The following is a 129,224-nucleotide window of genomic DNA, read 5'->3' as shown; positions in this document are numbered from 1 at the left end:
CTCTGATGCGCAGTGCTTCTAGCTGTGCTCTTCTAACTGCCCTGGTGTCTGGCTACGCATATTCAGCGGCCAGGTGATTTGCATCAACCTCCCACCCTGCCATAAACGTCTCCCCGTTACTGTCACAGAGATTGTGGAGTACACAGCAAGCAGCAATAACAATGGGAATATTGGTTTCGCTGAGGTCTGAGCGAGTCAATAAACTGCGCCAGCGACCCTTTAAACATCCAAATGCACCACTCTACCACCATTCTGCACTTGCTCAGTCTATAGTTGAACAGCTTCTTACTACTGTCCAGGGTGCCTGTGTACAGCTTCATGAGCCAGGGCATTAAGGGGTAGGCTGGGTCCCCAAGGATAACTATAGGCATTTCAACATCCCCAACAGTTATTTTCTGGTCTGGGAAGTTTAAACAGACCAGAGTTCCTGAAGACGCGAGCATCATGAACCTTTCCCGGCCATCTCACGTTGATGTTGGTGAAACGTCCCTTGTGATCCACCAGTGCTTGCAGCATTATTGAAAAGTACCCCTTGCGGTTTATGTACTCGCCAGCTTGGTGCTCCGGTGCCAAGATAGGGATATGGGTTCTGTCTATGGCCCCACCACAATTAGGGAATCCCATTGCATCAAAGCCATCCACTATGACCTGCACATTTCCCAGGGTCACTCCCCTTGATATCAGCAGAACTTTGATAGTGTTGGCTACTTGCATCACAGCAACCCCCACAGTAGATTTGCCCACTCCAAATTGATTACCAACTGACCGGTAGCTGTCTGGCGTTGCAAGCTTCCACAGGGCTATTGCCACTCGCTTGTGAACTGTGAGGGCTGCTGTCATCTTGGTATTCTTGCGCTTCAGGACAGGGGAAAGCAAGTCACAAAGTTTCAACAAAGTGCCCTTACGCATGCGAAAGTTTTGGAGCCACTGGGAATCATCCCAGACCTGCAACACAATGCCATCCCACCACTCTGTGCTTGTTTCCCGGGCCCAGAATCAGCGTTCCACGGCATGAGCCTGCCCCATTAACACCATGATCTCCAAATTGCGGGGGAACGCGGTTTTAGAGAAAAGTGTGTTCATGTCCTCATCACCGCGCTTCCGTCGCCTCCTCGCCTGTTTTTTCAAGTGCTGGTTCTGCATAAACTGCATGATAATGCATGAGGTGTTTACAATGGTTTACAAACGGTGAGCTGAACGGGCTCCATGCTTGCTATGCTATGGCGTCTGCTCCTGCTCAGGCAATCCAGGGAAAAGGGCTCAAAACGATTGTTTGCCGTTGCTCTGACGGAGGGAGGGGCGACTGACAACATGGCTTACAGGGTTGGCTTACAGGGAATTAAAATCAACAAAGGGGGTGGCTTTGTGAGAAACAGAATGGCCCCCTCAAGATAGAACTCAAAACCTCAAGGACAGAACTCAAAACTGGGTTTAGCAGGCAGTTGATTTCACGGAGGGAGGGAGGAAGGGAGGAGAAAATGAATACAAAACAAATCTGGTCTATTTCTTGTTTGATCCACTTCATCTATCTTTATACATCTTGCTGGCAGCAGACGGTGCAGTACGACCACTAGCCATCGTCATCTCCTGGGTGCTTGGCAGCAGACGGTGCAGTATGACTGCTGGCCATCTTTGACTCCTGGCTGCTCATTAAAAGACGGTGCAGTAGGACTGCTGGCAGGACTGAATTGCCATGAGACAAAACTTAAAAGGGTAATGACCTGGCTGAGTCACTTCCATGTTTGCCCAGGTGCCCCTGACCTCACCAAGGTCGATTAAAAGAGCACCCTGGACTACGTCAACAACGGCTACAAGTCATACTGCACTGTCAGCTGCCAAATAGCAATAAGTGCTGCTGTGTAGCAATGCAGTACCGTGTCTGCCAGCACCCAAGAGACGGTTAGCTGAGCGGGCTCCATGCTTGCCGTGGTATGGCGTTTGCAAGGGTAACCCAGGAAAAAAAGGTGCGACACGCTTGTCTGCCATTGCTTTCACGGAGGGAGGGAAGGGGGGTCTGACGATATGTACCCAGAACCACCCACGACAATGTTTAGCCCCATAAGGCACTGGGATTTCTACCCAGAATTCAAATGGGCGGCGGAGACTGCGTGAACTGTGGGATAGCTACCCACAGTGCAATGCTCCGGAAGTCGACGCTTGCCTCAGTACTGTGGACACACTCTGCCGACTACATGCACTTAGAGCATTTGTGTGGGGACACACACAATCGACTGTATAAAAACCCTTTCTACAAAACCGACTTCTACAAATTCGACCTAATTTCATAGTGTAGACAAGGCCCAAGGGAGGTGGACACCTGAGTGCTGGGGCAAGTCCCTTAAGCTGAGCCTTCCCAGAACTGATCTCATTGTCTGTTTCGTTCTGCAGCTGGGTGGGGACCTGCCTGCATGTTTGCTGGAGGAGGCTTAATAGCCTGGCTCAGCAAGGGAAGTAGAAAGGGTCCCAGGCTGGCATAACAGGCTGGCACAGTGGTATCTCAGCACATCAGGTGGCATCCTAAGGGGTCCAACTTACCATGCCATACCATACCATACCATGCCATCCTTCCTTCTGCACTGCTGTTGGCTGTGGCTCTGCCTTCAGAGCTGGGCTCCTGGCCAGCAGCCGCCACTCTCCAGCTGCCCAGCTCTGAAAGCAGCGCCACCACCAGCAGCAGCAGAACAGAAATAAGGGTAGCAGTACCACAACCCTCCCCTACAATAACCTTGGGACCCCCCCAAACTCCTTTTTGGTCAGGACCCCTACAATTCCAACCGCGTGAAATTTCAGATTTAAATAGCTGAAATCATGAAATTTATGATTTTTAAAATCCTATGACCCTGAAATTTACCAGAATGGACCGTGAATTTGGTAGGGCCCTAGTTACTGATCCTATTATCACTTTAAACTCTGCGAGTGCCCCATGGATATTTGAAGTACATCTGATAAAACTGAGGTATAAAATAAATAAATGAGTCTGAACCAAAATACAGGATATGAACCTTTGCTTTGGTTGTAATTTCATGGTTTGGGCCCATCTTTCTAAATAAAGTTGTTAATGAGAACATCAATAGGAGCTAAAAAGTTATTAAAATGAAATTTCAACTGCGTATTTCAAATCTAGGTTAAAATTCAATGTAGTATCAGTCATTTACAAACCTATAATAACCAGTCCAGGATTTTGTTTTTAATTAGAGTTACAAAAGATTTGGGAGGTCACCAGTGGGACAGCTCCATCAGTTAGGACCTGACATTGCTCCCAGTGAATAAATGGGATAACATTCCATCCTGCTTTAATGGTACAATGACCAGCTTCTGATTAGGAGAATGTCTGGGAGGAACATCACAGTGTGTGTATAGCAGAATCTATCATTCAGTCTTCTATTTCTTACTTCAGAAAACTACCCTATGGGGACACCAGTTAAAATGTTAAAGCAGATTTGACAGAATCTGACTTTGATGGACAGGTCAAGCAGCACAGAGCATAATTAGACCTGGTCTCTCATGCTGCCATTTCAGCTGTTTGTTCTAGAGTACTTCCTCCCCTCTCCCCCCATTCTTAATTAACTTTGTGTTTGCTTTAATAATATTTAGATCTATTACTATAAGGGAAGTTGAAGAAAATATTATAAAACAGATACACTGATAACAGCATTTAAATTTTTACAAAAATGTATCACTGGATACATTGCATCCTTTTGGTGTAAACATTTGAGGGGGTTTATTCTTCCATCCCTATGATGTATTTATTTGAGAGGACTTATTCTTCCACACATAACAGGATGGAATATTTTCTTAGCATCTGTAGGTCAGAGAACAATTAATTGAAATGGCTAATTGGCCACAGCATAGTTGTGACATATAGAACAAAATTTCAGCTGTATACATTTATGTAACACATATACCAGTAGCAGTTTTCCTTTCTCACTTATGTATTTTCTCTCATCTCATTTATTCTATTTTACAAAAAAACCCGAAACTTTTTTGGACCACAAGAAAACAGAACTCCAAAAGTTTGGATGTAGCTGACTGATATGTAGAGTCAGCCTAATTTCAGCAAAGAGTCCTGTGGCACCTTATAGACTAACAGACGTATTGGAGCATAAGCTTTTGTGGGTGAATACCCACTTCGTCGGATGCATGCCGCTTTTACAGATCCAGACTAACACAGCTACCCCTCTGAGCATAATTTCAGTTGATTTCAATAGACTTACCTTAGATTTACTCTGGAAATCTGGGCTAAGGGCTTTAGCTCATTTGGAGAAGACTTCCTATAGTGTGAACAGGACTTCTGAAAGGGATTTGGTCTTTGTTTCTGGATCTATAATACACAGGTTAGGAATAAGTCTTCTACTTATTCTTTATATTTATCTTACAAATTCCTTGCTCAAGCTTGCTGTGCTCTAGATGTTGCTGAGTAGCCAGACAATCATACTGATGTTGCTCCTGTCCTCTTTCCCTTGCTGTCTTCTTATTCACCCTCATTGTGTCATGTAAAAAATTAATTTGTAAGCAGCTCAAGTCAAAGATCACATCTTTGTTTGGCAGGGGGCCTAGCACATGTTGAGGGAGGGCATTTATAATAAATAACAATAAAAAGGTAGTTATACCTACTCAGTTTCACAGAGTTCACTGAATAGCAATTATATTATATTATTATTATTATTTGTATTACCATAGCATGTAGGATCCCTAATCATGGACCAGGGCCTCCAGTGTGTTTGCATAGCACCTAGCACAAAACAAAAAGGTGGTCCTTCCCCCAAAGAGCTTACAGTCTAAGTAAATCATATGGTAACAATGTAGTAATTAATTACCCAGATTAATGTGCGTTTACTCTCAGGTCTCTGACTTCCTGTGGCTAATGAGGCATATTACATTGAGATCCCAACATTGCTTTTGAAACCAATTTAACTACAATGCTGAACTGCCTGTCCACTGCCTGCCCATTTTGTACTTATTCTGTGACTAGATTAATAATTTCAGTCTCCAAGGCTGCATAAGCACTATATCCACTTAAATAGGGATATTGAACTGTTATTACTTGCACAGAGTCTCTTGGTCTCACACACTCACACAGCCTTCCTGCTTTGGCTACAATGTTTTTAAATGGCAAACAAAGGGAAACCCAGAACATGACAGACAAATAAACTACTTATAAAAGAAAATATTAAAATGTATCTAAAGTTAAAAGTAGCTCTAATCCTCTCCTTAATAGTTCAGGATCTGTGAGGTTGAGTACATCAGATGCTTGGTTAAAAGAATTCCAACCAAGATTATTAATTTCACAGAACTGAAAACTCTGCACAGACAATCTGCAATCTGATCAAGGCAGGATTTCAGATGTGAAACTGGGAAAGGAAGCTTCAGTAAAGCTCTAGATAAGAGAAACCTACAAATTGCGTACTACAAGTGTGGACAGCAGAGCCCTGTGGCTGCTGCAACAGTTTTAAGGTGTTGACTGTGTGTGTTCTTACTTCAATCAAGAGAAAGGAAATAAAAAAACTGCTCAGCAGCTATTTTATTTGTGAGACCCTTCACAGCTACTTTTAATTTTGAGGTATCTCATTATAGATTAGAATAGAATTTGATTTGCCACAGCCTCTTTCACATCACAACATCTTCCCCATACACAGGACACCAGAAAGTGTTCTACAAATCTGTTGCAAATGATTAGGGTAGCAACAGTGTCAGCAAATTCTAGAACAGTTATATGCACTCAGCAACGACTCACGCAGCTTTGGACATTCCAAATGGTTTTATTCACAGAAGAAATATTGCTATGGAATATTGGCATCATCTTCTATTCCTGTTCCTGCTCCTGAATAGCATCATGGGATCAGCGATTCAGGGGCAACTTCAGAAGTATATGTTTATCAGGTACTGTACATTGGAACTTGTGATTCTTCAGTGGATGGAAAATTGCCGTCCATTTTTGGAAGCCATTGAGGTTGTAACACTAACCTTTCCCTTGCTGTCAGTGGATCCCCAATATTGCTGCATGGACAAACTCATTCATAGGTTTACTTAAATGTTGTCAACATTTTAAAAGCTTCTAGAATGACTGTAATCTCTCCACTTTGCTAGATCTTATGTTTTCCTCCTATATTTATGTCCATTATTAGGTATCCACAGAATATAGAATTGAGGACAATATTCAAAATGCACCCTTGAGTAAGCGGAGTATACTTAAAGCTTGTTAACTTTGGGAGGAGAAAATTAACCAGCAGTGTGTGTATCCTGACACACAAAATAACTCCAATAAGCCCTTTTAAAACAGTGTTTGATTTCAGTTGGTTGATGCTAAAAAGGGTGGGATGCGTACTTGTGGTGGGGTGGATAAACCCCACACTGGAGAAATAAGGGCACAGGAACAACTCGGCCTGGGAAGACCCACCCTGACAGGTCTGCTCCAGTTGGAGGAGGGAATTAAAAGGTGGCCTCTTCAGCACAGCAGCGTGGTGGGTGGAGAGAGGAAGATCTTGCTCATTCCTACAGAGGTTCTACATTGGGAGGGCATTCACAGGGCTGGGGGGAGGGGACATCTGCTGAATGGAGCTGGAACTCCCTAGCCTATTGAGACCCATGGACCAGATTGTCAGGGACAACCACAAGCCATGACATACCCCTAGTGGGGACAGAGCAGTAGGAAGAGATCCGGGGACAGGATTACCCAGACTGCAGGTAGTGGATGCCTGCCTTGTGGTGCTCACAAGGGCCGCTGGGTCAGAAGCCCGTGGAGTGGGAGGACATGGGTTCCCCCCATCCCTATACCACTCAGTGGGGATGCCATCACAGATCCTCACTGCTAGGCAGGGAGGCTTGCCCTGCTTACAGTCCCATAATACTTCACAGGAAACCACTGAAGAAATTAAGATCACGTTTACAAAATCAGGACAAACATTTCATAACCTCGCCTGATGATTCCCTCATATCTGTTGTTCACATAAACTGTAGAGTCAGTGGAAAGCCCAAACCTGAAACTTGTCTTGCATATATTCCTTGGCTTTAGGGCAGAGATTTCTTTAAAGGGAAATCAAACTTGAGAATACAGGACTCACATGACACAAAGAAGGACAATATATAGATAAGATACTAGTGTTCTGTCAGATTTCTTAGACATCAGTGACAGATCATCTTTTGGTCTTTTTGTTTTTTTGTGGTTTTTTGTGTGTGTAACATTTGACATTCCTTTTTCATGTAAGTATAAACTTTTAAAGGTGCAAGTAGATATTTATAAGATTAGAGGAAATACACGAGGATTATTTCCAGCAGCAATATCTGTGACTCAGAAACCTTACTCAACACAAGTGTACTTTTCAAATATTTTATTAGCAATGAATACGCACATAAAATACATGATTCCACTTGGAAACTTGTTTCCATCCATTTAAGGAAAAGACTGCTTCCCTCTGTCCTTACTGTAGAGCAGATTTTAGAGCTACATATTAAAATGTAAGAAATCTGTACAGGCTAACAAAATCTCTCCTCCATGCTCATGTTAATTGCCATCAATTTAGCGGCAAATAAGTATGTGAATGGAGGAGAAAATGGATGTCATATTTTTTAGATATGTAAACTACAGACTTCATATTTTTATGCTGTGAAGCCACCAAAAATATTACTTTGCTTGAAAAATACATTGTGCCTGATTTCTTCACTGCCTTGCACCTTTGTATAGTCATTTATACCAGTGCAAAGTGAGTACAATGTGGTTGTAAAAATCAGAATAGTACAGTGTGATTGGATGGACTAGGCCCAGAGGCCCCCTCTGCTGGAGGCCTCAGGGTCCTGTCACACCCATCCCAGGAAAGGAGACGTGGAAGAGGGCCTCCAAGTGGGCTAGAGAGGCTGCAGGGGGAAGCAGCCATTCAGAGAGGCTGCAGGGAGCACCCAATCAGGGGCTGGGAGGGCCATATAAAAAGGAGCTTCAGTGCCAGAGAAAGGCAGTTCCTTGCCGCACCCCGAGGAGTTCAAATGGTGCTCCCGGCTAGCTAAAGGGAACTGCAGTATCACAGACAGCTCACTGCTGGTAGGGACCAGGGGAGCAAGGAAAAACTCCTGGCTGGCTGCTGGGCCTGAACTTAGAAGAGCCCTGAACTAAGGGTGAGGCATCGGTCAAGGCTGGGGCTGCTGGGAAGTGGCCCAGGGAACTGAAAGCAGTTAGTTAAAAGGACAAGGCGGTGTGTGGCTGGGAACTGGAGTAGTGGGTGGGCCTAGATCCCCCCCTTAGGCCACTAGGTGAAGTAGCTTACAACTGGAGAGCGATAAACCCCCAAAAGGAGATCTGAAAAGCTAAGAGGCCCAGCAGGAGAGTTGGAGCCAGAGTAGATCAAGAGGGTGAAACCATTGCCTCCAGGGCGGAAGTCCTGGGGGTACGGCCCAATACCAGGGCTGGGACTATTTAAAAAATTGTGGACACACCCGCTCAGAAGGGGTGCCATGCCATTATATAGGGTTTCACACCCTTTTTACAGACGTATAAATGACTATACAAGAGACAACATAGTTAAGAATCAGGACCATCGAATCTCCTAAAAACACTTAAAAACATAAATACCTGTATTACAGTTTGAGATAAAATGTTATATTGTTAATAATCACTGTTAATAATCACAGTTGAGGCACTTGGGGGAAGAAGTTGTTCTCTGGTCACGTAAATGTCATTAGAGGTAATAAAGTTCTTTTAAATACTGCTTTGTGCTTCTTTGAAGTGGACAAAGTGGAATATAAGACATAAGGACATCATTAAAAAGGAATTTTATGTAAAGAAAGCATGCATACTGTAGAAAAGCAAGACAAATAGCTCCATATGATATAAACCTTTACCTTGAATTATAGAATACAGTAGTGCTAGACTTAAAGCAAGTATTAGCATCTCTGATAGAAAAATTTGTGCTTAAAAGGATTTTGCACACTTTGTGCATGTCAGTTTGTTTGCATAAAGTTCAAGACATTTTCCAGATTTATTTTCATCTGTCATGATGTAACAAAATACAGTACTAGTATGGCAAATATTAAAATATGAATAGAAATAACAAGCTCAGAAATCCATTATCAAGTGATCTTTAGGGCACAAGCCTGAAACCAAAGTTACAGTGTCCACTCCAATTTCTCCAGTTTTGCCCTTCCCACGTTCTGATTCAAAAATGATCTGACATAAGAAAGGAAAAGCATTAATTATTACGAGGTAGCAAATGTGAACATTTAACCACTGTGAAAGAGGAAACAAAGTTATTTAACTAGATTGAGATGATGTATCAACTGAAATTTGTATTCTTATCACTATCTAGGAAAATTTACCCACTTAAATCCTTGATCTTTTTATAACTCATAATATCTGAACTAGAGCAAGATTGATTGTCCTCTATGATAATCTACAATACCAAATTGATTCTCATAATGGAATTTACTATTGTTATAGTACAAACAAAATGCTGTCTCTCTCAAAAAACCAAAAACACATTATAATAAAGCAACATGTATATATATATGTTGCTGATATGTGATGTTTGTGTGTATTCCTTTCTTTGGGGACATTACAATTGTGAGTTTGCCCTCTATTTGTATGTTTGGTTATTGAGTGCAATATTTATTTTAGATATTTCTTTGTGCTTATCTACAGGGTATTTAGGCACAGATCCTCAAAGGTATTTAGGCTCCTAACTTCTACTGAAATAGTTCCATTGAAATCAATTGAAGTTAAAAACCTAAATACCTTTCAGGATCTGGGTCTTAGTATTTTAGGGCCTGATAGTGCAAAAGGCCAAAGTGGCCACGGATGAAATTTATGTCCTCAGTAAAGCCCTTTACACTTCCAAAGCTGTGTACAGGGAGCTTGACCTAAATGAGAATCTGACCGTAAAGTGTCAAGAGGAAACCTTAATTAAACCTGTTGCAATTCTTGGAGCAGGTTCTGGCCCCTGCTTGGCAAAGCAGCTGGAAAGCTGGCTTAACTGGCTACCTGTGGATTCTCTCTCTCTCTTTTTTTTTTTTAAATAAGGGAATCCCAAGGTGGTGTGGGCTGGCAAAATGGCTTTACACCACCCACCTCCTGTCCATATTGGGACTGGTGTGTATTCCGGTGATCCACAGCTGTCAGAATAGCCCCTTGGAGATATGGGGTTTGGGCTGCTCTAACTAATTCTCAGGACCATCCCATTCCCTCACCAGCCCCAGGAACTAGGAGCTGCAAAGGAGGGATAAACTCACCTTTAAAGTCACATCCCCTTCAGTCTGGCACAGTACACTGCTTATATGGACAGAGAATCTGGCCCCTAGTGTATTTGTGTCATATGGAGGAAGCAAGTCTGTGTGTATGCAATATCAGGAGTGGAGGCACCGCCACATGTATCATGAACTTAACTAAAGGAGACAAAACTAGTAAGCATGTCAACAGACACTGGATACAGGCTCTGGACTAACACTGAGGATTGTATCTGCATTTGACAGCCTTTTTTCCCCTTTCCCTGATTAAAGGACATTCATGCAAACACCCCAAAACCCAGGGTATTTAATGATGAGGATCATTCCGCACACCCCATCAACTTATCAGGAAATGTTGCAAGCCAAACTGAAAGCTCTAATCCTTCACCACCTAGGCGATTAGTTCAATCTTTAAATGTAGTTGTGGTGGAGATAACAAACCATAATCTCTCAGTGTACATATTTATACCTACTTTTGCACTGAGACATAAATCAGAGGCCACAACTAGTTGTCATCACTAAAGATCTGATGGAACTTTCACAAAACGATAAGGTTCTTATTCTTGACATCCTGAGCAATTCAAGTAATTAAATTCTCTCTAGTTAAATTGCCCCTGAAGACAAAGTTTCAAGAGAATATTATTCTTTCTTTTATCTCCTAGAAATTATTTGGTGGTGTTGCTAGCATAGTATGGCTCCCATTTTCTAACTGGGAGGTGGCTTTCAGTAGTTGGTAATTGGTATACCTACAAAACGGTCTACAGAATGCGTAAAAATCAGTGAGGATGAAATGCAAGCTGGTTGTGTTAGTTATTGGAATTGGTTTCTGCCTTAACTTACATTTTTAGTAGTCTCCACTCCCTGAAGCAGTTCTATTTTTCCAGTCCTCCACCTTTCATCTTTTCCTCTGCTCTGCTCCCAGACAGGAGCGCTTCTGTGGTTGCCCAGGAATACTCTGAGTTTCCCCACCCTGTCTCCAGCAAGGCGATAACTGAAAATCAAACAGTAGCTCCTCTTCGGCTTGAGATCAGTTAGAAGAAGTTTCAGACGGCCAACATTCTTTTTCTGCCCCACAAAGGCTGGAACTGACATATAATATCCATCACCTTGTGAGGGGAGGAAGCAGACATCTTTATGTGTTTTGTTGCGTTTTGTGAAATATTTTTTAGTAAACTGAATAACAGTTTACCAAAATAATAATAAGTGCAAGTTTCATCACTTAAATAACTAAAATCTAGCCTACAAAAAACAGTGTCAAATATACTAAGTAGGGAACACTCCTGCACTGCTAGAAGGATGGATTAGGTAGCCTAATCTTTTGTCTATACTTATGCCAATTCTTTGACCAAACTTGCATTTTGTTTTCTTATATTTCAAAGGAAATAAAGGCTCAACACAGCATTTAATCTCTCTCTGCACTGTTAGTCTGAAAGATCCAAAATTTGTTTTGAGTGACTCTACATATTCTCCTTAACTTTATTGATTATATTTATTATGGTAATACCTAGGATCAAACAAAATTGGAATTCGATTGTCCTAAACACTGTACAAACAGATAAATTAATAGTCCCTGTCCCAAAATGCTTACAATCTAAATTGATGAGACAGACAAAAAATAGGGAAAAGGGAGAGAACACAGGACCAAAGCAAACAGAGTGATTGATTGGGAGCAAACATCATATTAGTTCCATTGTTTTGGGGGTGTTTTGGGATGAGGTGTTGCTGGGAGGGAATTAGCTAGATGGAAAGGCACAGGAAGGGAGAAGGGTCATGGAAGGGAAAAGGGTGAGGGGGAAAGAGGGAGGGAAGGAAGGATGAGGGTGTGAAGGCCAGGTGGAGAGAGGCTGAAGTGAAGAGACTGTGAGGGGGAGCAGGGAAGATTGCTGGACCAAATGGCCAATTAGTACAAGTAAGAGAATGTCCAGAGTGAAAATTGTGGCGTGTGACAGGGAATATGTCTACACAGCAATTAAACCCCCCACAGATGGCCCGGGTCAGCTGACTTGGGCTCCCGGGGCTTGGACTACAAGGCTGTAAAACTGCCGTGTAGATATCTGGGCTTGGGCTGGAGCTCGAGCTCAGGGACCTGTGAGGGGGGAGGGTCCCAGAGCCTGGGTTCCAGCCTGAGCCCGAACAGCTATGTAGCAATTTTACAGCCTGAGTCCCCAAGTCATCTGACCTGAGTCAGCTGTGGCTGTGGCATGGGTCTTTTATTTCAGGGTAAACATAACCAGGGTAGCCTGCCCTGCCCCTTTAAGAGCCAAGAGGCCCTGAGTCTAGCCAGCCCTGTTTAATTAGCCTTACCCTGCACCAACTGAGCTAGGTGTAGGGCAGTGGTTCTTAAACCTTTACTGCAGCCTGCCCCCCTTTGGTTCTCAAAATACGTTCTCGCACCCCTTATCAAAAATCAAAATATGTTCTTGCACCCCGTATCAAAAATCGTTGAAGTAGGTCAGTTCTTTAAACCTAGATATATTTTTTGTTTGTATATTACAGTAATCGTTAAAAAAATGTATAATGTTAATAAATACATAGGTTTGATGAAACAAAGTAGTTGTACTTAAGTGCCTGTGCTTAATTTGTGTTTTCGATGATTTACCTTCTAAAAAAAATCTGGCATGTCTCGCACTCCCAGAAAGGGCATCTCACACCCCAGGTTAAGAACCCCTGGTGTAGGGCTTAAAAAGGGAGGAAGCTGAACAGGCAGGGACTGGCTGTGGAGGTGAACAGTTCAGCTTGGTTGTGGCTGAAGAGCCAAGCCACAGGACAGGAGCTAATTCCTGTGGTGGACCCCGGAACAAGGGGACAGGATCCAGGGAGGCAGTCCTGGGGCCAGTGTTCAGTAAGAACAGGGAGCTGAAGAGGAGTCCAAAAGGGATGAGAGGCTCAAGCCTAGAGAGCGGTGAAAGATGTTGGGTAATGTTTTTTCTTGTTTGTAGTTTTGGAGTTCTACTGAGGGGCCGGGGGACAAGCCCTGGGACCTACTGCTCTGCAAAAGGAGAGTGACATTCTGTTTGATTTGGAAGGACTTTGCTGCCAGACCAGGGGAGCCAGGCAAAGGGACTTTGAAGAGGCCAGTTGAGAGAAGCCAGCTTGGGACATATCCAGTTACAGCTGCACTTGGATACCCTGGAAGGGGACTGACCTGGCCAGAGGGCTGGGTCACAGAAGCCCCAGAAAGAGACAAGTCATTGCGAGAGAGAAGAGGCAACCAACAGGCAGAGACCACCAAGGGGAAAGCCCAGCAACACCATAATCTAGCCACGTGCACTGTCCAGCAAGACCTTTCTGTGTACGTGGGGTTTGCTCTGGGGCAGAACCCGATAACAGGGAGCAATATGACAGCAACAGCGTGAGGTGGTCCCTGTTGCGATACCTTCTGCAATGTTTTTTGTATCTCCACAAGAATATATCTAATCACTTTAGGTAATGTCTTCAGCCAGGCTTTTTGTTATCTGAATACAAGAATAGTAATCACATGTAGCACTCACGGAATGTTTTGTCATGTTTTACCAGGGTCTGGAATAATATTTGTTATATGTTATATGGTTTTGAATAGTACGCTACCATCATCTCTCTGTCAGGAGTGGAATACCCTTACTCCTGGCTAACTTAACTTGTAGTGTTTGGCAATTATGAACTGTTACCACAGTTACTTGTCTTCAACATACATGACTATAAACTTGAAATTAAGGGGAGATGTGTGGTTAAATTCCCTAGCTGTCTGTGGAAAGTCTCAGCTGACATCTCTAATACTGTACACATTGTCTTAGACCTTGTGTCTCTTACTACTTTACTTAAATTCAGTTGTGTTGAACTAGGTTGTGGAGTATTCATTGCCCCAAAATAGATTAAAACAACTCCTCCCCGCATCCAAAAACCCCTCTTTTTTCTCCCTTTTTTTGTTGTTGAGTTTTCCCCTCACCAAACCTAAGACACTGATTGGAATCCTAACACCAGATTACAGCCAGTTTCTTATTTTTGGAATAGAAACTCATAGGTGTCAACTCCATGGGTGCTCTGGGGCTGGAGCACCAATGGGAAAAAAATAGTTAGTTCTCAGCACCTACCAGCCACCTGCCGATCAGCTGTTTGGCAGACCCCACCGAGCAGCTCCTCCCCTTCCCCCCCAGTGCCTCCTGCTCGTCGCCAGTCAGCTCTTTGGCAGTGAACGGGAGGCACAGGAGCAGGGCGTGCTCAGGGGAGGAAGTGGGGCCAGAAAGAGGCAGGACGGGGCCTCAGGGGAAGGGTGCAGTGGGAGCAGGAAGAGGCAGAGCAAAGGTGGGACCTTGGGGGAAGAGGCAGAATGGGGGTGGGGCCTTGGGGCAGAGCAGGGGGTGGAGCACCCCCAGGGAAAGCTGAAAGTTGGTGCTTGTGTAGAAACTATCAAATTAAGTCTTAGCAACAGTATATATCTTAAATACCATTATCTCGATCAGCAGGATTCCAGTCAAAGTCATCGTCAGTATCTTGTTTCCAGTTACAAATCCCATGACTAAAGGTGCAATCAACTGAAAAATTTGAAAAAAAATTTAGAAAAAAGAGAAAAAAGGCACTACCCTGTATTATGATGTGACTCTGTTATGAAGTTATGTTTGAATAGTTAATAACAAGAAGTATCCAAAATCTGCATTCCAATAGCACTGACCTAGATTAAACCCCACAAAAGTATAGCATTTAGAATCAATACAGCAATTCCTACCTTAGCTCTTAATATCATCTGTGGTGATTGGTTACTGCAAGAGTCTCCCACCTGCATATGATTTCATGCTGGTTTTTGTTCACTGGCAGCCTGCTGGTTTCCTGGTGCAGTTTAAAGTGTTGGTTTTGAGCTGGAAAGCCTTGAACGACCTGGGACCTGCCATTTTGAGAAACTGCCCCTCTCGTTATATGATATTGCTGCAGTTTTGATCAGCTCCTTCCATTTAAAAGAGAGCCATGACATCCTCTGTGAGGGGCCCTCGATTTTGTAACTCACTCCTCACACAACACTTGGTTTGAAATAGCGTTAACTTTTAGGGCATACTAAAAAGACCATATTGTTTGGTGCACAACGTAGACTCTCTAATTCTGTATTTGTAATTTGTACAAATTAGAAGAAATGAAATAAATACTGCACTGTACAATGCAGTAAACAAGCACAATGGGTGAGATTCAGAATGGTGTATCAGCCATTCTTCAGTTTCCTAGCTTTTGTGGTTTTAAACCAAACCATTCCAGTTCTTTTAATGTACTTTATTGTGGGGCTAAGAGAGAGGATTCAGAAGGCATTATCTCTGGTGCCTATCATTACTGTAAGTGCCACTTTGGGCTGAAATGTTGTTTGTTATTTTTAAGATTTGGTTAAATGTCACTGGGTCATTTTTCACTCAAATCCTGCCCTTGAAAGTCACTCCAACTTCAACTAGCCCTAAATTCTCATCCCACTGCCCAGCCTAAGTAACTACATTAAGTGCTCAATAGCTCCACAGGAGACCTTTCCTCCAGCTACACTGCAAGGCCTGTGGCAGCGCTGAGTATGTAGTAACCCCCCTGAACTCCCTCTAGCCCACCACATGGGTTTGGGCTTTCTCCACACCTCTCAGCATCAGGCCCTTAAATATCTTCAACTTCCTGACATTCCCAGGGTGCCCCAAATCATGTTTGTAATTGCTAATTGGTTTCACCTTCCCCAGGAGTGCTGAACAGGTGAAAATCAGGTGGTCAAAGCACACATGATCAGTTTACTACACGTACAGAGTGGGTCCTGTTGATCCTCGGTCCCTCTCATCTTTTTCTATGTTCTGCCTAGTGCAAAGTCGCAGTGCCATGCATTATAATTCCCAGCAACTACTGGTATTCTCTGCAGCCACAAGCTTGGCGTGAAATAGGAGAGGAAGGGGAAAAAAGGGTGCCACGAAAACACACACTGCACAGGAAAATCAATACTGTAGCAAAGAATAATAATTTACCTTCCTGCTCTGGTTTTGATACTGGAACTTTTCTCTGTGCCAGGACAGGACCAAAGGCAGCTGCTTCTTTAACTTTAGGAACTAATACAAAAAAAAACTTGTCAGTGCCAAATAATTTACAGGGAGCAGAGAATTAAACTGTTTCAGCATATCAGTTGCCATCATATAGGTTTCATGATGTAATATGTTTACCAGCAACACTACCAAACCCACTCACCTAGCCACGAGTTAGAAACCAACTTTGAACTTTAAAAAACCCCAAACTTTTAATGTTGACCAAGCTGTCAAATGAACTGCGCTTAAACTGCCAACTACCAGCACCTCATATTTTACCCTGGAGCCGAAAGAGCAACAGAGTCAAGTATCCATGAACATGCTGTTTTTTTGACGTAATGATCAGACCCCTCTTGCCGCAACGTTTAGCCCCGTGATTAAAGCACATAAGCTGTGGGATACAGCAAAGTCAATGACACCATGATTTGGCAGCAAACTGAAAACAGTAGCCATAGAAAACTCAAGATGTTAAAAATTTCACAAAAGCCATAAAACAGTATAGGTTCAGTTGTGCTTTGAATGCGCAACCCTGCATTAGGGTCAGTGGCAAGTGCACTGCCAAAGTAGGAACTCTAGGAGGCATTGTATCTACAGAGGCACCACCTGTGTGCTCCCCTCCAAACCTGACCAGCTCCGCTGGCTAGTGCAGAGGGAAAGGAGGGCCATACCCCTGCCTTCTCCTTGTCTTCTTTGTGATGTCTGGAATCAATGAGCAGGTTTACAGCAGCACTGGAGATAGGCGATGTGTTCTGTTATCCATATCAATGTTGTTCCATACACTGTCCAAAAGGGGGTGCTCAAACAACAAGTCACAGTGCTTTCCTCAGCATCAGCCCAAGAGATGGAGCCAAACTCCCTTCAACTTGCATGATCTACACTTCTCTGGGGCACTGGAAAACTGAGATTGTTTTCAACTGATTATCAGCCTGACGTAAGTATTTTTGACCATTTGAGATACAGTCTGCCATTGTTTTGCACTATTTTAAGTGATTAGTAGAAGAGGAGCAGTGCTATTGTAGAAGACAGGTGGCATGGAGGTCTCTACATAGAAACAGTACAACTACTCACAAATGGCATGATAGAGAATTCAGCTTCCAGTGATGGAGGCTATAATAATGCATATATGATGACATTAAGCGTTTGAATGTACCACTTTAAGGGGAAAAAACCCTTGAATTATTGCTTATTAACAGTGTTGGCTGGACAGTTCTCTAGGCAGGAGTCCACTAGTCATCCACAGAACACATGTGAGGAGAATTTCAGGTTTCCTTCACACTGCCAGATAACAGGAGGTACAGAAATTATAAAATCGCTTATCTGTGCCTCAGGATTATATTGTTCACCTACACTGCAATGTTTTAAAAACGATTTCTTTCCCATGCATGAACATGACATATAGTTTAGATCTAAGTTTGATCCAAATATGTACTACTAATCTAGAGCCTGTTTCAGCAAAACACTTAAGCATGTGCTTGAGTCCCACTGAAATCAAGATAAACCATCTGCTTAAATGAATGGAGCCCCTAGAGCCTTAACCATCTTCTGAATCTTTCTTTCCTGTACCTAAGTCTGTTTGAGGTTTGTGACAGCTGTTACTAAAAGAACCAATCCCACAATCCTGTGCACCCATCAGAAAACACACACACACACACACACACACACACACACACACACATATATATATATATATATACAAATAGGCCCTAAAGGCAGTTATAGAGGTGCTGAACTGAGCAGAGAAAAGAGACCTTTGAAATGCTATGTGAACTCTGATGGATTGCTAAGAGCTTGTCTTCTCTTGTTGTACTTGCAGCCTCCCATTGCTTAAATCACTTGGATAATGATCTTACCTCAGGCTAAGACTTTATATTATATATATATTTCTGTTTCTTTACTTAGGAACAAGTACATAGAGACTAGGTGTAAGGCCTGCAAAAACATTTTACTGTCATTCCACATATCTGGGCTCACCATTAGCAAAAGGAGCTGAGATTCTAAGAATGCTTGCCAAACTGAAAAAGCAACTTCAGTATGACCAGTTCTGGGAAGAGCGAAGTGATTTTACTAAAGACAGGAGGTACCAGAATAATTTGTTTATTGAATTACAATACGCGTTCACTTTGGAGACATGCATGCAAGTGTATGCAAAGTGTGCTGCAAATGTCCCAGGTGAAGAACTGTCTTGTAAATACAGTATAACAAGGAGGCAAACTTTGTGTCTGAGTCTATTTTTTGTTTTCAATGTCAAGTGTTACACTCAGGCTCTTATTCTCCAACTATCAGGTGCCTTCAGGGAATTACAAAAAAGTTTGTGACCTTCAGACATATCAGAGCATGTAAAAAGGAGAAGGACAAAAAGCTGCTTGCAAAACTTTTATACAAATACAAAACTTCTGCTGACTTACACGGCTACAGTTATGTCAGGATAATTTATCCTCTACCCAGTCAGGGTAGGTAGCTACCTCTGGAACCAGAAGAGAAACTGTCATGTTCTGCATATACCCAAAGAAAGGCACATTCTTTCTGAAGTGCCCAGCATAGCCATTGCTTTTTAGAGTCTTTGCAGACCTCAGGTTAGGTGTTCAATGTTGTTATCATCCATGACATTTTTTTAAATACAGCACCAATCTTGAGTTCTGTTCTAACAGGACACCATGGCATTTCACAGATGACAGTATTAGTACATGCAGGACTTGGAGTTAAGGAGAATTGTGATTTCTGCACAATGGAACCAACAATCAGCAGCACCAAGACTTAGGCTAGCTGGAGAATTGTATTTGATCAAAAATAGTAGGAATGACATAATGCAACATTGGAACAACTCAGGAAAACCGCATTCACGGAAAACACTTTTTTAGCCACTGTTTCAGATAGTGAGAAAACAGTGCAGCCAAAAAGGGAGATGAAACATTCTGCCATTATAAAAAGGCCTGTACAAAGTGCCACCAAGGGAATTTAGGAATACTGTATGTGGTCAAGCAAATATCAAAAGTCCATCTGAAGAAAATGCTGGGGTTCAGTGCTTAGTTGAGTGCTGGGGTTCAGTGCTTAGTGTTGCATATTATAGCGCAAAAGAAGTAGGTTTGAGAGCCATGTTGTAAGCCATTTCTTGAGGCAGTGGATTTCTGAATAGCTGTGTCAGTGGAGGTGACAGGGTGGCCCTCTAGAGAGCTGATGACTGTGCTAGCTCACTTTGAGTACATCCGTCATTCCTATTGCAGCAGGGCCTTGGCACAAACCTTAGAGGCAGCTTGGCTAGACACTTAATGGTCAATGATCTAACGACGACAAAAGCAGTGGGGAATTTTCAGGACCCCAACTGGAAAAGCATAGGTTGGACCAAGCTACAGCATGAAAAAGCCAAAAGTAAAAATAAAAAAAATAAATAGACAAAAAGAGATAGTTCGCTAGATAGGATGCTATCCAGAAACAGTAGAACAGTACGGACAAGTGAGTCATTACAGAGCAAAAGGCACTTATCCAAAACAAAGAGAAGTTTTCCTTCACCTGCACTTGGTTTCACCTCTTTGCATAAGCAACTACTGTACATAAACTTATTTGTAGTACATTTTGTACTCACAGACGTGTCATTTTGTTTTAAAAATATGGTTTGGTTTATAGTTTGAAGGTAGTTCTCTATTTTTCCTCCAGAAATGCAGAGGCTATCCTTCAAGTTTTAGTTTCCACCTGCCTCTGCGCATACACTTAAATATGATTATATTTCTTATATCTCATGTATGGTATCACAATGACCTCTTAATGAGGCAGCCATCCTGGAAGAACAACTGCATGGCAGAACAGAAACATTGCCATTTTTTTAAGGAAGCTGTAAGGAATGTAGTTTCTTTTATTATTATTATTATTATTATTATTATTAGTAGTCATATCATAACACCTAGGAGCCCCATCATGGACCAAAAAGAAAAGGAGGACTTGTGGCACCTTAGAGACTAACCAATTTATTTGAGCATAAGCTTTCGTGAGCTACAGCTCACTTCATCGGATGCATCCAATTCAGTCATTGGCACTATTTTTCTTGCTGTTTTCTCTATGAAGCATTTTAAACAGTAAAAAGCCTTGCAAAAATAAAATAATAAAATTAAGTTCAGCTGCCTAAATCTACAAAGTCACCCAGAAAATGTGTGAGAAACTCTAGAAAACCTTGAAGAACTGCATACATATTATATCACTATGTAAAAGCAATATACAAAAAAGGAATTGCGGGGAGGGATAGCTCAGTGGTTTGAGCATTGGCCTGCTAAACCCAGGATTGTGAGTTCAATCCTTGAGGGGGCCATTTAGGGATCTGGGGCAAAAATTGGGGATTGGTCCTGCTTTGAGCAGAGGGTTGGACTAGATGGCCTCCTGAGGTCCCTTTCCAACCCTGATATTCTATGATTCTATACTCCTTCTAGGGTTGCCAACTGTCTAACCACACAAACCCAAACACCCTTGCCCCGCCTCTTCCCCAAGGCCATGCCCCTACTCTGCCCCTTCTCCGAGGCCCTGCCTCCACTCACTCCATCCCTCCTCTCTCTGTCGCTCACTCTTCTCTACCCTCACTTACTTTCACCGTGCTGGGGCAGGAAGTTGGGGTGTGGAAGGTAGTGCGGGCTCTGGGCTGGGGGGTGGGGCCAAGGGGTTCGGAGTGTGGGAGGGGGCTCCAGGCTGAGCCTGGGGCAAGGGGTTGGAGTACAGGAGGGAGTGAGGGGTGCAGGCTCTGGAAGGAAGTTTGGGTGTCTGAGGGGGCTCTGGGCGTATTTGCACTCGTAATGGGCCAATTATCAAAGAAGAATAAAACTAGCAGCAAACAACCTGTTTAGCTGAGATGTTTCACTTGTGATTCAGAATATAATAATGTAGAACCTGTGAGAGAAGACGATTGTATTCAATATTGTGAAGAAAAATAAGGAAACCGAAACCTTCTTAACTTTTGGTGCAAGCAAGTCAAGGGATCCTGTCATTTTCACAGTACGTTAGGCCATTTCATGGTTGTGTTTTAAACACACACTCTGTTCCATAAACTGATACAGTTAATGTAGAACATGAGATTCAGCACCAGTTAATGGCACCACTCTCTATACCTTATTCAGTGTACAGGATGGACAGTGCTCCTTTAACAGGCTGCTATTCAAAATTCTGTTTTCCCCTCGTTGTTTAATGTGTGGCCCATGCTGTATCTACAGCACAGTATCCAAATCCTGCTCTGAAGGGTTTCAGGTCCCAGAAAATGAGGGACAGACAATCAATCAGTGACCATCTGTTAAAAGTTTGTTTTAAGTGATTTGCCTAGCATCACATAGGAACTCTGAAGCAGAGGCAGGGATAGAATTCAATTCTCCTGGGCAGCATTCAGCTCCCTTATCTATCAGTCCATCCTTTCTCTTCCTCAGTCGCTACACACCTTCCAACATCTTCAACAAATGAAGCAGGGACCCTTCAGACAACAGCCTCTCTACTGATTCATCCCCAGAGCAGGTCTATATTGTGCATATTGTGGCACATGGGCAGAAACATAGTCACTGCAAAATCATATCACAGGCAGGGCCGTCCTTAGGGGGGTGTGGGGCCCAGGACATAGGCGTCGAGTTTCTAATCTCCCGGGGGGTGCTCCCCTCTGGCTCTGCCCAGGCCCCGCCCCACTCCAGCCCTTCCCCCAAGGCCTCACGCCCGCCCTGCTTCTTCCCATCCCACCCCGCCTCTTCCCCACCCAGTTCCACCCCCTCCTCCGAGCATGCTGCGCCCTATCTCCTCTCCCCTCCCCCCAATGCCTCTTGACACCACAAAACATCGGTGGGCAGGAGGCGCTAGGGGGAGGTTCTGGTAGGGAGGCTGCCGGTGGCTGCCGCTCGCCTCCTCAGCCACCCCCTGCCCACTGCTCTCCTCCTCGCCATCCGCCTGCCTGCTTCCTCACCCTCCTCCTGCCTGCCACCTTACCTCCCTGCCTGCCTCCTCATGATTTTATTGAAGCGTGGGGCCCCCCAAAGCATGGGCCGCCCCGATTTGCTGTACCCAAGGGACAGATCTGCCTACAGGGTTTGGGGGCAGTGGAGTAGGGCTTTTGTGAATCCTGATTCTGAGCTTTAAACACCTGAAGAGACAGTTAGGTGCCTAAATTCTTTTGTGACTTGAACGCTTAGGCTCCTAAGTCCCATTAACTTTCACTAAGACTTATGTTCCCAAGTCCCTTAGGAACTATTGAAAAATTTAACCTTACTCTGTAAGATTTTTGATTGTTTATTTGAGGAAATTAGGAAATTACTTGCTGGCATTCCCAAATTAAATGGAATTCTGTCTTCAAGGGATGCAGAAAAAAACCCTGAATAATCTATGTACCAGTTAATGGCACAGGAACACCAAGCAATCTCAGCAAATGACATTCCATCACAATGGGTTTGTCAGTGGAATGACACTGGTGAAAAGCTGGAGTAATGTAGTAGTGAATCAGGCTCAATAATCCTATATTTGATGCATAATATATGATTTTTGAAAATATATATATGCAGAATTTTTCAATTTGATCTTTTATTTAAACAGAATATCATTTTTAGTTTTGACTGCAGCCTATTCTGTTAGTGGTTTCACACTGAGATCAAATATACTGTGGCTTTGACTGTGTATTTTGTACGGTAGATGGAGGAATCACTTATGTTAAATACACACGGGGAGTTAAACCAAGAACAAACACGAGAACAAATTATGACCAGAAATATACAACCAAACATGAGCAAAAGAAAATGTTTCCTTGTGTTTGCATTAGAATGCATTAGAACTAGAATTAGAATTTGTTAGGAAAACACATGTCAATTACATTTTTTTTCTTATGAATCAGTCCTTGGCAGCACATTTTTATCAAATTAAATGATACTAGGTGAAGTGTCTGTCCAATAAGCCAGGCAGATAACAATCTGATACAAACCATGAGGTAACATGCAACTTCAAAAGATCTTGATAGTGCCTGAAAAGAACATTAAGGCTTTGAGAGAAAACAATAGAAGCAAGGAAATTGCATATTTAAAGCAGATATGTATCCTATTCCTTAAACATATATGGCAAAACAGGAGGAAGTTAAGAACATGTTCTGTGGTGCCAAGGTACTGGAGCTAATTAAACTCCACTTCAAAAGAAGAGCAGTGCTTACATATGCCCATGTAGAGCTGGGTGAAAATTTCCAGCTGAAACTTTTTCCCCCCCTGAAAATATGTAGATTTGTGTTGATTTTAGCAAATTATTTTTGCTGAAATGAACCCCCACCCCCCACCCCCCAGTTGGAAGTGTTGAAACAAGAAACATTTTGATTTCTCAGGCTAGATTTACAAGGGGATTTAGGTGCCAGTCACAAAACTGAGCAGGAGGAAGAGGAGGACAAGCAGCCAGAAGATGGGCCATTAAGAAATAGGAAAGGTTGTGATTTTTGTTGGGCCAAAGGGTACTGGTAACCAAATTGTGTGTTTAAAACACAACCATGAAATGGCCTAACGTACTGTGAAAATGACAGGATCCCTTGACTTGCTTGCACCAAAAGTTAAGAAGGTTTCGGTTTCCTTTTTTTTCTTCACAATATTGAATACAATCGTCTTCTCTCACAGGTTCTACATTATTATTAATGGAAAATTCCAGCCAATTAGGCTAGAACTGAAATGGCACACTGTACAAACACAAGCCCTGATTGTGCCGTAAGGTGTATGTGGACAGAGCCCAGCACCTGTGCAGAGTCTAGAGAAGCTGTGCATTCAAGTGAACGGAACTCTGTGCTGGGGTGCACCCGGCTGCATCGCCTGCCAGGTTCAATTAAGTGAATGTCGTGCACTCAAAAACAATACAGAAATGTGAAAAGTGAGTAGAACAAATTCATCCAGTTACTATTCTGAATCTTGAGCATGGTGTGTAAAATAAAATTAATGGGCACTTTAAAAAAAAAGTACCAAATATGCAGCTGCTGGCATGATATGAAAAGTCTGGTGATGGGAGAAGGATAAAAATTATTAATAATACATTAATTAATATATAACACTTATATAATGCTTTTCATCAGTTGATCACAAAGAGCTTTACAAATGAGGTCAGTATTATTAGCCTCATTTTGCAGATGAAGAAACTGAGACACAAATAGATGATGGCACTTAGGAGCCAAAATCCCTTTTGAAAATGATATTTAGGCTCCTAAATCTTAGGCATTGCAACCCTGAGTGTAGCAATGCCTAAATACCTTCAAATAACTGAGTCCAAGTGGCATAGTCTGGAACAGAACCCAGGTCTGCTGAGCCCCAGTTCAGTGCTCTGTCCACTAGGAAACACTACATTCCCAGATGATCTAATAGTTCATTTCCATTTCTAATTTCTAGGATTCGGTTATAATTACGTAAATCATTACTCAACCGTTTGTTATAAAAATTCAGCAACTTTTTTAAAAACAGAAGGAATAACATACTTCAAGAAATTATACTAGATACCTAAACTAATCAGGTGGATGAAATAATATGTTATTCTTACCTTCTCTGAAAGATATCTTATTTTAGACACCCATGATCATTACTGTAGTTAGCCTGTTCTCAACAGCATCTTATGTAGATATCTTTCTTGAAGGAATTCATACTCAATAAACTTCTTTCTAAAAATATGTAGCCGATAGGAAAAGGCCAAAAATTACTAAGGGATATTGCCCCTCAGCTGGAATGTATACTATATTATCTTATTTAACAACCTGTTATTCGAACTTCAAAGCCAGGCATCTGGATGTGTTTATGTATGTACTGTATATCTCGCAGTACTAAATGTTAGCTCTATCGATTCAGGGACTGAATTTCATTCTGATCCTTCATTCTGTTTCCTAAACAGCTTTGCTGACAAGCATTCCTAATCTGTGATATCTCGCTAAAATTGAATAACTATGTTACCCTAATTTCAACCACACTAGTTAGAGGTTTATTCCCCCCTAGATCCTCCATGGCCTTCCATTTAGGCCATGGAACAGGCCTGCATATGTGGTTGAGCTATTCCTGAAGCTTGTGCAAATCATGGAAAAGTTTTTCATTCACATTCATCAAGATGTGCACTGCAGAGTCAAAAGGGCTAGGAGACTTGATCTGAATGAGTTTCTTCTACTCCATTGCACCTTTCCCCAGGGCTTTGTGAATCAAAAAACCCCACATCACCATAGCCTAAAATTTATACATATAAAATCTATTCAGCTCTACAGTGACGACCAGTGATATCACCCAGCAGCATTGCCCTCCCAAAAATACTTGAATACTGATATTTCTTCTTCATTCCTGTGTGATTGGAAGGAAAGGGTTTTGCTCCTGAAGAAATCAGATCCTTGGCAAATCACTCCCTTGCGATAAAACACCCCACTGATATATTTTGGTCGGTCAACCTTCAAAAATCCTTCCTAATCTATCCCTGCTCAATTGAATACAGCATGAATGTGGGTCATTTCCTCAAAGGTGCAAAGGAAGCAGTGTAATATGAGGCTATGCTAGTCCCACTCTAGGCTTGTGTTCACTAGAAAGCTGCATCGAATTAGAACACAATCTTAAGAAAAGTCCGAGTCTATTTGGGGTTCCCTAGAACCCAATGACAGGATGTTGAACATGACTCATTCCTCTCTACACTGACTGCAAAGTTATGGTCTACACAACTCCTGAAAGTCGTGTTCTGATGGTGTAATTTTCTAGTGGAAGCATGCGTGAGGCAGCCTGTTCAAGTGATTAGAGCATGAGACTACCACTCAGGAGACCTGGAGTTCTATTGTTTATCCAGAGAGAGTAGGGACAAATCACTTAATCGCTATGTGCCTCAGTTTCTCCACCTTTGTAAAGTATTTTGAGATCCTAAATTGATATATGCTGTAAGAGCTTAGTATTATTAATATGTGCTGGAATGGAAGGCATTGAACAAAGGCCAGATTTCAGACTTCCTGTTGGCTCTGCTGCACAATCTTGTGTAATATTTGGATTTTATCCTCTGACTGAGCTGAAATATCTTCCAATTATCACTAAGCCTTGAAAGAAGGTAATTTTAGGAGAGTAGTGCCTTCGGCAAGCAGACTAGTATTCTCAAATGTATTCCATGTTAATAAACATATTTGTACTTGGGTTTATTGCTACTGCCATAAAAGACTTTTTGTTCTGGCAGCAGCAAACATAACCTTTTCCTTAAAAAAAAAGCACTGATTTTATCTGAAAGGGTTTCTTTGACACAAGAAAGGTTTCTTTGATTCTTTGCAGTTCTGGTGCTGGCTAAACTGAATATGTCTTTATAAATAATACTATGGGACATAAATGTATCATTTTAATCAGTTTAGGAGATCACTGATAAGTTATTATGTCCCTATGCTTGGGAAGAGAGAACATTTCCTGGATAAGTTAAGAGCAAGGCATGACTTTTATAATATCTGTTTAGTTAGCCATCAGCCTGAAGAATCTGAACTAGAGATATTATTACAAATATTATTTAAAGGTGCATTTAAAAGTTTCTTCAACAAAGAAGATGAATTTTCAGTTGAACAACAGGGAGAAACACTTGTTTTCCAAGGAAGTAACTAAACTGAAATGCTGTGAGGGCTTGCTGAGGAAATATATGTACATCTTCCTGATGTCCGACTAATGTTAGAAATTCCCATCCAAGCACTACCAATGTTTTCACCTGTATTCTTCTGATAAATTTCCACATTCAAATTAAAAATCTGAGAAACTCTGTGATGTATAGCTAGTAACATTTATATGACATGAACAACGATTCCTGTTGAATAAGCCTTACAAAACTCCGTTTTTCTTTTCTGTATGATGCCTACTCACCATCTAGGATATCATGGAAACTAACTTAAATTTAAACTTCTTACTTTTTCTAACTTTAAATTTAACTTCTTAATAAAGCAGCACAATTTGCCAGGGGCTTTTGCAGAGAGGATGGGGGAAAGCTATTAAGCTGCGTTCCTTTGTTACTTTGTTGCTTTGGCTGGGCTAGGTCTTAGTTACAGTTGGAAGTTCCGGACTTACTGATTATCTTGAAAAGGAATTATACTAGATAGCTTTGTGAAACAGCCCTGCTCTAGAAATGTATCAATAAAACAGCATTTCTCCAAGTGAACTCACTTTCTCATTATCTCTCTCTCCTCCACTCCTAGCCTTTGTCTCTCTCACTTTAAAGACACCCTGTATTTAAGTTTATCTATTTTCCTTAGGTGTTCTCAGAACACCCATCACTGTAGAATGTAGATGCCAATGTGCAACTAGTGTCACTAAAGCATATTATTAATGCCATTGATTTATGTCTCCACTAATGGATCTGTTTTTAAACACCTAATTGTCTGATACCCTATAAAGGAGATTCAAAATTTTTAATCTTTAGACTATGTTCCTGTTTACTTTTCCTCCTTTGCCGGTAAATGCATGTAAAAGTGTATGATATATATAATATTTGACTGTAATCTTGTTAATATTTATATGTACTTTTACATAAAAATCAGTACAGATTTATTCACATAAATAAGAAATGATGGTAACACTTACTAAAAACATCTCCTCTAAGGCTTTGTTCATGGCCAATCTGGTTCTTAAGGTCCTCTTGTTCTTCCTCCTGTTCCTCCTCTACAGCATCTTCAGTCTCTTTCTCCTCTTCATCATAGGTCCCTCCAATGTAAACACCATCTTCGTAGTCAAAGGATGGCAAGTGAACCTTAGAAGCTGGTGTAATGGCTGGTTCTGGGATCACATTCTTGATCTCTTCATGTTTTTTCACACTGCTCTTGTGTGCAAGAAGTTTCTTGATTGTGTCCTTGATGGCTCCAGGGATTCTTGTGACTTCCTTCACTAAATTTTCCGGGATAACTACAACCAACAATGAAATGTAAAAGATACACTTGGAGTAACTAGACCACCCCAAAATCTTAGTGCTTTTAAACAGATAACACATGATCCATTGCAATTTTCAAAGAAACTATATGGCCAAATTCACTGTTGTCATATGCAGGTGGAATATAGAGCTGAACCTGCATACATGAACAGTGAACTTGTCCCATAGTACATACAACCTTTCCCTACTGTTTGATTACATTTCAGTGAAAACTTTCTAGGCTTATCTGCTGCAATTTAAAAAGCAATACTCAGTAGTGATGGGTGAACATCGAAAAGTTCAATTCAAATGGGCACCCAGAAGTTCAGGAGTTTAGCTTTTGCAAGAGTCGCCTAGAAGTCTTACACAAATATTCTGTCTCCAGAGATTTCCAATATTTCTGCTGCCAGCTGGCCACAAAATGCCACAAGAACATCCAGTTTTGTGGTATTTTGGAACTTTTGCGGTATTTTGGAACTTTTGCCATTGTCCAGAATACAAAAACTACAGAATCTGCTGGAAATGAAAAACCATGGGTGTGTATGTGTGTGTGAGAGAAAATATTAACGAAGCTTTTTCAAACCTGAAAAAAAGAGGGAATGGGCTTTGAATTCAGGGTGGTTTTGTCCATCCCTGCTACATAGTAGAGTATAATTAAGCCAAATATCATTTATACCTAGACAGAAAACTACAAAGAAAATCACTGGTAAAATTCCTAAGGGATGCTTTTAAATTTAAGCAGCAGCCCCATTTTTCATGCAATGTTTTCCTTGGCAATGTTTTGACCTCCAAACTTAAATTCATTTCTTAATTTTTGTTTTTACATTCCTCTCTCCTGTCCCCATGAACCCCAAACTGTGTTGGAATTGCACAAGTCGGGGGCAGCTTCCTTAAAAGCCCTCTGCTGCATTTCCAGGGGAAGGAGCAGCCAGGATTGCTATCACACCATGGTGGGTTGGAAGAGAAGGCCATATATTTTTCTTTTTTGAGTGATGACACAGGTGAGGAGCAGGGTTGGGGCAAGTTGTGTGTCTCTGGGTCTGGGGGTGGAGTGGGTTGGTTATGTAGAGCTGAGATTTTGTTCAGAGTGCTTTTGTTTGGCTGTCTTTCTCCCCTTGTACAGATACTGGGGATTACTTTTCTCTGCACCTTACACTAGTTCATACCCTTTATTCCAACCTTGGTGATGGGGGATTGGGCTCTGATGGACTAGCTGACATCCCTCCTATGTAGGTGTTCACTGGGCAGAGGACCTTTCACCTTTCTCCTTACTAAGGAAAGCTTTAGATGTTATATCTCAGAATAGGTATCAGAGGGTGGGCCTCATCTTCTGTTATTGTTAAATGAAAGATTGGTTCTATCTAAAATACTTATATGCCCCTATTACTGTAGCATCTGAGAGCCTCGCAAGCTTTAATGTATTTAACCTCACAACACCCCAGTGAGGTCAAGCAGTGCTATTATCCCCATTGGCAGATAGGGAACTGAGGCACAGAAAGACTAAATGGCTTTTCTAACATCACAGAGGAAGCCTAGTGGAACAGGGAATTGAACCCAAGACTCCTAAATCCTAGGCTAGAGCTCTAATCACCAGGCTACCCTTCTTGGCTGATAATAAAATACTGGCCATCCATGATTTGACAATGGATGAAACGCTGACTTTACACATATGGCAGAGATGTGGTGGGATGACAACACAGAACCAACTTTGGCTAACTGATACCAGATCTAGGGTATGAACTCAAGGGAATAATTAAGGAGATGCTGTGGCTCAATGGTTTACATCTGACCAAAAGCATAGGAAAGCCACTGCCCCAAAACTACACCTGATAGTGCTTCTCCGTGTGATATGCAAGTCCCGGGAAAGAGATGGGAACAGATCTGGTGATACAGATCACTCACTGCTGCTGCAGAAGTTCCAGTACAAGCTGAGGAAGTTCCTACTTGTGGCATCAGAGGCACTGAGGGAGACAGTGCCCAAGGAGTTTTAAAATCCACACAGATAACAAATCTTCTAAATCAGCTCAGGACTTCATGGCTGCCATGACAATACTAGGATTATCCCATGTCACTGTATGCTCCACTCACACTTCTGGCCACACTCTGAATCTGTTTGGGTTAGGAACACACATTGACATGCTTCTGCTGGTGTGAGTTCTAAACCCATCTCTCCTGTTGGGGTGGAGGAATCTGCTTTCATGGTCTGCCCCTAGAGGTTAATGAGACCTGGGCATTCCAGAGCGTTCTAGAGGAGAAGACTTTCTTGCCCACAGAACACTCTCAGTAGGTTAGCAGCACTTTATTACAGTCTTTGAAGACATTGAGGGGAGGGGTGATGGGGGATGAAGTTTCTTTTAGGAATTTGAAGGGTAGGGAGAAATGGATATTTTCCCCCTTTGTTTTCTGCTGCCTAGTGGTTGTATATCTGGGGAGGGGTATGCTGTTGTTTTGGATTTATAATGATTTTTGAATTGCATTTTTAATTGATGGCAAGGATATCTAGAATCTGGGATAGGTTCTCTTTTCTGTGTGTTTCTTTAAATAGTAGCAGCAGAAAAAAACCCCAGCTATTACAAATAAAATAATTAAATGTGTAACTTGGAGAGTATGGGAAAAGGTACAGAGATCACATCAGCTCCCGTTTAACACATTGCTATTAGTTTGAATTTGTCCCTTTTTCTTTAAACCAAAAGTGGCTACATTTTCTTTTTTTTTTCCAATGACTTGTCCCACATGGACAAAAGCAGTTTCTCTGGGAGGTACTTAGTGATGTATTCAGGTTTTATGAGACTGCAGCTGCAAGTATAAAGCAAACCAGTGCCAGTATAAATAAATCAAAATCTCAGATGTTATTTTTCTTTCCTTTGGATAATAGTTCCAGGCTCATTTGCCATACATCTGCATGTCATGACTTTCTTAATGTGCTGCTTAGCAAGCCTTCCCCCTAGAGGATGGTGCTATAAAGAACGTACTGTATAATTTAGCCGGTATGGTTCGCTTAGTCTTTACTCAGAACACAGCAAGAAAAATTAACAGGAAAACCCCATTCCCAACAAATTTCCTCTCAACAATCAGTAACACAAAACTCCAGGCTTTTAATAAAGAGCCTATGGAGGTTTTCAAGTCAAGTCTGACGGCCCAGCAAACCTGAACATCTGCTTTCAGTTTCTGCTTTGAAGTCTTCCTATTGAAATGAAAAATTCTTATAGCTCAACCTAAAAACCTTTATGGTGCCAGAAAACCAACCCTCCTTCTATTTACAGAAGAAAATAGGGGCAAGGAAACCAACATACAGATATGATAAAAATATGGGGACAAAGGTGCACAGTCCACACACCTTTTTGGTTTGTAATAATATTATGAAAAACTGCATACTCTCATTTTAGAATCACAGGTGAATGGAGGCTGGGCTGGGGGCAGCTTTTTGGAGATATCACTAATCCTTTTTCAAATCTGATTCCTGTCTTAAAGTAGCCTAAGGTGTTAAATTTAAGCCTTCTTAAGTCTGGATGTCAGCAACAGCTGGAGGGGGTCCTTCCCCATATTCATCTGGAAAATCTTATGCTCCCACAACATGTTCTGTAGAATCCACTGTCATCAGAGTTTGCTAACTTCCACATATGGACATCACAGGAAGGAACAGCCTGAGCCTCCATGAGAACGCGGAATGCACTGGAGAAAGCCAAAGGCCAAACTGCTTAAGACTAAGGCTGTGAGGCTGGAATTTTTGAGAAAAACCCTCAGCATATAATCCTATATTTATTGAACACAAACCTTCATGCATTTATCAACAACTTTGATCCATTTCTCCCCTGCCATTCTTTATAAACCTCATATCTGGTAGTATATAGATTACTACCTGTCTGTCTTTTACATTTTGTGTTTATAATGCCCATGTGAAAATGCATCAGCTTTAATTCACAGAGAATTAAAACAAAAGAGCTCTGCAAGCAACAATGCCAGTGGAGGCTAAGGGCTAAAAGTGAGTTTTTTCTGTAGACACATTCTGTGCAAGACTAGGAAACCAAGGGACTTAATTAGTCACATTAGGTGACTAATGCCTGAATTAAGCAGGTTGAGTTGGAAAGAACATAGAACAATTGCTAGACTCCAGCTTTTCGTATGCTGTGCTATACAAAGAGGAACATTGTTCCTGAGAGCAAGAACAAAAAGATGGAGATGTACATTCCTTTCTCTCACATGTGCCCCTGTAACCACAGCTGGGAATTGGTACATAAGAACCAACAGGTCCCAACAGAGAAGAGTTATTGCTGTCAACTCCTATATGCTATATATTGGCTCCTCTTTGACACCTAACCGCACATTAGGATTATCACCTGCCAGGTTTTCTAAGAGGTTCGTTTATAAAACAAGTTTCTAACTTCTGTGTATAAAAGTGAAAGAGTGAGCAGGCATGTGTGTACACATATCAATTTCCTAAACTTATGGAAAATTCCTATAGAACTTAATAGGGATGCAACCAGTAAGATTCCAGAGTAATAACTCTAAAAATTGATTGCGTTTAGTAGAAAATGCTACTGTTTCAAATTTTAAAAATTACATAGGTTGGTTTACAAATCCTATAGAAAGACTACCACTCTTCTTTAGGAATTATTGCAAAATAGTCTGAGGATGCACAGAAACTTGGTATCATTTACAAAACTCCCATTAAGACATTTCAAGAGTTGATCCAGGAGCAAGCTCATTTAATTTTTAAGATATATACAAATTTGAGTGAAAAAAGATGTTGACAACATTGATGAAAAGATGGTAAAGGGATTTGGCCAAATAAGTTGATCTATATGAATGAGTCTCTTCAGTGTGTGTAGCACATAGAAAAAAAATTTATAAATTACTCTACTGATAGCATCGGACTCCAGTTAAGATACATAATATTTTTGCTACCAGGGAGGTGCTTTCTTGGAGGGGGTTGTGGGTAAAGGGGTACATATTGCACATGTTGTGGTCGTGTCCAGGAACTAGGCAGTTTGGGAAAGAAGTTGCTAGAGAGTTTCATTTTATGACAAAATGCCAGCATTCTAAAGATCCCTTGACCTGCTCCCTTAATGCTCCAGTAAAGAACCTTCATTTTAAACAGAACTGCAAATTAATTTTTTTATATTGATAGCAGCTAGATTGTTTTGGACATTATTGGAAAAATGTGACCCTTCGTCCTATGGAATTGTGATACAGTAAAATATGGACTGTCCTTGTAATGGAAGAGCTATCACACACAAGAGAAGTGCCAAAATGAGGATAAAAAGAAAAGGAATACTTGTGGCACCTTAGAGACTAACCAATTTATTTGAGCATAAGCTTTCGTGAGCTACAAAGTCTCTAAGGTGCCACAAGTCCTCCTTTTCTTTTTGCGAATACAGACTAACACGGCTGCTACTCTGAAAAATGAGGATCGGTACTTAGGAATTTGGTCACCCTCTCTTGTGTATTCAGAGGAAGAGGGCACCCAGCCAGCACACCAGAAGCTTTAGCCAAGTTCTTTGAATATTAACCTGATCCTGAATAAATAATGTAGTATGTAAATTGTAACTTTGCCTTAATAAAAAGTTTCAAAATAAATAAATTCCCATTAAAAATCTCACCACCTCGGGTAGGGAAAGACAGTGAGAACTAGAGAAACTGCGGCATTTCCACAATACTGGATTACACTTGTCTGCTGAAAGTCTTGCTGCTTGCTTTAGGCAATACCTGAGACAGCAAATGGACCACAGTTATTGAATAAAGGATGGTAGAAGTCCTGGGCTCCATTTTAAATGGAATTATAAGAGTCTTACAGTGACAGGGTTAGAGCTGCTTTTTAAGCTTCTGGAAATCCTGTGATGTCAGCCTATGCTTTGTTGAGATTGGTGAGTTAGTAGGAAAACAGAGCCAGACTTGAGTTTTTCATGTTCTGAGATGAGCAAAATCACCTTGAACAATGTGATATGCTAGACAGAGGGGAGACAAGGACAGTTGTGTCTATGTGCTGCTATTTAGCAATCTAACAAAGAACAAGACAAGAATGCAGAGGTCTAGCTGGGTAATACAAATAAAGTACCAGCGCATAACAGAATGCTGCATGAAACTTCTAGTTTCAAAGTTAGCACTGCCTGTTCCTTGCTCCTTTAATAACTTCATACAAAGAGTGAATTAAAAGAATCAGTTCCTGTTTTCCCAGGAATCCATATTGCTTATGTAAAAACTCTTGGGATTCTATTCTCAAATAAAAGGCTGAAACACACACAAAAGTGTGTGATGGAAGAAATGTACTTAGTCAATACACAACCAGAAGTCAGGAGAAACAGAGGCCTGACAAAAGCAGTGGACTGGAATAAGATGAAGGCCAGATGTGGGAATGGTTAACACCGCTTTAGGGAAAGATAAAAGGGTTACGATTTTGTAGGTTCTCAGAGGCAGTTCAGAAACACACTTCAACATGCCATTCAAATCTACAAACTGAGAGGCAAAAGTAAACCTGAAGTACCACAGACAGTATTATAGAATCACAGAAGATTAGGATTGGAAGAGACCTCAGGAGGTCATCTAGTCCAACCCCCTACTCAAAGCAGGACCAACCCCATCTAAATCATCCCAGCCATGGCTTTGTCATGCAGTATTTGTCATGTATACATGCAGTATTCTGTATGCAGTTCACTGTAGTAGCCATTTTCCGTTCTATATATAGATTAAAAACCAGCAACCCACATCTGGATTTTACATTTATTAACCTCTGTAACTATTCAGTGATGTTAAGAGGTTTAGCTACATGATTCTCATTACAAGCAATGAGAGCTACATGGCTAACCTCTAGCATAACACTTTGATTTATCATGCATTAATAAAATCTAATGCCATTGCAACGGAAAATCATTCATAGTATCCCGCAGAAAACTGTTATCCAGACCTAGTGATGCCTCTCCCAAATATGGTATAGTTTTAGGACTAATCATGCAAGATACCAACTACCCTAAATTACCAGGGTGAAAGTACCCATTGATTTCAAAAAGTCCAGGATTTCACTCCCATTGCCTTTTGAATTGGGAGCACTTAGCTGCTCAGTAGAAGTCTGTATGTCTATTTTGCTTTCGGCTGCTACACACGTCTCTTTTAGCACCAATGCTGTCCAGGTTTGCCCTCCCACTGAGTATGTTTTAGATTATTTTCTCTACCAGACTTGCATACATTTTCCCAATTGAACTCTCATTTTATTCGTTTCTGTCCATGTTTCTAATTTCTCTATTTATCTGTATTATTTCTCTGTTCTCTCTGGAGTTCATACCTCCTAATTCACTATCATCTGCAAATTTTAATAATGTGCTACTTTTTTTCCTCTTCTGGATAATTAACAAACTTTAACAAGTTAGGACTAGAATACAGAATACTAGAATACTGTATTGTAGTGAACAGTCCCAGACTGTCAGAGAGACGGAGTAGATGGTCTAACAGGATTTTTCAGTCTCTAATACTGATGATTCTATCAGACTAGCCCCTGTAGAGTGTGTAATAACCATCGCATACGCTCAAAAATTCTTCCTTTGTTCTCATTCAGGTAACTTGTAAAATATAACAGGGTGATGCATATTTATCTTTGAAATATTTCTGTTTAAGTAAAAATAACTCATGCATAGATTTGGTCAGAAAATAGGGTTCCCCTGATGAAAGATTTCATCTTTTCCTAGAAAAATTGAAAACCTTTGATACAGAAATTTTCAATCAAAATGAAACATTTTGACATTTCTGCATCAATTTTTGTTTTGTTTTGTTTGTGGACCCAAATATAAACGTTTTGTTTCAGTTAGAATGTATTGTAAAGCAAACTATGTCTCCCATGATGCACCAGTGTCCCCTCTTGCTGAACCACTAGGGTTCATCAAGGGTGATGCAGTATGGCTGGGGAGCCCTGCCCATAGAGGAGACTGTGGGCATGAGGTACCTGAACTACAACTCCCATGAGAGACTAAACTTCCACATCTAAATTTTCAGGTTTCGGTCAATTTCACTTTTATCTTGTATTCAAAGTACTATAAAGGTGCCCAGTGCTACCATGATAGGTACTAGGGACCATTAAAAGTGTATGGAAAACTCCCACATCTTGCGTCTTGCGTTTCACAGGATTGTCCCAGTTTTGAGCAAGCTAGGTTTTCACTGTATTTGCACTGCGTTTTGATGTTACACTTAGAAGATGTTGCAACATCATAATTTGTCCTAAAGGACAAACTTGTAAAACTGTCAACCCAAAGTAGAGTTTAGTATATTTTGCTACAAGTTCTGGCAGTATACAGTCTCTCTCTCTTTCTCTCTCTCTCACTCACACATACACACACTCACACTCACTCTTTTGGCATGTCAGAGTCATGCTCTTAAATCAAACTATGTACAAAATCTGACCAAAATTAGATATTTTTGCTTGATCTTGGGTAAATCAGTTTGATGTGGTCCAAATTTCTGAACCTCTAACTGTCATGCAAGTCAGCCCCAGAATTACCTGATGGAAAGGTATGTCAAAGAGTGGTGACAAAGCAGGGATAATATTAACGCTGTAATCTTAACACCCTTTCGATGTTGACTACATTCTTGTCCTTTGCAACTTGGAAGGTGTAGTTAGTATATAGTGTTCACTGAACTTGAAAACTGTTCTCCACGGCCATATACCTTTGCACTAGAATTAAGAAATTAATAGACAATGGGCCAAATTCAGCCCCGAAATAGTATTGTCCTTATTGACCTCACTCATGTTGGGTCTGAATTGAGCCTAACAGATTCAGTATTGATACAAAAAAGGATTTTGCATTAATAGTCACTATGTACAGCATCTAGAACATGATAGATGCTAGTCATGCTTTTTAAGGTATCACTGCAAGGTTTGAGATACCACAGTAACGGGAATAAGAACCTGTATAGAACATAACGTCACAGCACATTTTGACGGTGCTAGTGTGATACAAATAAATGACAGAATTACATAGAATCATAGAAATGCAGGGCTAGAAGGGACTTGGAGAGGTCCAGCTGAGGGAGGTCTATACCCAATCACCTAAAGTTTAAAAGGATTAATGGAGCAGGACCCATGGAAAAGGCTACTGTGACATACAAAGTAGATAAGAGTTTATGAGAATATTTTCACAACATTTTTCCTCTGATGAATGGAAACATTTTCAGATCTCCCCTGAGGAAGATTTATCGAATTAAGTTGTCGGAGAAACTTTCCCCAGAAAATAAAAAGGTGCACTTAAATAGGCTGCTCTTGTCTTTATGTTTAATTTTCCTTTTTTGGAGGGTCATTTTCATTTAGGAGTTGGCATACACATCTCTGTGGACAGAGAAGACATAAGACAAAACTATAAACAAAAACATTTTAGCACGAAAAGCAAGCCCTGTTCCCTCCACACCAATTTTACCTGAGCTTGTTTGCAACTCTTCTAGAAAGGTCTGAATAGTTCAAGAGGCCAAGCCTTTGAGGAAAAACTGCAGCAGATTTCTTTAGGGAGAGAAGATAGATAAGACCATATTCTGCTCACCATTACACCAGTGGGATCCCACCGGTGTAACAGAACGTTATTTGGCCAAAATAATACTTTTATTACATATGCAATAAGAGTTTACTTTTGTAATATGTGTGTGACTTCAGTGGGAGTTTTGTCTGGCTAAGGAATGCAGGACTGGGTTCTGATAATCATCCCATAGTTACCTAAGAAAAGTAAAAGCAATGCATCTCTGGGGATCAGCAGTTACTTACCAGAACATTCAAATCCACTACCTCTGTAGCCCTGTTTACATTTGCACTTGAAGGATCCCTGAGTATTGAGGCACTCTGCATGGATGTTACACTTGTGTGTACTTGCAGCACATTCGTTTATATCTAGAAAAGGGATAATTCAGTGAAAATTTCATTCAAATCATAGTTTCATAACAATCTGCCTGTGGCAGTCATCTGTTTTCAGACAGTTTAAGCACCAGCATTAGAACCTGAGACCACTGCTAACAGAAGAATCCGCTCTGGGTATGGACTCTTGCTTCTTTCTCAAGACCAAAACTTTTGGCCTGTGTGTCTGAGCATGACTTGTAGTACAATAATTTTAGGGCCTGATCCTGCTCCCAGTGAAGTTAATGGAGGTTTTGCTTATGACTTCAGTGAGAGCAGGATCGGGCCCTGAGATTGTAAATGTTGCTCTCCCAACAAAATACAAAGGGCCCATGAAAGTAAGCATGACTATGATGAAATGCAGTCATTTAGGCCCTAGTTCTGCCCTCCTTGCATGGAATAGCACCTCACTCCAAGAACAATCCATTGCCAGTAAGAACTGGCAGAACTGTGCCTGTAGATTGTAAGATACACAGGGCAGGGGGTTCTTGTATTTGTTTGAGAAGTGCCAGGCACGTACAGGATGCTGCTGGAAATATAACTGATATATTCAGTAAACCATTATGTTAAATTGACATCAGAACATTTTAAACAGTGGCAGTAACTGATTTAATTGTTTTGTTCCATTTGATTTTGCTACTGAATGGCACAAGAGCTTTTCTGGTTTCTCCCACATGAGGGAGCTAAGTTCTTACAAAGGTAAAGTTTTGCACCTATTCATATGTTACCCACCCATGATTCACACCCAGCAGGTCAAAGGTACAGATGCAAAGCATGGGTCAGCATGGACACACAAGTAACAGAGAACTCTGCATCAAAAGGCTGATGTATTTGTCAATAAGATTCAGACCTGCAAGCCTTAGGCCTGGTCTCACCATTTTGTCTATGCACATACATATATGGGGGGCAGGGCGAAGGCTATGGTTTTCAGTTTTAAGGCTCCTGGGATTTGAGTACAACAGGAAACCAAGACTCCACTCTCCTAAATCTGCCTTAAAAAAAAAAACTCTCAAAAACAAGACAAACATTAGTTCTCTTTTGTATGTGCTCAGTGTAATTCCAATTCTCTAAGGCCCTTATGTACTGTATCATTAGAGCAACATTTTTCAGTGCCTGCCACATCAACTACAAATTTGCTCTTCTTATGCAATATGTGAGGCCTCTAGTTAATGGACTGCAACAAGGGACTAGAGAGGTTTGACATTTGTTTTTGCATCTGTATATGTTAAAATGACAGAGTATTTTCATCTGTATTTGTCTCTGCATCTGAAAGATCAGAGATGTAACACAGTTCTTCAAAGTAATTAAAACCTGCTTTTTCTAGCCAGTTATTTTTTCTTATCTGAGCTGTACAAACAAACAAACAAACATCTCTTTCCACTGTGTTACAACTTAATGAAAGCATAGGAAGCTACACCTCACTATGCCGATCAGAGCCGAAAAATGAATTTACCCAATTGGTTTTAATCCAAACAAGTGAGCTTTCAATTAGCATTCTTAAATCAAAAATGAGCACTCCCTTGTAATCCATTGTTCCCTTGTTGCAGATTTATTACAAATAATTGTACTTCTTTTGTGAAATTTCCTAGAGAGGTCTTGGCAAGATAAGGCAATATAAATTGCAGTTGCCATTGTAAATTTTCATTGCTATATATAGTTTTTCAGTCACCAGGCTGCAGAGATTAGTCAATATCCCAAGGAGGACTCTAAATGATATTTTACATCTGGTTCTGAGCTGCACTCTCAAGCAGAAGCCAATATTCATGCTTAAAGCAAAATCCACTGACCACCATGCAATAACATGAAATATATACATTGAGGAAAGGGAAGAGACAAACCAACCTAGTGCCTAAATCTTACCTACACAGTCATAATGGCCACTGACATATTTCAGTTCATAACCAATCTGACACTTGCAATAGTAGCTTCCAAATGTGTTGACACATCTGCGGTTATAAGAGCAAATAGCTTTGCCAGTGGAGCACTCGTCAATATCTAGGGCAAGGAAAATGGAAACTGGTAAGATCAAGCAGAAGGAAAAGGAGGAAGCAAATGCAGTGCTAGTTGTCACCTGCAAGGTGTGCTTTGGTCACAGCTGTCACTGGAACCACACATTTCAAAATGTCCATGTTATAAAACATGTCCTGTGACTTTTATATTTGGGGATTGTTTTGCGTATGATTAGGTGGATATGATGGTAACAGTAAAGCCAAGTTCACTGAAAACCTTGAGAGCTGCCAAGTTAAAATTAGGTTGTGTGACAAGCTGGGAGAGAGCAGGAACCATTAAAGGTAATGGTTTGTCATATGGTCATGGAATATGCGTGGGGGAGAGAAGTACTTCACAGATTGTGATTTCTCTTGGTGGGGGGGGTGGGTTGGGAGGAAACAGCAGAAGACTCTTAAGATAAGGCCTTTTGCAGAGGTGGGAAAGCACCAGTGAAGAAAAAACATCAGTTTTCGCTCCTGATTTCCTGCCCTGCTGCTTGCAGTGGTAAATCCTTTCACTCTGGCAGAAAAGTATGAAATTATGGGTAGAACTCAGGCTGGAAGTCATGAGTCCCTGGGGGTAGGAGACAGCTGTCAGGGGCATGCGACCATCCTGCCCTTCCTGATAAGTGGTAAAGGGGTCCTGGTATGGAAAATGCCAGAGAACCATGGTTTGAAAGGTTCTTCATTGATCTGGAGTGGTTATACGTTAAATAGGTTTTAATTTTTTTTCTTATTGCAAAATGAAGTAACATTTTTATTAAAATAATGCAACTGGTGACATATGGAATTTAAAAATTGATGGTATTTGCCTTCCCTCTCCCTCCCGCAACCTCATATGACCAAACTGTGATGTTAAATAGAATTTGCGATGACAAACCATTGTCCTTAACTACAGGAACTCCCCGCTTAATGTTGTAGTTATGTTCCTGAAAAATGCTACTTTAAGCGAAACGATGTTAAGTGAATCCAATTTCCCCATAAGAATTAACGTAAATGAGGGGGGGGTTAGGTTCCAGGGAAATTTTTTCGCCAGACAAAAGACTATATATGTTATATATACACACACACACAGTATAAGTTTTAAACAAACAATTGAATACTGTACACAGCAATGATGATTGTGAAGCTTGGTTGAGGTGGTGGAGTCAGAGGGTGGAAGAGGGTGGGATATTTCCCAGGGAATGCCTTACTGCTGAATGATGAACTAGCACTCGGCTGAGCCCTCAAGGGTTAACACACTCTTGTTAATGTAGCCTCACACTCTACAAGGCAGCACGAATGGAGGGAGGGGAGACAGCATGGCAGAGAGAGACAGAGACACACACTGTGTGTGTGTGTGTGTGTGTGTGTGTGTGTGTGTGTGTGTGTGTGTGTGTGAGAGAGAGAGAGAGAGAGAGAGAGAGACACACACACACACCCTGTGTGTGAGAGAGATGTGCATTGCCCCTTTAAGTACCCTGACATCACTCTAAGTACATTGCCTTTTCAAATAGATCAGCAAGTTGAGACAGCAGTTGCTGCCAGCAAGCTCCCTCTGTCCTGAGCCCTGTTGTATGTCCCCCCTGCTCTATGGAGATGGGGTACAGGAATGGGGGCAGGAGCGGGGGTGGGGGGACACCCTGACATTAGCACCCCTCTTCCCCCGCAGCTGCACAGCAAGCAGGAGGCTCCCGGGAGCAGCTCCAAGGCAGAGGGCAGGAGCAGCACATGGCAGGGGGGTGGGGGGAGGGACACCTGAATTGCCCAGCAATTGACAGCCTGCTGGGTGGCTGCAGCACAGGGAACTGAGGGGAGTGGGGAGCTGATGTGGGGTCTGCTGGTCCACCCTGGGTCCAAGCCCCCACCAGCTGGCTCCAATGGGCTGCTCTTTCTGCAACCAGGGGACAAAGCAGGCGGCTGCCAAACAACGTTATGAGGGAGCATTGCACAACTTTAAACGAGCATGTTCTCTAATTGATCAGCAACGTAATGATGAAACAATGTTAACTGGGACAACATTAAGTGAGGAATTACTGTATTATTATTACTTATAATATAGCATTGTGAAGTGATATATTAAATGTATCTGACACAACAGTCAAATATCCAAACCTGATGGTGTACGCCAGGGACTGGCAACCTTTGGCACGCAGTCCAGCAGGGAAATCCACTGATGGGCCGGGACAGTTTGTTTAGCTGCAGTGTCCGCGGGTTTGGCCGATTGCAGATCCCACCGGCCACGGTTCGCCGCTCCAGGCCAATGGGGGCTGTGGGAAGCGGCGCGGGCTGAGGGATATGTTGGCCGCCGCTTCCAACAGCCCCCATTGGCCTGGAACGCTGAACCGCGGCCAGCGGGAGCTGCAATCGGCCGAACCCGCGGACACTGCAGCTAAACAAACTGTCCCGGCCCATCAGTGGATTTCCCTGACGGGCCGCGTGACAAAGGTTGCCGATCCCTGTTGTAGGCATTTGCTTGTATGTGAAGAAAAATCAGAACTGCGGAGTCTTGGAGCAAGACTCCTTATATAACAAGTTTTATTCAGTGCCCTCAAAGTGTTTTGGTGGGGGAGTGTTAGCTATAGGCGTTGCACAACAGTCAGTTTTGGATTACACGGTTAAAACTCTTTAAATATCTCCATTTTATGTCCACTTACTAAATTTTTTAATTCACTTGAAGTCAAAATCTTCCCCTGAGCCACACTGTGAATTCCTCAGTCTTGATCTGTATTGCCTAGTTTGCATTCATTCCAGGTGCAGAAGACCCACTGATAACAGAGGGAGTACTGAATGCAGAATAGCCATAATGCAGGTCAGGGAGGATTCTTACCTTATGGAGTAAATATTCTATAGCTCATTATCTCTAGATCATTCCCAGCCTTTATTCCTTTGGATTCTTGGGTAGGTGTTGCCAGGCAACTTGCAGGTTATGGTCCAGATTTCCAAAATGTGGCCTACAGGACTCAGGATTGTGTACACAATTAATTGTGAATTCAAATATTAGCAGACAGATGGCCAGCTACCTGCAGTGTGTGCACCATTTTGGTGGTGATCTGGAAATTGCTAATATTGTGCCTGCGATTAACTCTGAGGGCCAAAAAAAAGCAGGTGCACATTAAGTGGGTGCAGGCTATGCACACAAGAAGGCTGGGCTGAGGCCTAGGTGGAAATCTAGTCCCATAGTTGCTAGATGTTTTTAAAATTGTGACCAACTAGAATGCCTGAGGTGTGTTGCTCTTTGGATCCAAAAATACTGCAGCATTTTCAACCCATTTTACTTATACTAAACCTTTCCTGTTGGGCTGCTTGTCTGTTGTAAGTACTTACATGATCCCTACTACTTTGGTATCTGAGCCCTGCACAATATTTAATGTATTTATCCTCACAAAGGCCTGTGAGGTTGGAAGTACTTTTATCCCCATTTCACAGAGGGGAAACTGAGTCACAGAGCAACCAAACGACTTGCCCAAGGTCACACAGGAAGTTTGTGATGGAGAAAGTAATTGAATACAGATCTCTCAAGTCCCAGGCTAATACCCTAACCACTGGACCATCCTTCCTTTTGCTCATGTTTACACCATTTCTACTGGAGCATTAGCATTTATCTAAACTCCTTTTTAGTGTTTTAAGGTGTATGCTGAATGTACTGAGGTACTTCATAAGCTAAACAAACATATGAAACAATCAAAATGGATGTATGAATAGCTAAAAGAAAGATTTAGGAGAAGCTCTAGACTTGTCTGTTGTATTTAAACACATGCTTCCTGACTGTCTGCCTTCAAATACCTCTTAAATAATTAAAACAAATGTTAATAATAAAACTACAATGGGAGGCTGGTTAGAGAATCCTGCTGATACACCCAAAACCAGGACATTTCCAATCACATTCATTTCATTTTCAAGGAAAGAAACACATATTATGGCATGTTTATGGTTTGGAAGCTGAGCCAAATGTCCATATGGGTTCACTCTATAGCTCATAGAGCGATAAAACACTCAGGACATATGAAATTTGTGTATGGTGCACTGTTGCAGCTGTGTGTCAAAAGGACAACTCCTATGGTATGTCTCTCCTTAGAAAAAGTGTGTCTAGGTTGACGTGCTTAATTGATCTGTTGCTTGAAAGGTTATGCATGTTTTTTTGCCAATATAGTTAAAATTCATTTCCTGTGTGTTTGACATGTCAAACCTCTCCATGATCCAAAATATTCTTTGGGCTGTAGAGTGTATTCCTATAAAATGTATTCCTCAGCAACATCTGAAATTGAATAGCTACTGTATTCCTCTGCTCCTATCAGATATTGCCTGCACAGCTGTTCTTTATAATCTGGATTCCAACCCAAACCATTTGTAGTGTGATCAGATACCATTGTGATAGGGACTGTGTACATGCATGAAATCATCATCATCATCTCTGTCAGTGACATTTTCACAAGTAATACTCTAAGCGCAAGAGGAGGTATTTCTACTGTACTTTTGGGTCAACCACAGAAAATACAGTTTTCTTAGTTATGAGTAGAACTATGTGAAGTTTTTTTGAATGAAAAGTTTATTCAGCAAAACGTGCAGTTGTGGTCAACCTGAAACTATGTGTAAAATGTCACAAATAATTTCAGCCATTCAGAAAATGGCCAGAGAAGGAGAAGAAAGAGGAGTTGGTGCTGTCGCTCTTGTCTCTTCCCCATCCCTCATAATCTTTGGGCCAGTGGGCAGGGCACTCATCTGAGATGTTGGGGCCCCACGTTTGAATCCCTGCTCTACAACGAAACCAAGATGGACTTTTTCAATTCACCACAAATTCCAAAAAACTTTCAGATTCAGTTCGACCTGAATTAAATTTGTTTTTCAGTTTTTTGGAACTACTACCAAACTGGGGAAAAAAAAAATCAGTCATTGCCCGGCTCTAGTTAGGCGTTTCAATCGGCTAAAGTTGCCTGACTGGAATGGAAGTTACACAAACTCTCTGCGCATTTTTGTGAGATACAGAACTAGTCTTGGAATGCCGAAATTGCAAAGTTTGCAGATGCCTGGTACACCTAAATCTCTTTTGGAAGCTTGCAAATGAACTCATGTGCCTAGTGATTTTTGTTGCGTGAAATGAGTACAATGTTCTGAAAATAAGTTTATCTGATAGTCTCAAGCCAGTGGCACAGACATACCTGAAGAAGTTCTTTTGCCCTCCCTTTAAGAGGACATAAGTGTGCAGTTTAAGATTTCTGCTGTGTATCTAGTGCATGCTGTTGACTATGTTCCCTCTTAAAATGAAATAAGTATCCTTAGGGTTACCGTAAGTGAAATAAAATGACCTCTGAATGTACAGATAACCTAACTGAAACAAGTGGTGATCTTCAGACAGAAACAAAGTGGAAGCCTTGCTGTCAGCTCTAAATATGCTGTACAACTAGCAGTGGGCCCCCAGATCCCAACTGTGGGGTCAACTGTGGCTTTGCCACGAGCCCTGTGTATTGTGCATAGTGCAGATGACACTAAACTGGGAGGAGAGGTAGATACGCTGGAGGGTAGGGATAGGATATAAAGGGCCCTAGACAAATTGGAGGATTGGGCCAAAAGAAATCTGATGAGGTTCAACAAGGACAAGTGCAGAGTCTGCACTTAGGACGGAAGAATCCCATGCACCGCTACAGACTAGGGACCGAATGGCTCGGCAGCAGTTCTGCAGAAAAGGACCTAGGGGTTACAGTGGACGAGAAGCTGGCTGTGAGTCAACAGTGTGCCCTTGTTGCCAAGAAGGCCAATGGCATTTTGGGGTGTACAAGTAGGGGCATTGCCAGCAGATCGAGGGACGTGATCGTTCCCCTCTATTGGACATTGGTGAGGCCTCATCTGGAGTACTGTGTCCAGTTTTGGGCCCCACACTACAAGAAGGACGTGGAAAAATTGGAAAGAGTCCAGCAGAGGGCAACAAAAATGATTAGGGGACTGGAACACATGACTTATGAGGTGAGGCTGAGGGAACTGGGATTGTTTAGTCTGCGGAAGAGAAGAATGAGGGGGGATTTGATAGCTGCTTTCAACTACCTGAAAGGGGGTTCCAAAGAGGATGGCTCTAGACTGTTCTCAGTGGTAGCAGATGACAGAACAAGGAGTAATGGTCTCAAGTTGCAGTGGGGGAGGTTTAGGTTGGATATTAGGAAAATCCTTTTCACTAGGAGGGTGGTGAAACACTGGAATGCATTACCTAGGGTGGTGGTGGAATCTCCTTCCTTAGAACTTTTTAAGGTCAGGCTTGACAAAGCCCTGGCTGGGATGATTTAGTTGGGGATTGGTCCTGCTTTGAGCAGGGGGTTGGACTAGATGACCTCCTGAGGTCCCTTCCAACCCTGATATTCTATGATTCTATGATTGTTGGGAAGGACTTTCCTATTTTACCCCTGCACTGTTGGTCATTCGTTAGCAATGAGACTGACCTTTGGATCTTAAGCACACTACTATTCTTTCCTATGTTCTGAAAATAGTAGGGATAATTTCTTTGTCACACACTGAAAACAAGAGGCCCTAACCTTGAGCCTGCGGGGAGGGGTCAGTAGTCCAACACCAGCCTCATACGGAGTTTTTTAAGATTCAGGACTTCATTCTGAATGGGCTCTACAGAAAAAAATTGAGAGTAGGAAAAAAAAATCATGCCACACGTACCTATACACGTCCTTCCATTTGGTCCCAACTGAAGTCCAGTTGATGGACACAAACACCGCACCTCCTCTTTGACTTCTTCACATCCATACTGGCAGTTCACCATAGCGCATGTCCTAGAATCTGAAGACAAAACACACCCTTGTTGGAATCTAGACTGGACAAGACCAATCCTTTTTCCTAAACTAGCTCTGCGTAAATGCTGTATACTCAGCTGAACAGAATAATCTCATTCACTGTTCTCAGCATCTGCTCATCCCATTGTTTAGTCACTAAAAGAATAATACTCAATGGGTATGTCTGCACAGGAAAAAACCCCACTGTGGTGAACCTCAAAGCCTAGGTCAAGTGACTCAGGCTTGCAGGGCTCCCACTGCAGGGCTAAAAATCTCAGTGTAGATTTCAAAAGGTTTCAGAACCTGGGTTTAAAGCCCAAGCCTCAATGTCTACACTGTTATTTTTAGCCCCACAAGCCCAAGTCACTTGATCTGGGCTCTCAGGTCTTTTTTTCCTCTGTAAACGTACCCAGTAGGTATAAGAGTTACCTAGATGTCTGCCATAAGAGTATAACCATGTTTTTCCTTCCCTCTTGTTTTCTCCTATTCCTCCTTCCTCCTTTCCTGCCCCAACCCCACAGTCGCAATTTCTCACTTCTCTTTTAAATTGTAAGCTGCTTGGGGCAGGAAACTTGTCTTGTTAATTGTCTGCAGAGTGTTATGCTCTACAGAAATGAATAACAATTCTACCCTGAGGAGAAAAAGCTCCCCAAAATAATGGAAAAGTCTCATTTTTAGCAGTCACTACTATAAATACTTTAAAAGTATTGTTATATGGAGGGTTGAGTGAAACGTCATTAAAGCAACAGCTGTCCTTCATTCAGGATATAACAAAGGAAGCCGTTGAACTTCTTTATGAAATACTATAGCTGAAACAATAGGAGTCACTGCCCAAAACACAGGCCACATGCAAGGTTGGTCAGGAATCTGAACAGTAGGGGCAGAGGAGTTTGACAAGAGCAGAATGTAAATATATGGGGGCAGGGTATTGTTTGACGGAGCTCTGTGTATGTGAGAGAGAAGTAGCAGAAACATCACAGAAGCACACAAAGAAGGCAGCAAGGAAATGCCAGGGACAGCAAGAGAAGCTGTGGTGTGTTTTCTGTCCCCCACCCCCAACACACACCATGAAAGGGTTACCGCGGGCCTGATTTGTTTTGTTAAAACTCTTCATACACGTTACATCAAAAAGAAAACTTGAGCCAGACACCCCCATGCAGGTACTTACTAATAGCAGGCCAACCCAGCCCACGGGTTTACACAATTATAAAGACACAAATAAGTGCTAACTCCAAAGATCAAAATGCAAAATATCAAGTACAGCAAAATATACCAACCAACCATCCATCATCACCTGCTGCCAGACCCTCTTACCCTGCACCCTTGCGTATGTCCTCCAAAACCTTTCCATTATCTCATTTGACCATAAGCACAAATAGATTTCCCTGTACGCAGGTAGATTGATCACTGCTACCAGATTCACTGAAGAGAACTGCATACCCCTCAAATCAGTGTGTTCACCAATACATCCCTTTGCAGCATGGGGTGACCCACCACTGTGAACCATAACTGTACTCTGTATTTCTCTGCTATTTCTACCCTGTAGACATGATGCAGGGTGCTACAAAGGACTATATCAAGGAGTAATAGGATAAAATTATGCATGGGAAAATGGAGGTCAAATATTAGGAAGAGTTTCTTAATGGTGGGATATATTAGTATGAAAGTCTTCCAAACAAGTACTGGGAACACCAGGGCTTGGGTCGTGTCAGACAGAACTAGAGAGAGCACTAGAAAGTAATTTCTAGGATATTAAATTGGCACTTTCACTTTGGGATGGAAAAAGTCCATTCCAAAGTGGAAGAATATGGTTTCCCCATGTTTTAGGAAGCTTACTGAACACTGTGAACCTCACTAAAAATTCAGTTTGAATTCTGGACAAAGATTTGTATCTATAGTTTATTGTACTGGGCTCATTCATCCCTAGTCAATAAGGATATTGGTCCCAGGATATCAGAGAGACAAGGTGAGTGAGGTAATATCTTTTATTGGACCAACTTCTGTTGGTGAAAGAGACAAGCTTTTGAGCTTACATAGGTCTGAAGAAAAGCTCTGTGTGAGATCAAAAGTTTGTCTGTCTCATGAACGGAATTTGGTCCAATAAAAGATATTACCAACCTCACCCACCTTCTCTCTCTAATATGGTGCATTAGCAGAGCTGTGGACAGAGGCTATGCAAGCTACCCTACATTTGAACTAACCCTGCAGAACTGTCTAAGGCTTTCATTTTTAAGGACTAACATTCCCCTAAAAACACAACTGTACCCTAGATTAGTTTAATCTATCCCTTTAAAAATACTGCCACAGGATAGCACATCCTTTAGTGCTGACAGTATTAGGAACCTGAGGGATATACCCTGTCACAGATAAACTAGCTGCCAGTCATCCTTACACAGGAATCATTTGTGATAAAATATTGATTGGATAATCTGTGTATCTAAATTACTGCCTGTCCTGGGATATGTGTTACTTACTTGCACATGTGCCATCTGGCATGAGCATGTAGCCATTGAGACAATAACACTTGTAGCTGCCATGGGTGTTCATACATCTATGCTCACAGGGACGTGGTTTCAATCCACATTCATTTGTATCTGCAGAAATAATTTGAAAGAAATGAGTGCAGGGATTTTTATTATTTTAAATATATGGTTATAATGTTGCTTCATGCCTAAAATCCCCCAAAGTAAAAGCCCTGGGATAGAAAATGAGCCAACCCTTTGCAAGAAAGGAATTCAGCAGACCATCTGCCTAAGTGAGTGCTATAAAAACTAGCAAGGAGAGCTGGCTGCACCTGACAGACTGCAGTGCAACCTCTGGCAGACTGCAAGGGGAGAGAGGAGAGAGAACAGCAATTACAATATTTGCTAACAGCAGGATTTTTATTATTCTAGCTAGAGACTTTAGTCCCCCATCTGACATTCATACAAAATAAATAAATAAATAAATAAATAAATAAATAAAAGTGAAAACAAGTCAGTCACACAGCACGGGAAAAAAGATTATAAAGATTTCATGGGCCAAGCATCAGCTGTGATGTCATGGCAAGAGTGAATCATTACAGAGGGCAGAGTTGATCATATGTTAAGAATTGTCTTTTTTTTTTTTTTTTTTAAAGGAAACTCACGCAGCTGAATTCTTTACCAATCTTCAAAATTCTATTCTCAAAACCCAACCTGTCAATAAAATCTGAAAAGCAGCAGCGTAGCTGACAGTAAACAGAGTTTACCCACTTCTTATTTGGGGAATATGGGGTTTAGGTTAGTTTACCCACTTTTTTAAAAAAAAAAAAACTACTCCTGAAAAGGGCAAGAAACAAACAATATTATTTTTAATTGCCCAGGAACCAGCTTTTGTAGAAAAGGAAATCACCTCGCTGAATCTAATTTGCCTGGAGTGAAACACAGTCCTGACAATGGAGGCTACACTCCTGTTATATGTAAACAGTATCTGCATTTGCAACTTTCAGAAACTGTTTGGCAACTGCCCCTCTTTCACTGTTTTGAAACCTGTTTATCAAATACTCAGGAGTTCATTAACAAAAAACATCACTGCACATAGTCCATATACCATGTGTTTAATGATACAGTAATGCGATTTCAATAAAGACGAATCTCAGAGGGCTGAGTGGGCTCAATTCCAGTTCTAATGGTCTCAGCATCTGTTCATGTGTCAGTGTGGCCTGCAGGCCAGAGGAAAATCTCCAGGCCACAAAGAGCAAACAGTCTGGTAGTGATATGTCTGCAAAAGTATTTGTCAGAGCCCATTCCAACAGAAAGAGGAAACATGATGTTACCAAAAATGTTGTTGTTTTTCATACATTTTAGAGACACACCAGTTTGGAAATTACAACTGAAAGTTTTGTAGCTACTACAGTTCCATGTAACAGCCAAGATTACTGTAACAAAGATGAGCAGAAATTTTTTTATTCAACTAGACAATGGAAACATTTTTCAAAATTACCAAAGTGACTTAGGAGCCTAAGCCCTATTGCCATTCAATGATTCTTAGCCTCTTATGAAGAATGAGACTTAGGTGCTTTTGAAATTTTTACCCATTGTGTATAGTCAATTTCACCATTTTCTCTTTAGAGTCAGTCGGTTAGTTTTTCCCTTGCTGAAAATTCCTTATAAATAATTCGACATGGAAGAAGAAAAATTAAAGGGCTTTTCTGAAGGGTTTTACTAATAGCACCCTTCAAATAATGTTCTGAAGTTATCTCAGAAATTGGACTGATTAATTTTTTTTACAAACGGTTAATATTCAAAATTGACAGTGTCCTTTTAATCTGATTGCTTAACACTTTAAAGCAGAGCCTAAAAACACTGTGAAAAAGTAACATATATTGTCTCTTCAAAATTTTCAAAGGCTGCCTTGTAAACTTATGAAGCCAAAACTATTCACTCAAGTTTCTGAATGTACAAGTTTGGATGTCCTAATTTCAGAGTTCTCAAAAATTCAAATTAGCATGTACAAACAAAGGGCATTTACCCATGTAAATTGTGAAGTGTCTATCAATTCAGTTTGGAAGAAAAACTTGTGTTCAAGAAACTGGAGTGGGATTTCTGGGTTCAATTCCTGGTTTTTCTGAGAAGTTCATGTGTGTCCTTGGAGAAGTCTCTAATCACTCTGCATCTCATTTCTCCATCCATAAAATGGGGAAGATAATTTATTTAAATAGTGAGATGCCTATACAAGACTCTAGGTGCCCTAACCTATACTACAATAAAATTTGAACAGCATGAAAATAATTTTGAACAGGAACTCAGCAAGCCTACCATCTAGAGAACTCATTTCTACCCCTTAATTGTAGTGGGAAGCATGCTCTCAGCCCTGTCCCCAAATCCTCTCAAACATATGTCTTTTGAAGTGTGCCTGGAAGATCAACACATATGGGCTATTTTGGATTAGTAGGGATGCAAATTTATAATGCTTCCTTTCTTTCATGTGTACTCTGGCTATAAACTCTGAGATTATTTTTTTTACTATGCTTAAGCACTGTGACTAGCAAAATGGGATCTTGATCAAGACCTTTTGGCACTACTGTACTATAAATAGAGTTGCCAACTTTCTAATGGCACAAAACCGAACACCCTTGCCCCGCCCCTTCTCTGAGGCCCTGTCCCTGCTTATTCCATTCCCCCCTCGCTCTGTCGCTTGCTGTCCCCCACCCTCACTCACTTTCACCGGGCTGGGGTAGGGGTGTGGAAGGGCGGTGATGGCTCTGGCTGGGGCTGCAAACTCTGGGGTAGGGCCGGGGATGAGGGGTTTGGGGTGCGGGAGAGGGCTCCAGGCTGGGGCAGTGGGCTCCGGGTGCGGCTAGAAATGAGGGGTTCAGGGTGTGGGAGAGAACTCCAGACTGTGACAGGGGGTTGGGCTGCAGGGGAGGGGGAGGACTCTGGCTAGGGTGCAGGCTCTGAGTGTGGGGCCAGGGTTAAGAGATTTGGGGTGCAGGACGGGGATCAGGGCTGGGGCAGGGTGTTGGGGGTGTGCAGGGTCCCGGCGATGCTTACTGTGACTCCCAGGAAGCAGTTGCCAGGTCCCTGCAGCCCCTAGGTTCCCGGCCAATGGGAGCTGCGGAGCCGACACTTGGGGTGGGGGCAGTGCATGGAGCCTCCCTGGCAGCCCATGCACCTAAGGGCCACAAGGACCTCAGGGCCACTCCGGGAGCTGCAGGGAGCCTACTTTAGCCCTGGGCCTCTGCTGTGCCACCAACTGGTCCATTAGAAGTCCGACCAGAGCCGCCAGGGTCCCTTTTCAACTGGGCGTTCCGGTCGAAAACCGGACACCTGGCAACCCTAACTATAAACAATACAAAAACTGTTTGCATACATCCGATGTTCTGAGTGAGCAAAAATATAGGGTCAGCCAACAATGCACACCCGAAATCCTGGCTGCATAAGCAGAAGAAAGGAAATGTGCAGGATGGGTTCAGAACACTGAACGCTTGTTCTTCACTATCTTTACAGTATATAGAAACATACTTAAAGTGGAAGCATGGTCCAATGGCTTGGGCACAAGCCTAGGACCTGGGAAACCTAGGTTCAATTCCTTACTCTGCCATAGCTGTCCTAACATACCTTGGGCAAGTCACTTAGCTGCTCTGTGCCTCAGTTCCCCCTCTGTACAATGGAACGAGTGGCACTGCCCTGTCTTACAGGAGTACCGTCAGCATAAATAAATGAAAGATTGTGAGGCACTCACAGATACTATAGCAATGGGGGCCAGTAAGTACTGTAGCTATATTAGTACACTATCTAGAAGAAAGATGCTTGTTGAGGGAACAGATAAGTGGAATGTTTTCATTGAAGACTACCTACCTGTTTTAGTTTCCATATTTATCATTTAATCATCCATGACAATTCAGAATTCCTAAGTCAGTTAAGCTGTAGCTGCAAAGAAATGGCTGAGGTCCCCACCCCCCGCACACACACACTTTTTCACAGGGAGCTGAAGACAAGGAGACAGACTGTCAATGATCAAAGTCTCGTTTTGGAAAAGAACTATAGTTTGTACAAACCTTGACTGCAGGTTTTCCCTGTGAATCCAGGAAAACATTTGCATTTGTTTGGCCCCACACACTCGCCATACTTGCACCCATGTTCACAGGTGGCTGGAGGGCAAAACAGAGAGAAATTAAAGGTGGTGTTGCTGGAAGGTAGAGACATTTCTGCATTACAAGAGAACCTAGCATGAACTAAAGCTGTCAAAGTGTTTCATCTGCATTACTCCATCATACCCAGAGGACATTTTAATTGAACAGGACAAGCCTCAAGGCAGCACAGGTAGCTTGCTCTGTCTACACTAGTAATTTTTTGTTGAGCAGGGAGCAGGAGGAAGATGCTGGCTAAGCATGAGTATGGGAGGGAAAAGAAGGAATTTGGCATTGATTTGGAGCAGAAGAGAGTAGTGTTGCTGGGAGAAGAGGGTTGATGCGGGCAGGGGCTTTGGGGTTGAAGGGAAAGGAAGGGGAGATGGTGCTGCCATTGGCTTACGAAGAGCTGGATGCATTGAAAGGAATTTCATAGCTTTCTTCCTTCGTCCCCTCCAGAACAATCCCCTCACGTTCTTTCCCCCTGCCAAAAATGGGGTTGCATCAGTAAGAAGCTGCATCAGTTTCCTCTTTAGCACCTTTCCTGTCCCTCTGCACAATGGAACTTGACTGTAGGAGAGTGTGGAGCCACTGGACGAATAGAGCTGCAATCTAAGGCAGCTGCCAGGGTTCTGCTAGATCACAGCATACAGCTCATCCATTCAACGAGTTTACTTGCTGTCAGGGAGCAGGTGAATGGAAATATGTAAGGCTGGTAGAAGCTTGGAATTTTGGAACTAAAATGTGCATCCTCTCAAAAAAAAAGTCTCAAACTCATCTGTATTTGTTCATTATCACGAGTGTTCGTAAGTGCTGAGATATATTTAGCATTTTAAAACCCAAGATTCAGTTGTAATGTCTATTATTTATAATGCATAGGTCTGAGCGGTTCTCCCTTTTCCTCTGAATTCCCCCTCACTGTCCTTTGTCCATGCCTCTTCCTTCCTTTTTCTACCCACTCTGGAGTTCCACTTATGAACGTTTCCAGAGAGGCTTTATCTCTATCAAATACTGTTGAATTGTCTTCTTTTCTAAGCCATTCTAGAGCAGCTTCAGGTTACTGTAGATAAGAAGGGTCAGACTCTCTGCCAGGTGACTTAGACCCCATGCAGTTCCCTTGGAAATCAATCAGATTGCATAGAGATTGAACTGGCACAGAATTTTCCTGATGTGTCTGAACGCTTTCTAATTATGGGGTCTGACATGCCACCTGAGAATTGCAGTGACTGTCTGACACCATGTCCATGTAGCACAATAGCTTTCTGTATACAGTAGTAAGATGTTTAACATCTAATGATAAAGCACACACAGTATCTAAAGTCCTCCCATATAGTATGAACATACTGGAGAAACTAATGATGTCAAGACAGCTTCAAATACACTTGTGCATCCTGGTATGCAAAGAGAGCAAAAATCCAGCCCTGGATTCTAAATTACTAACTAAATGCTTTATTATGTCTTTGGACTGGGCAGTTGTATGTCCCATCCCACACTGAGGGTTACATTTTTCTTTTAAAAGAATACCAAACAATTTGGCTAGATTTACTGGCAGGGGAAATTTAAAATTACTCCTTCCATCAGCAAGATCCTCCACACAAGATTGACTCACTCTAAGGAAGGTCAGGCCAAATAGCTCTAACTCCTGCCAGGATCTTCATAGAAGCTCCCAGGAAGGAATGTGTGTGTCTGAAGCCATCAGAGACTCAGGAGCACATCTAGTCCATACTCTAAGTGCTCTCTCCCTGTTGGGGGGGTGCGGATGCAGATTTCTGTAAAAATAAAACCAAAAACCTTTGCTTTGTCCTGTTCAAGGTGAAATATTGCCTACCCAATTCAGTGCTCCCAACCTACTTTCTAGATTCACCTCTGGATTCTAGTCTCATCTTCATCTATAACCTTGCCTCTGGCTTGTGCATGGTGGTTACTAAGTTGTGCTTTATATCTTTTGCTCTGAAGCGGTTTCTTTTTGGAGAAACATGAAGTGCACTAGAGCGGATTATAAATTACGATACCTCTTCCACCGGTTAAGCCTGAACATATTTATGAGTTTAAGCTTTTTAATTCACAACCCATTACGTTATTAGCCAGTAGGTGGGTGCCCTTCGTTCTAATACTTCCAGATTGTTCTGAGGGCTTGGCAGTTCTTTAAAAAAACCTGCTCACATGAGCAGGAAATTCAGTGTGATTACTAACATCAGTAGGGTTTCAGAGTAGCAGCCGTGTTAGTCTGTATCCGCAAAAAGAAAAGGAGTACCTGTGGCACCTTAAAGACTAACAAATTTATTTGAGCATAAGCTTTCGTGAGCTACAGCTCACTTCATTTGTTAGTCTCTAAGGTGCCACAAGTACTCCTTTTCTTTTAACATCAGTAAGTGCTACACAGCATGCAAAAGACTTAATGAACCAGTACTTTAAACTATACCCAGACTATAATGATTTGTAATATTGCAATAACCATTATGGCTTAATTTTCAGTGCATTCAATACACTGGATTGCAGAACTGGAAAACTGCCATCTTGATATTTTTGGTATCCATGAACTAGTGGGTTGTAAGAATGTCAGCTTTTGCTTTTCAAGAGCTAGATCTCTCCAATCTCCCTATTTGCTAAAACAATAAAAAGTAAGAGCAAAAATTTCAAGTGTGTCTTCAATGTTCAGCACCTAAAGTCTTGTTTACCTTGTTTTTTTCCCCACAGAGGTTTTGAGCACTAGACTACTTAGGTGCCTAAATAAGATTTAGATGCCTAACTTTGGACACCCAACTTTGAAAAATTTGGCTTAAAACTAGTACTGGTGTTCAGGACAGTGGTTATGAGTAGTCTGGGGGATGTGGCTTTTTGTTTGGTAATTCAGGACTTAATTGATTTGTCACAAGTCTGTTGTGAAACACTTATTTCCCCAGTGCTTTACAAGTTTCTTACACTGCTACAGAACTGTTATTTTATTTTCAGGGGAGCTCATAAAATGGTATTTAGTAATCGAGAATCAGAGCATTGTATCCTGAACACGAGATACCCAAAAATATTTTACAAAAGCAGATATTCTCCAATATGACATATTTTCTTTTTTAAATGTAAGGCCTAATTGTGCAATGCATAGATACAAGTAACTCCTGCTGAAGTCAGTAGGATATTGTTGTTGTTGGTTATTTGCATTACCATAGCACCTAGGAACCCTGGAGATCTTGTCCCAATTCTCTTGTGTACCTGTATTGCCAGTTAAAACACATAGGAAAGCCACAATTTAGAATTTGCCAGAATTAGCACAATGGAATTTAGGTATCTTTATGAAGTTCTTTAAAAATTTGTTGAACATTTATTAAATGTATTAATCCTTTGCATTTAAATCACCTCTTACCTCAAATTAATGAAGAATTTCTCCACACCGTACCTAAACTGACATAAACCCTGAATGAAAAGTTGCACACTGTGAAATCAAATGAATATTAAAAAAATCCTCACCTACAGCGAGGAGCTACTGCATCTTTATTTACAGTTTAGATTTACATTGTGGTTGACTCAAACCAGAAATCTGCCAGGCGAAGAATTTCAAGAACTTGTGAAAACTGGACACGAACAGGAGGTCATCTGAGCGCTTTTGGGGGGGGAACGTGACGAGCTGCATTTGCTCATCCAAATTACTTTTGGATATTGCCATATTTACCTCCGTGTATTCTTTAACACCAGAACTAGGTGTTAGGATATAGATATTCAGGCCTGTCTGTAAAGGCCTGTACTCTAAGAATTTAGGTGTATTCTTATCACTTGGCTAGTTCTAGAAGTATAAAAGAAAGAATCAAAATCACTGTCTGCTGGTGTAAGGGCCTTCTCTTACTGTGACAGTTTGAGGCCCTGTGCTTAGGCTAAGGCCTTTGGCTAAGCAGCAGAGGCAGCCATAAGCTAGGAAGCGACAGGTCACATCCTCACATTCCAAACTAGTCACATTGAAAGAAGGTGCTATTGGGCTGTTAGGAATACAATCCTGTCCTGATAATGCCTATCACCTCCAGAGAAAGGGAAGTGCCTAGAAAATGTAAAAAGGAAACAGCATCCTGTCTGGCAAGAACTCACTTATCAATACTGGGATGTGAAATCCTCACTTCTGTATTGTTTTGTCATTATAGTTCCCACTTTGCTATTGTTTGTCTGTATAATCTCTGTCTGGTTCTGTGATTGTTCCTGTCTGCTGTATAATTAATTTTGCTGGGTGTAAACTAATTAAGGTGGTGGGATATAATTGGTTACATAATCATGTTACAATATGTTAGGATTGGTTAGTTAAATTTCAGGAAAATGATTGGTTAAGGTATAGCTAAGCCGAACTCAGGTTTTACTATATAATCTGTAGTCAATGAGGAAGTGGGGGGGCCTTGGTGGGAGGGGGTGGGTGTGTGTAAAGGGGGAAATGGGAACAGGGAATGGGGGTAAGGAAATTGGAATCATGTTTTGCTAAAGGGGGAGATGGGAACAGGGAATGGGAGTGGGGAAACTGGAATCCTGTTTGGCTAAAGGGGGAGATGGGAACAGGGACACAGGTGTAAGGCTCTGTGGTGTCAGAGCTGGGAAGGAGGATACTAAGGAAGGAAACTGGAATCATGCTTGCTGGAAGTTCACCCCAATAAACATCGAATTGTTTGCACCTTTGGACTTCGGGTATTGTTGCTCTCTGTTCATGCGAGAAGAACCAGGGAAGTGAGTGGGTGAAGGAATAAGCCCCCTAACACTAGGGTTATACAAACAATGTAAAATTATTAAGGAATCCCTTTGCTCAAGCTTTTTTTTTTTTTTTTTTTTTAAAAAAAACTGGCATTGCTATCTGAAAAGATTATTAATACAATTATAAGGAGAAAAGGCTTTTGGGTATCACTCCCTTTTCGATAGCAGTCTACTGATTTTTACCAATTATACACTGAACTTTTATTAAACTTCAACAGATAGTCAGCGCTAAGTTTATCGGCACAGCAGATGGAGCAGCTGAGAAATTGCCTCCTCCTAAAGTCCAACATTTTACAAGTTCATTGTGCTTTGCCTAAATACAGCTGGGGAGAGATTTCATATTACCCTCTCTCTAGCATTTGTATGCCCTTAACAGATTGGAAGCCTCTTAAAAACCATTGGTCTTTCATTAAACCAGCTCCCCAGGGACCAGAATACTGGCTGGCAACATAAGTTACATTCAGATGAACTTGTTGCTTGAATTTTATTCAGTTTTTAGAAGGGTGAAAACTAGTTCTTCCCAGAGAATCTGAAGATAAAGGCTGCTACTTAATGAAAAGCATCTGCCTGTAAATATAGCTTTAGCGACTACAGTCTGCATTTCTGATTTTTTGGATTTTGTTATAATTTTCGATGGCTATCTTGATCCAGGCGTTCTCCAGTTCTTACCTTTCAGTTTGTTATGCAGAAGGTCAGGCCAGATAATCCTAATGGTCCCTTCTGGCCTTAAAAAGTTATGAATCTATTTTACTGAGTGCCTTTGTCTATCCAATTCTGCATTTTTAAAGGGATTCCCTCTAAAACTCAAAACTCATTTTCTTCATGCTCCTACAGTATATTGACTCCTCACTGGTTCTGCTTCCTATAACCTCTGGTGGGCCCATAAGGAGCCACATTATTAAAAGCTAAGCACACAGTCATGAAGATGTCAATGGTTATTTGCTAATGTTACCTTCGCAGTGCCCTTTGTTCTTTCTCCAGCCATAGCAGCACTCGAGCTTAGAACCGTAGCGACAAACCCCAGGCTGGCTCACACTCATCAGCTGCCTGTGACCTCTTGAGCTGTGCACGAAGCATAATATTAGCTGCAGCAGAGGAACACATTTTAATCTACCATCACACGGCCTCCTTTGCACGTTTTAATCGAACGCCATCCACCACCACACATTTTAACGTTGCTGATGTGCGTCACTGAAGCAGTCAGCAGGGTTCGTTGAAGGGATGTTAAGTAGGTGATTCAAGGTTTTTCAAACTGTAACTAACTTACAACTTTTCTATTAAAATTGCAAAGTAGGAAATAGGGCCAGATCCTCAGCTCGCACAAGTCAATGTAGCTTCACTGGAGTCAATGGGATGACTCCATTTTGCACCAGATGGGGAAATGGGCCACCGTGACTAATTCTACAATGCTAATGACCAAATTACAGTACTAATGGAAAATCAGTGCTGCATAACTTCTGAGGTGGTTACCATGCAGTGGCAGATGACATGATGGGTTTGGGGTCCCTCTCCCACCCATTAACCTCCCCCCAGCCCATCCATTTTTCCTCCTCCAACTCTCGGTCCATAAGGTCTTTGGCCATTCAGCCACCTATGCATGAAACTCCCTCCACGACCTGAAATCCCATGTGTCCACCCCCTTCTCCATGCCCCTCCTTAGTACACTCCTTTGACAAAGTCTACAAATATTTGGTCCTTCCTCAGAGAAAATGTTGCCTCCTTAGAGAGAGTTCAGTAGCTGGAATTTCCAGGTGAACGTGTGGGGTATTTTCAGGGCAATGTGTGGGAACATGCAAGTCCTACACTGAAAATAAGACTCATGAATTTTTGTCCTTCCTCTGATAATATATTAACGTCACCACTTCATCTCCTGATGATAGTAACTGATAATATAACTTTTATTAGAGCAACTATGGAGTTACAATGCTCATTACAGGATTGCTAAGGCACTCATCCCCACAGGAACCATTCACATAAATTAAGAGAAAAAGAATACTTCCAAAGATAGGGAACGATATTTCCCTCAGCAAAACTGCCTTCTGAAATGGAACTGTCACCAGAGGCAGGCCAGCCAGGAGACAGGTCACCAGAAGGAATCCAAGAGCTCATAGTTATTGGAGAGCCTAAACAAAACGTTGCATCTCACCCTGCATGGGGCAAGACTTAGGGGTCTGATGGAGCTCTGTAAGGTCTAGTCTATATAGGTTTTTATTACACACTCACCACTATAGTATCTGAGCGCCTTCCAGCAGTGCATTAAGGCACGTGACACATCTGTCATGTGGTGTTTATTCTCTCATTCCTCTCCCCAAAGGAAGAAGTGTGTGCAGTGAAGTGTCTTTGTCTGGTAGGATGTGTCTTAAAATATAAATATACCTGTTGCTATAGGTTTGTTAGAAAAGGCATGTCTTGCTGGTCCTTCGTTCTTGGAAGGTCATGTCAGGTTTCATTGAAGCCTGCTACCATAATGGCAGTAGATGGTACTGTAACCCACACACCTCCTGGGTGTGGTGTTCTGTCCCCTCTAATGGCACCGAGACCATTTAGAAATGAATGAGTCTGCTACAACATTAGCTAATGGCACTGTAGCTTTTAGTTCATGCAGTAGAGGCTCAAGCACTAAGCTTCAGAGATCCCAGGTTCAATCCCACCCGCCAATGACTGGGGGCTGTTGGTGTTACAGTACCACCTGTGGCTGGCAGACACCATTAACTTTACAAATGCATGTTAAGGTTTCTGATGTCATTTCAATAGTCAGTTCATGATTCCTAGACTCTGAATTTGGGGCTATTTGATTTTTATTCAAAAAACTTTGCCTTTCCCTTTCTTTAACAAACAAACATTGCTTTGTAAAGCTCAAGGGGCAGGTGCTGAGCCAGCATATATCAGCACAGTTCCATAGACTTCAATGACGTTCTGTGCCTTAAAAATTGAGGGAAGGCTTTTTATGCTGCTCAGATTAAAAGAAATCCTGTTGTGGGTGTATTTTCTTTAAAAATCATTCTACATATGGCTGAAAAGCTTTCTGTTGGGAAAGGGTCTTGAAAACACACCTGAGTCCATTCTGCCCATGTAGACAAATGATACTACACCAAAGTCATCTGCAGGAGTCAGGAATCTCATGTGTGATATGAAGAAATTAATTCACAAACCATTAATTCAGTACAAGAATCTAATGGTTTTTGAGGTAACTGTGAGTAACTGCACTCTGTATTACCATTCTTATATAAAATCCCCTGGATGTACCATGGCTTGATATTGCAGGAACTGCAGATAAAAAAAGATTACATTTTCCACTAAATTTTTTTCAACATTTTTGTGGCTATCAGTTCCCAGAAGATGAACATATTTCACTAATCAAATTTTTGATTTGACAACACTAAAGGAAAAATTTATCCAGACCATCCTGCCTCTTTAAGGACACGACAGAATACTCAGTTGGTGAGGGGAGGTTTAGCTGTCTGGCCATGGATTTTGTTAAGAGCAATCCAGCTCTAGTCTTCAGTATCAGTCCATACCTATGGACTCCACCTTGGAATGGAAGAATGTAGGCATTGCTACAGAAGATCAGGCCTCTTCCCCACTGTGGTCAGTACCAGAGGCTTCACAGGAGGTGCAAGAAATCCAGGAGAACACAGGTATGGGATCACCTGTCCCTAGAGGAGCTTTTTCACCATTCCCCCATCAATCAGATCTGTCCCCATTATTGGATGATACCTTGAAGCACAAGAGTTTATATCCTTGCCAAACTTGAAGAAATATAGTAAATCCATCTCAGTCTCCATTTGCTCTAGAGTACCGCAAGCACCATTCTGTCCACGTCACCGAGAGACATGTCTCAACTCATCCCTCTCCTTTGAGATACACCAGGATCAATGACGAATTTAAAGCTGCAGCATTAAAGACCTGAACTGCTGAGGAATAAACCTTTTGCCATTTAGCAGTGAGCCTTTCACCCCCAGATCACAAGCTTCATTGTGAACAAATGCCCTAATATAATCAATGTTCTTTTTAGGTTTGTTTTTTTTTTAGTTGGAAGGCCTAGCTACTCTGAGCCTTTGAATTGCAGTGACAGTATTTCATGCAAGACTTCAGACCTAACAGAACAAATCAGCAAATATTCCAGTGATCTCACTTCTGGATGCAGCTAAGCCAACCTCTTTCCAAAGGAGCCATTAATTTTAGTGGCCTGACAGGAGAGGCTCCAGGCCTATTTTTCTGAAGTGCTGAGGACTCAGAACTCCCACTGAAGCTAACAGGAGCTGTTCATGCTCAACATTTTTGGTAACAGGCCAGAATCTTTCCTGAGAGCTGCACCAACCCTGGAAGTGTCCAAAACTGGAGAACACTTTTGGTCAAGTGACATGTAAGCCTTTGGTGATACTAAAAGATAATGACTGGAAGATCAATTAAAACCAGAAGACCAATAGTAAGATGTAGTATATATTTGAATTTGAAATAAAGGGGAGTAGAAAATTATCAAAATGAAGAATAAATAAGGAAAGCAGAGGAGCAAGACTCTATTTCCATGGTTGCACGAAGGGCCGCATCCTATCACCAGCTCCAAAGTGATGCATTTCCTCACAGAGTTGTCTTTCTTCTTTATTGCAGCTGTAAAGTTTGACAATCAAGGCTGTTTCCAACCATTTTTAATTACTTGTTTCAACCTGGTCAGTTTCAACTAAAACAAAACAATAAATGCAGATGTTCAGAAAGCTTCTCCATTGTGCAGCTGTTAGAAAGTTAAAAGGCAGAAAAATGGTACATGTTCGTGGATAGGAGGTAACACAGTCTAATTCTCACTGACACTGAAGTCTTTTGACACTCCTCTGGCATTGGAAAGAAGCATTAAAGTCAATGTAAAGGCTCGGCTACACTTGCAGATGTAGAGCGCTGGGAGTTAAACCAGTCTTTGGAGACCGCAGCAGGGAAAACACTGCCGTGTGTTTACACTGTCAGCTGCAAGTCCACTGGCGTGGCCACATTAGCAGCTCTTGCAACGCCACAAAGAGCAGTGCATTGAGGACCTATCCCAGTGTGCAAGAGGCTGCAACGTGCTTGTCAAATGAGGGGTGGAGGGTGGAGTGTGACAGGGAGTGTGTATGTCGGGGGGAAAGAGTGTTTGGGGGGGGCTGAGAGTGTGTCAGCATGCTGTCTTGTAAGTGCAGACAGCAGCAGACTCCCCTCTCCCTCCCTTTCCCCTCACAACAGCAGCATTCCACAGTAATAGTTTGCTTTGTCCCAGGGCAGATAAGCACGCTGGCTGTCAGAAATGGAGCTTTGAAAGGGGATATCTGCATGCCTACAGCTGATTTCAAAACAATGACAAGAGTGGCCACTCGACGTCAGGGGATTATGGGACATTTCCGGAGGCCAATCATAGTGCAGTAATGCAACATGTCATCCACACTGACACCCGGGCGTTTCAGCCGGGGCGCAGCAAGCTTTATGCTTCTCGTGGAGGTGGATTACCAGGAGCGTTCCAGCTGCAGAGTCCAGGCGCTCTACGTGCCTTGCCAGCATGGACACCTCAGGAGTTAGGGCGCCCGGGACTGCTTTAATGTGCTCTAACTTGCAAGCGTAGCCAAGACCTAAATGTAGGTAACATACACCTTAAGGCACCTGCTCCATTTGCACTTTACAGAGTAGTGTAAAAACCCAGAGGGTAGTTGAGAATCAGGCCCACTGTGCTGCTAATAGAGGAAGCACATAGCCAGGAAGGCATTAGAAGAAAGACATATCAAGTGGAACATGGGAAACATTATGAATGTTTGCAGAAGTGCTGATTTAATGCAACTCTCTCATTATTTCACACAGAGTGATGTACTCAACACTTCTCAAAGCCAGGCCTATGCGCTGAGAGGTGAATCTGTATCTTGCCATTCATTTCCTTATTCTTCCTTTTTCCATGGATATGTCTTCTGGGTTTAGCATAGCCCACAGTTTCCATGGTCTTCTGCGTCCATATAATCTCCACAACCATATGGCCCCCCGTTACCATAGAACCCCTTCTACCTGTATGGGCCCCCATAACCACAGGAATCCTCGTAACCATATAATCCTCCATAACACATGGGCCCCATAACCACCTCTGATATCAGTTGCTCTGGAGGATCCCACTATGCTTTCCTAAGGGAAAGAGCTGAGAATTGGTCCTGGGGAGATCATGACAGGTAGCAGTGGTCGGATCAGCATTATGGAGTCAGGACACTGCCTTATATATGGCTTGTTGCAGTGGTCCACACATGCTTTGTGGAATATCATCTCACATGTTTGCGAAGCAAGACATCTTTCCGCAGTGGAGATAAATCTGAACACAGCAGGCAAGATAGTAAACTTCAGGTACACGGGTCAGTGGAACAAAAATGTTAATAATAAGCTCCTATTGCAATTGAGGTCACAGAGACCCAAAGAGAGACCTAACCAGCTCTTTTGAATCCTTGTTATTCTTTCCTAAAAAATCCTGTCTCTAAAAAGTAGAAATTTTATATATTTATATCACTAATGCTTGGGATTTCTGGTCAATTTAAAAAAATTGAAGAACATTGCTGGGATAGCATTAATAATGCTAACTTCCTTGTTAGGACATACGCTCTACTTACAAACGTGTTCAGCCCAGCATCAGAATGTGGTGCTTTGGTTTGTAAACCTTGGTGAGGCACCAATACTTGTTGATAACTAAACAAAAAAATTTTTTAAAAAAAATCAAACAAAATACTAAACACCACTTCGTCAGCTGGTGTAAATCTACACTGTTCCACTGGAGCTACACTAAGTTATACCAGATGAGGATCTGCATCTCTAATTACTTCTGCACATGAGAACGTAGCAATTGCCATGCTGGAAGATATAAGTGACCCATCTAATCTAGTATCCTGTCTCAGTGAGCTGCTTCAGAAGAACAATGAATTAGCCCTTCATGGAGTCAATTTAAGGAGTTTCTTTCTAAACCCTAAATTAAAAACTGGAAATCAGATTTTTCAGAGCTCCCAAGGGATTTGAATACCCAAGTTCCAACTAAAATCAATAGGATCCACTGTTCCAAATGTATACCTTGCTCTGAAAATCCAAGCCTTTAACTTCTAAACATGAAAAAACCAAATGCCTGCAATTCGATAATGGGAAAAAAAAAGAAAAAAGAAAAAACCCAAAACTTTTTACGTTAAGAATCAGTGTGTATGTACAAGATTCTGGGAATGCAAGTGGGCTGTTGAATGGTGAGTGGCGACAGAAAGGATCCATACTGTTTAAGAAGTCTTTTTGGATGTGTGTGATCTTTTCATTGAAGGAAGATGATTGTCCTTCACTTGGTGCTTGGTGCTCAGCTCTGAGGCAGGTAGTAGAGATTTTGGATTCCTGAAGCTGTTTACCACCCTGGATAATGCCTTAGGGCAGGACTTGGCAGCCTTAATAGAGGCTGATAGTAAGGCTCTCTTAGCCTGTAGTGCAGCTTCAGCATAGGCTTGAGGAATTTAGGTTTTATTCTTTCTGAATCAGCCTTTGCTTTCCTTCATCGGTGCTCAAGTTTCCATCCTGCTCTCTTCATCCAGCACAAGTATCAGAAAACTAAGGAGATCTGTATAGGCGAAGGGGAGGAAGGGCTGTTTGGGGGCCAGCATATCAGTGGCAGAGGCCAGTACAGAATATTAATGATTCACCAACTCCCCTACTCCGCCTCCCACTGTTGGTGGGGGGCTGTTGTCCTTTAGCAGGCTTTGGAATTTGTTGAAGTCCATGAGCTTTGTGGTCAAATCAGGATCAGTGATCTTTATTGCCTGGGCAATGGAAAGTTTCTGACTACTTCCCTAATAATATGATGGTCTGTCCAAGATAATTGCTGGGTTGTGATGTACTCTGACATCGAGGCCCAAGGCCAGGTGTCCAAGGTGTAACCAGCTGAGTGGTTTGGCCAGAGATGACCTGTGAAAGTCTTACAGAGGAAAATGAGGAGATAAATTTTACGGACTTTTGAATCTGTGATCTTGTCAATATGAGCGTCCTTAGGTGCTCTCAACATCGGTCCATCCTGGGGACAATACACTTACTTATAGGATCACGTACAGCGCCTCTTCAGATGTATGAAGACAGTGATTTAAGTGGTAATCACTACCTTAAGAAGTATATGTGAAGGCTTTTACTGCTCTATACATTAGAAGAATTCAACGTGTCATCCAATGGCCTTCCCTCTAATATTTATTTGGTCTTCTATAAAAACATTTGGTTCATCAATGTATCCGTGTCAAAGAATACAGTGTCAATGTGCATCAGCTATGGGAGCTAAAAATTAATGCTTTCTGCCATACATCCTATGTAACCTCACTGACTTCAGCAAGCGTTGTAGGAGATGTAAGCCAGTACAGAATATCTCCCCGCCAATAACTGAAAACTGTATATGACAAACTGGCACTGGTGGTTGTTGCCACTAAGCATGGACCAAATCCTTTCCACTTTATTCATCCGGGTAGTCTGATCATCATCACTGGAGTGCTCACAGGATTAAGGCAGACAGAATTTGGATCATAAGAAATACGATCTAATTAGTTACCTTGAAAGCAAAATCTGGGCCCATTTATAGAGAAGTCAAGTTGACTTGACAAATAATTTTTTTTTATTAAGTGATTCATTTTATTTAAAATATCTTTTACAAATCCCCAAATGTTCCTAAAGTCAAAATGTCAGTTCCAACCTCACCTTATAAAACTGGCACATATTTTGTAATTATCCAAATAAAATGCACACAACCCCTCTGTTAAAGATACCATCTTGGACAAGATCTTTAACTTATTCTGTCTTCAGAAATAGGACCCAGGAACAACAAGCCTTTGGATAGTTAAAGCATATTCCTCGCAATGAAAGGTAGTTTCCATAACTTCTAAAGCTTTAGTCTCAGCTTCATAAATGGAAGAATGCATGAGATTTATCACTGAGGACCTCATTGTGTCCCCACAACCTGTGAGCAGAAGGGCATTCAGAGGCAGATCTCTCCCTTCCACACAGAAGAGAGGCTCAGTCACCATCTCTCCATAGGACTTGCATTCTGTGTAGCAGGCTTTGTGAATGTTTGAAACTTTCAATATTCCTCACTCCTCCTATCTCTGCATTCTTTTCTTGTATTTATTAAATTTAGAATTTCTTCAATCATCTATGGTTGCTTAGCATCGTGTCCTTACTCTCTGAATACCAATGTACTGGCTGTATGTACAGCTGTCAAACTTTTTTCATTCTTCTTCCAGTGTCTTCACTGGTGTATTCATGGGACACGTCAAGGCTTTGGTTGACTTCTGAAATATATTCCATGCATTTTTGTTGTGGGAGTACATCCACATTGGTCTGTATTCTTGTTTGTCTGCCAGGTAGTTTACATAACTTCTTAAGATTTAGTCTCAGCTTCATGACAAGCAGATTATTGTAGTCTGCCAATGGGAGCATTCTAGCGTCTAAAACTGAATTAAAGTATTTTTAATATGAAAATGTAATCTATGTGATTTCTTGTAGGGTGGCTAGGTTTGGCCCAGGGTTTCACCATGTATAGAGGCTTCTTGTGTGATATTGAAGCCACCATATTATGGAGGAGTAGACTGAATTTGTAAGCAGGAACAATCAGTCTTCTCTTTCATTCCTGCGCCGCAATATATGGTCTTCAACTATGTCAGCCACTTGATCTTTTCCTGTCTTGGTAATGAAGTTTTCCTTGGTTTACTACTTTTCCATTTGTCATAAAACAAATTGTCCACCACATCTTTACAGTGTTCCATGGGGAACGTAAACTTTTAGCATGCAAATTCCAATTGGTGAGATCTTGTATCTCACCAAAATTGATATTGGCCAAATTCCTGGTATAACATTAGCTATGTTTTCTTTAACATTATTGCAACTCCCCCTTCATGCCGTACTCCACCAAAATAAATCACGTCATCTCTATCCTGACATTAAGTTTCAAGGGCTTAGCTGCTTCTAACATGTTTTGAAGTTTGCCTGCTTGATACAGTGTTCTTACATTCCACATTGCAATTTTCATCACTCCAAGATGTTTCTCTCTCAATTTTCTGATAGTTGATTTTATACAGGGTGCCCGGTCACCCACATCAGTGCACCCTGTAGTCCATTTTACACGGCCTTTCCTGGTTACAAGGTAGCACTGACTGCCAGTCAGATGGCAAGGCTTTCAATTGGAGACTTAATTATAGGACTTACCCTATCTGGTGATGATTTACTAGGGGATCAGTTTCACAAACTCTCTTCTGTGACTGAATGCTATTGACCCTTTGGGGTTCATTTGCCTTTCCAGAATCATTCTGGCAGAGCAATTTAGTGCCACTGGGGTTAGGATGGGGGCTTATTTAATGGTGGCCATTTCCAGTACCACCTTTGGGCTTTTGTGGTATTTTATTGGAGCAGCAGTGCCACCTGCTGCTCCATCATGCCTCGCTAGTACTGGCAACAGGTTGTCCACAATTGCTTAGTTGGCAGGTTTCCCTGCTTATATCACAGCTAACCTCCACATCTGAAGGCTGTTCCCCTATCCACAACCCATGGATGCATTCAGTGGCAGAAAATGCTGCCTCTGGGAGTTGGGACAGTTACCCAGATCTGAACAAATTAAAAAAGCATGCAAACAGGCAAATGAAAAATGGCTAGCAATGAACTATGACTATGAAATCAGATACCACCACAAAGATTCATCCCACTGTAAAAAGAACCAGGAGTCAAACAAAAGTCAAGAAAAGGAATTAGCTATATTAAAACTAAGGACTGCAATATATGTCATGAAAGCAATAGCATCCTGGAAAAATAGTTGGAATAAGTGAAGGAACTTTTTGATGATCCTGAAAAATGGGAAGATATAAAACATCGAAATAGAAGAAAAAGCACTGCACATTACAACGTGAGAATTTAAAGGATCATTAAAAAGTAGAAAGCAAGGAAAAACAGCAGAGGAAGATGGTATTGTGGTTCAAATGCTACAGCCTCTGAATGAGGATGGGTAAATTTTAGCGGGTAAGTTTTTTAATCAGATCTATAAACACACACACAGAACTTCTGGAGAACATTCCTCTCCTGAAGGTTAATAATGCTAGAGAATGTGAACATCAAACTAAGCCTGATAAGCCACGCATGCAAAGTTTTGTTGAACATCATGGATTAAAACGAATTGTTTGTATGCAGATAGCCCTGTCCTCCTACTGCCCCCGCATGGAACTGCATAAATCCCAGATACCCACAAAACAAATTCTTAAACGAGATGGGCTCAAAGACCAAGGTCCCGATTCCAACACTCCCCAGCATGGAAGTGTTTGGATGTGGCTCATCCCTATCTCTTGTTCTTAATTTTTTCCAAACTGATTTCCCCATCCAAGGCCTCCTGGCCTGTTCCATTGGAGGGGCAGCGGGGAAAAGGCAGGATCCCACATCCCTACCAGAATCTGGTGGAAATTTCTTCCATAGCAGTTCCCTCTCATGGGTCTTTCCATAGTAATAGGTGACCAGGCTCTATGATGTCAGCTGTCAAATACAATAATTCAATAGAAATGCACGGCCTGGAGTGTGTTGTATGTACTTCCTTACTTGAAAGTGCACATCCACAACTGGTCAACTTGGTCTGCAGTTTAGGAGGTTTCTTGGATTCCTCACTGACCCTGACATACAAAAGCCAGTAGGAGAACACCTCAATCTTCCTGGACATTCTATAACAGATTTAAAAGTAGCCATACTTGAACAAAAAAACTTCAGAAACAGACTTCAAAGAGAAACTGCAGAACTAAAATTCATTTGCAAATTTAACACCATTAATTTGGGCTTGAATAGGGACTGGGAGTGGCTGGCTCACTACAAAAGCAACTTTACCTCTCCTGGAATTGACACCTCCTCATCAATTATTGGGAGTGGACTATATTCACCCTGATCAAATTGGCCCTATCAACACTGGTTCTCCACTTGTGAGGTAACTCCCTTCTCTTCATATGTCAGTATATTTATGTCTGCATCTGTAATTTTCACTCCATGCATCTGAAGAAGTGGTTTTTTTACCCATGAAAGCTTATGCCCAAATAAATCTGTTAGTCTTTAAGGTGCCACTGGACTCCTTGTTGTTTTCACTGACCCTAAGCTCTCACAGGTAATGCTTTCTATCATCTCCAGTTGACCAGGAGACTTTGTCCCACCCTGATGGACGATGACCAGGCCTTGGTTAGTCATGCCTTCATCACTTTTTAGATACACCACAGCAATGAGATGTAACTGGGTATGAAGCTTTCAGCATTTAGGAAACACCAAGCAGTGCAAAAGATTGAAGCATGTCTCTTCAGCCACACAGGGTATTGAGGACAGATGTGATGTGTTTGCTACTCTCCACACTGGCTTCCCATAGAATATCAAATTGAAAAGAGGTCTAGGACCTTGAACTCAAGGGGCTCCGTGACCTGGGCCCAGGCTATCTAAAAGATTGATTAAGCTCTGTGATAAGGCCCCTGGTTGACAGATTTGCTTTTGGGTACAGTGCAACCCCCCCTACAAAAAGAGTAAAACTCATCTGTGCAAAAGACAGCTTTCTCAGGTGCCAGTCCGAGGCTGTGAAATGAACTCCCACAGGCACTATGGACCGTTGCAAACCTCACCACCATCTGTTCCAAGTGCATGGTACACTTCTTTGATCTTGCCTTCATTAACAAATACACAACAACATGTATATTTTAAAAAGTTTTTTGGAGGAGGTTGTTTTTAACAAAACAGTTCTCTGCATATACTTCTCCCCCTGAGGAGAGGATGAGAGCAAATATGTGCCCAATTTAGTCACATTGCTTTAAGGCACAGCTGGAAGGTGGTCAGATACCATGGTGATAGACACAGCATGAAAACTATATAGAACAGTATTCGGAGACATACGAGTAAATACAGAGGGGAAAAAATCCCCCAAACCACAACACAATTAGACCTATGCTCTATTGAGCCTGTATTGTGTAGCTACAACATCACTGACAATCAATTTAGAAAGTTTCATTTCTGTCTTGGGTGCTAAAACCATTGTCAGTTTCAGGATTAACTGCACCATTTACCCCACCAAGCTTCCTTGAGGCAACCCACTTCAGGTTTCAAGCTCCTAGAAGTCACCTCCCTTGGTCGGAGACCTCCATATCTCTCAATCCAGACCTGGCGTTTAGGCTTGCAGTCCCTCTGTATCTCACTAGGATTTCCCTGGCAAGTCTCACCAGGGTACAGTACCTGTGGCTAACCTTTCTCCAGGGGCTACAGCAATGTACACCAATACATTTATATTTAGGGTAAAAGCATTATAGAGAAAACACATACCATAAAAGTTCCTATATGCATGCTAACCCTCCCCCCAAAACTTACCAGAGGTCACCCATCAGTCTTATGGGGCTCTAGTAAGCTAAACTCCTTCCAACCTTTCCTCAAAGGTTTCCCCCTTCCAGCTGCAACTGCCCTTGGACAGAGGGTGCTGTCCATTGGCTGAATCAGAAAGCAGCTCTGTGTCAATTTAAACTCAGCCTTATATACTAAAATCCTGTTTGTCCTCTCTGGAAAACGTAGCGTCAGACAGTAGATGTAAATCTCCCAAGGGGGTGTTTACAACCTGTGATTTGTCTTACTCATTCCGCACTGTTTTTCAGTTCCTGGAGGAGCTGTGGTAATCCTCTGGGCCCTAGGAGTTGCATACAAACCTTGGCTCACAGGGACACAAACCATACTTAATATAGTCCCCAAAATATTGCATGTGTTTTCAATACCTGTCATGTCCATTTCCTATACAAAACAGCACATTATAGAAAAAAAAATCTCTTTGATATACTATACAGCACTTGAACTCTATTGCTGTCTCATGATAGGTCAAGTTAATTCAGAACAGTACAGAAACTGGTTACAAATCTGAAGGTGAAAGGCAATTTGGATGAAAGTGATCATGAAACGACAGATTTCGTGATCCTAAGGAAAGGAAGGAGTGAGAGCAGCACAATAAAGACAACGGACTGAAAATAAAAAAAGCAGACAAACTCAGAACTAGTAGGTAAGGCTTGTGACGTTGCACTCCATATGTTTTATGAAAATATGTTTGTAAGTGTGAATATGATGTAACTGGAATATGCTTCATGCAAAAGGTCTCTTGTAAGGTATCATTACAAAGCTTATGATCTATGGAGTGTGTTCATCCTATTTGTTTGCATGTATTATTTCTATGTCTGGAGTTAGGAGAATAAGATATAAACTTGTATTACTGATGTAAACGTGTTAAGTGGAAGCCATTAAGGGTGCTTCAGAATCAATGAACTGCGAATGGGTTTGTTTACCTGCAACCCTTCCTGTGTACCTGTCTTCCAGCTACTAGGTAATGAAGAAATAGGCCTTACAGTGACATGTGGCCATGTCGCTTGAACTGGAATCCATCTGAAACCTGGTCCTTTTCCATTTAGAATTAGGGTTGGGGACCCAGAAAGACAAAAGATTCCCGCCTTGTGCCAAAGCTATACCAGGGGGTGGAACAGAACAAAGGGGGCTGCCAGTCATGAGAAATCCACGAGTTACCACCTAAGCTGAAACTAGCAAGGTCTGTACCGGGGAAAGGATTGGGCCCAGACTAGGAAAGAGTCTAGTCTGTGAAAGACGCTTACTAGAACATCTCTGAGGGTGAGGTTTACCTGTATTCAGTTTCCTATTGTATTAGGTTTAGACTTGCATATTTTATTTTGCTTTGCTTGGTAACTTACTTTGTTCTGTCTATTATTACTTGAGACCACTTAAATCCTACTTTTTATACTTAATAAAATCACGTGTTTATTAATTAACCCAGAGTAAGTGATTAATACCTTGGGGAGCAAACAGCTCTATCTCTCTCTCTATCAGTGTTATAGAGGGCAGACAATTTATGAGTTTACCCTGTATAAGCTTTATACAGAGTAAAATGGATTTATTTGGGGTTTGCATCCCATTGGGAACTGGGTGTCTGGGTGCTGGAGACAGGAGTACTTGCTGAGCTGTTTTCAGTTAGTCTGCAGCTTTGGGGGCATAGGTCAGACCCTGGATCTGTGTTGCAACAGGCTAGCATGTCTGGCTCAATATGACAGGGTTCTGGAGTCCCAAGTCTTCTATTATCATTTGATTTAGTTGGGGTTGGTCCTGCTTTGAGCAGGGGGTTGGACTAGATGACCTCCTGAGGTCTCTTCCAACCTTAATCTCCTATGATTCTAGGATAGTCCCAACTTTGCCCTAGCCAACTCAGGTTATGAAACATGGTGAAGCTTCAGCTTCAGTGAGAGCTCCTTCAGAACCCAGGAGGAATTCTGTCTGAGTCAGAAAGAATTTGCCTAAGGTTTCCATCATGCCCTTCCTCCTCCTCCCCCCTCCCTCCAAAAAACCCTCTCTATAGCATGGTTATGCCTCAAAGGCACAACTCAGCCCTTTAAATAACTGTAGATTAGTGGCAGATGGGCATGAAAACAATCACATTATACAAATCTAGTTCTTTTAATTCTTTCCCGAATGGCTAGACATTCTTTTCAGCATGTCGCCATTTTGTCACTGTTCTCTGAACTGTTTCCAGTTCAAATATATTTTCTGGTAATGAAAATACCAGAACGGAACACAGTATTCAAATGGATTGATTCTACAGTCCTTTTGCAGACAACGTTCCCATCTAAATCAATGAGAGTTTTTCCTGAGTTAGTACTGCAAGACTAGGGCCTAGGGTGAAATCCTGGCCTCAATTAAATCAATGGAAGTTTTACCAGAATTTCATCCCTAATATGTGGAATAACCTGAACTTTAAAGACAAAAACCATTTTCATCTGCTCCACAATATGATGCCTCTGACCACACTGCAAAAATCCTATCGATCTTTTCTTCTCGTCTTTCTTAGGTCTCTGCAAGCTTGTTTCTTAACTTTTGTCCATTATGACCGGTATGTTTCTTCTGTTATCACTTCTTTCCAGGACTCTGCCTTTTCAGTGACTGATTATTTTTCCTTTTAGAAAAATATTAGTATTTTAACTTCAGTTTTTCAAAGCTGATTCTAATTTGCTATTTCCTGTCCATATTTCTAAACTGTATGGGACACTTGGTATCTTTTTGTCCCTTTAATTTAGGATCCTCTACAAAATCTATTTAACATGCTGTTTAACTCTTCCATCCAGACGTCTAAAGTCTGTTTTTAGTAGAACACGATGTAGCTCTGATCTTGGGCAAAACCCACTGGGAACCACCACCACCACCAATCCGTCTTGTCATACCTATGCATTGGACATGGAGTAAGCATCAGTCTTCAAATTTCCTGCTTTAATGTTATAAAATTTAGTTTTTATATGACAGTTTTAGTTTTTACATCACTGGTTCTGCTAAAAATCAAAGAAACATTTTCTGTTAAAATGCTTTCATTTTGCAATTTCAGGCCTCTGAAAAAGCTTGAAACACAAATGCATAAAACCTCAAGAAATAACTAACACGAACATAATGCTTGTTATGGATGCCCTGCTTGAAGTGCAAAATGTGTTTTCTATATGAGCAGCTCTGGAGTTCATAAACTTGAGTCCCTGTGCAGTTCCTGAAAAACTGAGCACTTGACAGCTCTGAACATGCTGGAACAGCACACTTCCACTTGCTGATAAGAAACATACCAGTTCATGACCCTAATACTAAACAAATAAACCATGCTACATCTTGAAAACTTCATCTCTAATTGTAATAGTTACTATTTTATTGTGGTTTTCATGGCTTTTTGCTTAACTCTGAATGTGAAGCCCTGGAAAAGTTTGTCTGATACTGAGTAACGTTGTTAATTCCCTCTCAAAATTGTATGCTGGACCTTACCTCGACGTTCTCCTTGTGGGATACAAATGTTAAAAAGCCTTTAACATATGGTTATTATGAGTGTTTATTTCTATAAGCAAAGTTAAGAGAAGGACAATTTATAGCCTTCTGTATTTTGCTTCCCTCCTTTGTATTCATCTATATTTCCTTGAGTTTTTTAAGTTAGAGCCAGAGCCATCCCCAGTGTAACCCCATTGACTTCAGTGGAATTACTCCAGGGAAAGTTTAGTCTATAGTCTGTAAAATAGAGGGAAAGTCTTAATAACTGTATCTTCAGTAGCATTATACTTAGGGTGACTAGCTGTCCTGATTTTATAGGGACTGTCCTGATATGCAGGGCTTTTTCTTATATAGCCGCCTATTGCCCCCCACCCCCGTCCCGATTTTTCACACTTGCTATCTGGTCAACCTAGCTATACTCAGCTTTATAAAAATCAGAGCTGTACCAACAAGCAGTTGTGAATTTAACATGCTGCACATCTATCTGCACCTACTTACTGGAAAATGCTTGAGGGTTTGATGCATCCAAAGCTCTGGGGGAAAACACATGAAGATATAGATTCCTATGGAAAGTCTATTAAATCTATGTCAGTCAAAGTACCATACAAGAATCTCTCTGCTTAGGCAGAAACAGCATAAATAGGAAAAGCTGATCACCACCACCAAACAGCTGCTTGCACCCACTCAAAGTTCAAGAGGATCATTGCCCTCCAGAATCAGCTGCTGCAATAGCCATTGATAAGAAACTAGTTAAAGAAGGAAAAAGCAAAAGCAGGAGTTCAAACCTGAATTGAATTAACACACATTAAAGCTAGTGATGGGCTTGAAACACAACTCCAGGTCTGGCCACCCATGAAGTTGCACGTTCCTAACTAGAATCCACATTTCACACAGACACACAGACCTCTCTCTCTCACTATCTTTATAATGGATCAATGTAAAATTCTAGATCCAAATGCTCCAGAACTTTGCAGTGTTAGGAATCTGATTCTGAAATGTTCAACTTAGGTCTCTCTCTAATTGCAATTCACATAATAATATAGGTTTTACACTTATACTTAGATATCATGAGATTGGTACATTACAAATATATGTACCCATGTACATGCATTAACACAGGTACAGCAATACACGTACATTATATATCCATCTCCAACATATATGTTGTTTAAAAAGATTATCATGTAGAGGAATGGGGGAAACTTAAATTAACATACATTTGAGTAGAACTAGGAGAATACTGAAGAAAAAAATGGCAAATATTCATTTAATTAAAAAAAAATCCATAGCCCTTTGTATTAGTTTTCTGTGATTATTAGTACAAGCGATTTTTCTCGTTCTCAGGAATGGTTGCAGAAAGCAAAACAGTCTCACGAGGAGAGGTGGACAGGTGTCTGTGCAAATGTTCGTAGGAAAAGTGCTTCTACCGCCACCTTGATCTCTCTGATTTCCCTCCTCTTACTTTTAAGAGATTCACTCACCCATCAGAGCACAGACACTGGGGTGACCAACCACATCCCCGACAGCGAACCGCGAAGACACAGCCAAAGCAAACAGCTGGCGGACAAACCACCTGGTGAAATATGTCTGATGAAGTGAGCTGTAGCTCAGGAAAGCTTATGCTCAAATAAATTGGTCAGTCTCTAAGGTGCCACTAGTCCTCCTTTTCTTTTTGCGGATACAGACTAACAGGGCTGCTCCTCTGAAACCTGTCCGGGGAAGCGTTCAGCAGCCAGATGGGAGGAATGGACACATCTGTCCTGCGCCCGTCCCCTGATGGCTGGCCAGCAGAAACAAAGGGCTGACACTGGCCGCCGCAGAGAGCCTGCCCAGCTCTCGCCTAGGGGCTGAGCCGCGGAGCTTTGAGGGACAGACCACCCCCCATTTCACCCTCCCCTGCCTTGCCCCCGCGGGGTTTCCGTGCTACCCAGAGGAGAGCCCTGCCCTGGGCCGGTCCTGTTCTACTAACCTGGCCGTGTCAGCAAATCCACGGGTAACAAAGGGCAGCAGGGCGGCTAGCAAAGCGATCGGCCCCATGGCTGAACTGCAGGGAATTGGGGGCAGAGGGGGAGCGAGCTCTGGGCGGCGGCGGCGGCTGCTGCTGCCGCCTTTGGGGGTGTGATTTGCCCTCCCCCTCCAGCGCCGGCTCGGGGCTCCAGAGCAGCAGCCAGGGGCAGCGAGGGCGGGCAGCGGAGGATCGCGGGGAGCTCCGCCAGCGGGGACACCCCCACCCCGCCACCGCTGCTAGTGCGGGATCTGGTTAAATAAGACAGGGGTAGGCTGGGGGCGGGCCACGCGCTCGCACGGGGCGACCCGCCTCCAGCACCACACACGCGCTGCTGCCCTTCAGAGCAAGTGACAGACAGTGGCGCGGCCGCGGGATGCGGGGAAAAGGTGGGCCCGGTTGGCCCCAACCAATCCATTAATTAACCCCCCTCCCCCAACCCACCGCAAAGAGAGACAGAAAAGAAAGTCAGCGTTACCCCCATTCTCGCTTTCAGATAACGACCCCGAGAGGCGGGGGAGGAGGAGAAAGGCAGCTTGTGTTTACCACAGCTTCACCTGGGGCCTGGAGGAGGCTGCTGGCACCTAATCCAGGAGGTAAAACAAGGGTGACATGTACTGACAGCCCCCCTTGACAGAAGTGGTTAATAATGGATTGAGAGCGATGGGCAGTGCAAATTCCCATAAACATTCCCACGCGTTTTGTGCTGGCTCTCTGCAAAGAGGGATTGATTTTAGCGGTGCAAACAGACTTATCCCCCTTCCCCCCCACACTGTTCCTCACACGTTCTTGTCAACTGCTGGAAATGGCCCATCTTGATTATCCCTACAAAAGGTCCCTCCCCCCCGCTGGTAACAGCTCACCTTAAGTGATCACTCTCGTTACAGTGTGTATGGTAACACCCATTGTTTCATGTTCTCTGTGTATATAAACCTCCTCACTGTATTTTCCACTGAATGCATCTGATGAAGTGAGCTGTAGCTCACAAAAGCTTATGCTCAAATAAATGTGTTAGTCTCTAAGGTGCCACAAGTCCTCCTCTTCTTTTTGCGGATACAGACTAACACAGCTGCTACTCTGAAACCTGTCATGAAGGAAAATGCATTTCAGGCATACATCTATTTACAAACCGAGAGTTTCATGTTTCCATTCACGGGTATTCTCACCTCCAGCTGCCCCCACCACGGCAAACATTTATTGTCATTTAACATGTTTAGTATGACAGTGCCTAAGACCAGCCAAGGATGGGACTCCCCTGCTCTGAAGAGCATGAGCATTCATTCTTAACACGCCCCACCAGGGCTGCTGGAATAATTTATATAATGGGGTGCTGAGAGCCACTGAACCACACTGTACACCCTGTATATGACGGAAACCACTTCAAACAGGGGCCACAGCAGCACCCCCAGTTCCAGCATCTATGCATCTACATATTTCCATTCTCTTTTCTGGATAACTTTGGAGATAAGAAGCTGTTGAACAGTGGTTCTCAAACTTTTTTACTGGTGACCGCTTTCACATAGCAAGCCTCTGAGTGCCACCCCCCCCCCAATTAAAAACACTTTTTTGTATATTTAACACCATTATAAATGCTGGAGGCAAAGCAAGGTTGGGATGGAGGTTGACAGCTCACGACCCCCCCATGTAATAACCTCAAGACCCCCTGAGGGGTCCCGACCCCAGTTTGAGAACCCTTTCTGTTGAACTTTCTACTGAATTTTGGCATTTGTTATGTATCTAGTATTCTCCTGAGGCATTTTTTCTTCCAGACATTTAGACATGTGTCTGTACCTTTGGTAGATTTCCAGCTTTCACATTCCTATGCTAAGGTAGAAATAATATTTAAGTTAAAGAGTGAGAGTTTGGTCTTTAAACTGTAGATTTTCAGTGACCAAGTCTTGTTTAAGACAATGAAAGTAGCTGCCACCTTGCCAATTCATGACATGATTTCCTTCTGGACATCCCCCTGGGCTTCAGTGTTACTGCCAAGATATGAGAATTGACTCACCTCATAATGTGTGAGTTCAGAGCTGCTGGGGTTCTCAGATTTATTTTTTTCCATAACTATTAACCCTTTCTTTTGTGATACTTTCAATCTTGACTTGCACGTTGGCTGAACAGTCACTCAGAAGAGCTGTGTTGTCCGCAAAATTTAAATCTTCTAGTGTCCTGTTGTTGACCCATGCAATGCCTGTGGTGTATTGGTCTACGCTTTCTCTCATAATGAGGTCAATGGTAATGCCAAACAGAAGAGGTGAGAGAATGCATCCTTGTTTGACACCAGTGTCTGTGTTAAACCATCAACATTCTTTGTAAATAAACAGGTTTGCATCAAATAAATACCCGATTCCATCTTCTATTTTCTCCTCCTTATAGAAACAAACCACAAGACCATAAACATTTGCTAATCACCTGATTTCAAAGGGACTTAACAATACAGAGGACAGGCAAAGAGCAGTCCAGGACAGACAGGGATGGCAGAGCCTTATTTGTGCTCTAATGTAGCATTTGGCACTGGCAGCATGGGAAGGATTCAGATTCAGTTTTCTCTCCAGCAATATCTGAGCATGGGTTTGGTCAGTGAACAGAAACAATGGGCTAGATTTCAATCCCATTTATAGCTGTGCAAATGCAGAGTTACAACATTGTGTATCTTGAGTGACTGATGCCAGAATCTGACTTGATGCAATGTGACTTAGCTGAGTAACCACAACAGCTCAAACTTTATACCATACTATACCAAGTATATACAGTGCTGTTCAAAAACAATTCAGAAAGGTAAAGAATTCTCAAAAAGATGTGTGAAATACAGTCATATGACACATTCAAGAGAGTTTTAATCTTCTATGAAATGTCCAGAGCTGAAAAACCGACCCATAAATCTGTGGAATAATTTATTCTTTGCAGATTATTCACCCATTTTTAATCACAATAATGAATCTGACTCAATAGAGAGCAGGCAAAGCCATGCCTTAAGGAACCTCGTCCAGTAACAATACTTTGCACCTGTAGAACACCTTCCAGTCAATGATATCTTAGCTCTTTAGAAACAATTAAGTCTTGTGAGCTAGGTAAGAAGCACTATCCACATTTGACAGAAGGAGAAGCTAAAACAAGTCAAATGACATGCCCAAGATCCCCCAGGACTTCTGTGGCAGAGACAGGAATAGAACCCAGATCTTTGATAGCAACTTCTGTTCCTTAACTACAGGATCAGCTCCTTCTACTCTTTGTAAGTACAAGTGTTTTAAGCAGAAATGCCTGTTCAACTCTATCTGAACTCTACCCAGAGTGATCAAGTCTCCCCACCATGCTCACATAAAAAACAACAACAAAAACATATCAAAATATAATATTTTATCAAAAACCCATAAAACAGTCTGACATTTCTCATCCAGTCTTGATGTTAAATATCCCATGATGGGATCCTCTGCTGGTTTTTCCTTTGTCTCCTGTGACTGCAGACTTCCTCCCAAAATGGCCTTGTGCAGACTCTATATCATCTCTTAGGTTGCCAGTTTTAGTTGGACGTATTCCTGGAGGTTTCATCACATGACAATCTTTAATTAAAGATTAATCTTTAATTCCTGGAGACTCAGGACAATCCTGGAGGGTTGGCAACCCTATCATCTCATCATAGAGGAGGCAGCATCAAAACTTTAGAGTTCTTTATTGAAAACCATAATTGTAACAAGATGTAAAATTGTTGAAAATTAAAATAATCCATAGGTGTTGTAAAATGTGTAAATGCCATCTGTTGGGGGACTGTATAGGACTGGTAATGGGATACAGCCCTTTCATCACTAGGTCACTGGTTCAAATACAGCCCTGGACAGTAGGGAAGAGACACTGTTGCCATTTGATAGCTGGTCAGTGGCCATCGTGAAGTGAATTGGCATTGACGTCGATTGGATGTCTGGTGACTAACTCACCAAGGGGTGGTTACTTCAGGATACGCTTAAGGTACTTTGGTGAGACAGACTGGGGAAATATGCATTGCCAATATCAGTGTCCTCGTATTTGGCTGCCTGTGTGGTTGACAAAGAGAGGAATTCAATCAGTTCAGTACCGTTTAAGGGCACTACATTTTCTTAAAATTAAAATTATAAAAACATGGAGATTTCATCACGCATGTGCACTTCTACAGACACTCAATTAATGTAGCCTTTGATGCAAGACATGCCATTAAAATAATGATCAGTGTTTTACTGAGGGAAGGTGAATTTGAGTCTGAATTTTAAAATTACATAGTTGTGCACTATAATTCTTCCCTTCAAAATCATTTTAGGTTATACTAATCTATTGACAGGTAATAGCCAGACTATCTAAAGGGCTGCCTTATGTTTAGTAAGATAAACTGAAATACTAGATTTCATACAGGATGTTTAGCTTTTGCCAGTACATTAATATTTGCAATTCCATCTCCTTTTAAGGATTCAGTCCTGGAAGGTGCTGAGCTATCCTGTGAGATGTTGAGTGTTCCCATTCAGCATTTGCCAGATTAATCCCAAAGGCAGGAAATCATCAATCATTGGAATATCATCCACTCCTCACACTTAGGACAGGGTTCAAATGAGAGGCTTTAAACAGTGAAAGAGCCCAGTGGAATGGGACATAGACTTTACTCATGCTTGGCATCTGAGTTTGGTTTTACTCTAGGCCTCCCTTATACAAAACCTACCCCCAGAGTGCAATGGCCTTCTTCTGAAGCTACCAAGGCCCCGTCTGCATTGATATCTTTATTGCAACTATAACTGAGTCAGGGAGCTTGGTTACAACATATTTCTCCCCTAACCAGCAGTAGTAAAAGAAAAAAAAAAAAAAAAAAAAAGGAGCAAACTAACCTAAACCAATCTCCATATTCCCCAAATGGGCAAACTCCATTTACCTATGTTTACATCAACAACACTACTGCCAATCTGTTTACAACATGATTAAAAACTGTAGAAGGTTACCACAGAGCCATGTCCGTTTAAACATGTTCCACAGCAGAACATTAAAACAGGCTGTAACCAGGTCCCTCAATTCAGTTGTAGTAGTATTGTAGACAAGGCTTGAGAGTGTGACATCCTCAAGCCACCTGACCTCTACTTTGCCAAACACTCCAGAGGTTGTTCCTAAACACAGACCTGCTTTGCTGTGGGGCCTGCCAGTCAATGAGTTTCCTTTCAATGGAAGTCAGTACTCACACTCATCCATAGTAAATGTTTACTCAGCTAGCCCAGAGATTGTTTGGGACTTGACCATTTTGTGAGATTAGACTGAAGTTTATTCCGAGGACAAAAGGAAAAAATGAGAACTCAGCTTCTATCAGCTCCTCCACCCTCTTCTCTTTCTTCCTGTCTCCTCCACTCAAAATGCCTTGCACTAACTGGGCAATTACCTTTCAAAGATTTGGGGCAATCGGTCATCTGATGAGAGCCATCTGAGCTTTGGTATAAATACGGCAATGTCATTTCAGTGCTAGTGGAAAAGGTGACACAATATCCTGAGAAACAGGGGAACTGATATCAATCTTCTGTCATTCCTATTTAGGATGATCTCAGATATGGTAGAGTCATATGAGAAACAGGTGTGTACTGCAGATCTCTTTGGAATTGTTCATTAATATCATTAAAGGAGCAACAGGATGTTTAATGTCCCCCTTGGATGGGTTACTAGCCCATCAAAGCAGAGCCCTTACCAAACACTTACACAAGTGGCTGATTTATCCAGGATTTCTCACTCCTCCTCTGTCTGGGCTATTATTTTGTTTTCCTTCCTGACCTTCCACACTACTGAACTCTAAATGTTTTTAAGCTCTGGTGTGTAGAAAGCTCAGTGAGGTGATGATAAAATCTCCACCCAGACCTTTCATTTTTCCCCCTCTAAACAAAGCACACAGGCATAATATAAATGCCCAAAGTGACAGATTTACACTGCTTACACATTCTATGGCCTTCCTTTGGGTAACAAAAGTATTATACTGACAGCATGGAAAGCACAAGAATCAACAATACTGGGAGGTTATCGCAACAAACATAGTATAGCTAAATAATTAGCACATAAAATGTCCAACCCAAACTTCCTGGATTCCAGCCAGCCCCACAAACAATACACAAGGCACATGCATTTAACAGTCTAGTGCTTCAAAAGGCACGACTACCCAGGTTTAAAATGATGGGACAAATTCTGCTCTTTCAAAATTCAGCTGTATGATTGGGCAAAATCTGAACTAATTTACAGCAAATTCAATTTACAATGTTTCCTTTTCAGATAGTTACAAAAATAAGTGATTTGTTCCCCCTCCCCCCCCCCACAACAGACATACACATTCTCTTTTGTACCAATGGCAGCATATAATTTTAAAATTCAGTAACTGATGGTCACTAGGATCAGCTGCTGTAAAAGCCCAGTGTCCCCAAGCCCCTTGTCAGGGAATCAGCTACATTCCCCCCAAAAGCTAACCGAATTAATACAAATTATTCATTTTGGCAAGAACTTCAAGGAAATATATCCTACACCTAAAGTGGTGCTTGAGTCTCTGCAGCAGTTATATGCAGCAGTTATCCCCCCACCCCACACACTACGGGGATCCTTAGTTAAGAATTTCCGGTTTCTTATTCTGCATAATTAAATGAACCCTGGACACAAACTGAACTTGCTGCTTCGTGTCAATGATGTCTAGCCATGTCAATTATACCTAGTCATTGCTCAGATATGACCTTTTTGCCTTATTTAAAAAACAATATTTTCCAAAATAATCATAGGACATGACAGGCAATACATTTACAAAGGATTAGTCCACTTTTTTGGAGGCCGTGTATATCTAGCAATTCATCCAAGACAGGCACTAATGCCTGCATAACAAACTATTTCTTAAGTATCCAGGCTGTCTGACGGGTCGGTTTCTTCTCTCCCATACATCAGCTTTACACCAGAGTATCACCACTGATTTCAGTGAAGTCGCTCCTGATTTACACCAGTGAAGTGAGAGGAGAATCAGGCCCACTGTCTGTTGGGCACAAACTGTAGAGTTCGAGGAAGTGCACTCCATTGCTACACCCCTTCAGGGGTGATCAGTCAGCTGTGGTGGTCTATGCCACATGTATGCTAACTGCTCCCTGCTAATGCCCGCTGGAACATCTGGCTGGCCCCACACCGTGCTTCCCAACCCCTTTGGGGGTGGCACGTGTTCCAGTGGGCATTAGCAGGGAGTAATATCTCTGCTAAAGAAGGGCAACTGTGGGACTGCAACTGGGGCTGGCCCCCATGTGAGGGGCTATGGAAGGACTCTTCTTCTACCCTTCCCTCAGTACTCACACAGGGGCCATTCACAATACAGACAAGATGAGAGTGGTCCACAAGGTCACATTAAATAAGTGTGACATTGTGGACCACTTCCACATATCCAAAATCTCTCACAGCTTTTCTTTATTCAGCCATAGATCCATCTTTTCAGCTGCAGTTTACTTCTGTACCAGGGAACGACCGTTAGTCCACTTTTTACTGATGTACTTTTTTGGAATCAGAAATGGCAAATCACGAAAAACATGACCAAGGAATGAGCTCCTTATGGTTTCCTGAAGGTTATTTATGAGTGTTGAGGAGTCCCTCATTTGGGGTTCTGGGCTCGTTTGCAAGGCCCATTTGCTACCTAACCTCTGGACTCAAGCAGATTGAGGGGTATGCACTGAAAAGGCTGAGTTTTCAGTGTTATGCATGCTAAGGCTCCCCTGCTACAAAAATGTATGCCTATATGCACAGGAGCAACCCTGTTGCCTTCAGTGGGACTATTCACATGTGTAAGGTTAAACACATGCATAAGCCTTCATAGCATTGTGACCGAAAATGCCATTGACTTCAGTGGAAGTCATGTCTCTATAAAGCTGCAGGATCAGGCCCTGTATGAATCGTTGCTGACGGAGCTGAAGTGGTACATATACTGAAAATGGAACAAATTCTACACTTAAGGGCCCAAGCCCGTTTTTGTTAAAATCAGAGGGAGTGTTGTAGTTGACTTCAATAGTGTTTGGGCCCCATAACAAGAAATCCCTTCTCCTGGGCCTCTTTGATCTATCGAACCCTTGTCTACATGGAATGAAATCCTGCTTGCCTTACTGACACAAAGTTGCCCTTGAGTTCAACAGTCTTGCATGAGTAAAGCAAACACTTTAGCCCATAGGCTGTGCCTGTGGGATTAATTTGATTTCTCACTAACACTGAATAATCCCTCTCTATTTCACTTGTCAGTCACATATCATCACTACCGTGTTCATATACATAAAGCTGCATTCACGCACACACACAGTGATCTCAGTAAAATTCCCTGATTAATACTAGGTAATGTAAAACAAGTTTTTATTTGGCTTATATGTGATAAAAATGTACAGTGATTTAAAATACAGATAAGCTTTTTATCCTTTTCTCTTAAACAGCAGAAAGAGATTTAATTCATGAAACATTTTAATTTGCAGATATTTCATTGTGTTTAAAAATCAACAGTTCTCTGACTACAGGATTGCCACATTACCACACAGTTTTTTATACTCCACAAGCCAAATCTTGCTCCTAATAATCACTTGGGCAGTCCCACACTAAGTACGTAAAACTGCTCCTGTGAATAAGGTAAGCAGAGTTAAACCTAACATAAGCCTCCGCTAGGTATTATACAGAACTTTGTTTCTCATGACAATGGCTACCAGCAACAATTCCTGCTGAACTGGTACTGAAATGGTTTATTACTAGTGGAGATGGGACAAAATCAGAGCTATTACAGAAAAAAAAAAATTCTTGAGACTTGAAAACCAAGTGGTTTTGTGACCAGCATATGGGGTTGCAGCACCACTCAGGTTTGGCCTGGTGGCCCATCCATCAGGACAGTTTAACTGTCAAATCCAAAATTTAGATTCTAAAAATCCATGCTCATTTGCCATCTAGCCCTGTAGGCACCTAAATTCTCTAGGTGCCTAAATTTCTGCCAATATAGTCCCTGGGTGCCTAAAAATCTGCCAGTGGGAATGTGCACAGCTACCTAGGACCTGATGGTTGGTGCCGAATTAACACCTAAGCCCCAGCAGCATCCTCAAACTAGGCATTCTCTCTCCTGTCTCACCTGATCTAGTAGGCATGCATAGAGACTTCCTTAGAACACGCCGACTGTAGCAGCGCTTGCATCAAACACAGCTAGAGGAGGTGGTGTCTCCTTTTATCCTGTAATTCCAGGGTGAGAGCATTCACTCAGGATATGGGCAACTCTGCCTGAGAGGAACAAGGACTTGAACTCGGGTCTCCCATCCCCAAGGTGAGTCTCCTAGGCACTGGACTATGAGATGTTCCCGGTCAGTTGACATAGACTCGCTGCTACAGTTGTTTTCTCCCCACGCCCCATTGCAGACATACACTAAGTCCTCTTTGTGGATCTAGCTCGTAGGTGCCTAACTCCTATTGGCTTTCAGTGGGAGCTGGATACCTAAGTACCATTTGTGCCTTTTAAAACATCTACCCCCTTAAAAGAGCCATTAAAGTGTTTTAACATTGGTTCCTAGGGACCCTATACTGACAACCTTTGCCAGTTTCCTTGCGTAGACAGAGCCAAACTAGCTGTGCACATCCACCATACCAGATCTACTTAACTGACTCAGTGTTGGATGACAATGACAACATAGCACATGAAAAGCAAAAAACAACCCACCCACCCCCCCCCAAAAAAAACCCCAAGTGAGAATAAAAGGGACAATTTTTAAACAGTAGAGCCATTTTTACCAAGACTTTCTAGGATTCAATGTTCTTATGATAGTTTACCATTGTTACTTTTTTATTAAAAGTTGGTTGTTTTAAGATGCTATTAAGACAGATGGGTGAAGTTCTCATGTCTGTTAGAATATCATACGATTGCTTCAGTCTGTCTAATTTCAGCATAGACAGAGGCACATGGATTTATCATAGGAAGGTGATTTCCACAGCGTGACAGACCCAGAAACTCAGGCTAAATGGGTTATTCTGCATAGCACTGGGAAAAGCAGCGAGTTTGCACTTGCTTAGTTTCATCCTAGTTTTTCAGCCTCTCTCACTGCCAGCAGAAATGACAGAGAAATTAAGGGCCAAAAGTAAGGGCCATTCAGGGAGGATACGGTATGACACTACTCTCAGGTTCACCCAGCTCTGTGGCATGGTAGATAGAATGGCTTTGACTAAGCCATGCTTTTCTGTTCCCGACCCTCCTCTTCCACTTCTCTGGAGCCCATAGTCCATGGAAATGCTTCCTTGGGAATGGGGGGGGGTGGGGAACAGGGAAATGAAATCATGTGGAGCCCGAATTCTTCCCTTCCTTCCTTCTCTGGTCCAGGCTGCAGCTGTCCCTTCCACATTCACAAGAGAAAGGGGAACATTTAGGACTTTTATTTTTTAAAATGAAATCCTTGATCGTGAAGAATGCAGCAAGTTCAGTGTGAAGAACCTAACACCAAACATTCAACATATAAAGCCCCATATTTGAGATCATATTTCCCCCATCAGGTTTTTTAAACATTGATTCCTATGCAGTCTGCCCATACAACAGGGATTGCCATTTCCAGCAGCTTTATGAATGAATGTAATAAGAAACCCCTATGTGGTTTTGACTGAGAATTTTTACAAGTATAAATTCCTGGCTTTTGTCATGATTCTTTGGTTTCGGGTCCTCTTGCCAAAAAGCTGTGGACTGTTTTGCTATTTTTTTACATACTGAAATGTAAGTCTTTTGCTCCTTGACTACATACATCTGTAACAAGAAAATTCAAGTGCCGTTGATCCTCTATGAGATTTTCCATATGTTTGTCTAATAAAATAGAATCTCTGTCATAGCTGTCTTCTTTCTGACAGAAAAAGATTACTTTAAAGCCCATGCAGTGAAACTATACCTTTAAAAATGAAAGGGTAGAAAATGTATACCCTTGTTACATTAACGTGTTAAATGGTAACTGATTGCCTTGTAATTCAACCCTTTGGAGCTTTAAACTTTAACAGCTTAACTCCTTTTGATGTTTTTAAATAAAATGGCTAGCACAGCATATGGCAGAAAGCTGAAATTCACCCAGCCCCACCAGGAAACTGGGTTTTGTACCAGGGACTAGGCAGGGGTGAAAGTAACTTAAAAGGACATACTGGTACACAGGGTGGCAGGGGTCCTGGAAAAGGTGGGAGGGGGGCAGGTCTGGGGCCCCAGAAGGGGCAGGGCCTCAGGCAGAAGGAGTGGGACTGGGGACAGACTCCCCCAGCCCGACCTTCAGCGCTGCCCAGCCCACGCTGCCCAGGGCTCTGGCAGCAATTTAAAGGGCCTGGGGCTCTGGCTGCTGCTGCGGGATTGGTGTTCAGGAGCCCTGGGACTCCGGGGGCAATTTAAAGGGCCTGGGGCTCCAGCTGCTGCCCGGAGCCCTGGACTCTTAAATTGCTGGGCCCTGGGGCAGCTGCCCCTTCCCCCACCACCCGGTCAGTGGCTCTGCCACTACTGGCCGTGTACTGGTGGCCACTTCCGTAGCGGTATGCTGTACCGGCCCGTACCAGCTTGCCTAGTCCCAGAGGTGAAAGTAAGGATTGGCTGGATGGAATTTACCCCATGTGTTCTACAGGCAACATGCCACCACAGCTGCTGCTGCTTGTCTTGTGTGGCCTGCTTACCAGGTGGGCAGTCTGGGAAGTCACCTAGCCTGGCAGCCCAGAGAACGGGCCAATTGGGGAGCCAACCAGCTGGCTTCCTAAGTAGCCTGCCAGCCAGAGAGCCCTGAGAGTTGGGGATCCCAGTAGCTCTGGCTCTGTGGCAACCCATCTGACAGGCTGCAGAGGAGCCAAGTGCTTTGAAGCCTGGAGAGCTCCAGCTCAAGTCCCCTGCCCCATATGCTGCTGGGGAAGTTGGCAGAAAATAGTCCGGTTTCCATTAAAACTTTTAATGGAATAAACATGTTCCCAAGGAACATTTCAATTCCATTATTTCAGCATTTTCCATCAGAAATTTTTCAACCGGTTCTAGTTATTGTTCTGTAACATTTCTATTGGAGTAGTACTTAACATGGCTGTGGCCTATAAGCCCCCTTGTAATAAACACCCGTAAAGGAGATACCACTCACCACAGGTGTGCCTCCTCAGGGCTGGGACCAGGAATTAACTCTCACTCCATCTGGTGCTCCCTTCCCTCATTTGCTCACACTATGGTCCCGCTCTGTGTCTGTCTTGGGGTGCTCCCTCTTCATGACTCAGGCCAGGTCATTATGTTGTCCTCCCACCACTTCTGGGATAGCAACATCTCCCCAAGCTGCCTATATGCCATCTGAGGCAGTCTTCTGTTCCAGCTTCTCATGCTGGGCTAGTGGCTAGTAGGCAAAGCTAGGCCAGCCCACTACTCTGTTCCAGCCCAGGGACCTATGACTAGCAACATAAGTGTGCTCAGTCATAGACCCTGTTGATGTTTCCCTGGATTACTTCCTACCCTTCTCTATCTCCTTACCTATCTGTGGGTTTACTGCAGAGCTGCCTCTGCTCCCCATAGTTACTTCACCTCTCTAGGCCTCTTATAAGACTCCCTAGCCCAGGACAGGACCCTAGGGCTTATTCTCTTCCTGGATCACCTCCTTGTCCCTGACCAACTCCTTTTCTATCTAAGGAGTGACTTTAGAACTCCTCTCTATAGCCCCTTCCCAGCAAATTATAATGCTACCCCACCTCCGCTTCATCTGCCATTAGGCCTAGCAAGCCCTGGTTTCCCTCCAGCTGAAGCATCTGAAGTTAATTGGCCCTTTCTGGCCCACATTAACTCACTGAGGGCTTGTGTGGAGTGGAAATGCCATTGTAGCACCTTAGAAGCATATAAGAAGTGACCTGCCCCCAAATCATGAAATTTTAAATAATAACAGAATTGTAATACTTTTGTGGGGTGTGCTTTTTTTTTTGTTCATTATAGAAATATTTTCAAGCTTTTCTCCACAGCTATGAGGGTTAGATAAGTTTTTTTCAAATATGAAAGCTAGGATCTATTTCTGCTGCAAAAGGCTGGAGAGCTACAAGTGCCCCACCCACAACATAATGCCTATGCAAAATGAACCAGTTTGGGATGCAACTAAAAAATCCTCTCACCACTTCTCCCAATAGCTGAGGCTGGCCCCAAGCACAGTGGTGAGAATTTGATTACATCTGTTACCTTTTGGAAAATGGTGCAAACTTCTTTTTGCAGGCTGGCTCCGGTTGTTAAAATATTCTGCCCTACCTGGGTTTGTCTAGACCAGAAGATGTCCCCCACCCTCCTTCCCTGATGTAACTAGAGTTGATTGCCAGTTCAACAAAGCTTGATCCAGGACACAGCTAAAATAAACCACAAATGTTTGTGGATTATCTAGATTGTCATCTACAAAGGTGTTCACTGGCAGTCAAGTTGAGCCTCAATATAATACTCTCTGGGCCTGGGACAGAGGTGACTGTAGTTTACATGCTGTGGATGCATCTGCCCTTGTTTCCTCAGATGTTGCTACCCTCCTTTCCTGTCATACCATCCTCCCCCAGGACTGTTTGTACCACCATCTCTGCTCTCATACCCCTCCACTGGCTAGCTACTCCTGCAGTGAAAGAGGGATCAAGCTGTCACCACCTTGAATGGGACTCCTGCAGCCACTATAACTGAGCACCCTGCAGTGCTGATGCCTAGCTGGATCTTGAAGAGTTGGGATTGGGAGAGAGCCTGGTGTCCCCCTCCCCTAATACTCTTCACCAATCAAGAGAAACCAGCTTCCCCATCCTAATTGGGCCAATTAGTACTGACCAGTCAAGGGAGCTCTAACCACAACAAGAACTAAAGGAAAATCATCCCCAAGTTCCAAGCAGGCACCCAGCATGACAAGAGGAGACTTGCTCTTTTGTCAGAGTAGCCACCCCAAAGCCAGAGATCCAAGATGACCTGTCTGCCACCTTTGTTGCTGAAAAATACTGCAGAGCAACTTGATTGCCATCATCACTGCTTCTGTGAGGAAAAGCTGTAAGGTAAAGGGAAAGCCTAGAGATACTGAGCCAGAGGCAGTAGGATTATTGGATTTTTTTTGGCAGGGGGCTTAGGTTAAGAAGAGTATGAAATTGATGGGAGTTTGGTTATTTTATTTATTTTTAGAAGAGGAGGGATTTATTTTATTTATCTTACCTCTTGAATATTTCATGTGCCTGCCCGCTGGAATTCCCAGCAGGCCAACTTGGTTTTGAGCAATGGATGGGGTACAGATACACAGGTTTCTAGGACAGCTGGTTCTCAAGCAGAAACAGTCTAACTGAATCAGTTAGATTGTCCATTCAAGTTAGCAGTGAAAAAAGTTATATGTGGGTGTGTTTTGCCTAAAAATCAGCAAAAATATGTTGTGATTTACTTAGCATGCAGACAGAATTGAATCCAAATAAAATATTCCACTGAGCTAGAGTAAGTTATGTGTTCTGCATGTAGCTGTCAAGAGATTTTTGGAGACATGCCTCTATATACACAGCAGGGTATATTTGCCATGATGCTGGCCAGAATTTGTTTGTTACTACAACTGCCAATACCATTATTGCCCCTCTTTGACCTGAGGGGCTAGTCAGGGTTTGGGGCCCTGTGGGTGTTCCAGTTGGGAGCAGAAATTCATCGAGTCTGGTATTTTCCTTGATGCAGTTTTATTTATTTGCACAGAATGTACAAATCCCTGTGTTTCTGAGCCTTCAAGGAATCAAATAGCAGGAAACCACTTCTTTTGCTCATAGCAGCAAAAGCACTCTTTTAGCCAGCCCCCCTGGCCCAAAAATCTCTTTCCAGGTTCATAGGTGCTTGAACTAGGGGTACTGGGGGTGCTGCTTCATCCCCTGGTTTGAAGTGATTTACATTATATACAGAGTTTACAGTTTGGTTAAATAGCTCTTAGCATCCCCACTATAAAAGTTGTTCCAGCACCCCTGCCCAGGTTTCTCCCAGGGTCAGTCACCATGATTTCAGTTGCCCTTTCAGGCTGTCTCTCTCCCTCAGTCATCAGTCCATTCTTGTTTGACTGATCGCAGTTTCTGTATGATCACTTCCCAGGCACACCTACCCAAAACAGTACTCAGCCAAAAGCTCCTGGGTGGTTTCACACATACGTTTTATCTTTTGTGGGGTTTATGCATACAGTTATGTTAATTGAAGGATGAGTTCAGACCTAACCAGTCTCAATGAGGTTTTAACCCAATGTATAAAAAGGTTTCCCCCACTCATAACTAGTGGAATGTTTCAAGGCTCTTCATTTGGTTCTCTCTATCATCTGTTGTCTTCTGGAATGTCTCATAGCCAGGCTTTCACTGCCATGCAGAAGACACTTGCTGACATTACTCTTATTCATCTGCCTGTTTTCCAGGTGTGCTGAGACTCCTGCCAAAATTGCCCTTGAGATTTTTCTCCTGCCTTCCCTCTCCCATAATTTGCCATCAACTCCTCACTATTTGTTCAGGTCACTTTTCACTAATGTCCTCTCAAACGCATGGGCAGAGTAGGAAGTGTAGGGTCCATCAGAGGTGTGTTGTGTGCTGCCCTGATTGGTGCTCTGCTCCTTATTCTTCTCATGTGTTTCAGATAGAACAGAAAGCATTGATGATGCTTGGGCAGATTGGGGTGGGAGGGGGGAGATAGTTAGTGTACCGCTCCCCCTCCCCATGCTGCCAGGAGGATCAGAGGGTAGTTGTGAGCCATGGGACATGACCAGGTTCGGCAGGTGGGTGTGGGGTGGTAAAGAAAGCAAAGCAGATCTCCCTTATGCCTCTGGCTGGAATTTACTCAAAACTGCCATAAGCTCCTGAGTATACAATAACTCCCTAGTACAGAATGTTCAACGATAGCATCCTTCTGGTGGCACTTTAGGTGAAATAGGAGCTGGAAGACTGGTTCATCTAGTCCACTCTAGCTCACTTCCTACACAATATATAAATTAGAAAAGGTGAAGGGATGAGAACCAGGCAAGGATTATCTAAGCAAATTCTACTTGGGAAGGAAGGGATATGCTCAGAGGTCTTATTCAAATGCTCTAACTACTCTGCAACTAGTCTAGCTGGAGTTATTTGAGAAATCCAGATTTTGGGATGCCAAGTTATGGTTCTGTGCACCTAGTCTAGCTGGAGTTATTTGAGAAATCCAGATCTTGGGATGCCAAGTTATGGTTCTGAAAAAAGATGATGTCTTGCTTTTCAGCTAGCTTTGTGAACCCTCTCAGTCTCTGTTCAGTATCCTGTAAACAGCTTTTCTTGTGACTTTTAATGCATTCCCCTCCTCTCAGATAAATCTTGGTAGAATGAGGAGTATATCCAAGAAAAATACAAACATTCAAAATTCTCATTCAAATGAACAAATGCGTGATTAGACACTTACAGAAATTCTTATGTAACTTGAATTCTTTTAGTAAAGAAAATTCTCATGAACAATCTATTTATTCAGTTTCTCTCTCTTTTTTTTCCTCTCTGTGTTCAGTCAGTGTCTCTGAAACTATTGTTGGCCCCAATTCTGTGCTGAGCTTCATGCAAGTGACCCCCTGTGCAGCATTCAGTGCAGGATCAGGGCTAGATCTCAAATTTGCTCTCAAGGCTATAAATCTCAGCAGTATCTTTTGAGTTCAAAAAATTACTTTTCTTTCCACATTTCCTTTTGTCCGTATAAGTGCTTACAGTTTCCCTGTTAGGACCTGTTCTTAAATTGATTCTGTCCTCTGCTAGAAGCCTCCTTTAATATAATAACTAATACATTGCACACAGATTTATTACAATGTCCTAGGGCCTCTGAGATCTTAACCAAATTAACAATGAATCAATCTTACAGTCAACGCAAGATAATACATCTGGGAACCAAGAATGTAAGTTATTCCTTTAGAGTGGGAGACTCTGTGTTGGAGAAAGCAGTGACTCAGAGAATGACTTTGGGGAGCGTTGCAGAGAATTGCCTCCTGGTGAGCTCTCAGTGCAGACATTTTCTTTCGTATGGCATTTTGAAAAACAATGGGCTGGGATTGTAATTGATTTTTGAGATTTGAAAGCCGTTCTCATGCTTCTGGGATAGCTAGATGGATTCCCACACTTGTGCCATCACTGTAAGAATGAATGGGGCAATTGTCCAGGATGTGTCGCATAGCTTGTACTTCACCACAGTCACAATTTGGTGATTCTATGATTTTCTTTTCCCATTTGTGGTGGCGATATCCACATCTTCCGTGAGTTGTCCGAATGTGGTTAAATGACGTCCACCACGTACAGGGAAGGCAGAATCCCAGGACTTCTTTTGTCGGCTCTTCAATCAGGTCTTTGTTCGGGACATCACAAGCGGCCCACAATTCGAGCCAGCGAGTGCTGGCATCCTTTCCATTGGCCAGTAGTGTTGACGCATGTATCCAGAAAGTCTTCCTGGATTTGATTTGGGAGAGTGGCAATGAATTGAGGTCTTGGGGTGTCAGCAGGTCAGGAGGAGCCAGGATTTTGTTGTACTCCTGGACCACAGTTGTGTCTCACCTGATGTTGGCTGGCATGATGCTCACCAAAACTGGAAGTCACGGTATTAGTGTTGATTTGAGAGAGCCGCTAACAATCCTGAGCACGCGATTAATTTCAGTGTCAATGAGATTGGTGTGGGAGCTGTTGCACCAAACTGGTGCACAATACTCGGCTGATGGCATGACTAGGACTTGTACTGACATTCGAAGCATGTGTGCATCACATCCCCAGGTGTCCTGTTGGATGATGTTAACCCTTGTCTTTATCTGCTTTTTGGTGTTGTCAAAGCATTGGTGATAGCTCAGCATCCGATCAAGGGTAACTGTGGACTGTGGTCATGTGAAAAAGGCAGACCATAAAAATCCACTTTCAACTTCACTTTGGCCTCCTGATTTTTCCAGTGGAAGGCAGAGTGTTTTTGAAGTGTTGGATTTCAGTCGCCAAGCTTTGAAACACGTGTCAAGCGTCTGGAGGTTGTTGTTCATGACATCGTCTGAGGTCTTCAGAGAGGACGCTTGTGCTGCTAGTGCTGTGTCATCTACACAGATGAATTTACAGGATTATGTGACCAGAATGTCACTGGCATAGAGATGGAACAATGCAGGTGCTAAAATGGATCCCTATGGGAGGCTGTTGTTCAATCTCCATGATTTACTGGCACACTCGCCAAGGTGTACAGTTAATCTGCTGTTACTCAGCATCTTGGTTGGTTGGCTGGCATGGGAAAGCTAATGATAAATGTAGCATCATACAGTATCATATGCAGAAGAAAGACCAGTGAATGTTCCTGCTGTTTTTAATTTTCTCTGATAGCCAGATTCTGTGTAGTTGGTTAAGGCAAGCACCTGGTCACAGCAATTGTGACCAGTTCTAAATCCAGCCTGCTTGCTGGGGACCCATTGCTCCAGTATGGGCTGTAATCTTTGAAGCAGGTGCTGCGCCAACAGTTTATAGCAACAGCTCAGTAGGGAGATGGGCCAGTAGCTTTTTCGGTCTTTTCGGTCTTTTCTAAAAGCTATAATCTTGGCTACCTTTCACTCTTTGGGTATTCTGCCAGAAGAGTGGATGTTGCTGAAGATGTCTGCCAGTCACCTTCTTGTCTTTGGATCAAGATTCTTTGGAAATTCTGGGTATATCCCATTCATTCCTGCCACTTTCCCAGACTTAGTGTTGGAGAGACCCTTGCCCACTTCATCTGTGCAGTATTGCGGCAAAAAGGGCCAGTGCAATCTCTGGATGTATAAATAGGGGGATATCAAGCAGAAGTACAGAGGCAAGATCACTTCCCTACACAGCACTGGTAAGACCACTAGTAGACTACTCTGTCCAGTTCTGGTGTCTGCACTTAAGGAAGAATGTGGAAATATTGGAGAGAGTAGGGAGGGCCCCAAAAATGACCCAGGGACTGGAAAACAAGCCTTATGATGTGAGGCTTAAACTGAATAGGTTGAACTCCTTATCTAAGAGAGGATTGAGAGGTGGTCTGATCACTGCATATTGTTACTTACACATGGAAAATATCTGATGGAGGGGCTTTTCAACCCTGCTGACAAAGGCAAAACAAGATACACACATTCAACCTTTAAAGAAGAGGCAATTTCTTGGCTGTGAAGGCAATTAAACATTGGAACAGCTTAGCAGGGGAGGTGGTGGATGAGGCATCAATTGGTATTAAGATATGCAATCTTGTCTTACAAGGTATGCTTTACTCCAGCTTCTCAGAGAAATTCTATGGTCTTTTTGTGTGCTGGGGATCAGGCTGGAAGGTCAGCATGGTCCTTTGTGGCCTTGGAATCTAGGAGTCTCTCTGTTCATCCCCTTTCTTCCGGGGCCATAGGAGACAGGATTTTCTGCATTGTTCTCAGCATTCTCCTAACACATGCAGTGCTGCATTAAGACCATGTCTATAAATAATTCTCATGCTTCAGCTCTTCATACAGTTACCTGAAGTGGTCAGGAAGGAATTTTTTTCCCTGATGCAACAGTTGGCCAGATGTATTCTTGTTTTTTTTTCCCCCCACCTTTGAAGCATCAGAGATTGGTCACAGTTGGAGACAAGACACCAGATGGCGTGTACCAATGAGCTGAGGTGGTACAGAGAACCCTCTTTCTTAGATGACTGATTGGTGTGTCTTGCTCATATGCTCAGGGTCAAACTGATCATAGAATTGGAGTCTAGAAGGAATTTTCCCCAGGTCAAATTGGCAGGGACACAGGGTTTTTTGCCTTCCTCTGCAGCATGAGACATGGATCACCTGTTAACATCATCTATGTGTGTCTCTTCTAATTAATTCCCTGCCTTGCAGGGGCTTTGGGCACCTTGGTCTCTCCTGTTCTCTGTCTGTGGCACCTAACAGTTTAATCTCTTGAGGACTGAAATGCATTAGTTTAAAGTCATTGGGCTCATCACAGGGGTAACTGCATGAAATTTAATGGACTGTGATATACATGAAGTCAGACTTCTGGCCTTGAACTCTGTGAAATAATTTTCCATCTTGACTATCACAATTCCCTCTTTTATGGACTTTCTAAATACTTATTCTCTTCCTGGCACATAACCTAGCTGCAGCATTGTGAATTAATTTTTCCCAGTAAAATGAGATCACTTCCATCTTCCAACACTTTCTATTGTCATTCCATTTTTACCCCTCCAACCACATATCCACCTACTTAGCCTGCTCCTTCAGTCTTGGCATTCACTCGTATCTCCCTCTGATGTTCCATTGTTGAAAGCCACTTGACCAAGCTATCTTGGAACTTTTCCCACCAAACCCGTCAAATATTTCCTCTCTTTAAATCTCGCATGTTAGCCATTTATTTCTCATTAGCATATATTTGAGTGTCTATGATTGTGTATTAAGGATATTTTCTCTCACATGCATCTGTTTAAAATCTATCTGTTGCTAATATCCAGAGTGTAAAACTACAGCTAATGACAGCAGTATTTATTAGATCCCTGCTGCAAAAATGTCTTTAAATATGAGATCACCCCACCTTTTTTGTCTCTTCAGCTGAGTATAGACTGTAAATAAAGTAGCACTTCCAAACCTACTGCATCCTACTGCCTCTCCCATCTCCAATCCATTCCTGCCCTCCACTCCTACAAGGCGGCTGCTCTGAGACATCTGCTTTTTGTTACTTTCTGTGTTAAACAGAAAACAATTACAGCTCTCATTAAGGAGTTTCAATGCTTAACCTCTGCACGGCACCCTTCACTGAAGGAAGACCTCCCTGCTCTTTCCCTGAAGAGCCTCGTTATTTTCTTACCATAAACTCTATAAGGCTTTAAGCAACTCTTCCATGGCGCTTGGTAGTTCACCCACAAATCCAGCAAATTATAATCTCTTATTCATAAGCACTACAGCCTTAAAGTTATGATGTGCAGTGTATTTGACACAGTAAATGGCAAACAGCTGTTATGAAAGTAAATGTTACCCCCGCTTATTATGTGTTGCAGAATCTCCTTGTTCACCTCCCCAAAACGCTATTCCAAGGAATCCATAGCATTGCTCGGAATGAACACAACCATTGTATCCTCTAAAAGAAGTTGCTTTCAAGGCGCTCCTTTTGCTCATATGTAAGTTCTTGTGAGTATAACTGGAGAACCTGTGCTTTCCTCCCCCACATAGTCAAGGAACTGTTGAGAACTTTAGGTTGAGAACTTAGTGGAAAATTAATTGATGACTGTCATATCCTCACAGCTTTTATTATTTGTCACAAAGTTTTTTAAACTCTGTCACTCTTCCAAGGACTTGGCACCCTTGAGGACCTTGGTGCACTGTCTCCATGTGGTGGAAATTCATGCAGGTAACCTTTTTCATTTGCAGGAAGAATGGAATTAGAACAGTACAGGACTTTGAGGGAAGGGGAGTCTCAAAACTCCTACTTTTGAATCACTCACATGCTAAAAACATATGTATAGAGACATTTTTGTCTCACTTTTAGAGAGGTAACTAGCTCTAGAACTCTTGAGGAACTAGAATTTAACTACTTAGAGCACCAGCTCCTAATCATGATCTAAAAAATAATCTAGACCAAATGTGAGGAGCTACAGCTGAAAGCAGTATTGGGCAGGGAAAGGCCATCTCTGGCAGGCCCTACCTGCTCAGTCTGAAGAACTGTTCCTCCTTCCACTGCTATCATGGCATGGCAGGTGGTGCTGAGAGTGGGTAACCACGTGAGGCAGAGAGAAGAGGTTTCCAGCAAGTCCCTTCCCTCACAGCCTCAGACTACCTTTTCTTCAAGGAGCACAACCCTTAGCTGCCATGAATATGTGATCATGAAGACTCCCAGCAGCCTTTGCAGCTCTTCAAGTTCTTACCTTTTGTATTTCAGACTTTTGTAGCCAGCCAGGACATAACTCCTTTGATCTTGCTGTAGAGCGAGTCATCTTCTATTTGTATTTGTTTCCCTTCTTACTTGGTTGTAACTGTGGTGCCTTCTTAAATCCCAGGTATAGGTCTTGCTGCTTTATATGATGATGTGTGGGATCCTATGTGGTTTCACTTTATTTCTGCTGAATAAGCTGTGGGATTTGGAGAGCCCAGCATGTCAGGAAATGGAGGCTTCCTGCCGAGAAACTGGGTCAACAGCAGAAGGGGCTGGTGACTGGTCGAGTGATAGAACCCAGCCTTGTGTAGCTGGCATTTCTATTTGTAATGAAGAACCCCACTTGTATGTATTATGTTAAAAAATATATCTGAGCTTCTCAGTTTTTATTTTCTTACAGCAGGCCAGAGCCTCAGCTGGTGTAAATGGGAGCAGCTCCATTGTAATCTGAGGATCTGACCCCATATGTAGATTAGAATGCTGTAATCATCCATCCCTGGTGGATGGATTTTCGTGTTTATGTTTAGTATTTTATTTCATGGCTATTCTGTCTGAATGGGTAAGCTAGGAGTGGAAGGTATAGACACTGAATGGATGCTTTTGTAATGCCAGATGCGGGAACAATGCCTACATCAGTTCCTAAGTGCTCATATGGCAGACCTGAAGTAAGCAGCAGGCCTCAACAGTATTAGTAACACAAATATATTCAAATCCCTCACCTCAACACCAAAGTTGGAACAAATGCCCTAGTATGATGTTAACGGGCATCATGTGGCTGGAGCTGCCAGCTTTTGTTGCTTGTAAAACTTGGGTCTTCACCATGGGTAGTAAATAGACATGTCTTCTCATGAGAGTGAGTGATAGTTAATCTTGATTGCTTGATCAAATCTCAATTTAGGTAACAACCTCTCTAACTTTCATCTGTAACTTCAGTTGGATGGGTCCTAAACGGTAGCGTTGTTCTTTGCTGTTTAATAGCTGCCATGTTCTTCCCAGAAATGGCTGTAATGCAGCAATAGGCACCGAGATTTCCTGTTTGCAAACTTTTCCTCTACCTGTACAGATAAATCGAAGTTCCTTGGCTCCATTTGCGTGAAAGGTGTAATGCAAACAAAGATCATTCACATTCTAGAAAATGTTTTCTAATGTTTCTTAACATGCAGTCCAGAGTCTTAAAACAAATAAGGTGCACAGATTTGATGAGAATCTTTAAAAACATAACTGAATATTAAAATATTTAGGCACATTAGCTTTATTATCTATCTTCTTTCTAGGATTTGGGTTTACTGTTATTCTTAAGTGTCTCTATGTAACTGAAAGGACTATCTTATCTATATTTGTGTCATTTCCTACACTTCAGGATCTTTAATACAATATATCAGTACCTTTCTAATGTTCAGTTTTCTACATGAAGAAGTATACTAAGTATTGATCCATACATAACCCATTACTATCTGAGTGCTATCCTGTTACAAGATGGCTTTTCCCATGGCCAGCACTCTCTCTCTTTCTTTTAACCACTATAATATAATCTCCATTTCCTGCATTTGTTCTGGGAAATTCCACTTGTGGAAGACAATTCTTCATCCTCTGAGTATTATCTTGACTGTAAGTGCTTTAATAAATGATGATGGATGAAAACTGCTCGCCTCAGAAAAGCTGTTTCACTCCTTTAACTTGCTCAATAATTTGGAATTGAATTTCTGTAATTTAAGATTCAATCAGCACATCCAAAAATTGACATGTTGCAAAAGGCAATAGAAAATGTAATAACATTGTTATGAGTTAGCCGATAAAATTCTACTAGGTCTGTTTTTAATTCCTATGCCACACTATAAAAAGTCCATTTGCATTATATATCCAAACAATCTCCTGCAGTCCTCCTTTAGCAATACAGTTATCAGTTGAATGGATGTGCTTATTAAATTTAAAGATAAGAAATTCAATACCCTATTATTTAGGAAGCTAATAGATGAAAGTAATGGACTGATGCTAGCAGTTTTCATCCTGCTATATATTTGTTGTGTGTATATTACATGTGTATGTGCACACAATGGAATCTGATGAGGGTGAACTTGGATATAGTGAAGTTTTGTTCATGGTGAAATACAATGAGGGACATGAAAAGTTTCAATATTTTGTAAAATGCAAATTTTGAATTCAGCCAGTGCAATGTTTTTTGAGTGGATACTTCACTGTAGGAAATATCACTTTTATATGCACATGGGGCCAGACTTTCAAAAGGGGTCAGCACCCTCAAGCTGACCTCTTTGATAATCTGGTCCACGTTGGGAAAGAGGTGAAGCCTAGGTCATGTTTAGTCAACAGAGACTCCCTCCCCCGCAGCATTCATGAAGGTTCAGAATCTACGATATGTAATAGGGATCCTTGAACAGACATGCTTCAGGCAAAGGTCAATAAATATATGAAGTAAGTTACCAAGGAAGACAGAAGAATCAAAGAATATGTTCAAGAGACACTAGATTTGTTTTTGGAAGACAGTCCTGCCCTTTCCTCTGTGATGGTGGAAGCCATGTCCAGCCTAGTTACTGTGTAGAGATACATTAAACTTCCACTGTTGGATCATTTATTAGGAGTGCTCTGGCACACTGGAAGCAACTGGCCCATCGGAAGGGGAAGGAGCAATCGGCTCTCTTGTAGAGGGATGTTTGGCCTAGCTACGCAGTTGGGCATTAAGGAAATGAGGCTTGAATCAAATCAGCAGTCTGAGAGTTTGTTGGACAGAATGTCTGACTCTTAGGGATTGTACATTCGTATTGCTTGGATGACTGCATCATTGAGTGACAATGATGCTTCACCTAGAAGAATCAACTGAGGGATATGATGGAAAAGGGAGTGGGATTAAGGTAAACTAAAAAAGGAAAGCACATTCAACCAGACATGTGAGAACAGGCATATTGTTTGTTTAAATCTGAAACCAGGCTGGATGGGAGATGGGGGAAGGTTCTAAGTAGAAGCTATGCAGTGAAGCAAGAAACACAGGTATAGTAGTGTTCAGGGGTGCTGGAACAATTTTTATAGAGGGGATGCTGAGAGCCACTGAACAAAATTGTAAACTCCGTATATAATGGAAACCACTTCAAGCCGGTGGTGCAGCAGCTCTCCTAGTTCCAGCCCCTATGGTAGTGTTAGTGATCAAACTGTTTTGGGGGATGTTTTCGTGTTAGAAGATAGTGATTCTCTGTGATTCTTATCATTGGCAGATTTTTTTTTCTGTTTATAAAATTGATGATCCTGTCCGTCTGAATCTCAGCAGTAAATAATATACAGTGAGGCAGCACATATTTGCTTCTCTTGGAAATGAATCCCAATCTACTATGCCCTGGTTCCTCTCTTGCAGATTGTGTAAACAGAGCTACAGTTTCTTTTAGAAGAAACTGTCATGGGGAGCAAATCTCTTCCCCAGGTGCAGTTCCCTTTGGTTTTAAATCATGGGTTTTTTTAAAATAAGGCTCCATGAATGGCATTTTCTTTTTTTCTTTTTCTTTTTTTTTAGATGAACAAATACCAATACCAGTTTGAACTGAAGTTTTTGGGGTTTTTTTTGACTAAACTTTATTTGCCAGGTGTGCTTGTAATTGATAAAACAGCACTGTGTGAAGAATGACAGGAAATTGGGAAACGTAAAGTGAATAAATCCAGGTGACTTTCTACCTAAGCTTTCTCCCTTTTGTGCCCTGCACAATAGACTGAAGTCTTTTTTCCCTTCGGGAATGCTTACATTTTGTTTGCCTGGGATGGGGAGCACCTTGTGGAGTTTGGCAGGTCGAATCCCTTCAGTTCTGGGGGGCTGTTCCAGAGAAACTCAAATGGGTGGCAAGCGGTCCTTAATTTGTAATAAAAGAGGTGCCGGGGCTCAAGCAATTTTTTTACTTTGATGACTGACACGCCAAGCCCAGGGGTGCCTGGGCAATGAACTGCCAAACCTGGAGGTGTTGGGGCACATGTGGTCCTTTACACAATGATCCATAGCTTTTTTTCATCTCAGGGACCGATTTCTTAATGTACTCCAAAAGAAACACAGGCCGTGCCATAAGAACATTTGGAAATGTCCGTTGGTGAAGGATGTGGTGCTTCTCCCAGGGAGTACATCACACCTGCTCTCTGTGCTCGTGCTATGGTGCTGGACAGGAGTATAAAACCCCGAAGAGAGTCTACACTAGCTGCCAATTTATTTCTGGGAGAAGTTGGTATTTCTGCAAGGTGCTGGTTTTGACTGATAGGATTAAAATCAACGAGTCTCTTGCTGTTCACTTTCTCCCCTCGCTGGTCTGACAAAGCCTGAATCTGTTGACTTTCAGGACATTCTGTGGGGACTACTTATTCTCTCAGGCTTTCCCTTCGGGGGGTGGATTGAATGTGGTATGAGTGAGTAGAGAAAGAAGACCTGCATTGGTGATGTGTGGGAAAACTCCCTTTCTGTATTCCAATCCATTTGATTTAATTTTTGTATTTATTTTCCTGAAAGAATGTATGGCACCTCAAATACTAGATAAGTGCCTGTAGTAAATCCAATATAAAAGTTGTCAGTTTTAAATGACATGTAAATAAAGAAATCACACGTCTTCTATTTAGCATTCCTTGGCTAATAAGGGGAACTGCTAATACACCCTGGCATGCTAGAACCAACACCTGGCGTTACATTAGTGACTGATGAGCTGGGTGATGCAGAACAGATACCACTGAAACATAGTCAGAATGCTCTGCTGTCAAAAATACCATCCAGACTGGTATGGAGCACTGAATCTTCCTTTGCAGTATCTTCAAAACCACTCAGTATATCACCAGAAAAAATGTCTCGCTTTCCAGTGCTATGAAAGCCCTGAGTTATTACTTCCCCCTCCCCATTCCTTAATAACAGTCATAGAACAAAGAGGAGTAAAAATAAAATAAAACCCACAGGTGAGCCAGCCATAAGTGTAAAACATAAATCACTTCTCTCAATTACAGTAGCCTCTTTTCGGGGTGGGGAGAGAAGGCAAAGATAAATTAAAATGGGAACCGAGGAAGCAATTAAATATCACGCTTTTGTGCCTTTCAGGAGAAAATTTTTTATTGCAAGTACCCATAGTAATCCCCAGCTTGCATTCTGATTTGAAACCTCTCTCTTCCTGGCCCCTCTATCAACATACCTTGGATATACCAAATATCAACACAGAACTGTTTGAATGTGAAATGCCACTTTCAGAGGCCTCCTTGGTAATCACCAAGTACAGTAGAACCTCAGTTATGAACACCTCAGGGATGGAAGTTGTTCATAACTCTGAAATGTAAAATGTTATGGTTGTTCTTTCAAAAATTTACAGCTGAATGTTGACTTAATACAGCTTTGAAACTTTACTGTACAGAAAAAAAAAGTATACTTTCCCTTTATTTTGTTAGTAGTTTATGTTTAGTACTGTATTTGCTTTTATTTTATTTTTTCTGCAGCTGCTTGATTGTGTACTTCTGGTTCCAAATGAAGTGTGTGGTTGATTGGTCAGTTTGTAACTCTGAGTTTCTACTGTGCCCATGCTCAGAGCTCATTCCTAAACTATGTAGAATAACCAAACTAGGTGAAAACTTCTCCTAGATAAATCAGTCATGGCCAGGAAATAACGCTAATGTGCACCTGATTGTTACTTACCATTCTGTCAAAGTGGAATCAAGGGACTAAAATCTATCAATTCAACTTGAAAAAATGATTCATTTTAAGAGGTTAAAGCTAGAATGTCCATGTCTAAACACTCTGACCACCTTTTAATCTCTTACCTATAAAGCCAAGCTTCAGATCAATATCATTACAGTGTGTGCGTGTGTATGTATTGTGACAAAGCTCTGTCCTTGCCTCTGTGGGTCCCACATTTCCTGGCGGATTTCGCTAGCCTCAGAGGCTCACTGTGACCCTCTACGTAACCCTTCTTTCTCTCGAGAGAAGGGTCACAGTCTACTGAGCCATTTTCATCATAAGCCAGCAAGGGAGGTGAGGAGAAGCTATCCTTCCTTGCACAGTCTCTGTTGTCTCCCAGTCTCAGTGATTAATCAGGAGGCAAAGGTGGGGGTGGGGGGGAAGCCCAGGCCCACCCTCTACTCCGGGCTCCAGCTCAGGGACCCTAATAGTATCAGCTATGGTAGCTGACCTTTTAGAAACATGACATGTACAATTCCCTGGGTTACTTCCCCCACAGCAGCCCTCACTTCCTCAAGCTCCACTTCACCCTTACCTCAGGGCCTCCTTCCTTGTGCCTGATATGGTGTGTACTACTCAGCCTCTCCAACAGCACAACTTCCTCCCACAGCTCCTGACATGCACACCCACCTGACTGACTGGGTGGCTTTTAACTACTTTCAGCCAGCCCCTGATTGGCTTCAGGTGTCCCAATCAACCTACCTTCTCCCTGCCTTCTTAATTGTTCTTAATTGGTCCCAGGAGTCTTAATTGACCTGGAGCAGCTTCCATTTCACTTACCCTGGTACCAGGGATTTGTTTAGCCTGGAGCTAATATATCTATCTCCCACTACTTTCCTATAGCCATCTGGCCTTGCCCCGTCACAGTATATATAGTATACTAACTTTTCGGCCTTGGTTGACTTCCTGAAGAGAGTTTTTCTTTCTTTCTCCCCAGATCAAAACCATCACATCCTGAAATCATGTTCTTTCTGAGTTTTGGCCAGTAGTGTTCGCAGCACTATTCTTAGCTTTCCAGCAGGAGACTCTACAAGGCAGTGAATTCCCTATAGCAATTTGCCTTCTCCTCTATAGAAAGTCTAAATGGCAAGTGAAAGTATGACCATAGCACAGGCTGGCATATCTGTGCTTGCTTTTATCCAGCTAGCATGGGTAACAATATCAGCTGCAGCCCAGGCTTCAGCTCCAGCCCGATACCAAACATCTGCACAGAGATTTTTATCCCTTCAGCCCAAGCCCCGGGAGTCCAAGGCAACTGACCTGGGCCAGCCGCGACAAGTGCTGAGGTCTTTTATTCCTGTGCAGATGTACCCCAGAGTACAAACCTGCCACGAAGCCTGGGTATGTACTTTGGTTGCTATCCCATGTAGCCACATCTACACTGCTATTGTTAGCCCTGCAAGCTAGATTAAAGCAAGTATGGCTATGCCAACCTGTGCTACAGTGTCACCTTCACTTGTAGTGTAGGCATACCCTTAGATTGCTTAGACTCTTCTGTTAGGACTCCTATTCTATTCCTTGGGAATGATTTGAACATACCAGATTTGGATGTTAACTCTGCTGTTGAGTTCTCTTCCAATTCCCCACTAAACACCTTCATCTTCCCCCACCCTCACTTAAAACCCTGTCACTGATACTTCCCATCGGTGTCTCAGTTTTTCACTTTGAAAAGCTGATCAACCTGTGGGGTGAAGTATAAGAGGTATGGGGGGGGGGCGACTCTGTTACAAGCAACCCTGCACTTATGTCAGTTGTTGTTGACTGACTGATGGAATCCACAAGCTTTTAAGTAACAGAAGATGCTTTGGGAGTGTTCTGTATCATACTTTCTGTCACTACATACACTTGAAATTTGAGAGACCCTAAGACCAAATAAATGTTCACTGTTTTTTTTCTTTATCCTCTGCTCAAGTTAACAGTAAAAGGAATGAACCATGCATGTTCCCTCAGCTTTGAAAATTATAAAGAAAATTCTTTAAAGGACCTACCCTGCAGGGATACCCCATAGCTATTGGCAAAATGAGGCTGCACGGTGGCTGTTGCGAAGTGGAGGTACTTTATAACATCAGGGTTTGTTTGAAATGTAAACTTGAGATCATCTTTCTACTAAATCATACCTCTAAATACTCCTTCAGTCTGCTACATTTTGGCAAGCTGATCAATTGCTTGTCTGTGCGTGGATTGTTTCTGAAAACAATCCTGAGCCCAGACTGCTGAACTTTCTAACTCAATAGGCAAGTTCACAACTTTATTGGAAGCCTTGAACAGAATCTCGTCAATAAGCTCTTGTTCAAAGAATTAGATTAGTTCATGGAGGATAGGTCCATCAATGGCTATTAGCCAAGCGGATCAGGGATGTGACTCCATGCTCTGGGTGTCCCTAAGCCTCTGACTGCCAGATGCTGGGACTGGATGACAGGGGATGGATCACTCGACAATTGCCCTGTTCTGTTCGTTCCCTCTGAAGTATCTGGCATTAGCCACTATCAGAAGACAGGATACTGGGCTAGATGGACCGTTGGTCTGACCCAATATGGTCATTCTTATATCAATCTCTTCCCCCCCCCCAAATTGCTTTCAGTGTTGAGATGGGCCTGAGCTGCCAAGTTCTGATCAGGACTCAAAGTCTGAGGGGTTCAGATCTGGGATATTGCTTAGGCCTATTACTGAGATGGGAGAAAACTGTGAAGTTTATCTTCGGATCTGAAGTACAGGATGACAGACGGTTCAGACCCATTTCTATATTAGGGTGGGAAGGATGGTCTTGTGATGAAGATGCTAGACTGAGACATAGGAGATCTCTGTTCAGTTTCTGGTTCTGCCATACTCTTCTTGTGTGATGCTGGGCAAATCATGTAACTTCTTTGTGTCACCCTTCCCTATTTAATGGGGGATATTGTGAAGATAAAATCAGTAATGTCTTTAAAGTACTCACATTCTACGATAGGGATCAAATAAGTATTTAGTGATTGTGAAAAAGTGTTAGAGTGAAAGTGTGGAACACAAAAAGTCCATTCTCTAGCCACAGAATGGATAAGGAAATAGACAGCATGAGTGCATGTTTCTCCACACTGCTAGCTCAATATGCCTCAGATCTATTTATATAAATTGGCATTTAATCCTTGGTCCCTCTGAGATTGTTAAAGGGGTACCAGCTGGGAAATTGTCTTTTGTCACATGGAAAACAACCAGATTGTGAGCAGCGACTTATATTGGCCACAGAACAGCCTTCAAATGGTAACTTCCATACTAATAAGCTTGGCTGAACTCAAAGTAGCAACTATGTGGTGAAAGGCTTGGAGTCTGTATCTCACTACCAAATCCCCTTATCGTTCTTATTAACAAAACCATGCTACAGCAAAAATGTGTCAAAGTTACCAAGTTGTGGATAATTTCTGGAAAGATCGAAAATGAGGGCTTCAGTAAGTCTTTATGTACAGAGATAACTTTAGATTATATATCACAGTCTGTAGGACTTCTTTCAAAAATGGTACAGCAATCAGATGACACACTGGCATGCACACGTGTTCAAATCAAATCAATGGCTTTGCATGGGAAAGTTTGCATTGAGTGAAGGACAATAAGGATTCTCCCCTGGCTAAAGACTGATCATATGTGGGTACAGTAGCAGAACGTCTCCTGCAGCTCATGGACTGTAGCAGTCTCTGTGCCCCGAATCTCCCTGCTTGGTTGGAGTGGGGATAACTGGCCAAAAGATCTGTGTAAGTTATAGATTCACTGGCCGCATCTACTACACTCTAAATCTGATCCAACTCTGACTGGAGTCTTTCCATTTACTGTAAAGAGTTGGATGAAGCAGGCTGTGAACTTGCTGAGAAAGCTGCCATGAAATGCTAGAAATGCAAAGTGTGGCCTCTCTCTGTGCCTTGTCCCTCCCTGCTCAGTTGGACCACACTGGTTGTGCTGCGTTCAGGGCCTTCCATAACTCTTTATGGGCCAGAGAGTATGCCCCCTCAATTGTACATAGAGAGGTGAATCTGCTTTATTCAGCTGCAAGAAACACCATACTGCATGGAAATTACCAACATATAGGCTCATTCTCAAACACACACGTGCCTATGTGCATATGCACTTAAATGTGCATCCATTTTGAAGTGTGGGGTCTTAGGGTACCAATTTCCTTCTCTTCCCACCGCTTCCTGCTCTGGCTCTAGTGGGTGCCAAAGATGCCCCTCAGCCTAGACAAGGATGTAAAAATCAAGTAAATAAATTTATACAAGTAAATTTACACTCTTCCAAGCATTGCCATTGCCATTCTAGGGCTTTTTATGTGGCACGTTAGCATCATATTGGTAAATAAGGTTGTGTGTGTGTGTGTGTGTGTGTACGTACTTTGAATAAGTGGCTACTTTGTAACAACCTTGTAAGTGAGGCAAAGAGTGTATTGAAATGTACAATGTTGTAATATGTTCATTTTGCATTGCAAGTCACCAATTAGTAAAACTTCCCATTCAGCAGCTAAAGTCCATTCCAATTTTAGCCCGTCGGTTAAAAGCTAACAAGAAGGTTTGAGATCACAAAGGCCCAAACTCTGTTATTAGATGTATGTATGTGATTTGCCAGTGAAGTCAATGGGAATCTACTATGTGTACCTTGAAGGCCAAATCTGGCCTCAAAGCAAGATTTTTCAGGCCTAATACTATATGAATAGCCCCCAGAGAATGATACCATAAACCCTGCTGTCTGTTATGAAACCACATTTCTTGAAGAAGCTTCTTCTCTCACTCCACTTCTCATTTGTGTGGTTATTGTTCTCTACCCTTAAGAAAGGGAGGCGGGGAGCGGAGGGGAAGGAAACTGTGAATGCTTGTCTTTTTTGCCTCAGATCCTTTTTCTCCTCCACACTGGATATGTTATATTGAAAAAATTAAAACCATATTTCATTTAGCTCTTGAAATACCCTTGGTTATTTCAAATTACTCTCCATATACTACCTGTCTTGATAGAGGAACAGAATTCACATATTGAGAAACTATTTAAAGGAACTGAACGGAGGTGGGACAGCTCTGTTTCTGGGAGTTTTACTTTCATCGGCATGAGCTATTTATGACATTTAAATGGATGCAACCTAGTTACAGTGTCACCATCCCTAGCAGATACAAATTTAGGACCAATTCCTTCCTGGCCTTTAGTTGTAAGGCACAGCAAATATCCTGATTGAAAGAGCATGCTAAGAGACTGTTCACTAGTGCAATAAGACCCATTGGGCAGGGAGACCAATATGATGGATTTACTATTATGTTTCTCTCTTTGTTGATTGAGAGGGTTGACTGAAAGCAACTTATGATATCTGGCTTTATTTTTGAGGTGGCTATGCATGCCATGGAATGCACACTGGAGTTGGTTTTGTGTTTGTGTTAGCAGTTACTGCATCTGGCTGTGGTACAATGCATATGGGAAAAGCTGGCTTAAATGTGTGTCTCTGGTTCTCAGGCAAAGTCAGCATGATTGCTACTGGGCACGCTCCGGATAAAAACCACAACTCTAAACTCTTTAAGTAGTTTCCAGAAGGTAATTAGATGTGAACTGTTTGCAGCATTCCAAGTAGTATGTCTGCTTCAATTTGTGTAATGGTTTATCAGATTCTGTCAGACTTGTAGTCTTGAAGCCTGATACTTCAGACAAAGGACCAAGGTAATGTATAAATGTGTGTGATGGTATGCAGTCAACAGACGTCAAGCAGAACATGAGTTGGAGCTTATAATTCACTGTCATTTCATTGAGCTTAGTCACTCAGACTCCAGGATCTTACTCTAAAAAGATGCCTGTCTTCATTTATATCTCAGCAACTTTGACATAACTCCTTTGTGGCAGACCCAAATAACCAGGCCTTCACCTCCTGCACATTATTAAGCTAACTAGACGATTTCATCTACCTGTCTGCAAAGAGAGGTCTAACAGCAGCCGTGTAGTCTTGCTTAACTCGCAAGCACTTTTCAAAAATACCATCTGTGATATAAAACCCAGTTAACTTACATTGATGAACTACCTTTGCACCACAGAGGGGCAATTTGTCAAATGCCTCAGATCTGCACCTAATTTGAAATCTGAAGTAATTTTATATGCAATTAGCCATAAATACACTCTGTTTCTTTTTTCTCTTTTTTTTTAATAGCATGTTGTAAGTGAACATGGTTATTACAAAACACGTAGAGAGACAAAATATTCTGCTGAGAGATACTGGTGACTGCTTGGATCACACATCTCTTTGAGATTGGGTGTGAATGCACCCTGCAATTAACATAACTGTCTGGATGAGTTAATCTGAAGCCCCCTACCTAAGGGCACATCTACACTGGCAGAGTTACAGCGCCGCTCAGAGAGCGCTGAAGGGAAACCGCTGTTGTGTGTTCACACTGTCAGCTGCCTGCGCAATAATGTGTTCACACTTGCGGCACTTGCAGCGGTATTCGGAGTGGTGCACTCTGGGGAGCTGTCCCTCAGAGCATTTCTTCCTCTTCTGCCGCTAAGAGTTGTGGGAAGACAGAGTGGGTTGCGGGGCATCCTGGCTCCTGTCCCAATGCCCCATGATGCACTGCTTTGCATCCCAGAAATCCCTGTGCTTCCGTCCACATTTGGCACCATCTTTCAACGGTTTGTGTACTGTGCGCTCTGCCTCTTCGGGCTGCAGGAATGGATCCCGAACTGTTGATCAGTATACTGCTTGCTCTGACCAACACTTCATGAATGGCAGTGGAGCTATTCCTTAAACTACAAAGGCAAGAGGAGTGTGACATTGATCTCGCCACGCATAGTAGCTACGACACAAGATTGCTTGTGGCATTCATGGAGGTGCTGACCACAGTGGAATGCCGCTTTTGGGCTTGGGAAACAAGCACTGAGTGGTGAGATCACATCGTCATGCACGTCTGGGATGACAGGCAGTGGCTGCAGAATTTTCGGGCGAGGAAAGCCACATTCATGGGACTGTGTGATGAGCTTGCCCCAGCCTTGCGGTGCAAGGACACAAGAATGAGAGCTGCCCTGCTGTTGGAGAAGCACATGGCAATTTCACTGTGAAAGCTGGCTACTCCAGACTGCTACCGATCGGTCGCTAACCAGTGCAGAGTGGGAAAGTTGACCTTTGGACTTGTGTTGATGGAAGTGTGCAGGGCCATTAATTGCATCCTTGTGCGTGACATTGTGGATGGCTTTGCACAACTGTGGAGGGGTGATAGATGACACACATATTCCAATTCTGGCACCAGACCACCTAGTCACCAAGTACATTAATCCCAAGGGGTATTTCTCTATGGTTCTCCAGGCGCTTATGGATCGCCATGGACGTTTCACAGACATTAATGCAGGCTCGTCTGGAAAGGTGCATGACGCATGCATGTTTCGGAACACTGGCCTGTTCAGGAAGCTGCAAGCAGGGACTTTCTTCCTGGACCAGAAGATCATCATAGGGGAAGTCGAAATGCCCATTGTGATCCTGGGAGTCCCTGCCTACCCCTTAATGCCATGGCTTATGAAGCCATACACAGGACACCTTGACAGCAGCAAGGAGCGGTTCAACAACAGGCTCAGCAAGTGCAGAATGACTGTTGAGTGTGCTTTTGGCATTTAAAGGCCCTCTGGTGCTGCCTATATGGGAGGCTGGACCTGGCCGATGACAATATTCCTATGCTTATAGCTGCGTGCTGTACGCTCCATAATATTTGTGAAGGGAAGGGTGAAATCTTCACTCAAGGCTGGACCGCAGAAGCTCAGCATCTGGAGGCTGAGTTTGACCAGCCAGAGACCAGGGCAATTAGAGGGGCACAGCGCGGGGCCATAAGGATCAGGGATGCCTTGAGGCAGCAATTTGAAGCCGAAAGCCACTAATATTTGTTGCTATGCTCAGGAGTGCAGTACTTGTAATGCTAGGAGGTGATTGTGATTGGTGCTGATGCTACAATATGAAGGTTTAACATAATTGCCTGTTTTGCAGGGCTCTGTTAGCTTTCAATTAAGGGAATAAAGATTGCTTTCAAACCCACAAAAATTTTTTATTATAAAATAAAAAAGCAATTGGAGGAGAGAGTCAAACAAACAAAAAACCCTATCAGCAGTGAGAGGGGTGGGGGAAGGGAAGGTCCCAGGAAGAGGTGGGGTCCCGGGACGGCTAAAGATTTGTGTATGTCCAGGGAGCATATCCAACCTTCTCCTTTTGGAGTACGGTACTTCAGCAGGGCCAAACTGCAGAGGGATGGGTGTTGAGTGCAGTGGGTAGTGGGAGTCCGCAGGGCTGGACTGTGACAGGGCAGGAGTGGAATGCAGTGGGTATAGACTGGAGCCAGGAGGTTGAGAAGAGTGTGTTGGTGGTGTCTGGGGGGAGCATGGGAAAGAGTTTTGCGACAGAAGCTGCAGGGGAGGACGGGCTCAGAGCTAGTATTGCCTGGAGTGTGTCTGCTTGGTGCTCCATAACCTTTAAGAGCTGCTCCATGGCTTAATTGTGGCGTGCCACATTCTCCTTTTTGTTCCTCTTCTCGCTGTCCTGCTACTCTTCAATTCCTGTTTCTCGGCGGCGGAGTGCATCATAACATCACGCAGAAAGTCCTCTTTAGTTCTTCTTGGCCTCTTTCTAATTCGGTACAGCCGTTCAGCCAGCAATAACAAAGAGGGAGGCTGGGCTCCCAAGGTCATCTCTGTGAAGTTTAAATGCAACATTTTACAGAAGAAGTTTTGTTTGCAACACACACAACACTGATTGTGATTTAAAACACAGCCAGTACTCACACACTTGTCACTAACTGGCTGACCCCCGGCAAGCACACATGAGTCACAAGACCCCCAAAATGGTGAGTAGCCACAGGAGCTGGGAAAATCACTCTTCCCGGACCCTGCTGTACACTGGGCATGTGGCTCTTGGGGAGAGCCATCACTATAGGAGAGGCCTGATAATCATTCCTGTCCCCACACTTTCCACAGGATGTGATCATTATGGAAGATATCTCGCTGCTGAGGGTGAGCAGGGACTCAAGGGAGGGTCTTCTCCAAGCCTGTGACTTCCGCCTTGGCCCCTATGTGGCTTGCCTGTGTGCAGCAATGGTCTTCCCTCCCTCCCCCGGTATGGCACAGTAGCGTGGGAAAGTGAGCATTAGTGGGGCAAGAAACAAAGCAGCTCTGCCAAAGAACCTGCGGCAGCGGATTGCCCAGTATCTCCATGAGTTTCCTGGAGATCTCTGAGGGAGATTCCCGTGAAGTGAGGGAGTCAATCAACAGCCTGTTTCGCCGCTCAGACTAGACGTGCAGTGGAAGACAAGCCTGCTTCCTGCAACCCTCCTGCCCCCAACAGCTTGCTTCAGCGATTCCCAAAATCAAATCCACTTACCAGGGGCCTCCTCTCCTGTTTGCGCTTCACCAACATCCGACAGCTGTGACTGGTTAGCCTCCCCCAGGGTAGAAAAGAGCTCCTGGCTGCATGTATCTCTGATCTCTGAGTCATCCTCTGCCTCAGGGTCCCACTCCCGAGCCACATCCTTATCCAAGATTTCCTCCTCCTGGCTCGGTTCACTCCCGACTGTCATGAGAGCCACCGAAGTATCCACAGTGGTCTTCGCAGTGGAGGTGGGGTCACCACCGAGTATCACCTCCAGCTCTTTGGAGAACCGGCAGCTCATGGGCGCAGCGCCAGAGCCTCCCATGCCTTGTGTTAGGTGGTCCGCAGCTCCTTCACTTTGACCCTGCACTGCAGTGTGTCCCGGACAAGGCCCTTTTCTGTCCTGCATCGTGAAATCTGTCCATAGGTATCATAATTCCTACAGCTGGAGCACAGCTGGGACTGCACTGCCTCCTCTCCCCAAATGATGATGAGATCCAGCAGCTGGGCATTGCTCCAAGCGGGGGATCACCTGGTGTGTGGCGCAGGCATGGCCACCTGGAAAGATATGCTGAAACCACTGCATGCATCACCGAGCAAACAGGAAGGGGACTTTCAAAATTCCCAACGAATTTAAGGGCTGGGGATGATGGCTGGTCACCTGAGGCCAGGGCAGTAGAGGTCAAACTGATGACCAGAGAGGCAAGAACAGGCATTGTGGGACACCTCCTGGAGGCCAATCGCAGTGTGTCTACACTGGCACTGCAGCACTGAAGCCCCGGCGCAGAAAGCTCTACGCCTCCCGTTGGGGTGGGTTTTTTTAAAGCGCTGCAACTGTGCAGTTTCTGCACACGAAGTGGCTTGGCAGTGTGTACACCTCGGGAGTTACAGCGCAGAGAGCTGCTTTACTGTGCAGAAACTTGCCAGTGTAGACCGGGCCTAACACAAAACGGGGTTGTGAACCTGCCTAGTGGACTGAGTGGGTGGAGGGGTTTTTCTGAGTAGTGTGTGACAGAGAGAGACAGAGCTCGCTAGCTAGCTAGCTAGGTGGAAGCTGAGAGAGATTCTGAGGCAGGAAGAAAGCCAAGCAGCAGCCTGAAAGCACAGTGTGACCCTGGAAAAGCTAGAGAGAGAGCTTTTGGGTCTCTTGGCTGAAGAGACTAGGGGCTGTAAGCTAGTTCCTCCTGTGTTCAGGCTTTGTACATTCTATGTAAATAAACAAGACTGCATCCAAAAAAATACCAGACTCCATCGATTTATGCTTCCAACCAGAACCTCCCCAGGATCCAGAAATTTGACTAGCTGCTCTGGTCAAAAAGGGGGCAAGAAAGTGCTTTGAGAGCTGCAGCCTGAGGTAGCATTATTAGGAATGAGGCTGATGCTTCTTCAGATCTGGCATTCTGTTCAAGGTCATTGTGTATAATAAGATGCAGGCTTGCTCTGTGTTGCTTTGATTTCTTCAAAACTGTAATAGCAAAGGTCTATTTATAAATGTAAGTGTTTCCATGGAGACTCTCACAAATGCTGTCCCAAACTCTGGATTTGTCATTCTGTAGGCATTTTATTGAGTTCATGTCTCAGCCCCTGACACAGCTATTGGATGCTCTCTCCTTTGTACTTTGGGGGATCCACAGAAGTTACATTAGAAAAAGTTGCATTAGGATGCATGCATGGTTAAATCTAACATTTTGATTAGGAGAGCATTAAACAATTGCATCAACTCTTCAACTCCAGGAATATATGAAAGGGCTGAGGATTTGTTGTTTTTGAAAGCTGTACTCGGTGTAAAATCCATGTTGCATTATTTGAGTGAAATGTGATTCCGTAACTAAATACTATGTGGTAATGCATGCCCACGTGTGAGTGGAGTTAATGTTCCCTGGGCAACTTTCAAATTTAACATTTCTGACTGCTTGTCTGTGGAACTTTAATACTCTCAATGTAGCTCTTAAAGGAGATAATATACTGCTGAAGAGAACTCTGATACCATAACTATATATGAGCAAAGACTAAAGTGAGGCTTCAGATTAGTGGAAAGCTTGGTTTCTGAGGCTATTTGTGAAGTGTCCTATACATAAGAAACTATCCTGGCTGTGTTCTTTACTGTTCATTGCTGAATATTGAAAGTTCCATGAAATTGAAAAGTCAACTAGATTTTTTTTTTAAATGAACCGACTAATAAAAGGCTCCTCAAACTGGCCCCCAATTCCTCAAGTTTATTCCCTAAACTAATAGCACTCAGAAGTGTCTCCCAATCCTCCAGGACCTCAACAATGTCCCTCACCACTGCTTGAAATCATGCAAGTCCTTTTGGACCTAACAACTTAAACTTCAATAATGTAACTTCAACTCTGGTGAAGCTTGGAAAGCCAAATGGAGTTCACAAGAAGTCACAAACAAACACCTTGTGAAAGACCTGATGCAGAAGACCCCTGGCTTCGAGCTTCCGTGAAGCTCATGGGCGACCCTAAACCACATCTGCATAAACTATGGCAGATATTTGAGGCACAAATGGAAAATTAAAAACTCTCCAGTGTGCGACTGTGGTCACCCAAAGCATATAATGAGTCAATGGAACATACAATGACTTAATGCTTGATTCACAGATATGAAGGAGGCATCACAGCAATATACCCTGCTACTCCTGAGGCAATTATCTGGCTTAACCAGCTAAAAGTAAAGTTATAGGTGTTGTTCTACACCTACAGCAGCCACACCAAGAAGAAGATAGCACCCACTGTTAATTATATGCTACTTCATTGGTGGGAGCAATCAGGTGAACATTTCAAGTGCAAGTAGTTACACCACCAACTTATTGAGTTTAATTGAGGGTGAAAAATTACGTCCACAATAACTAACCTCGTGTTTCAAAATCAGGTCCATAGACCAAATTGTGTTTAGTGCTTCAGATATGAATTGAACAGAACTTAACCCAAACTAAACTTCTTTTAATTTAAACGGAAATGTTAATGTTTTGCTAAAGGTGCAGGAATGACACACTGGAGATGGAAGCCCTTTCTCTATCAGCAGGAAAGACACCTGTGAAAGCACAGACACTAGGGGTATGTCTGCACTGCAGCTGGGAGCGTGCTTCACAGCCTGGCTAGACAGACCCATGGTTGCTCTGCTTGAGCTAGCACGCTAAAATGAGCAGTGTGGTCACAGCAGCGTGAGTAGTGATATGGGCTAGCTGCCAGAGTATGGACCCAAGGCGCCGGGCAGGCTTGTACTCAGGGAGCTCATCTGGGCTGCCACCTGTGCTGCGACAGCCGCATCGCTCTTTTTAGCATGCAAGCTTCAGTAGAGCTAGCTCAGGCCTGTCTAATAGGGCTGGGGGGGCCTGGTACCAGCTGCAGTGTAGACATACCCTAGTAGTGCAAGCTTCCTTACTACACTTGCCGGTATGCTTCAGCTCTGAGCCATCTCTGGGGTGTGAGGCTGTGGCTCGCTTTCCATGCCTGTCTGCTGAGGTTGTAAAAAGGTACCAGCTCATACTATTTGGGATGTAGCGCTCTGTCTAACGTTGGGCTGAGACTACAAAATTAATTTTATGTAGGCTACTAAACAACAATCCAATGATGATGATTTTAGCCATAAGTTTATCTGTGCCATATTGGAACCTGTGACCCTATTTATTATGTATGTAGTGCCTTAAACACCCATGTATATTCATAAAACATACAAATGTGGTAGGTTTCGTACCCTATTGCCGGTTTTCTGAGCTTTCCAATCCTGTTGGAAGCTTAAGAAAATGTGGGTAACTTCCTTTCCTCTTCCCCCCCCCCCAAAATACAGCCAAAATCACACTCCATAAACTTGAGCAGGAGTGAAAGAGGCCTTACCAAAATACTGCAAGAGAGAATGTTTTTGCCCATCTGGAAGCAAGAATAACTGGAAACCTTAAAAGAAAGTGTTATGAGATTTCTGAGTGACTAGTCCGAAGAATTTTGGATAAATATCTGACTCAGACATTTTGAGGATCACTCATGAGTGTAGGATACATGCAAACATCTATAAACCTCTTTACAGGTGAAATATTTTAATTAGCAGGTACTTTATTTTTTAATTTTTTTATTATTAATTTTTGCTGTAGTGGTGAAAGCCAGTAGCTGGTTAAGGATATGCATGGGTGATTAATCTCAGGAAATATATTTCTGGGTCTGTTTCCAATCTAAATGTGATAGTCTGAACTCAAATAGGACAAACCAGTGATCTGCCAAGATTGGATATTTTTCTATTTTACAGCTGGGATTACCTAACCAGCTATGAGGGTGACTTGTACTTTACAATGCATATCCTCTTATTGTGAAACTCTAAGGAAACAGAATTATGGTAGTAGTACAGTTCATAATGCTAGTTTAATGATTTATTAGTGTTTCTATCATAAATCTTCTTGGTTAGAGTTGACTGTAAAAGTCTGATCCAGGATGAAACTCAATGTATAATATTTGTTGGAAGGGAATTGTACTTTTAAAAAATTAAATATTCTGATGATAAATTGTTTAGTTTTTAATTTTATAAAGCAAAATAATTGAAACAAGTGGGATTTTTAGCCTTTTTTGCATTTCTATAATTTAGATCAGGTGTTGGTAGTTGTTGGAGCTGAATGTTGTGGGTGGTTTTATTATTATTTTTTTTTAAATGCTACTGGTCCTGAGTCAAAGCCTATTGTAGGGCTTGTTTACACTTAAAATGCTACAGAAATGCCACTACAGCATTTCACTGTAGATGCTACCTATACCAGTGAGACGGGCTCTCCTGTAGCTAATCCACCTCTCTGAGAGGGAAGTAGCTAGGTCAATGGAAGAATTCTTCCATGAACCTAGTGCTGTCTACAAGGGAACTTAGATCAGTTTAACTGCATCACTTGGGTGTGGATTTTTCACACCTCTGACCAACATAGTAATTAAACCGACTTAATTTATAGTGTAGACCTGGGCATAGTCAGTGGAAAGGCACCTGGGTAAATTCAATGGCCTTTGGATCAGGCTTATTGTCAGACTGCAACCCTGCTTGGAAACCCCCATGTGTGCCTTTGTTGCATTGAGCTTGACCTGCAGCATGTTCCATCTTGCTCCTTCTTGGCTTCAGTTAGTGAAGAAAGTGTCTTGCAGATGATAGAACTTGCATGTACACAACCTCTGTACAGTCAATGGGCTATCTAGCACAAACAGCACATCTCTTTTGGGATCAGTGATTTCTTCCCCACCTCCTCCTCCTTGCATATAAAATTTCTACAGATGGATCTTTTTTATTAAATTGTCCGAGGTAGCACCTGTGATTGGGTTACTTACCTTATGTTAAAATGTAATAGAAAAACCTGGAGAAGGCATGTCACAAGGGAGCAGTGTCAACATTAAACTCTAAGTCAACCTCCTAGTTTTCCCTACAACCACATTTTTCTTCATATATTGCTTTTTCTTTTTTTGGTTAGGTGTTAAAGCTGCACAAAATAGGAATTCAGAGTTAAGGCTGAAGCTTAATTAACTCCTTGATACATTGCAGCACACAAGATATAGCCCACCCAGAACTATAAATTAAGTCGGTTTAATTACTATGTTGGTCAGAGGTGTGAAAAATCCACACCCAAGTGATGTAGTTAAACTGATCTAAGTTGCCTTGTAGACAGCACTAGGTTCATGGAAGAATTCTTCCATTGACCTAGCTACTTCCCTCTCAGAGAGGTGGATTAGCTACGGGAGAGCCCATCCCATTGGTATAGATAACATCTACAGTGAAATGCTGTAGTGGTATAGCCTTTGAGGAATTTGTTGTGTTTCTAACTGTCTGAATTAGCCTTTGTTTTTCCCGTCAGCAGCATTCAAGTTTCAGCCCCTCTCTTTTCATCTGTTGAGTGGTGTCAGAAAACCAAGGAGATCTGTGTGAGTGAAGGGTCTGTTCGGGAGTCAGCATGCCAATAGTCAAGGCCAGTGCATAATAGTAATGATTCACCAGGGCCTTAGCTTCTCGTACTGTGGGTGGAGTGCTGTGGTCCTTTATCCAGGCTTAGGGAATTTGTCAGAGACCATAAGTCACGAGCGAATCAGGATCACTAGTCTTTCTTATTTATTCTCAAAACACCCCTATGAAGTACTATTATCCCCATTTTACATATGGAGAAGTCACAAAGGAACTACGGCCATGTCTACACTACAAAATTATGTCAACCTAACTTATGTCAGCATACAATCACCACAGTTATTAAACTGCTTGTGTGTGTGCACGCACTTGACTCCTTGTGTCAGTAATGAGCATCCTCACCAGGAGCGCTTGTATCCATTGTATTGTCAGAGTGGGACATTATGGGATGGGTCCTGAAAGCCAGTAACAGCTGATGTAAGCCATGCAGAATCTATACTGACACTGCGTCAACCTAGTTACATCAACTCTGTCTCTATGCTGCTCAGGAAGGTAGTGTTTCTAAATCGGCATGGAGAGGTACTTATGTTTGCGGGAGCCAAATATAAGTGAAGACACTTCCATGGCTAGGTTGACGCAGGGCAGCTTAAGTCGACCTAACCCTGTAGTGCAGACCAGGCCTCAGTAACTTTCCAGGGTCACACTGAGGTTTGTAGCAGAGCAGAAATTTAACCTGGGTCTCCCACGGGCCAACCTAGCACCCTAGCCACTGGGCCATCCGTCCTCCGTAAGGCAATGGAACCGCCGTATCAAAGACACCCAATCTTATATATTCTCAGACACAACAACTGTGCACCTGGAGCTGCAGGGATGTTTGCAGCTGCAAGTGACATTTTCCCCAGGCTTTAAATTTCAAGAAGATATGGATAGTGATAAAAGGTATGAAAATGTCCATAAGCGCCTGACAGCTATTAACTGTATGCCTGCAAGCTTCCCCCCCCCCCCCCAGTTGAAATGTATGCTGAACATTTTCATGTGTGAAATTTTTAATCAGCATATTCTCAATTCTCTCAGGAAACATACTTGTGGTTAGGCAATCATGCAAAAGGAACCCTTGAGAAGATATTAATGGGGTGTTATGAAAAAAGTAAGCTACGTGAGGGTTTTCCAGTTTAACTATCGTTTCCATTAATATGAAGAATTTGCCCAGTCGATTTTTAGATTTAACTATATATTGTTAGTGCGACACAAGCACGAGTGTCATTAGCATCACCAAGTGTCATTTGTGTCTGTACACAGAAGTATGACTGAATGAGTCTCCCCCAAAGTAGTACAACTGCAAAGATTATGGAGTCATTTAGGATATTAACAGAAGGAACTGTTAATCTTTTTAAAAATTTAATGAAAAATGGAAACTTTGGACCCAATTTTGCCATCTATGCTCCTGTTAAGTAGTATCCTACTTGTTGCTTTCAAGGAGCACCGGGTAAGATACATTTAGCAGTACTCTTTGAGTAGTGAGTAAGCATACTGAATCTGTCCTTTTGGTGTTATTACTTCCGTTGTTTCCAGAAAGCCTATGTACTTTTCACTACCCTTTAATGTAAAAATAATTACATTTTTATAGGGGGGGGGTGGTAGTTAAAGATTATGTCATGTGATGAAACCTCCAGGAATATGTCCACCCAAAACTGGCAACCCTACTATGTTGGCGCGAGGGATTCTCCCACCAGTGTAGGTAATCCACCTCCCCAAGAGGGGGTAGCTATATTGTCGGAAGGATTCTTCTGTTGAACTTGCGCTGTCTCTGCAGGGAGTTAGGTTGGCTTAACTATGTCACTCAGGAGTGTGGTTTTTTCTTGTAGTTGGATCAACCTAACTTTCTAGTGTAGTCTAGACATACGTGGAGTGAATCTGTGAGACTCAAGGGATCTTCTTGTCCCATGAGAGTACTGATGTCTTTCTTACACTGCTCTAAGGTCTAAATATTTGAAACAATACAAGACTAACTATGTAAGCGTGAAAAAGAGAGAGCTAGAGTCACAGTGACTGTGATATACATTACGGAAGTATTGCAGCTGGTTTAAAATTGTCTCTCCAAAACTGTTTTTGACAGAAAATTGAGTATGCAGCAAAACCAAAATTTTTCACAGAAAGTGTCTGTCTGCTTTCCTCAGAAAACTTTCATGTGGTTGAAAACTGAAATATTTCTGTCAAAACTGAATATTTTTGGTATTTGAATTTCAGCAGAAAAACTGAAATTTTCTGTGAAAAACCCATTTTAAAATTGTGTGTGTGTGTCTGTGTTTTGGAGGAGAGAAGAGGAATCCCGTGGTTGTTTTTTCCAACTAGCTCTAAGTAGTATTATGCTGTAGTTTCTATGTGTTAACATCACTCTCTGGAATAGTTATAATCTCAGTGGAAGTGCACAATAAAATGTCATTGACAGCCTTCTCCTTCCCCTAAAAGCCCTGCATACACTTTACAAAGAGAACCATGGTTGTTCAATGGAGGTTTAATTCACTTACATTTCCAGGTCAAAGCTGGCATAGCTCTTATTGCAACTGACTTTCAAATCTTCAGGAGCTGGCAGTGACAGTACTATTATAAAGAATAGAAAAACAATGAAAGAAGATAGTGGGCTTAAATTCAGCTCTAAAGTAGTTTTTTTCTGAATAATAACAAGGAAATCAAAGGAGTTACATCAAGGATAAATTTGGCCCACTGCATCAGTTATAATTACATATAGAATATCCCTACTTCATCAAAAATTAGCTTACCTGCCCAAGGACAAGAAAGGTGCTATTTAGAATTGACTAGAAAAAGTTACAGATGCTGACATAGTTTTGCGTAAGTGGATTCCAAAGTTGCCAAACCAGAGCATAGTAACCTGAATAACTCCATTTTCTGAGGTTTATTGCTCATTACTCTGATTACTAGTAGCACTTATTGCATAAAGAGGAAATTGCTGTGATACAGTTATGCTGATAATATATTTTGGTATGGTTTAATCTGTATATGCATTGCTATTTGTATCCTGTTTGGCGGTTCATCATTTGTCTGCTCATAATACTTCCTTGGGAATTCTTAAATTAAAGATTTCATAGCTTATATCAGCCTGTCTGCTTCATCATCAGACATTACATTTTTTTCCCTATTAATGTCTTCTGAAGCACTTGATTTTCAGCCAAGTATCTGACAGTGAAATCAGTGTGAGGCATTATTGCCATTTCTAGAAATTGGTTAATTAGACGCCCTCAGGGCCCCAAATGAAAAGCCTCTTATCTTTAATCAATTTAATTTCTGCTGTATACATTTGTGTTAGTGGGTTGTGAAAGAATATTTCTCTTCTGTTCCTTTTTATTGTTCAGTTTGATTTTTTTCTTCAGTCCTGTTTGTTCTTCAGTGTCGGAAAGGATTTGCCTTAATCCTCTCAAAGTTCTGTTCACCCTCGTAAGTCGAATGCAGTTTTAAAATCTTGTCTCTTTAGTTCTTCTTCTTTCACAAACCTCTTCTCATGGCCCTGCCATTTATGCATATTTGAAGTGAGGTTGGGGCTATTACTTTAGCCCCTGGAATTACTAAGAATGTGTGGAGGTAGCACATAGTCCTCCCATTCTTTCAGTCTACTTTAGCCACAGAGTAACTCACCAGGAAACTCTGAAGTAGCATGAAATATGAAAAGACCTGGCTGTCAGGAAGGGGAAGATCTAGAGGTGTGCACAGGATAAGTAAATGATAAATTGAGCAGCACCCACAGCGATGGTATTGGTTATAACCATGTACTGTATAGTATTTTCCTCTGTATGTTGCACTAATCGTAATGATATCCAGGTGCTAAGTTAGTAAGGAATTTTTGTGCTGTTGGGAATTTACTCCTGTTCACGGAAAATGAGAGGTTCAGCCGTGTTACCATAAACTGGCAGTTCAGTGGCAAATGCTGGGTCTCATCCCGTTGAAGTTGATGATAGCTTTGCCATTGACTTTGAAGGATGCTGGAATGGGCTGTCTGTAAACATGGAGTACAATATAGTAACTGTTGCATAATGTTCACTGGTTTCTTGCTACTGGCGTATTCTATTATCATTCTTGTCATTAATATATATCTCTGAAACAGCGGTTTTCAAATTTGCTGAGCTGAGCCCCCCTTTTGAGTAACAATTTTTGGTTGCGTGTCCCCCACCCCCTAACCCAGACAGGCTGGGTGGCTCATTGAGGTGAGTTAGGGGGTGACAGTGGTGCTCCCTCTGTGAGCCTGTTGTGTGGGGCTGGCGTGAACCACTTGCCCCCCCCCATGTGCCTCTGCACCCTTCTAGGGGGGCACACCCCACAGTTTGAAAACCTCTGATTCCAGGTTGCACAGCAGAAAGGAAACATGCACCAATGCAACTGCAGTTTTAACTAAAGGGAGATTAAACATTGGTTAGATTGCCAAGTCTTACTAAATAAAATGCATTGCCCACCAGTACAGACTTTTTCTCGCATACCCCTAGAGTATGCATACCCCAGTTTGAATACCACTGCGGGTCTAAAACATTTTAGAGCACACACTGTGAATGAGGGGCTAATGCACTGAGTCTCTTATCTTTTGTGTGGTGAGAACGACAAATCAAGAATGGCATGGAGGAGTCGTCGATGATGACTTCAATCACCCCAGCTTCAGGGGCTTGGTTGTCTCTCTCTTACTGTAGCTTATACAAAGTGCATAGGTCCAGAGGACACCACAGTGATTCTGTAACTGTGTGTGATTCCATCACAGAATAAAATAGCTTCTTCATTGCAAGAGACTGAGTAGCACTGCGGTCACTTCAGGGTCAATTTTGAGAGGAAAATTCTGCAGGAACATAAAAGAATGGGAAGCAGAAGAGAAGGAAGTGCGTGAATGTTGGCAACTCATGTAATCCACAAATGTGTGTGTGATTCAGCTTCAGAAAATGTCATTTGTTCAGCTGTTTCTGGTTTAGATGCAGTGGTCATTTTGCCTAAAGCAAATATAGACAAATTGGGTGTAATAATTATATATATTTTATAGATTATATATATTTTAAAGAAGGGAAGAGTTCAGCTTCAGTGACTTGCATCATCTTATTCCAAGGCATGCAATATTTAACAAAGGAATGCACATCTGTACTTCTAGCTTTCCCTGATTTAGGGAATACATTATTGCACTGAAAGGTTTCGCTTATATTTATATGTGAAAATATACTGTAAAGAAATGGGACAACTGAGAAAACTGTTTAGGCAAGAGAAACAAACATCAGCTTATTGTCCAACCCTTAAATGTATGTAAGTACAATAGTATAAAGGCCAATAAATGTTTTTAAAGTAATGTAGGAAAATGGCTGCATAGCTAACAGCCTAAGGAACAACAAGCCTTTAAGAGATTAAGGTGAACAATTAGATGAGAACAGAATAATAGCCATAGAGAAGAACTCTCCCCTCAATCCTCCCACACTGCCTTGGCTATGCAAGAAAACATAGTGTGCAATCCACAACTACCACTCACCTCCCTACCCCCAAAATATAACATGAACACACTATATGAAATTTCACTGTAACAAGAACTACAGTCTTCACACTGCAATGCACTGAGCTTTCATTCTACTTCATTATACACAACATTTCATTATATCTCAAGTCACTAGGGTCCCTTTATTGCTAATGGAACAAGGCCATTAACTCCTTCAGTTCCCTGTGGGCACGTGATGTTCATCCAGTGAAGTACGCTTATATGGCCCTTCAAAAGTATCAGGAGTTCTTGTATTCCATTCAACTCACTGGCATATAGTAGCCTTGAATGGACACAATAAGTGCTTAATTAAATTCCCAGATGGTGGTTAAAGGGATCAGAAAGCAAAATTTCTCCATCAAAATATTTCCAAAGTATAAAGATAACAGCTGCACCATTTTCCTCCCACTACATTTAGCAAAATTATATTTTGTTGACCAACACTTTAAAAAGAAGAGCTGAATGGTCAAAGCTTTTTGCACATTTTGTGTCTGTTATGCTTCCATTGCAATATAACTTTAGGAATCAGAGCACATATATCTTTTATCAGGCAAACAATAGTATTATCTAGATGAATTGGATGAATATGCAAATATTGTAAAACTGTGTCTTTGATTGATTGATGGGGTTCTGATATTTGCTGAGCTATTCATGCTTCTTGTGTACCTTTTAAAAAAGAATTTAAATTCCACTCAGATTTGAAAACCCTAAAAAGTAGGAAAATGGGGAGAAACTGCTTTTATGGAATAGGTGTACACATTTGCCAGTCTTTTTGTCTTGAAGACAGTATGAGGAAAAAGTTGGATGAATAAGTTTAAAGCAGCCACCAGGGAACTTTAACTTGCCTGTCGCTAACACAGCAAACTTCCTCCTTACCTTCAAGCCCCCTAACTTTGCTCACTTTGGAGTATTATATGGATGGGCATCTTTAGATCCGTGCAATAAAGAGATGTCCTGGTTTTGAACCATTTTTACTATATAGAGATATATAACACCCACTCGGGTCTTCTTTTTCGAGTTGTATTTTCAGTAAAGTCAATGAAGATAACAACCATTTCTGTTCTTTCAAGTGCCTGGTATTCAGATGAAATACAGGACTCCATTTCATGTCTATCTTTTCATGTCTGGTGAAGATTATCCCTTTGTCAGAATACTATCTTTTAAGCATGCAACACACTGCTCTTGATGGCTTGTACTGTGTCCATACGAGGTCAAAAAGGGAATCTCCATGCTCACATTTTTAATGTGGCCATATCATGCCCTCTGATATCTGAAGCAGCTTTTTTGGCCTTCCCAGAAAAGAGCTACAGGGAAAAATACACATGCATCACTGAAAGTTGGACAAAAACTTTGAAGAATCCAACACGGCAAATATGAAAGACAATATATATTTAGAATGATCAGAAACCTTTTTTCTTTCTTTCTTTTTTCCCCCTTGTATCCAGAGGTAAAACATTTTAGACCCATTAGGGCACTGTTTCTGCAAAAGAAGTAATTATAACTGTCAGATCTGATCAGAGTTGACTTATGGCATCCAAAAGACACTAATCATAAATTAATGAAATTCAAAATCAAGTTTATGATCATGTAAAGCTTGAAGCAATGAACTCCACATTCTCCAGTTTCTTATATTGTAACTTCTGTCTGTAATATGAAAATGACATTCAGAGTAGTTGGACTGCACCTTTATTGGATGGGATTAAGTTCTTGGGAAAAGGAGGTTGTTTGGTTTTTTTTTACATTTCTTATGATCCAGCATTGCTTAGACAAATTTAACTTTCCCACATGGATATAACGTAAGTTCATTTTGATATGGAACCCATAATGAGGGCTTTTTGTTAAAAATTAAGGTAAAGTTTATATTTTCATTATTGGTTAGTTATTTTTATAGGGCAGGTCAGTGTGGTAAGCACTTCACAGAGAACTAAGATGTCATCGCTGCTTCAAAGAGCTTACAATTTAAGGGTTTGTGTAAACACAGAAGTTGTACTGGTTTAATTTAAATTGGTTGCATTAAAATGTATTGGTGCAAACTAATCTGATATAAACCCAGTTTAAAATTGAAAAATTAGGCTAGACAAATTCAGATTAGAAATAAGGCACACATATTTGAGAGTGAAAGTAATTAACCATTGGAACAACTTACCAAGGGGTCAGGGTGGATGCTAAATCACTGACAATTTTTAAATCAAGATTGGAAGTTTTTCTAAAGATACGTTCTAGGAATTATTTTGGGGAAGTTCCATGGTCTGTGTTTATACAGGCAGTCAGACTAGATGATCACAACGGTCCCTTTTGCCCTTGGAATCTATGCATCAGTTTAATTATGTGGCATAAAGTCACACCTTTTTGTTTATATTGGTACAACTTTCTGTATAGGCCAGGCTTTAGATCTTGATCCTTCACAAAGTCAATGGCGCTCATCACCACAGCACAGATCTCTACCACTTAAGATAGAACATCTGTACTGGTAGCAGTGGTAGGTTGTTATCCTCTGTGGATCAACCACTGAGGGGGAGAGTGCATAATGCACTTTATAGACACTCTCCTTTTATGGGCTTCGCATACTTTATTTAGCCAGCAGAAGGGGCAGTCCGTGGATTAGCCCCTCCTCCTGTTTGATCCTGCATTGAAGTCATGATGCTGAATTCGTAATATTTTTTTCGTAGCATTAGACTGTGTGATGGCATAAACATGGGGTTATAATCTCACGGCAGTTTTGATCAGAGAAGGAGTCTGGATTATTGGGAAGAACAGTCTTATTCAGATGCAGACATTTACTAGCATATCCGTGGAGAAGTAAAGAAACATTGCTATTAGAGAGCGAAAATAATGAAGAGAGGCAGCACAGCCTAGAGGAATTTACATGACGTAGATTTTGTTTCTGGTCTCAAATTTTCTAGGTGACCATGTGCACTTAATCTCTCTGTGCCAATTCCCACTTCCATAAAATGAAGATAATAAGGTTTAATTCACTGAAGTTTACATAGTGATTTAAGACCTTCAGATGTAAGGAACTACAGAACTGTAAATGTTGTTACATTAATTGCTGCTTGTATGAATACTCATACTTTGTAAAGGATTTTAACAGAGAGAAATGTTTAAATAATAAAAAATTTAATAAGATCCCAGTCTAAACTAGTGACCTAGAGGTGTCATGTAGCACAAAAGCTTTGCATATTTGCATGAGTAACACCACTGTTGCCCAGTCCTGAATTACAAGACAACTTTCTTTGTGCCATCAACATAGTAGAATGTCAGCTGTGACCTTTTCCTCTGGCCCTTTTACTTTCTCTTTTGCTTCCTTGACCTTTGAATTTGTTTCCCTTTGGTGGCCACATGTGTTATGGAGACTCCTATGGTGGGAGAACTCCAGAGAATCAGATTAGGGAATTATGTGGTACCCATATATGACTGTGGACTCTGAAAGGCTTGGTAGCAGCCAGCCAGTTGTCACAGTTGCCTTTAACATTGAGACACCTGGTGGCTTAGTAGTAGTGCTGTGCAACGCCATATGAAAGAATAACAGTGTCAGTTTTGGATTCCTTGCATTAGCAGGTTCTGGGGAGGTTAATGCATTCAGCCTTGAGGAGAGCTTCAGATTGCTCAACAAGCTGCTTGATTAGGATTGTTGACAACCTCCAAAGGAAGTCTGTATCTCTTGTCTAGGCTAGAGGAATGATGATCTGTGACTGCAATCTTAGTCCTCCTTGTTAAAGATGAGAGTTTAAACCAGGGGTGGGGGAAAATTCTTAAGGTTCCAACAGGTACATCTCGGGCATCTCTCAGTCTATTTGTTTCCAAAGAAGATTTCTTCCTGATACTTAACCATTAGCTGTAGGATCCAAAAAAGCATAGGTAGTGACTTTTGTGCTTTTTAGTAACATTCTTGTATTTGTTTGGGAGAGGGGAACCTGCATGGTAATAGCTGTCTGATCTATCTCAGTCAGGTTTAGGATAGAGAGTGAAGGTGCTTTAGCATCAAGAAACATCTAATAAATGTGTGTCAAAACTAATACCTCCTTTCTCCCACCACCACTACCACTGAAAGGAGCAGGGAAGTGCCAGTGATTCAACTGGAGGACAATCAGGAAAAATGTAAGTGGAATAGCAGTAATAACATCTTATCTCAAATTCCTTTGGTTTTTAACTTCTAAAATCCACATACTTCTGGCTTACAATAACAATGCGAAGCTACTGAAGTATGTCATTGTGTTGTGACTGACCACCTTACATGGCAAAGATGCTTTCCTGAGGATGACCATTTGCTCTGGTGGACTGTCCCC

The 129,224-nt window shown here is 42.2% G+C and overlaps 1 protein-coding gene across 1 annotated transcript; it reads right to left on the bottom strand.

The window, feature by feature from the left end:
• Positions 1–7,748: 7,748 nt before the first annotated feature.
• Positions 7,749–76,976, bottom strand: EGFL6 (EGF like domain multiple 6). The gene is made up of 12 exons (XM_074945910.1): positions 76,732–76,976; positions 58,900–59,009; positions 53,160–53,252; positions 49,114–49,233; positions 46,527–46,646; positions 39,766–39,900; positions 37,780–37,902; positions 27,725–28,042; positions 16,158–16,238; positions 14,631–14,717; positions 11,047–11,312; positions 7,749–9,154 (listed from the first exon to the last, which is right to left on the bottom strand). The coding sequence occupies exons 1-12, from the start codon at positions 76,797–76,799 to the stop codon at positions 9,044–9,046; spliced, it is 1,632 nt and encodes a 543-aa protein (XP_074802011.1). The 5' UTR covers positions 76,800–76,976; the 3' UTR covers positions 7,749–9,043.
• Between the last annotated feature and the right edge of the window lie 52,248 nt (positions 76,977–129,224).

This window comes from Natator depressus, chromosome 1 (genome assembly GCF_965152275.1).
Source record: "Natator depressus isolate rNatDep1 chromosome 1, rNatDep2.hap1, whole genome shotgun sequence".
In the NCBI taxonomy this organism is placed as follows: domain Eukaryota; kingdom Metazoa; phylum Chordata; order Testudines; family Cheloniidae; genus Natator; species Natator depressus.
The sequence above is the reverse complement of the archived record's forward strand: the minus strand, read 5'-3'. Positions and strand labels throughout refer to the sequence as shown.

Bases quoted from the DNA above. Each gene is read 5' to 3' on its own strand.
- EGFL6 (XM_074945910.1), bottom strand. From the start codon at position 76,799: ATGGGGCCGATCGCTTTGCTAGCCGCCCTGCTGCCCTTTGTTACCCGT. The intron at 53,253-58,899 runs GTAACATTAGCA...TTTGCCCTCCAG, and splicing joins GAACAAAGGGCACTGCGAAG to CCACCTGTGAACATGGGTGC. The intron at 9,155-11,046 runs GTAAGTTAAGGC...TTCTTATGTCAG, and splicing joins GAGTGGAGACTACTAAAAAT to ATCATTTTTGAATCAGAACG.